Raw genomic sequence first — 121,896 nt, forward strand, 5'->3', positions numbered from 1 at the left:
GTTGCAAAGGGAAAGAAAACCACTTGCAGAGGAAAAGAAAGAAATGGAAAAAGACCCAAGAAAGAAACGGTAAGCAATAGAAGAAGGAACTATGAGGAAAGGACAAGGACCGGACAGCCAGGATTGAGGAAGGTTAAGTTATTTGGGAATACCCAGGTTTGCAAAGGGGGAGAAACCAAATCATGGCCTGTTGTTTGTGAAGAACTAAGGCAAAAAAAAAATTGGGAAAAGGCTCCGGGCCCTTGGGCCAAAACGTTTTTTATTTTTGGAGTAAAAAAACCCGGAGCCCGGAAGTCCGTTTTTCCTTTGGGGGAACCGGGGTTAAGGGAAGGGCACTTTTGGGAGGTAGTTAAGAAAATGGGAGGGGGAGGGAAAATGGGAGAAACCCAAAAATTTAGGGCCCTTAATGCACGGGGCGAAAGGAAACTGGAGAGGAAATAAAAACATCCAGACCACAATGTTTGCTCCGCCACGGCCACTTTGCCGGACACGGTTTTTATTTATTTATTTTACATCCACTTTTTAAAAACCCAAACTACGGCCCAGAGATCCATGGTTTTGACGCTCCTGTTTTGTCCCCTTTGTGGATGGAGACGCGTGTTTGTGTTTGTGGATAGAGACGACACATTTGTGGACGGCTCTCAAGCTCACAGTAACAATGTTTATTTGGGCAACGTTTGTTGGAAGAATGAGCGGATGTCAATCAGCCGGCAGATTCCTGACGTGCCCTAAACAATCGTTTCATTCCTGGGGCAGGGAAGGAAGCAATGAAGGGACCAGTGATTCTAGACCTGATTCTGACTGAGAAGGAGCTGGATGTTGGAGACCTAATGGGAACCTGGGGGAGGAGGGGGAGGGCCCCCTCCATTACTTGGGAGTGGGTTTCGAAGTATTTCGAGAAAGGCCGGTGGGCACAGCTGAGTCTACCCAGCGTGTGCATGTGACCTTGTTGCCGGGGTGAGGAGGAGCCTGAGCAGCATCCTGGCAGGACCAGTCATGGAGATCCCGGTGGGCCCCAAGAAACGATCGGCTCCAGCTACAGCCTGACTGTTGCCTCCTGCGCTCGCCCTCTCCCTCCAGTGCCACCCGGCACCCTTGACTTCCCTGGCTCATGTCCCCATTCACATCCAGCCCTCTCTACCTGCAGGGGGGACATTGCCCACCCCCATCAGGGCTTTGCTTAATCACAGGGGTGGGCGCTGCCTTGAGCAGGATACAACCCTCATGGCCTAAAATTACACTGGGAGCCCTGCCCCAAGAAGGCTGGGAAGGTCTCCAGAGTGAAATCCTGATGATGGAAACACAAATATTTCAATGACAAAGAAAAAAGGAGCCGACTTAAGTGACAGCTTGGATTTTTCTTTTTCTATTTTTTTCAGTGTATACAGGGAATTTCTTCTTATTTTTCCTTTATTCATTGTTTTATATTTCTGGTTATACGTGTATATTAACTTTTAAAATACACAGTTATTTATGAATTTTGTTTGAGAGAAAAATCAGAACAAAAGGGAAAAACCACCAAGGGGGAAAAAACTGGAAAAAAAAAATTGAACATGGCATTTTCTGTTCAAAGTCTATTGGGATCGCTTCGGATTACTGAACCACTGAGAAGAACCGAGCTTTTCACAGCTGATCATCCCATGCTCTTGCTGTCATTGTGCACAACATGCTCCTGATTCTGCTCGTTTCACTCAGCATCAGTTCATGTAAATTTTTCCGGGCCTTTCTCAAATCAGCGTGTTCACCATTTTTTATAGAATAATAATATTCCATTACCTTATTCAACCATTCCCCAAGCGATGGGCATCCCCTGGGTTTCCAGTTCCTCGCCACTACATAAAAGTCACACGTGGGTCCTTTTGCCTCCTTTATGATTCCCTTGAGATACTGGCCCAGGATTGGAACCACTGGATCAAAGGGTGTGCACAGGCTCATAGCCCTTTGGGCGCAGTTCCAGATCACTCCCCAGAATGGTCGGAGCATTCCACGTTGCCTCGGTGCCCCCGTTTGCCCGCACCCCCCCCAACATTTCTCATCACCTTTTCCTGTTCTTAGCCAATCTGAGAGCTGTGAGACGGTACTTCAGAGTTCCTTTAATTTGTGTTTCTCTAATCGATAGTGATTCCGAGCATTTTTTCACATGACTAAAGTCAAAAGGCTATAAATTAATCTGAAAATTGTCTGTTTGTGTCCTTTGAACATTTGCCAATTGGGGAATGACTCGTATTCTTAGGCTTTTATCAGAAACACTGGCTGTAAAATGTTTTCCCAGCTCTGTACGTCTCTTTTCGTCTTGTTCGTGCAAAACCTTTTTAATTTAGTGCAAAGTCGTCCATTTTGCATTTCATGATGTTCTCCAAGTTCTTCTTTGGTGACTAATTCCTCACTTCTCCAAAGATCTGATGGACAGATCATCCCTCGCTCCTGATTTGTTTGTTATCCCCCTTGAAGCCCAAAGCAGGGACCCATCCTGACCCTGGGCTGGGTGGGAGATGCAGGTCTGTGCCGAGTCTCTGACACGTTATTCCCCGCTTTTCCCAGCAATGTTTGTGGAACAGGGAGTTCTTACCCGGAAGCTGAAGTTTGGGGGTTTATCAAATACTAGACTGTGGTGGGCCTTTCCCCCTGGTCCCCTCCCCTCCTTCCCCCTCCCCAAATGGTCTGGATGATGCTGCTTTGGGACAGTTAGGTCTGATACTGGGAGGTCATTGTCCTTTGTGGGTTTTTATTAATTTCCTTGATATTCTTGACCTTTTGTTCTTCCAGATAAATCTTGTTACTCCTTTTTCCAGCTCTAGAAAATCACTTTTGGCAGTTGTGGCCGCCTCGGATTCTCTCAAGTTGTGCCAGCCGAAGCCGGATCCTAAAAGGCAGGTCCCCAAACTCAAGCAAGGACGGTTCGCCGAAAAGGCTGGGCCACGACCAGAACCAAGGAGCTCCCGGGCTGGGAGTGAATCCTGGCAGAGAAGCAGCCTCTCCAAGCTTTCCCACTGTTTCAGTCCCGCTGTGCTCACACACTCTGTGCTCCCCAGTTCTTGGGCACTGCTGGGAAAGCAGCCAGCGGCTCAGCGGCGAGTTCTGACCCGCTCTGAAGCCGGCTTTGTCCTGGCCCAGAGCTGCTTCCTCTGCCCCTCTCTGGCCCGGGAGCAGGGACAGGCTGTGGCTCAGACCAGTCAGAGATCACAGGGTTCTGAAGGTCACTGGGGCACCCCTGGGCATTGTGGGCAGGGTCTCGGCGACCTCTGTGGGGAGGCCGTGGCTGCCTCCTAAAGAAGCCCCTGCAGTTGGGGGACCTCGGGAGGGCCCGGCTCTGCTGAAGCAGAGGAACAGGGTGGCGGCGCTTGGGGCGGGCTCTCCCTCTGGGTGTTCACTCCCTCTGCTCCAGTCGGGCCAAGGAGCCGCCGCTTCCATCAGGAGGAAACATGGAACAGCTCAAGCCGCCCTCCCCGGGCTCCGGCTGTAACAGAACACTTGCGGCCTCGCCCAGGAGCCCAGACTCTCAATGGGCCCTTTGAGACCGATGCCATTGGGCGAACACCTGCAGACCCACCTGGCTCCACAGCTGGAACCTCGGGACTAGGGAGCCTGGGACCTTCCCTGAGAGGACAGCGGGCGGCCAGGGCCCAGGTGCGGAGAGCGATGGTCCTGGGAGCGAAGGGCGTCCCCAGAGCCCTCGGGGTGCCCGGGACCCAGGCGAAAAGCTCACTGCCCATCACCCCCAGGCTGGCGAAAGGTCACGAGGGCTTAGCTTGTCTACTTTTTATTATAGCTTTTGTTTACAAGGCGTTCGCACGGGCCGCTCCTCCCCTCACAGAGCCTTCTGTTCCAACTTTTCCCCTCCCCGCCGGCGGGCAGTTCCGCACATGTCACCTATGGTGAGTGCAGGCTAATCCAATACTTCCCCAGGTTCTCCCAGAAGGACCCGTGAGGGCCCGGAGCCGAGTCTGAGCAGGCCCGACAAGGCCTGGGGCTGATTTTTTGCTTCCCATCTCCCAGAAGGAGCAGTCCCCGTTTCTGTCGGAACGACCGCGGCTCTGGCCGGAGGAGCTGGGACGGCGCCCGCCGGGATGGGCCCGGGCCGGGGAAGCTCCATCCCTGGAACGTGTCGGGGAGAGGAGTGACCCGGGTCTGACGCAGGAAGTCAGCGCTGGAGCATTGTTAGTGGAGCTGCAAATTCATGGGGCAAAAAAGAGAAGGCTAACAATCATGTTTGTTCCAAGGGACTTTCTGGCAAAGAGCAGTGAAGAATATGGAGGGGGGGCTCAGGTTATGAAATAGCATCTAAAAAATACAAATAGGTTTTAAAACAAGGTCACGAATTGAGGTCGGGTTGACGTGGGTGACTGGGGGCTGAGGGTCGGCCGAGGTAAGGGAGGCTCCGGCCCGGAAGGCAAAGGGCCGTCGGCCGCATGGAGAGAGGGAAGCCCCCGGGACCGTCCCCGGCTTCCTGCAGGATAAAAGGAAGTGTCGCAGCGGCGAAGGGCCCCCAGACGGGTAAATAACGCCTCGGTGACGCCGCTGGGGCCTCAGAGCGCTTGCAGACCCGCTCTCCTTGAGCTGCACAAGGGAGAACTTGCTATTAGCTCTCCTTTCTTAGAGGGCCCCGAGGAGGAGAGGCTGGACGCCCGAGGGCTCAGCTGGTCAGCGGCTGGGGCAGAATTCGAACTCATCTTCCCACACAAACTGAAGCTCCCTCCGCTCTCGGGTTCCCTGACTGTGACTGGGGGGGGGGGGGGGGGGGGGGGGGGGGGGGGGGGGGGGGGGGACCAGGTCCTGTGGGAGGAGACGGAGAAGCTCTAGGAGAACCTCGGGCTCCCATGGCCAGAACGCCGACCTCCACCTGACTGGGAATAACCGCACTTGCCGCCGCCTGGGGTAGCCGGATGGGCCCGTCCGGAGCTCCTGCCAGGCCTTAAATGGAAAAGCAGCCAAAGGGCCAAACACCGGCCTCGGGGAGGGACACGGGGCATATGCCTGAGCCAAGCCGTCCCCCAGGGTCGCCCTCCCCAACCAGGGACAAAGCTCCTCACAAAGAACCGGAACCGTCTGTCCCGGGGCCGGAAACCCCTCCCCGGGTGCGCTCAGGGCCTCCTTGGCTCTGCCTCCTGCACCTGCTCTTCTGCCGTTCTGGCATCCAGACCAAGGAAGGGACGGAGGGAGGGGAGGCAGGAGCCGGGCACGGGCGGGCATCGACAGCCTGAGCCACGGCATGAAACGCGGGCCCTCGGGCCTGGAGAACAGGGATCAAATGTGGGAGAAAGGGAGGGAGGGAGAGGGAGAGACAGAAACAGAGAGGCAGAGGGACAGAGGGAGACAGAGACAGAGACAGAGACAGAGAGACAGAGAGAGAGGAACAGAGAGAGACAGAGAGACACAGAGAGAAAGAGACAGAGAGACAGAGACAGAGAGACAGAGACAGAGGGACAGAGGGAGACAGAGACAGAGACAGAGAGACAGAGAGAGAGGAACAGAGAGAGACAGAGACAGAGAGACAGAGACAGAGAGACAGAGGGACAGAGGGAGACAGACAGAGGGACAGAGGGAGACAGAGACAGAGACAGAGAGACAGAGAGAGAGGAACAGAGAGAGACAGAGAGAACAGAGAGAGAGAGACAGAGACAGAGAGACAGAGACAGAGGGACAGAGGGAGACAGAGACAGAGACAGAGAGACAGAGAGAGAGGAACAGAGAGACAGAGACAGAGAGACACAGAGAGAGAGAGAGACAGAGACAGAGAGACACAGAGAGAGAGAGAGACAGAGACAGAGAGACAGAGACAGAGAGACAGAGGGACAGAGGGAGACCAAGACAGGGAGAGAGAGAGAGGAAAGAGCAAAGGGCAGCAGAGACCATCAGGGAAAGCCTAAAAGCCCCCAGAGGAGGCAGGCAGAGCAGCCGGGCAGGAGAGGCTGCCTTGGCAACTTTCATTTCCACTTAAAAAGGAGCCCTGAGCTGTGTGTGACGGGCGCCACATATTAGTGGCTTTTTTCTCTTCTTTAGTTATGGAAAGTTTCAAGTTTGTTGTTTTTAAGTTTGTTTTCTAAAAGAAAACGGAAATAACAGTGGGGCCAGCGAGGGCCGCTCAGGCCTGGATGGAAGGAAGGTTGGGGCCCACGGGCACAAAGAGCTGCACAGGGAGGAAACGAGGGCCTACTGTGTGCTGTATCCCAGCCGGAGGGAAGGTGGGGAGGGCTTGGAGCAGGCGCCCCCTAAGCCCCTCCCAGAGCCAGGCCCCGTGATCTCTGCATCATTGGCTGTTGCCGTTCATCCGGATAATCCCCCAAACGCCGCTCCTCCCCTGTGGCCTCAGTTTCCTCCCCTGTAGGGAACACTCAGGATCTGAACGCAGGTCCTGGGACTCCGGGCGGCTTTGGGCCTCTGGGCCCTCCCGGCCCCCACAGCCTGAGCTTTCCCGCAGCTGCAGGTCGAGCCCCGGGCATTGTGGAGACAGAGCAGGGACCTCTGCGGGAGCCTCCATGGCAAGACCGGGCCCCCTCGGCCCCCCACGGGCAGGACTCTCTGATGCAGAGCCCGGGAACTTTAGAGGAGGCTCCACAAGGCCTGGAAAGCATGTGGGGAATGGGCCTCGGGGGAGAACAAACCGGCGAGAGGCTGGTTTGTCATAGAAGGAGCCCAAGCTCATCTTCTCGAACGTGTCCTCTCCGGAGCCTCCCCTGAGCTGGGCAGGGCTGAGTCGGGGCCTCTGACCCTCCGTCAGGCTCCCCCAGGCCTGCTGGGTCCCTATGGGAGGCCCAGCCAAGATCGCCCGGAGGGTCTCCGTCACCAGGGCCACCCCCAGCCTGGGGCCCAGAGGGCCTAGAGCCCTCTGTCCAGAGAGGGAAAGACCCTGAGGGCAGGGCCCCCCCGCCCGGGCCTAATCCCCTCATTCGTATGGCAGACAAAGGGGAGGGGCTGCTCAGGGGTCAGGATGGTCAGAGGTATGATTCGCACCCAGCTCTCTGACTGGGAGCCAGAGCTCCTTGGGCAGTCCCGCAGTGTCTGCTGAGGGAAAACCTCTACCCTCAGACCCAGAGCCCCGGGAGCCCTTCCTGGGGACCAGGGTCCCTGCCCATCCTACCACAGGGGGCTAAGATCAATGAGGGGGCTGGACTCAGCCACCAAAGGGTCCAGCTCGAGGACCGCGGCCCTTTCTGCCCATCATGGGACTAGAGGCAGGTCGGAACCCTCAGGAGTCAGCGTCAGAGTCTGGGAGCACCAGGCAGCGTCGGACCCCAAGGGCCCCCGGTTACCTAACACCCTGACCCTCTCTCTGCGGAGCCTGGCAAGGGCGCGGCGCTCCAGATGGCCCCGAGGATCAAGAGATTTGGAGCCCAGAGTTACCTGGGAGATGGTGTGCTCCGGCCCCCTCTTTTGCTGATAAGGAAACCACAGAAGCAGCTGGGCCAGGGCAGGTACGCTTTATCACAGCAGAAATAAAAGACTCTCCTATAAATAAATACAGAGTCTGCTGGCAGCTCTCCCTGGGCCTTGGCAGCCACGGGGGTTGGCAGATGGTCCGCTGGGAGACCGGCGCCCCGGGATTATTGTTAAGCCTCATGATCCCGCTAAAGGCGGGCAAGCGGACTCTGGACTCCGGCAGCGGGGCTCTTCTGCAAGAAGTTGCCTAGATTTTCTGAGAGAAAGGAGAAAGGAATTAAATTTCACATGGCCTGATTGAAGAAGTGCCCCCCAGATTGAATGTCTAGAATCAGAAAGGGCTGCCGCAGGCTTCAGTGTTCCTGAAGGAAAGGCTAAGTTGTGTGGGGAACCCTTGTGGGGCAGAGTGGAAATGAAAATGAAGGGAGAAAAGGGAATTTCTTTGCCTAACTTATCATCTACTGGTTTTGTCAGGAAGGGAAGGTAATAGTACCTCAAGTCAAAGATGAGATAGATGTTGCAGAAAAAACCTTCAAACTGTGGGTGGGCGCTCCCTCTCTCTCTCTGTCTCTGTTTCTGTCTAAGGAACATGTTAGGAAGCATCTTGGGGAAGGCCAGGGAATCGTCTCCTGGACAGCGTTTCCTGGGCTTGCCCAGAGTGGACGATGAGAAGAGCAGCCACTCACCTTCGGGCAGCCCCGACACCCCCACAAGAGCCTCCTCCGCCATTCCCCAAATCCACCTGCTTGTGGCCCTCCTGACGGCCGCAGCACCGTGCAGTGTTGGGAAGCTGCTCACCAGTCGTACCTCCCCCCCCCGCCCTCCTCTCAGCACGGAGGCAGACGTGGGAGTCCCCCACCTCAGAATGAGCCGAGAGGGTCCTGTTGTTAGCGAAGCCCCAGACAGAGGCCCTGAGAGTGACCTGCAGGGGACAGTGTGGGCGGCCAGTCTCAGCGTTGGCCTGGGAGTGTGGGGGGGTCCCTACTGTGAACCAGGGAGGATGAAAAATGAATGAGTGACATGGAGGGGGAAAGCTAAGGAGGGGGGAACATGAGTGGGGACATGGAAATCCAATTTGAGGGGACATTGGGGTCCTGGGGGCTTGGAAACATGGTGAGAGGTCCCACACACCCAGGAGCGCACTGAGCTCCAGTGATTACTGTGTCCTCAGGGATGATTCCCACGGACCCATGCTCACGTTTAAGGGCCGAAGTGACACACAGGCCAAGCTGACTCACAATCAGCCATCCCGGAAAGTCTAGCCTCTGCCCAGAACCCAGCTTCCATGCCCAGGGCCCAGCTTCCAGAACCAAAAGCAGGGGTGGCCCGTGGGTAGGTGATGCTGGTGGAAGGGGAAGCTCTCCCTCCTCCTCTTTCCCAGCAGAGTCTGCTGACTGTTAACAGGTGCAAATGTGGGTCAGCACAATCTCCATTCCCTCCACCTCACTCCATTATCAGCCCAGTAATTACCTTTATTAAAACGCCCGCCCTGAAAGTGGATATTGAGAAAAACACAAATTAATGTGCATTTCTAAATGCCACGAATTTTCACCAAATTGAGTTATTCTCTGTATTCACCACATTTTCTCTTAGGTTGTCTCTCTTTTTTTTCTGAACTGGATGGAAATAGCCTCGTACCCTTTTTTGAGCCCCAGAATTATAAGGGGCTTTACTATTACGAGCTTTGTAAAGTGAGCAGTTTGAGAAACCACTCCCTGATCTGTCCATCGGTCAATAAGCATGTATTAAGCACTTACTGTGTGCTAGACCTGCTTCCTCAGAAGTAAAGCTCTGCCCTCTCTCCTCTGCCCACCAACAATGTTTGGAGTTCGTCCAACAAACGCGAGACATTTTTATTCCTTTCAAGAGTTTTGCTTGGAGCAAGTGAATTTCTGCCGATAAAAACAACTTCTTTCCCTAATGGCCACTAGTCGATAAGGTTGGATCCCAGTCCACTCTTCTGCTCTAAATCAGTTCTATGAACTGATGTCAGTTTTTAGAAATGTAAATGCACTTCCCTTTCCTTTAGGTCAAAGGCTAACGGGGTCTGACACTCTCCGAGTGTCTTTGGAGACACACCCCAGTCAATCAACAAACGCGTTGTGAGCATGAGCCCCAGAGACTGTAAGATGGAGAGCCACCCCCAGGGATTGGGCGCCGTGGCTTCCCTTCCCAAGGCTGGACCCTCGGCTCAGGGCTGTTCCAGAGGATTCCTGCTCTGGGGCGAACCGGGATGGGCGACTGCAGGGATTCCTTCCGGCTCCAAGCTTCCAGTCCTGTGATCTCCCGATGATAAAATAAACAACCCTGGCCCACGAGCCCATTCTGATGTCTCCCATGGAGGCAAGCGGCCGTTCTGAAGAGAGGGTCTGTCCCCGTGGGACTTGCTGCTGAGAGAAGCAGCCCCTGACTTTGGAATCAAAGACCCGTGTGACCTTCCTTTAAGCTCTTGTGGGGCTCAGTTTATTCATCCGCTCAATAGGGATGCTGACTCACAGCTCCCATTAGACTCCGTTCTAAGCCAGAACACTCAGACTGTTGGGACTCTGGAGAGCACTGTGGCCTTTTCTGAGGAGGGACCCGAGGTCCTGCCCAAGACCACCAGGCTCTGACTCTCACCTTCCAGTCCCCAGCATAATCCATCTCGTGCTAAAAGCCAGCTCCTTTGAAGCCCTGGGGCTGGGCCTTGTCCTGCCCCGCCCTGGTCTCAGGAACCAGATGAGACTGGCTCCTAATGAACCCTGAGGGTATAGAATGATTTCCCCTAAAGGAGAGACACGTGTGGGTCTCCAGTCTGACAAATTGACTCCCAAATATATGGTGGTTTCCAGTTCCTTGTTATTGGGGGATGAGACCTTTGGGGGAGGATAAGGTCTGAGGAGCTCTCCTTCTAAAGTGCAGCTTGATCTGGCTCATCCAGCCCCGACTGGCACCACTACCTCGTCCAATGACCCCTCCTGCCCCTGGCCTGGCACTCCATTCGCTGTCCCGCTGAGTTGCCTCCTATCTCCTGAAGCAGCCCACTCCATTCCTGGATACCTCCAATTGTCCAGTTGTCCCACCTCCAAATCCCAGGAGAAAATCATCTGAAAACTACAGAAAGAGAGGGGGACTATGGGTAAGGAACTTGAATGCACTGTCAGACTGCGGTGATATGTCAGTAAGCCTTCCTAAACCACTTCCGACGCTCCCCCTTTGTTCTTTCTTATAAAGACAGGGAAAGAGGGAAAGAGATTTGTAGCCGCATGCAAAGCAGAAATAAAAGCTATCAATAAAGCCCGAGAAGAGAAACGTGTAGAAACTATTGATATGGCCACAGCTTCCCGTGACTTCCCTCTCCTTCACACCTGCACTTATAAAAGGAGCATCCAGCCGTGAGCCGGTTTGGAAGGACCTCCCGAGGTCTCGTGGGCCATGAGCGATGCACTTAGGCTTTGATCACAGGCCTTCTGACCTCCTACACCAGCATCCCCTGGAGAAGACCAGAATTCTAATCCTGCCTCCGAAACTTCGCAGCCGGATGCTTCAGTTTCCTCATATGTACAATGAGGATAAAAATAGGACAACCCAGAGTTGTCATGGGGATCGAATGTTGTCAATGGCTATAGAAATGCTAGGTACCAATGTTATTACCATTGATTGGCCCCCAAAAAACCAACAAATCTTGGGGATGATGACGAGCCAGCTAACACCAGCCCCTCTGCTCAGCTCTAGAACCAGAGAAATTACATGTGAGAATCTGAAGGGACCTGGAATCTTTGCATTATGAACCTTTAGAACAGGAGGGGCCTGGAGGATCATAAGGATCATCCTTAACTGACAAAGGGAGGAAGAGGGAATGTCACTTGGTCAAGTATCGGTGGTTCCTTCCCCCCAGGGATCTCTAGATTTGGGGGCCCTTGACCTCTTTTGGGTGGCTTGGAGTATGGGGAGTATGGTGAAGTCTATAAACCCCCTCCCAGGGGCCGGTTCGTCCGTGCAGGAAATTAAGCCCACGGGATTCCATAAGGAAGCAAGCACTTGTAAATGCAGTCATCCTTTATTTTGAATTTCTTGGGTGTTCTGCTCATCTAGTGTAAGTCCGTACATCGGCGGGAGCTCAGGAGCTGTGGTTTGGGGGGGCCACGGACCCACAAAATACCTTATATGCAGCATAATTTGGGGGGCAATGTCCCAGAGGTAGCGGAGCCCTAGATGCTGCACAGAGATGAGGAAAGCAAGACTGAGAGCCTTGATCCCCCATTAGTAAGTATCAGGGTTGGAATTCTAAACCAGGCTTCTCCCTCTGGGTCAAGGTCACTTTCCATGATTATTCGAGCTCAGGGAGACAGGGACAGTGGGAACTTTGGAGGTCGAAAGTGAAGCCAACTTTGTCTCTTGGTTCATGAGTGAAAGTTGGCAAAAGTAGCCTGGGATCGCAAAGAAGCAAAGCGGGGAAGACCCCCCAACAGCGAGAGCTGCCCAGAAGCCGGAGGGCCCACCACGGGGCAGCAAGCACAGGCTAGAGGAGCATTTACAGGGAAGATTAGAATGGGGATTTCTTCGGAGTGTGATTTGGGGCTGGAGGGTCATTGAGCGTCCACTGGGCTCTAGAAGTTCTAAGCTGGACCAACCCTCCCCCCCCCCCCAGCTTGGTGATTTCTCATTTATTCTCATGCTCAGTACTGGCTAAAAACACCTTGCGGAGCGTGAGCTCCCAAATAGCCACTAGAGAAGGCAGTGGTGTTTGACAACACAATTTGTAACAGGGCAGGGCCGTCTAGAGCATGGCTAACCTGGGCACAGAAAATGGCCAGGAAAGGGACCAGGAAAAAGCAGTAAAGAGGAATGATAGCAAACGGGGGCACACACACACACACACCCCAGTAATGAGAAGGAAAAAAGCAAACGGTGTGATTTCCCTCCTTCCCACCTCCTCCCTCCATCTTCTCCTCTCCCCGCCCCCCCCCCCCAGCCCAAACCATTCCAGAGGAACAGAACAGGAACTGGGAATGAGCTCATGAGCAGAGTCTGAGGGGCTGCGCGTGCCTTCTACATCCTGCTCTCCGAGGAAGGACACAGTGTTCCCGGTGTCTGGAAAAGCCGGCGGCAGGAGTCAGAAAAGCTCTGGGCCTCTCAGTCGGCGGATGGAGGCAGGCCCTGCAGCCAGGAGTCCCCAGAAACGGGAAAACCTGCCCAGCAGACAGCGGTCAGCCCGAAATCCTCCGCCAGTCCTTCGGCGGCGTGCTCTCCCGCCCAGGGGACACCGGGCCCAGCCTCTGCCCCCGTTCGCCTCTCACTGCCTGTTTGCCCATCGCTGTGCTGGGGGGTGTGCGCCCGCTGTAGCCTTCTCCAGACGTCCGTGGCTCAGATGGCAGGACTGTCTTGGGAAAAGACTGTTCCGAAGCATTTATGGATTAGCCATTGCTTTTGGTCATCAATGTGTGGGGCCCTGGGCTGCATCAGAGCACTTATTCATCGCCTCCTGTTGTTCCAGGCGCCGGGCCGGGGACCAGAGGGATACCCAGGCTTCTCCAGCTGTACTGTTTTGATTTCAGCTCCCATGATTTCCAGGATTGTTTCCTTCTCAAAGTTCCATCCCAAATCCCAAGCTCAGCCCCAAGCTCTCCGCTGACCTCCGGCCTCCAGGTGCTTATGGGACGTCTCCATCTTATATTCAATGCATCCTTTTCCAGAGAATTCCCCCCTCCTTGTCACCCACCTATTACTGTCCAGAACAGCCCTATCCCCCTCATCACCAGGCTCCCACCCCGGGGCCCCCTCAGCCCCTCCCTCGTGGAGCCCTGTCTGTCACCAAGACCCAACAATTCTGCCTTCGTGCCGTCGCCCACATGTGCCCCCTGGGACATCCAGACTAGCGGGGCCTCTGCTGCCTCGGTCTCCCCCGACTGCAGTCCGGATCCTCCCCAAGGGCACAGCTGACCGGCTCTCCCAGTGATAAACCCCCGGGTTCTCATCCCCTCCGACTAAATCCCAGCCCTTCCAGCCTCCTGTGCCTTGTTCTTCCTGGCTCCCCTTCCCCAAGATCAGGGCTTTTCCTCAGTCCCATCTCCGGGCCTCTCCACCAGCTGCCCCTCCACGCCCGAAAAGCTCCCCTCCCCAGCTCTGGCTCCTGGTTCTCCCAGCCCAAGTCCCGGCCAAGATGTCGCCTTCTCCAGGAAGCCTTTCCTGATCCCCCCGAATTCTGCCGCCTTCTCTAGCCACTGATCCCCACTCTGTCTCACATGTAGCTTGTTTACATGTCTGCACGCACATACTCACACACTCACACTCACACACATACACACTCACACACATACACACTCACGCATATACTCACACACACACTCACACATACACAGACACTCACACTCACACACACTCACACACTCACTCACACACATACACACACATATATACTCACACACATACACAGCACACACACACTCACACACACACTCACACTCACACACCACACACATACACAGACACACTCACACACACACTCACACTCACACACACTCACATATATATTCACACACACACATACACAGACACTCACACACACACACTCACACTCACACACATACACACACTCACATATATACTCTCACACACACTCACACACACTCACACATACACAAACTCACACACACACTCACACATACACAGATACTCACACACACTCACACACACACACTCGCACATACATACACACACTCACACACACTCGCACTCACACACATGCACACACACACTCACACACACCTGTGAGCTCCTTGAATGCCTGGCCCTCAGTAGGAGCTTAATAACTGTCCCCCTGCTGACAGCCGTTGGGGGCCGAGGGGCTGAGCCCATCCCCGGCTCGGAGCCCCTGTGGCCTCCTGACAGAGGAGGAATCAGGCATTTGGGGGGGGAGGGGAGGGATGTATCTGCGGTGCCTCAGGACAGAGGGGGCAGAGGCGGGCTTTGAGCCTCCCGCAGTCGGGGGAGATGCCGACGTTCCTTCTCCCTGGGCTTTTAACCACCGTCAGCTCGAACCCTGTCCGCTGCCCCCCCACCCAAAGCCACTGGGTCACGTTCTCCCGCGTTACCGGGGAGGAGACGCCCCCAGAGCAGTTACAGCGGCCGAGGCCCGGGAGGGGCGGCCACACAGGGGAGGGCGGAGAAGAAGGGAACAGCCCGTGAGGGCCCGTCTGGAGTCTGGCCTCGGGACCCCGCCGTCTCCCCTTGAGGTATTGATAGCGTGGCTCGCGGCAGTGGCCAAGGGAGAAGCCCCCGGGCCCGGCACCCTGCCCCCCCGCCCCTCCCAGAACCCCCCCGGCCCCTCCCAGACCCCTCCCCATTCGGTTTGGGCGGACCCCAGATGATGGATCCTCGGGACCGCATCCTCCCTTGTTAGAATATGTACGAAGGCCCTTCCTGCATGGCAAGAGCTCCCCCGTGGCCGGCGGTCTTTGGACACGCGCCGCACCGGGGCCACGGGGCGAGATGGAGGAGGGCTGGGGGAGGGGAGAGGCCGCCCCCCCCTCCCCGCTGCCCCGAGGCCGGGCTCCCTGAGCCGCTCTCTGCCCCTCCCGCCGGCTCTCCATCTTACCCTCCCTCCCCCCCTCCCCCTCCCCTCCCCCCCTCCCCCCCTCCCCCTCCCCCTCCCTCTGGCTGGTCCCCTCCTCATTCTCCACCCGAGGGAGCTGAGACCTGGGCCAAGGCGGCACATGAGTGAGGAAGGGGGCCCCGGGGGAGCGGGCGCCTCGAATACACTTGCGAGAGTTGCTGGGGGCTCAGGCGGTGAGTCGGGAGTAGGGCCTGTTCCCGAGGCCGCCCCCCCCGCCCCCCCCCCCCCCCCCCCCGCCCCCCCCCCCACCCCCCCGCCCCAGCTGCCACCTCCCCTCTCAGAGCAAGGGGCTCGCCCAAGGTCACCAAGCCTTAAAGCCCCAGGCTTAAGGCCGCCCCCCCGCAGCCTCCTCGCTTTCCGGGGGACCCTGGAGCCCCAAGAGGCTGGGCTGGTGACACCCGGAGCCGTGCAGGGGGGGAGGGGGATCTAAACCCGGCTCCTGGTCATGGGAGGCCGCCTTCTGCCTCCCGGGAACGGGACGGATCCCAGCGGGAGCGCCCAGACTCATTTCTCCCCCCTCGTCTCCCCAGAATAGCCCAAGGGCTCTCGGAAGACAGAACCCGCTCCTTGTCCAGAAGGACATTTGGGGGGCGGGGGAGCCGAGCCGAAACAGCTGCTATATTTAACAAAAAATACATCCCGTTGCCATGGCAACCCCGCTCCTAAAATTAGAACCGCCATATAGCGGAGAGTCGGAGCTACAAAAAGAGCCACCTCGAGCGCTTTCATGAACTCTGGAAACGGGACTGGTCTTTTTCTCTCTCCCCTCTTGCGGAACATTATCAGGCCAATTACTGAGCCCGATGAAATCTCCTCCCGGTTCCGCTCCCTCCCCGGGAGCGGCCCTTCCTGCCGATGGCGGCTGAGGCTCCCCAAGGTGGGGGGAGAGGGAGGGGCCGCAGCAGAAAGACCCGGGGCAGGGACCGGCCCGGGCTACACCGGGAGGAGCCACGTTGGAAGGCTCCGCCGTCCCCAAATTGAATGACCAAGATCCCAAGGGGAGGAGGGCGGTTGTCTCCCGTCCGATCAATCAGCAAGCATCTATTAAGTGACAACTGTTTGCTAGGCCCCTGCAGCGAGCTGAGGACACAGAGGCAGAAGTCCCTGACCTCCGGGAGGTCCCAGTCTCCCGGGGAGATGCCGGGGCTCCTATAAACACCCAGCCAATCTACAGAAACCGCACCGGGCCCGGTGTGGTGGGAAGCACGGGGAGGGTCAGGAAGGAGCCCGAGGAGAAGGGCTTGAAGCCGGCTGCGGGCTCCCAACGGCAGAAGCGAGCAGCCTCTGCAAAGGCACGGAGGCCGGAGAGGGCCCACTGAAGGGGGAGCAGCAGGCAGACCAGGCGGGCCGGACTGGGGGGCGCCCGGGGTCTGCCGGGTCTGCAAGGGCAGGTGGGAGCCGGCGCGGGATCTGCCTTCTCCGGTCATTGGTGTCAATGTCTCCGGCCCCCAGGCCCTGACTGGTTTTATGTTTGTCGTTTTCATCTGTTTATGTAGCTTTTCCTATATGTGCGCGTATAATTTACATATTGAATACATTCATAACATTTTATTATTCATCTTTTATTATTATTCGTATTTCTAGATCTTGGAAGACTGAGGAGAAGAGGGACAAGGGAGGGTCATGGGCAGGGGCTCGACCCCCCCCGGGTCTCATTAGATGCTCTGCGAGCCCTGAGCGGGAGCTTCTCACTAGTGTTGGACACCAAGCCCCGTCTTAGAACCCCCCCTTTGAGTTGTAGAGAGGTTGCCCTTCAGCCCCTGCCGAGCGCTGCCAGCGTGGGTGACGCGACGGGGCCTGAAGGAAAGGGAGCAGAGGCGCTGGCTCCAGGAGGCTGCTGGGAAGGAGACCGGCCCCGGCCCGCGAGGGAGCTGAGCTGTGGGGGGCGGGAAGGCAGCAGCCGCAGCAAATGACTCCGAGTAGGGCCTAACAATGGTCCCATTTCTCAGGCCTGTTGTGAGAATCAAAGGAAATAATAGTTGTGCGGCACTTAAACAGTGCCTGGCATACAGGAGGCGCTGCATAAATGCTCTGTTATTGTTAAACATTGCGTCCCCTGGAACTTTCTCAGCGTAAACTGACAGAACACCCCCTGGAGCGTCTCTCCCAGGCTTCCAGAGCCCTCCTGGGGCGCTCTGTCAGTGTCCTGGGGAGGTGGACAAGAGGGCGGGGCCTGGAGGTGGGTCCGGGCTCAGTCCCAGCTACTGCCCGCAGGGTTGGGGGAGGGGAAGGTGGCCGTGACCTCTGTGCCCCCCGGAAGCCCTCAGGCAGGAGCCGGGGGCCTTTCAGCTTTGTCCACAGGCTCTGCTCTTTGCCCATCCTCCAACGCCGACATTCAAACGGAGTCTGACCTCCCTCCGCTTCCGCCCTTCTGTCCTCCCGGAAGTTCCCTGGGGACTCCATCGGACTCCTGCAGGCTCCGCCCCCCCCCCTTCTCCTGCCATCCCGGGAGCCCTGACCTTCCTCCCTCCCTCTGACCCCCGAACCCTCGTCCATCATCCCGGGAGCCCTGACCTTCGTCCCTCCCTCTGACCCCGGAACCCTCGTCCAGCGTCCCCGGAACCCTGACCTTCCTCCCTCCCTCCGACCCTGGAACCCTCCTCCATCATCCCGGGAGCCCTGACCTTCGTCCCTCCCTCCGACCCCGGGCTTCCCAGGCGATGCTGGGGGGCCTCCTTCCCCCTTCTGGGCTCGGGCAGCCGATGTTGCTGGAGGGGAGCGAGGCCGGTGACTTCGCGCAGCTTCGGCCCCTAAATCCAACTCAGAAGCGAGTCGGGCCCGGCTGGAGTCACCTCGGATGGCAGGACAAGGAGCGCGGCGGCCGTCGGGCCCAGGCTTCTGGGGGCCGCCATCTGTCTTTCCTTATTCCTTTCCCAATGTGCGGGTCCCGGGGTTAGGAGCCCTTCCCCATATCGGAGGCCTTGGAGGGGCGAGTGGGAGAGGTTTGGGAGGAGGCTGGAAGCTGAGCTGGGCCCCCCCCCGGGAAGATGACGCCCCCGAAGATGCGCCCCCGGGAAGATGACGCCCCCCGGAAGATACGCCCCCGGAAGATAGACGCCCGGAAGATGAGCGCCCCGGAAGAATGACGCCCCCATGACGCCCCCGGAAGATGACGCCCCCCCCGGAAGATGACGCCCCCCCCGGAAGATGACGCCCCCCCCGGAAGATGACGCCCCTGAAGATGACGCCCCCGGAAGACGACGCTCCCTGCCCCCGGGAAGCTGAATCCCTTCTTTTGGATTTTCACGTTTAATAAATGGTGCCGCTGGAGGATGCTCGGGCTCGGGCTCTGGGAACGCAGGGGTTGGGGAGAGAGCGGAGCCCGGCGCCGGAGCCGGAGACAAACCACTGACTTGGGGCTTCAGCCTCTGGAGCCTCTCCATCCCTTCCCACTTGCCCGGCAGGGTTGGACCAAGCCCCTGAGCGCCCCCTGGCGGCTAGTGGAGACTCCGAGATTGCGGAGGGAGGAAGACGGCCCCTGGGCCGCAGCGCCACCTGGTGGGGAAGCCGGGTAGGAGCGCACTCCGTCGTTGGATCACTCGTAGGGCGGACACGCTGCCTTCGCGCCGGCTTAAAGCATCAGCTCCCGGGAGGAGCCTGCGCCGCTCCCGCCCGGACCCCAGGGAGCCGCCGCCGGTTCCCCAAGTGCTCTGTCGCTTTTCCTGCCCAGAACCTCTCCTGACGCCGGGCCCCCGGAACTCACGCCTGCTCCCCGGGGACCGGACGGAGCCCCACAAGCCCCGCCCCCTTACGGATGCGCGCTGGGAGCGCCCCCTTTCGGAGAAGCGGGAGGAGGGTGGCTGGGGGGGGGGGGGGGTGGGGACCTGTCCGGGAGCATGCGCAGTGGGTGTTGGAGGCAGGATCCCGCTCTCGCTGACTCCAGGGCCAGGGTGGGAGCCCCGTGGCCCCCTCCCAGTGATGTAGCTGCCCCCGCGCCTGCAGCCTGAGTCACCTCCCACCTGCCCGCACCCGCTCCTGAGGCCGCTGGGGGGGGGAGGAGGGGAGGTCCCAAGCCTCGGCCCTCCCGCATCTCGGCATCGGAGGCATCTGCAAGGGCAGGGCCGTGGCGGGGCAAGGAGTGCTGTCGGGGCCCAGGGAGTCCTGTCCGGGCCCAGGGAGCGCGGTCGGGGCCCAGGGAGGTCGGTGGGGCCCAGGGAGTCCTGTCCGGGCCCAGGGAGTCCTGTCGGGGCCCAGGGAGCCCTGTCCGGGCCCAGGGAGTCCTGTCCGGGCCCAGGGAGTCCTGTCGGGGCCCAGGGAGATCGGTGGGGCCCAGGGAGCCCTGTCGGGGCCCAGGGAGCCCTGTCGGGGCCCAGGGAGGGGTCGGGGCCCAGGGAGCGTGGTCGGGGCCCAGGGAGTCCTGTCCGGGCCCAGGGAGTGTGGTCGGGGCCCAGGGAGTCCGGTCAGGCCCCGCTCTTGGGCCAGAGCCACGCTCTCCTTCCCCGGGCTCCCCTCGGAAGCGCCGCTGGGCAGGCTGTTCTCTCACAGCCCCCACAACTTCACGCCGTCGTGCGCCAGCGCTCTGAGTCAGGCGGCTCAGGAGCACGAGCCTCCTGCTGGGTTTCGGATCCTTCTGGATCCCTGCCTTGGGCTCCCGGGATAGCCGGGAGAGGCCCCTCTTCCTCTAAGTCTGAAGGAGGCGGGGCGGTCTGGGCAGGGGAGCCCCCGGCGGAGGTTTCCCCTCTGTCCCTCGCGGTCCTGGAGACCCCGTGGGGTCCGGGGGAGGGGGCTGCTGCGAGCCGTGGGTGCTCTCCCAGATCCCACCACAAAGCTGATCCTACGTACCATATGGCTGGGGAGCGTGGGCGCCCAAGACGGGTGACTTGAGGCTGGCTTGGCAGCCTTGGCTCCCCGTTCCCGGCTGCCTGCTAGTCCCGGCCGGGCTCTCCGAGGGGCTTCATGATGCCAGGCGGGCTTGGACTCCTTCCGCTCTTGCCTAGACCGGGTTTAACAGATGCTGCGGAGGGACTGACTGAGCTGCCCAGGGTCAGACTAAGTAAGAAAAGGAAGCAGGATGTTCCTGGCGCTGAGCCCCAGGCCGCTGACCCGTTCCTGGAGGCGAGGTTCCGGCCCCTCCCCCAGCTCGGCTCCATCTCTAGCATCCCCTTGGCACGAGACACCCCCGGGACAAGGCGGAGGCTCTGGTGGAGGAGCAGCCCAGTCTCAGCGCCCCTGACAGCAAGGCTGCCCTGTGGCCTTCAGTCAGCGCCGGGCCTCAGCTGCCTCAGCTCTAAAACGGCCCTGAGACCCCCCACAATCCTGGGCCCTGACCTTCCTCCCCGCGGAGACCGGCCCCCACTGTCCCTCTTCCCCTCCTCAGTCCCTTCTCTCTCTTTTTTTTTTTTTTTATTTAATAGCCTTTAATTTACAGGATATATACATGGGTAACTTTACAGCATTAACAATAGCCAAACCTCTTGTTCCAATTTTTCACCTCTTACCCCCCCCACCCTCTCCCCTAAATGGCAGGATGACCAGTAGATGTTAAATATATTAAAATATAACTTAGATATACAATAAGTATACATGACCAAAACATTATTTTGCTCCTCAGTCCCTTCTCACTGCTCCCATGTGCGCCGGGCTCTGCGATCCCCTTCCTCTGTGCAGACCCAGACCCTCCCCCACAGCGTCCTTCCCCAAACGCAGAGCCGGAACTGGAGCAGGGCCGGACCCACGCACTGAAGACTCTCTCCCAGTTCTGGAAAAAAGGAGGCTGTGACTCAGACTGCCCGGAGGCCTGATGGGCCTGGAGGATCAGGACCCGGGGACAAATAAGGAAACTGAGGACTGCTGCAAGGCCCTGGAGCTGGGTAACTCCAGGGCTCCTGGCCAGGGTCCCTGGGCAAACTCCTTCCGCTTTCATGGACCCGCCGCCTTTCCTAACATCCGTGGCTTTGGGTCCTTCCTAATTCTCCTGCTGCCTCAGCCCCCGCTGCCATCTGCCGGCATCCCCACGTGGGTCGAGAAGCTTTGGCCTCCCTGGGCTTCCCCTGAGCGGGGGAGGGGGCAGGCCACACTGTCCCCACACACACACATCCACCACTGCTGAGGCTGCCGAGAGGCTGCGCGCGCACATGGGTACGGCGCAGGGACACGTGCACACTCACATATACCCACTGGCCCATGCACACATGGGTACGGGGCATTTTCAATGGCAAAAAGTCAAACCCCCTCATTGGAAAGCTGGAGGACTTGTTTTTTAGGTAGAAATTCAGAGCTCGGGCCTCCCTCCCTGGGAGGGAGGGGGCTGCCCCCTTCAGAGCCACTGGCCAATTTCAGTTGGCCTAAACTGGATTGAAATGAGCCCCCTTTTTACCCAGTGGAGACAATTCACAGAATCTCCAGCTAAAAACCAAACCCTTATTGATCGGCGGCCAGATGTCCAAAGTCTTTAGATCCCCAGGATTATAGCAGTAATATACTCAAGTATATACTAATGTTCTATATTGATACATCCTTAAACTTACACCAATGTGATAAGTAGGTAACTGGAAGGGATTCGTGGGGGTCAAGATTTGATGACTGATGAAATATGAAGGAAGGGCAAGGAGAGCATTGCATTGAGAACTTTCCAGGTTAGAGGGATGATGATGTCCCAAGAGAAACAGGGATCTGGGGAAGGCGCCATTTGGGGGAAATGCGGCGAGTTCCCTTTGGGTTATGTTGGCTTGGAGGGCTTCGGAGTGTCCAGATGTAACTGTCCAGATCACCGTTGGGCTGTGGAACTGGACTTCAGGAAAGATGCCATCTCTAGATCTGTAGAAGTACCTACAGCTCTACTCATAGTCTTAGGGAAGTTCAAAGATCACAATGGAAAGTGTGGAACTTGGTAACATCATCCAGAAAGATTGAGTGTGAGAGGAGAGAGCAGCTCAGGAGGGGTCCTAGAGGGATGCTCACACACACTGAGTGGAGAAGAGGACAGAGTGATCAGAGACGGGGGAAAGAGCTAGAAGCAATGTCAGAGAAGTCCAGAAAGAGAGAACCGAATCCAGAGCAACAGGAAAGGACAAGGACTGAGAAAAGGCTAGCGATGAGATGGCCGTCGCTTTGGAGAGCCCAGCTTCAGCTTGGAGGGTTAGAAGCCCACCTTCGAGGTGTTTGGAAGCAGTAAGAGGTAAGGAACAAAAAGAGAGGAATACAAATGGCGGCTCCAGGAGGGGGGCATTAAAGGGGAAAACAGCAGAACAAACATTTTAAAGAATCTGGACTGGAGAAAGAAATGGCCAACCTCTTCAAAATCTTTGCCCAGAAAACCCCAAATGGGGTCACCAAGAGTCAGATATGGCTCCATCACATCCACAGAAGTCTGGGGGACAGACCCAAACCCATTTGTAAGCACTGAAGAGTCAGTGGATAGGGAGAATTGGAAGGGAGAGTGAGAAAGGAAACTGTGAAAGGGGCAACATCCCAAAAGCAGTGAATGGGCTCGTGATCATAGGTAAAAGAGCCTGTGGTCGAGGACTAGGGCCCCCCACCTCCTTTACCTCAGAGGTCAAGCAAGGGAGAATACAACAAAGAGGCTGTGGGGGAGAAGAGGAAGATGGAGAAGATAAGGGGAGATGAGGCAGTAAGCCTATGGACTGGGAATCACCCCTGGGGGGTCACTTTTAGAGGAGAGTAGTAGTATTATCCTTGGCAAGGATGGAGTAGGGGGCTACCCCTTTTAGATGTAGTAAAAATCAACCTTGGATCATCTTTAACTGAGTCCCAACCAACCCAGATCCCTCCTGTATGTCCTTGGTCGGTTTCATCTGCTCTTCCTAACCCCAGAAACAGGCAATGGAATCCAAAATTATCATTCCCCTTCTCATAGATGGCAAGGATCCATCACTATTAGATCTAAAAGGTCTGTCACGTCCAACATCTGTTGTCACGCTTCGATGAGTTCCATCTCTAACTGCTCCGGAGACCGAAACCCAGATAGTGTCTTTTGCCACTCCCTCCTTGCCGTTCTTTATTTGTTTGAGAAAACATGCTATAATTAAAACTAGTCCTTTATAGGCTACTGAGCTGCTTGACTTTTTGTGAAAACTTTCAGTCATTCAGCAAATCCAGGTGCTCTCACAGCAAGCTCACTTTACCCTCCTGCCTTTTTTCCTGCTTGGTGAGGTGGTACCTCTTTGAATCTTCCTCTGCCTTTCTAGATTAAGTGCCACAGAGGGGTTTGTACTAGAGACTGGCATTGCCTTGGTTTCCATGACTCTGCTTGGCAAGGAGACTGTTTTCTGGTGAAAGCAGTTTCTGGAACTCCTTGTGGGGAGAGTTGGAGAGGGCTGAACTTCTCTAAGAAATAATTATAATCGGAGTCAATGTCCTTGTTTTTTTCCATTTCCTATTGTTCAGAGTCAACAGTGTATTTTCATTAGGTCATGTTAGGGATTATGTATAGTACCTCCTTCTGATGCTCATTATTTCAGTTCGGCTCTTTTTGCTCTAACTTTACTTTAAATCTCCGGTGACCCGACTACATACGGACTAATTCCAAAATGGCTCCAGTTGCTACCAGTCATTTCCTTTCTAGTAAGGAATATCCAATTTCATTTTTTGTGATGTTCAATGCTCCCAGCAAATTTCATTATAAAACTGGATAAAATCATAGCAAAATTTATATGGCAAATAAGTGGCCTAATAACAGTAGATTTCCTCTTTCAGAATTTAAAACATAAAAACAGTGCTCATTGAAACTTATTAGAAAGGAGAAAAATAAGCTAGTGAAACAGAATTGGAATTCCAGAAATAGACCTTATATATAAAAAACATAAATGTTTTAAAAACTGATAGACAATGAAAAAAACAGGGGCATGATTCATTATTTAATACATGTTGTTGGGGAAACTGGCTAGCAAGCAATATGGTGAAAATTGAATTTAGATACTCACCTCACATCACATAACATAATGAATCCCAGCTGGATCATAGAATAAAATACAAGAAAACAAACTATAAGAAAGTTCTAAGAAAGGGGAACAAAACAGGATCTCGATTGCCCAAGACAGATAAAATATAACTATTAAGCACATGGAAGAATTTTAGGGGTATACAGCACATGAATTTGATTATATAAAAATTAGAAAATACTGCAGGGAAAAATACATATTTGTGATAAAAAGAAAAATAATTGAATGGCAGAAAAAATTGGAGAAAATATGAGATAAAAACATGACATCTAAAATTTTTAAGGAACTGATCTAAACACCTAAGGCAAACCCTAGCCACCACCGAATAGAAAGTCAAAGGCTCTGAACTGTTAACAAAAGAGGATGTTTTATTATGAAAACAAAAACAATGCTTGAAAAAATGTAGAATCTTACTGAGAGTATGCACAATTGAATTGAAAATAACCTCGAGGTACCACTTCATGCCCATCAGACTAGAAAAATAAGGAAAAGACACAACACCCAGTGTCAACTGGGGGATGGAGAAACAGGTGCTTTCATGCATTGCCAGTAGAATTGCAAATTGATCTGTGTTTTGGAGGGCGATCTGGTAATGCTTTGTCACAGTAACAAAAAAGTGAACCTTCTAGTCCAATAAGTTCATTGGGCACATGTCTTGAGAGTAATATCATACAGAATATATGGATATGGATATATCCAACATCATCATGATTGCAAAGAGCTGGGAACAAGGTAATTGCCAAATAATTGGTAAATGGATGGATAAAGCATTTGAAATGGATGTAGTCTATATTGTATGTAACATAGATTTTAACATATTTAACATGTATTGGTCTATCTGCCATCTGGGGGAAGGGGTGAGGGGAAGGAGGGGAAAAATTGGAACAGAAGGTTTTGCAAGGGTCAATGCTGAAAAAATTATCCATATGTTTTGTAAATAAAAAGCTATAATAAAAATTAAAAAAGAAATGAATGTAGTCAAATACTGCAATGTCATGAAAATAATGTTGAAGAATATGCAGATATTTGGAAGGTCCATTGAAAGAATGTGAAATGATGAAAGAAGCCCCTAGGAGGAAAAACCAGACCCACTGCCTAGGACTCCAGTGAAGTCCCAAACAGCGAGATGGATGAACCAAGTGGAGAACAGAAGGGGGCACAGAGGGAGTAACTAATAAGCTGTTATGGACATATTGGATGTGGAAATTAGTTTTCAAGTGTAAATATTGTAAATGCATGCTTAATTGGTTCCAGTGTTGTTTAAAGTCAAGTGAATAATCAATTATTTTTTAAAATTTAAGTGAATTAATTCAGGCAGTCGCCATCCTATGAAAGGGCCGATTCCCACAAGTGTGTCTGAAAGGGAATTGTGTGGCACTAAGAGCATTTTTGCTTTAAAAACATCATAAGACAATTTGGAACACAAGGTCTGAAAGATGTGAACGTTGAAAATTATCTTAACATGTATTTGGAAAAATGAAATACTATTGAGAAAAAACAAACATTATAAGGCAGTTTCAGGGTTTCCCACAAAGTTCAACGAATAGGCATTGCATCCCTGCTATGTGTAAGGTGCTAAAAGCTTCCTTAGCCCATAATGTGGCTAAACTAGAATCCACAGGATGTTCAGATATTCTGTAGGAGCAGAATGGGGGGACAGGGAGGGAAAGAGGGGGAAGAGGAGAGAAGAAGCAGAGACAAAGAGAACGGGCTTGGAATCATGTGGGACCAGGAGCAGAGAGGGAATCAATCAAAACATGGTTTCACATAAAATTGCCCAGGAGCAAGTGTGGGTCAGGTTGGAATGATGCTTTACAGACCTGAACAGTCAGTGGGAAGCATCCCAGACACGCAATCAGGAGGGCAGAGGCGTAGTCCCTTCTCTGACCCTCCAGAGTACAGGATGAGGGTGACTCCGAGTGGGTCGTTTCACTTTGGGGGGCGGGGGCTCTGTTTCTTCTTCTGCAAAGCAAGCAGTGGAACCCCTTGCTGCCTCCCCAGTCCTAAGTTTCTGAGCATGTGGTCTCGTGACTTGGGGGATGACAGTCCCTCTCTCCTCCCTTCTGGCCAGTGCCATCGGGAATGTTGCTCACTTCTGGTCCTCTCTTTTGGGAAGCCCCTTGACAAGGCAGGGGCCGCTAGGCTGGTGATGGTCCTGGAGGCCGAAAGGCTCAGCAGAAGGAACTGGAAGAGAAGAGGCTTGGAGGGGGAAGATGGAGCAACTTGCTCAAGGGATTGTAAAGCCGCCATTTTGGAAGAGGGTTTGGTGTTGGCTTGATTGGCCCCACTGGGCAGAAGTGGGCGAAATGGGGGGCACTTCATAAAGCCAAAATAGAGGGGAGCGTTCTGAGGGCAGCAGTCCCTCCCAGCGACGTGAGCAGAGAGTAGCGATGGCTGGAAAACAAAGATGGGGAAAGCAGGCTTGTTGGGCCAAGTGGGTGGGGGGAAGTCCATGCAAGAGCTTCCCGACTGTAAGGACTTTGGGAAGTGGATGTTCACATACAGAGAGAAGATACGGAGGCCACAGGGAAAATCTCAAATTTTGCTGATACTCGAGGCGATCAATAATCTGACTTGCCTGTTCTCCCGTCTCTGCAAAACATTTTTGTTTTATTTTTAAAGGGATTTTTTTCAATTAGCAAGCATTTATTTTCTTTCCCCCTGACCTCTCCCCTCCACTGAACAAAAAAGAAAAGAAGAAAAACAAAACTCTCGTTAAAAAAATGTGCACAGGAAAGCAACCCAGATTCCCATATTGGCCAGGTCCAAAACCTCAGATTCAGCAGATTTGGTGCTGCCCCCCCACTCCCACCCCCACCCCCACCCCCCCTCAGGAGGCAGGGAGCAAGGGAGTTACCAACAATAAAACAACAACACAACAAGGAGAGTGCTTATTTTTGAGCTAAAGTTTGTACATGTTGTCTCCTAACTCGGGGGAACAAGGAGAGATGACATCAACTGTCTGCCCAAGGAAGCACCGCCGGGGAGCGTCTGAGGCCATTGAACTCGGATCTTCCTGATTCCGGGTCTCCCGCCCCATCTCCTGGGCCCGCAGATTGTCCCGTATCTCATACATGGGACCCATAGGTGAGCACAAGTCATCTCCATGAGGGTGGGAGGAGGGACTGGGCAGGACGCTCCGGCCTTTGGTCTGTGGCTTGACTAGAGATTGAGACTCCCTGGACCTACTATGTGCAAGCACCAGATTTGGGAGAACAGACGGGATGGCGGCTCCCATCCCCCTCTTCAGAGCACGGAGGCTCCTTAAGAGATGAAACAACAGATGCCCCCCACCCAGATCCCCTCCAATGATCAGTCCCAGGCCAGGGAGACGTGGGCTTGACCAAAGTTTCACCGCCATGATGGATGGGACCACAAACGTCTGGCCAAGAAGGGGCTGTTTCCTGGGACGGTCCCATCTGACTGTGGGGAAGGGCTGTCTTTGGCTTCTTTTTGGTTTTACAGGATTTCGCACACAGGGCCTGGCATATAGTAGGTGTTTTACAGATGGCGGACTGATGGCAGGGCCCTCTGATTCTCCTGTCCCAGGTGACATTGTGCCGTTGCCAAATCCCAAAGGGAGGCCGAGCCTCCTGCCAGGGATCTCTCTCTAGATAGGTCTATCATCTCCCTTCCAGCCCGCACCTGCACGGATGCCCTCCAGGCCTTGTCCAGCGGTCTCTGTCCTGGAGCGGGGGTCTCGGGGCTCCCCCCTCATTACCCAGAGGTGATGGAGGCTCCAGCCTCTGCTCGCCCCATGACAGACCCCCCCACCCCAATCTCTGAACCAGACCTGCTGGCCGGCAATCAAGCACCTCCTGGGTTCTCCATCAGAAGAGTTTCCTCCCACAACACCCCATCCTTTGAAGCTGCCCCCCCCGAACTGTGATTCCCCGAGATTTAAACTGCTGAAAGATGTGAGGTCCTGTACTCCCGCTGGAAGGGAGGGAAGCCCGGAGCAGATGGGGAGGAAGAGGAGGAGGCCAGAGCCCCTCCCGGACAAGATTCCTTTCACGCCCTCCCTCCTGTTTTCTTCACAACTAAATCACGGGGCGGGGGCCGAGCCTGGGCCCCGAGGGGTGGCCCCTCAGAAGGGCCGTGAGCCTCCAGCCTTTCTCCCAGGCCCTCTGAGATTCCCTCAAAGCTCTGGGGGGGCAGAGTCTGGGCAGCTGCCCAGGCCGGGGCTCCCCATCTCCCCTTCCATCCGCACCCCTTCCCCAGGCTGCCCTCCCGCGTGAGTCAGACTTCCCAGCCGAGGTTGCTTCGAGTTTCCATCTGTTCTAATAGACTCATCTGCTGGGGGGGGAGGGGGGAGATTGAAGGGGAAGAAGAAACAGCCGTTGGAGGCGACGCTTTCTTGGCAAAGGCTGAGGAAGCCGGGAGCGGCTCCGGGGGGGAAGCCGGGCACTGACGGAGCTCCCGCCTCTCCGCTCGTGAGCCCTCCAGGTGGGCTCCCGCCTCCCACCTCCCCTCGGACCGGGCCACACCCTGCCCCGGAGGGCGTCCCGCTGCCCTTCCTTGGGCAAGAAACCGGCTGCCCAGACCCGGAGGCGGACATGCCAGGCTCCATGCCCTCTCAGCTGGCCACGGAGGGCCCAGACGCCCAAAAGAGTGGGCAGATGCGTCCAAAGGGAGCCTTGCCGTCAGGAGGGGGAGGCTCTGCCCCCCAATTTGGAGCCACCCCTGTCCCCCCAGCTTCTGTCCATGGCAGGACCATCCCTCACCCATCTGCATCCCCACCTTTCCTCGGCCTGCGGCCTCCGGGGCGCCTTCTAAGTCCATCTGTCCAGTGGACTGAATCCCTAGGACCGGGCCAGGGGCCTTTGGTCCCAGGCGCTGGGCATTTGGGGGCACCATCTACCTCCCAGCCGCCGTCGGCTCCATCTCCCCTGCCTGACCCAGCGACACCCGGCTGCCCGTCGGCTCCGTCTCCCCGGCCTGTCCCCGTGCCGCCCCAGCATCTCAGACGTTCTGCCCGCCTAAGGAAGGCCCACTTCCCAGTCGCTGTCCCAGTCATCTCCCCAGCTTATCTCTGTGGCCTCACACTTTCCGAGTCCCCCCAAGGGGTCTCCCAGAATCCCCTCGTTTGTCAGCAGGGGGCGTGGCTTTGGCCCCGAGGAAGAGTGAGGGCCACCAGCCATGGGGTGGGGGGGATGCTGGGGGCTCTGGGGCCAGAGCCGAAGTTCTCCCACACTGGAGGCAGCGAGCGGTGTGTCCGGTCATAGTAACAAGCTGCAGATCCAAAGGGCGAGGGGGCTGCTGGGCTGCTACTGCTCACCCGGGGTCTCTGCGCAGCCTGGAGAGGAAGCTCGGCCTCTCCCCACCGCAACCCCCCAAAAGGAGCCCACGGCTCCCTCCTCCAGCGCTCCCGAGCCCCGGCCAACACATGAACTTCTTAGGCCTTCATGGGTCTTTACGGCACCTTCTTGTAAAATTTCCGGTCAGTGTTTGGGCACAGGCCCTGGGTCAGCCGCCGCCCACATCGCCCCCCGACTTCCTGAGGGGAAGACAGAGCACTGGGGGGATCCCCGCGTGGAAGGGGCAGAGCTCACACATACAGGGAAGGATTCCCGCAAACGGCTGCGTATCCACACACTTGCAGCTCGGCCAGCAGAACCCTTTCTGGGCATCCCCCACATGCTTTCCCAGGGACAAAGGCAAAGCAGGACCCTGCCCTCCGGGAGCTTAAAGTCCCTCAGGGACATGGGGCGCGTGGGCGGGGGCAGGAGGGTTCCCCCCACCTGACAGACAGGAGGGTGTAAACTGGGGAGGGGGGCAGGGGAAAACACAAACTGGGGGCGGGGAGAATGGGTGCTGGGAGGGCAGGGGGAGATGCCTCTGCTTTGCCTCTCCAGGCCTCAGAGTCTGGCGCACAAAACAAGCTGCCTAATAAATGCTTTTTGATGGGTTGGGACTGAGGAGGGAAAGAAGGGCCGCTTTCCAAAAGGTCACGGTTCAGGTGGTGACACGTTGGGGCTTCCCCAAGGCCAAACCCAAGGCGGCTCTTTTGCCCCCTGATCCACAAGCCCTTCCCTCCCAGCCGGCTCTCCCTCCCCTCCCCTCCCCCCTCCTCGGGCAGCTTTGCCTCCGCCCAGTTTTCCCAAGAGCCCCTCCTCTAACCTCCCTCTTGCCCAGCGCTGCCCTGAGTGCCACTTGTCTTTCCCAGCCCCCCCCCTCGCCTTGATGGCTCTGGGTGGGCCACCAGGATTAAAGCAGGCCCCCAAAGGCACCCGGCAGCCCCAAGCCTCCCTTCCCATGCTCCTCCCTGGAGCAGCGCTGCCCCGGTGGCCCCCATTTCCGAGCAGGTTTGGGGGGCAGGCCCGGGTCCAAGGGAATTTGGGTCAGTGGGCAGGGGGACCGAGCAGGGAGCTCCAGCGTCTCTAAAGCACGATTGACCGCCTGGAAAGCCGGGGAAGGTGCTGTTGCCATGGATACCAAACACCACAAACCCCAGCCAGGAGGGCGAGTTTATTATGTGCAGGGCTGAGCTCATGGAGGCCGGGCTGGGTTTTTCCACTTTGCTTCAGAAATGAGAAGCCTGCAGACCAGCGCCCACCGCCTTCGTCAGCTCCCAGAATCCCGCGGGCCCCGTGGCCAGGCCCCCCCGGCTCTGAGCTCATCGGCCCTGGGTTCAAAGGGGGGGCGGGGCTCCCCTTCACTCCCCCCAAACCAGCCCCTCTGCCTTTGTCCCACACACGGAGCCCCTGCTGGGAACCGTAACACCGAGTTCCTCGGATCACTCACTCACCCGCATTATTCACTGGAGCTCAGGCCGTCCCCACCCATGGGAGCCAAAGGGCCAGCGAGCGTCCAAGGCGACAGCTCCAGGGGCGGGGCTAAGGCAGAGAAGCCTGGAGGAGCGCGGGAGCTGCTCCCATTCTCTCCGGCCGCGACCAGAGGGGCTGCAGGAGCTCCCCGGCCCCCAACCTGGGCCCCTCAGAAGCCGGCTGAGCTCGGGCTTGCTCCGGGCCCCAATAAACCATGAGACCCTCTCACTGGGCGCCACCGTCCCCCTCACACACTGACTCTTAGCCTGATTGCTCAGGATCTCCCACTGGCCGAGAGCTCCTTGAGAGCAGGGCTCGGTACACAGCAAGCACTTAATAAATGTCTGAGAGCTCCTTGAGAGCAGGGCTCAGTACACAGCAAGCATTAAATAAATGTCTGTGGACTAATGACCCCGAGGACTTGGACTCTCCCTGTCAGGAAATTCCCTTAGGAAGGCAACTCCCCGCCTCCAGAGCCCCTGAGTCTACCCCAGTCTCCTGGGTGTCAGTGAAGGGCAGGAGGGGACACTGCCGGGGAGAAGGCCCCGGGCCCAAGTCGGGAAAACTCCTCTTGAATCCTGCCCCAGAGACCTGCCCCTGGGTGACCCCGGACCAGCTGCTTCCCCCATCTGCCTCTGTTTTCTCCTCATGGAAAGTCAGACACGACTGAAGCAAGTCAAGGACTTCCGTCCTCCGCTGCCTTTGGGATGTCCGAACTCTCCGCTTGCATCCCCACCAACTCGCTCAGGAACTTGTCATTTCCCACCGAGACCGTCCCCGTGGCCTCCCAAATGGCCTCCCTGCCTCCGGTCTCTGCGCTAGATGGGATTTCTAACTCACCAACTCCGGGGGCTGGTGGCTCTCAATCCCCCCGCCTGAAGCCCCCCACCACCGCCCCCCTTCCGTCGTTCTAGCCTTGTCAGTCAGTCATTCTGTTCTCTGCTGGGACAGAACCCAAGCTTCTCCCCACACTAGAATGGAAGCCCCTGAGGACGGGCCCTGTGGCTTTCTGTCTGCAGCAGCTGCTGCTGTTCGAGGCCCTGTTGGGGATTTTCTTGGCAGAGATACTGGAGGGTTTGGCCATTTCTCTCCCCGACTCTTCTGACAGCTGAGGAAACTGAGTCAAGCGGTGAAATGCTGTGCCCAGGGTCACACCTAGGACATGTCTGAGACCGAACTGATGAAGATGAACTTCCCAGTTCAGGGCCAGCAGCGCTCCATCCCCTGCCACCAGCCGCCCTGGCCCATAGGAGGGACTCACAAATGCTCACTTTGAATTTTTGTCGGTAAGACAGGGCCGGGTTCTCCTCCAGGCCGACTTTGTGCCCCTGTCTCCATTTCTGGGAGCTTGGGAGAGAAGCAGAAGTGAATGGAAGGGACGGTTCCCCCTCTGGGCCAAGGAGCACGGAGCTACACTAGCCCTGGGGTCCCACTTCTGCCGCTCCCACCTCCGCAACCTTCCAAAGGGGTCCCGGGGCCTGCATTTCTCCATCTCAGAATGAGGGGACAGGGCGGTCTGGCTTCCGGCCTCTCGGCCCAGACTGAGGGAGGGCTCGGATTGTCTGATGCCGAACAATCCCAAGCTCGTTCTCTCTGGCCCCGGCCCCGTCCAAGGAGACTTCTCGCGCTGACCACTCCTCCTGGGTTTTCCTTGGGGGAATATTGAGTCGGGCGGTGTTTCTGGCAGGAACCTGCTGATGGCAGGAACGTCCCCCCCACACTGCAGAGCGCATCGTTACAATGGGGGCCGGCAGTCAGGGCCCGATGCAGCGGCCGCATTACCCCCCCCCCAACACTAGAGCCGAGGAATCTGCCGAATCCTTGGCAGGGTAAGGTGCAGGGGACCCGCGCTCTCTTCCGCAGGGACAGAGACGGGCTCTGAGGGAAACAAAGGCTGCAGCGCGAGCCAGAGCTTGTCCGTGACGAGCCTTTCAGGACCGACCAGGGCTTTGCATTTAGAGCTGGAAGGGCCCTTTTTAGTAGAAGAAATGTGTGGTTTGTCCCACAGGCAGTTTGGGGGGGGGCTGGGACTCGGTCCCGCGGCCTTCCCACTGCACCCCCCGGCCTCGGATTGCTCTGCTCTGGGTCGGACGAGGGCCCAGCAAGTGAGTCCCACCCAAGGCCAGCGACACACGAGCACGTCCCACGGCAGACCCAGAGGCCGGGTCAGGCTCAGGGAAGACACAAAACTGGGATCAGAGACTTGAAGGAGGCACAAATGCTCAGAATCTAGAGCCGGGGTCACCTAGGGAATGAGAGGCTGACAGCCCCATTTTAAGGTGAGACAGCTGAGGCAGGAGCCGGGCGCTGCTCTGGGAGTGGGGAAGCCGATTTTGAAGCCCCCTCAGACACCACTGGGAGCCCTGGGGCCCGCCCCAAAGGGCTGATCCAAAGTCCACTCGTGATGATGAATGTCAAGATAGGGCGACCTTCAAGTCTAAGGGAAACGCAGTTGTTTCTGCCACAGCCCACGAAGCTTTCCCTACCACCTTCCCAAGGCTGTGCCTGCCTGAGTGTAACCTGGCCCAGCGCCCCTTTCTGCAGTGAACTCCCTCCCACCCAGAAGCCATCCTGGAGGCCCCCAGCAGGCCCCCTCTGCCAATGCCCATCAGCATTCTCCTTTCTGTGGCTTCCCAGGGCCTCCCTGGCCACCACGGCCAAAGCTGGTTTAATTAGGCCTCGGCCTGGACGCCTCTATCTCATAAGGATCCCGGGGCCTCGGCACAGGCTCCCCTCAGGCAGGAGCTGAGAAGAGGCCATCAAGGACACGGTCGCCTCTGACACTGGCCGGGTCCTCAGAAGCCCTGAGGCCCCGATGCTTCTCAGTGGGGAGAGTAGCTCCATCCCTGGGGCCATTCATCACCATCCATCCCTTCAGTCCCAGCCCAGAGAAGGATCGGAAAAAAGAAAATGCCGGATCCCGGGACGTCCCAGCATCTCCTCCCCGGAGCCCTTTGTGGCCCTTGCCCTTCTCCCCTGAACACAGGGATTTCCTCAGAGTCTCCTCATCCACGGCCCAGGTGTGACCAGCAGCCTCCAGGATGAAGGCAAAACCCACAGCCCAGCGGTCGGGGGCGGCTCGGAAGCTCCTCGGCCCGGCCAGCCGGTCCTCCATCTTCTAGCAATCCAGTCGCCGGGCGGACACACACCTGGCAGGGACCGAGCTCTCTGGGGTGGGGCCCAGAGCCCAGCACCTGGCCAGCCCGAGAGCCGGGGCCTGCGGTTTGCTGAGGCGGCACAACCAGAGGGTCCGGCCCCCAACCAGCTCCACTCTGGGCAGCCATAACTGGAGGGCCCATCCCCCGACCGGCTCAGACACCAAAGAGCAGCTGAACTGCCATCCGAGGGGAAATGGCTCCATCAACCTTGCCCTGGACCAATGAAATTACAGGTCTGGGAGAAACAGAGGGGAGGGGAGGAGGAAATGAAGGGAGGAGGGAAGAAGGAAGGGGGAAGAAAGGGGAAGGGGAGGGAGGGAGGGAGAGGAAGGAGGGAAAGTGAGGGAGAGGTGCAGCATAGGGAGAGAGAGGAAAGGGAATCCAGGATCTGAGCTACATCTTTCCTCCAGAATCTGGGTCTAGAATAAAATAACCCCTGGGTTTGAGCCCCAGCTCTGCCCGTAACCAGCTCTGGGCCTCTGGCTCCCCCCTCTGTGAGGTCAGGCAGCAGGACCCGCTGGTCCCTGTGGTCCCCCAGAAATAACAGGCTCCCGTTCCCTGGAAGCTTAGTGGGAAGTGAGGGCTTGAAGTGAATTCAGAAGGAAAAATCAGCTCAAATCAGAATAAATGTCTCCATTCCTCTAATCTGTCAGAATGGTGAGAGACAGAGAGAGAGGGAGACAAAGAGAGAGGGAGACAGAGAGAGAGAGAGACAGAGAGAGAGAGGGACAGAGAGAGAGAGAGACAGGGAGAGAGAGGCAGAGACAGAGAGACAGAGACAGAGAGACTGAGACAGAGAGAGGCAGAGACAGAGAGAGAGAGAGACAGAGAGACAGAGAAAGAGAGAGACAGAGACAGAGACAGAGAGAGACAGAGATAGAGAAAGACAGACAGAGGCACAGAGACAGAGACAGAGACTGAGAGACAGCATCCAGCACAAGGGCAGGTGGGGAGGCGGTTCGGGGGAGGGAGGGGCACACTGCGGAGAAGGAATTCTGCAGAGTGGGAAGGCTGGCCCGGGGAGGCCGTCAGACGGACGCTGCCCAAGAGCCGAGCTTCCAGAGGAGGCTGGGTGAGGAGCCGGGCAACCGAGTCACAAAGCCCAGGGCCGGCTGGCTCTGGGAGGGATGGGCCCCTCTACACAGGGGGAGCTGGGGGAGGGCGGGGGGGGGGAGAGAGTGTGAAGATCGAGGACCACAGCGGCCCAGTGGCCGTCCCTCCTGGGCTGAGCTCAGAACCCAGCCTCAGGCCTTCTGGGCCCCTCCCCGACCACCTCTGCCCCTCTCCTGGCCTGCATGAGCCCCGTCCCTCCCAGTGCTGGGCTGTCCCAGCCTCTGGAAGCCCGTCAGAGCCTCCCTGTCTCCTTCAGGCCAGGCCCCTCATCGGAGCCCTCCCTGTCCCCCGGCTCCCCCAGAGCACACTGGATATGTTTTAATCTTTTCTCAGGGCACGCTGCTTGTCTCCCGACTGACCAGGAGCTCCCAGGGGGGCTCTTTTCCCTTTTCCTCTCCCTCAGGGCCCGGCCCCGCCCTGCACAGGTGTTTGTCCATCCCCCAGTCCCCTCTCTGGGCAGGGCAGCCCCCTCCCGGCCCATCCCCTGGGGCCCAGGCAGCCAGCGCCAGCCTCCGAGCCGAGGGGGAACCGGAACCGCAGCCCCATTGATTTTCTCCTGAAGCTCGGCTCCGGGCTGGGTTGGCTTCCTCCGGGACCCCCGGCGGGGCTGGGGTTACATGGTGTAAGGCGCTGGGAGCAACCTGATCGCCCGACCCCACGGGGGCTCCGGCAAACTGACCCCCCCAAAGCAGCGACGACCTTGCGGCCCCACGTCCTTCCCTTTTCTCACTGGTCTGTGTCGGCCAGGCCTGTGCTCGCTCCCTCAGGGCAAATCCTGTGAACCGCCGTGTCTTTCAGGTCACCTGGGATCTCACTAGTGTGAGCTGGGGGGACGGGAAGGGGTCTCTTCAGGTGGGGCCTGGGTGCGTCGGCCTGGGGAGCCTCTCCCTGCCTGGGGATTGTGGTCTGTTCCTCCCCACATCGGGGTGGGAATCCCCCAGAGACCCTTCCCCGCTCCCCCCTTCCCTCAGGTCACTGCTGCAGTCTGTGAGAACACGGACAAGGACCCTTCCCTTCTGGGGGGACACAGACACCCCAGGACGCACCCCTGGTCCCTGGGCACAGGAAACATGTTCCCCGGATTCAGCCGGACTGAATTAAGTGGCCGGTCCAAGCAAAGACTCTCCAAGTCCAACATGGCCGTGGGCGCAGCAAGGGCCCGACTGAGCTGGGAGGGCGTGAGGGCGGGGCAGGGCGGCCCTCGGCTCTCACCTGCGAGCCCCCTCCCCCCTGAGCGAGCTTGGCCCGACCCCCGGCCCTTCCCCTCCAGCCCGACAAGGAATCCGTGCTATCGTCTTCCCCGTGTCCAGAAAGGTGTAGACGGAGATGGTCCCTCGCCGCTGAGCCATCAGCGGCCCCGAGCTTGCCAGCTAAGGTCACGGGGCAGGGGCTACAAAGGGGAAGGGAAACAGATGGGGAAAGACAGGAAGATGGAGTGGGGGATGAAGGGAAGGAATTCAAGGCAATGGAGGGGGCGGAACGGCATCGTGGGGTCACCAGGATGAGGAACACGGGCAATGGGGGGTGCCCGCGAGCAGGAGGGAGTCAGCGGAGAGAAGGAAGCCCGGCCCAGAGCACAGGCCTTCGGCCAAGCCGCTGGTCCAACCAAAGCGGCCAGCGGGCACGAGGGGAAGCTTCTGGAAGCCTTGAAGGCCCCGGGCTGGAGGAGGGAGCGGGCCGGGCCCCACAGGGCAGAGCTAGGAATGGGAAGTTTCGGAGCAGATTCGAAGCCAAGGAAAACTTCTGGATGATTCAGGCTGCCCAGGGTGGGCTGAGCTGCCTTGGACGGGGGTGGGGCCCCCTCCCCATTTCCTCCCCGGATGTTCTTAGAAGCAAAGAAGGGTGACCACGGGCCGGTCCGTGCCGGATGGACTGGGCTGGAGGCCCCCCGAGGCCAGTTCCACAGGCATGGGCTCCGGTCATCTGTGACCAGGCGGCGTCCCGGCTGGTGACCCTGCCCGGGCACCCACCAGCGTGTTGGGTCAGGATGTACTTCAGAGGCCAAACTAGTTTTTGCTCGAGGCCCAGGATGAGCCTTTCAGAATAACAAGTGAAAAACAAACTCCCAGAGGAAATGGAGACGGCAGCCAGGACAGTGAGCCCACGGCCAGGACAGCAAGGCTGCGGCCAGTCAGAGCCCCAAGCGCCAGGAGGCAACCCCACAGCCAGGACAGGGAGCCCGCGGCCAGGACAGAGACCCTGCAGCCAGGACAGGGAGGCCCTAACCAGGATGATGAGCCTGCAGCTAGGACAGGCTCGCAGGACGGCGAGCCCGTGGCCAGGACGGTGACTCCTGGGCCAGGATGGCGAGCCCGCAGCCAGGACAGGGGGCTCCTAATCAGGATGGCAAGCCCACAGCTAGGACAGAGACCCCGTGGCCAGGATGGCAACCCCGTGGCCAGAACGGTGAGCCCACGGCCAGGACAGGGGGCCCCTAATCAGGATGGCAAGCCCGCAGCTAGGACAGGCTCGCAGGATGGCGAGCCCGTGGCCAGGACGGTGACCCGCAGCCAGCCAGAGAGAGCCGAGTCCAGGCTGCAGACAAGGCCTTTGGTCTCTGGACGGCAGCCCTCCCCAGGCCGGCCAGGTTCGGTCTCCGTGAGTAGAGCTGATGAGTAGATAGGAGTTCCACAGTCACTGACTCTAGCCCCAATTCTGTCTCGGTCGCCGGGAACGCCGGCCCACTGGGGCTCCGGGATGTTTGCTGGCGTGAGCTGCTTGCTGGCCACCTGTGGGAGGATGCACCCCTCTGACCTCCAGATGGGGACTGGCCCAATTTCTCTTGTACAGAACACAGGGCCTGGGCCCCCCCTCAGCCCTGACATCTGACAGCTGCTCCACAGAGGCCTGTGGGCCCCAGAGGCTGCTGGGCCATGCTTGGCCTTTGTTTCAGGCCTCCCGGGGTCCCTTCTTGCCAAAGCAGCCCCTCGGGTTCCCAAATGGCTCCGATGGCCGGGAAGCCTTCAGTTTGTGGACCTGAGGATGCTCCACTGTAACTTCAGCCCATGCCCCTGGAGCACTTGCTGAGCATGAGGCCCCGGGCCGGGCGCTGGGCCCCCACAGGGGACAAGTACCTGAGCAGGTGCACACAGGTGAGCACGTCTGGCCCAAGGTGAGCAGGGACCCCGCCCCTTGATTCATCCCTTCAGCTCCTGGGGCGGGGGGGAGGGAGGAAAGAGAAGGCAGGGAAGCCGAGGCAGCTGTGTCGGCCCCGGAGGCCCAGGAGGCGGGACCCATGGGCCAGGCGGCTTTGGGACAAGTTCTGGTCTCCAAAGTCAAGCAGAGAAGCAGGGCCCCCTCACTCCCCCAGAGGCTGTGACCGAGTCCCAAAGGGTCTCTGCTGCGCCCATCCATGATCCCCCCGGCCTGTACATCTGTGCCGTGACCTGGATCAGGGTCGTCCCTAAACCCAGTCCCCAGGCAGAGTCTGAGCAGGACACGGGGCACAGTCTGGTCGCCTCGCCAGTCCTGGGCCCAGGGCCGAAGAAATCTTAGTTCAAAGACTCACGACTGGATCTCTCAGTGACTCAAACCTCAGGCTTCTATTTAAAAAAAACTATTCAGCACAATCCAGGAGAGAGTTTCCTTTCATGAAAATCTCTTTTGACTTCGCTTCTGTCAGTAAAATTATTTGTTATAGATTAATCCCTCCCATGATTCTGAAAGAAAAAAGTCACAGGCAGGCTGTGAAGAAATCTCTCATCAGCCGCTCCTTTTAGAAACGCAAAGTGCACAAAAGGATGAACAGACACAGAATACTGAGCTAGAGCCGGGCCACGGCGGGGCTTGACACAGAAGGATAAGCAATGAAAGAAAATGGAGCTCTTCCCTAGCTGAAGAGAGGAGGCAGAAGCTGGGATCACAAGAGTCCAAAGCCCCGCCCTGAGGCAGGGGCTAGCGGTACCCGTGTGGCCCGAGGCAGTTCCATGAGGTTTAGTTTCATCTGTAGAATCATCATCTCAATCACAATCAGAGCTAGTATCTATAAAGCACCTGCTATGTGCAGGCACTGTGCGAAGCACTTTATGAATTTTGCCTCCTTTGATCCCCACGTGCACCCTGTGAGGCAGGAGCTGTTATTATCCCTGCTTTGGGACAGCAGTTAAGCGGGCTGGCCCTGATGGCACAGCTGGGGTCTGAGACCGCATTTGAACTCGGTTCTTTCCTAGCTCGGAGTCCAGTACTCAGGCACTATGGCACTGAAGGTTTGGAGGGCCTGGAATATGATATTCTGGGAGGCAAAAGAGCTTGGACGACAACCAAGAATCGATTGCCCAGCAAAACTGAGCAAAGTCTTTCAGGGGGAATATAGACATTCAAGGAAATAGGAGATGTTCAAACTTTCCCAATGAAAAGACCAGAGCCGGACAAAAAATTTGATCTTCAAAAACAAGACCCAAGAAAAGCATCCAAAGGTAAGGTTAATATGTTAATAAGGTTAAAGTGCTTATATTTTTACATGAGAATTGTATCTCTATTAGGGCAGTTAGAAGGAAAACACATGGAGAATATGGGTATAAACTGACTTTGATGTGATGAACTAAGGGCTGAGAAAAAGATTGCACTGGGATAAGAGGAAAGGGGCAAATTAGATCACAGGAAGAGCCATGGAAGACCTAGTCAAGTGCAGAGAAAGAAGAGGGGTCAGCATTGTTGGAAACTTACCTTCACTGGAAGAGAAAGGGGAAAGAAAAGGGAAGGGCGAGGCTCAGAGAAGGGAGGGCAGATTTGGGGGAGATGGTGGTCAGAAGCAACCCCGGTGAGGAAGGACAGAGTCAAAGGAGAGAGAAAAGCATAAAGGGGAGGGAAGGGAATGGAGGGAAATAAACAGTAATCATAACTTTGGGTGTGAATGGGATGAACTCTCCCATAAAACCAAAGTGAATAATAGAGTGGATTTAAAAAAAACAGAATCCGACAATATGTTGTTTATAAGAAACACACTGAAGCAGAGAGACACCCAAAGAGTAAAGGTAACAGACTGGAACAGAATATATTATGCTTCAGCTGGAATAAAAAAAGCAAGGGTAACAATCCTGATCTCAGACAAAGCAGAAAGCAAAAATAGATCTAATCCAAAGAGACAAAGAAAGAAACTGCATCTGGCTAAAAGATACCAAGTAATATCAATACTAAACATATGCACCAAATGGTAAAGCATATAGATTCTTAGCGGGGAAGTTAAATTAGTTACAGGGAGAAACAGACAGCAAAACTCTATTAGTATAAAAGCCGACAATAAAAATACAACTCTCATGAAAAAGAACTGAAAAAAACTATACTAGTGAGGGACCTCAACCTCCCCCTCTCAGAACAAATCACAAAATTAACAAGAAAAAAGTTAAGGAGGTGAGTAGAATTTTAGAAACATCAGCTATGATAGACTTCTGGAGAAAACTGTGGTACATTGGCACTTATACAAAAATTCAGCCATGTATTACTAGGGCCTAAAAATCTCACGATCAAAGGTAGAAAGGCAAAAATGTTAAATGCATCTTTTCAGATCATGATGCAATAAAAATTACATGCAATATAGAGCCATGGAAAGATAGGTTAAAACTTAATTAGAAACTAAATAATGTGACCCTAAAATGAGTGGGTCAAACAACAAATCAAATAAATGATAATTTCATCAATTTAAATGACAATAATGAGATAACATATCGAAACTGAAGAGAGGATTCTGGGAAGATGACAGAGTAGGTTGGAAAATTTCAAGTTTTCCAGAGTTTCCCCACAAACAAGAAAAGATAACATCTCCCAGCCAATGTACAATGGCAAAAATACACAAGAGTTGGGGGAGAACAATGGTCCTCCTGGGACAACCACAGAAGTTCTATATTTACAAAACTATAAATTGCCCAGATTAAGAGAAAAAGAAATAAAATATTTAATAAGCCCATTTTAGAAAAAGAAGTTGAAACAAGATTATACCATGATCAATTCTGACGAACGTAGCTCTTTTCAACAGTGAGATGATTCAGGTCAATTTCAATGGTCATGTGATGAAGAGAGCCATCTTGCACCCAGAGGATTGTGGGGACAGAGTATGGATCACAACACAGTATTTTCACTTTTCTTCTTGTTTGCTTGCACTTTGTTTTCTTTCTCATTTTTTCCCTTTGTGAACTGATTTTTCTTGTGCAGCATGATATTGTGCAAATATATATAGAAGAATTACACATGTTTAATATATATTGGATTACTTACATCTAGGGGAAGGAGTGGAAGGAAGGTAGGGAAAAAATCTGGAACACAAGGTTTTTCAAGGGTGAATATTGAAAATTATCTATGCATATCTATGCATGTTTTGAAAATAAAAAGCTTTAATTTAAAAAAAGAAAAAAGAAGTTGATCAAGCCATCAACAACTCCCTAAAAAAAAATCTCCAGGCCCAGAGGGATTTGCAAGTATTTCTACCAAATATTTAAAGGACAACATACAATTCCAATATTATATAAACTATTTGGAAAAACTAGGTGAAGAAGGAATTGTTTTCATGATGTTGATACATAAACCAGGAAGAACCAAAGCAAAGGAAGAAAATTATAGACCATTTTCTTTAATGAATATTAATACCAAATTTTAAATAAAATATGAGTAAAGAGATAACAGCAATTTAATACGAGTATAATACACTATTTCCAGGTGGGATTTATACCGGAAATGTAGAGCCGATTTAATATTAGGAAAACTATCAGCCTAACTGACCTATCAATAACAAAACCAACAAATCACATGATTATCTCAATAGATGCTGAAAAAGCTTTTGACAAAATACAGTGCCCATTTCTATTAAAAACACAAGAGAGTATGGGAATAAATGGAGCTTTCTTTAAAATGACAAGTAATATCTATTTAAGACCATCAGCAAGCATTATCTGTAATGGGGATAAGCTAGAAGCCTTCCCGATAAGATCAAAGGTGAAACAAAGATGCCATTATCACACAAATTATTTAATATTGTTCTAGAAATGTTACCTTCAGCAATAAGAGAAGAAAAAGAAACTGAAGGAATTAGAGAAGGTAATGAGGAAACAAAAACTATCACTGCAGATGATATGATAATGTACATAAAGAATCTTAGAGAATCAACTAAAAAGCTACTTGAAATAATTAAAAGCGATTTGAAATAATTTTCAAAATTGCAAGATATAAAATTAACTTACATAAATCACCAGCACTTTTATATGTTACCAACAAATCACAGGAAGAAAAGAGAGAAAGAGAAATTACATCTAAAATAATTATAGATAAGATAAAATATCTGGGAGTCTATCTGCCAAGACAAACTCCAGAACTTTATGTGTGTAACCACAAAACACTTTTCATATAAATGAAGTCACATCTAAACGATTGAAAAGAGAGCAATTGCTCATGAGTAGACAGAGTGATATAATAAAAATGACAACTCTTATCTAAATTAATTTACTTATTCAGTGCTATACCAAACTATCACAAATATTTTATAGAGTTAGAAAAAATAATTTTAAAAAACGCATCTGGAAAAACAAAAGGCCAATAATATCAAGGAGATTAATGGGGGGAAATGCAAAGGAAAAGGCCCTAGCTATACCAGATCTAAAACTATATTATCAAGGAGCAATCATGAAATTTGGTTTACCTAAGAAATAGAGAAGTGGATCAGTGGAATAGGTTAGGTACACAAGACACAGTAGTAAATTATTATAGTAAGCTACTGTTTGATGAACCCAGACACTCCAGCCTCTGGGATAAGAACTCACTATTTGACAAAAATTTCTGGGAAAGCTGGAGAATAATATGACAGAAACTAGGCATAGACCTACATCTCACACCATATACCAAGAGAGGGTCAAAATGGGAACAAGTTGTAGACATAAAGGCGATACCATAAGCAAATTAGGAGAGCAAGGAGTAATTTACCTCTTAGAGAAGGGAAGAATTTCTGACCAAATAAAAGATAAAAGAACATTATCAAATGCAAAATGGATAATTTTGATTACGTTAAGTTAAAAGGCTTTTGCACAAACAAAACCAAGCTTAGAAGAGAAGCAGAAAGATGGGATACAATTTTTATAGCAAGTATTTCTGATAAAAATGTCATTTCTCAGAATTATAAAGAGAACGAAATGTATAAGAACACAAGTCATTCCCCAATTGATAAATGGTCAAAGGAGATGAACAGACAGCTTTCAGATGAAGAAATAAAACTATGTATAGTAATATGAAAAATGCAACAAATCACAATTGATTAGAGAAATGAAAATTAAAACAACTCTGAGGTACCACTCTCTCACCTACCAGAAAAGGAAAATGATAAATATTAAGAGAAAAAGTGGGAAAATTGGGACATTAACGCATTGTTGGTGGAGTTGTGAACTGATCCAATCATTTTGGAGAGCAATTTGGAAGTATGCGACCAACTAATGCCTACCCTCTGACCCAGCAATACCTGGGCCTGTATTCCACAGGGACCATAAAAGGGGGGAAGGATCCACACACACAAAAAGGATTTGTGGTTCTTTCTGTGGTGGCAAAGAACTGGAAATTGTAGGGTTGTCCATCACTGCACAATGCTCAACAGGTCGCGGCATAGAAATGCAATGTCACGCTACTGTGCTACAAGAAATGATGAGCCAGCAAATTGCAGAAAACCTGGAAAGGCTCATATGTCATGTGACAGGGAATGAGGTGGGCAGAACCGGGAGAACATCGTCCGCATTGTGCACAGTGTGGGATAATCGACGAGGGTGGACCTGGCTCTCCTCAGCAATACCGAGATCCCGGACAACTGCAGAGACAACTTCGCGGTGGGAAGCGCCCCCCACATCCAGAGGGAGAGCAGATCGATGCCGACTCTTCCCTTAGTGGAGGGGACGGGCTGTGGCTTTTTCTTTTTGTGCTGAGCCTTCTTTGATGACTAATGTTGGATGACTCATGTGGAAATGTTTCCATGATCATACATCTATCATCTATAGCAGATTGTTTGCCATGTTGGGGAAGGGGAATGGGAGGGAGGGAGAAAAATTTGAAACTCAAAATCTGATAATTAATGTTGAACTCTCCTTACATATAATTTAAAAAATAGAGAACTATTTATTAAAAAAAAAAAAAAACCCTATTCTCACTGAGAAACAGGGTGATGTCACGGCAAGATCATGGACCTTTGATAGGCAAGAGACTCGAACTCAGATCCCCCAGCGTCCAGGGCTGAATGTTCCAGCTCAGCAAATGACTTTTCTCTGAGTCTCACCTCCCTCACCTTTGCCTCCAGGTAGTTTGGGAATTTGATTCACTTCCAGCCCTTCAGCAATGAGAACTTCCCCTAGGGCTGGCCCGTTGTACGGCACTTTGGTGACCCGCTGACCAGGTAGCCCAAGGTCCCTTCCAACACCCCTTTGGGACCAGTGTCGCTGGTGAAACTGACCCCATCTATTAAGACCGGACCAAAGATTTTGTGGAAACAGAAAACTCCCAGTAAGGATGCTCCCTCTACTGGGGCAGGTAGCACAAGGGGCACAGAGCTCCACCCAGTCTTCAGAGGGTACTTCCTCCTTGGCTTTCCTCCCCTAAGAGAAGCAGAGGGAGGTCCCAGGAGACGCCCACATCCCTTCCCCACCTGTGGGTGGCCTGGGCTGAGGCCTGGATCCTGGATCACCAAGGGGAGGCCCCACGGTTCCAGCCTCTGGTGTGAGGGAATAAGCATTTATTAAGCACGTGCTTTAGAAACTGATTCATGTCTATCCTGGCCAGCGCCTGGAGGCTTGAGGGAGACTGAGCAGGTGCCAGCCCTGGTGGGCCCCAAGAACCTCTCCTGGAGCTCCCAGAGTTCCCAGCCACGCCAAGGTGATGACGCAGGGTGGACATTGAGCAAACAAAGTGAGTGGGCTCAAGGGCAGCTTAGGGGCGGGCCCGGGGCCTTCACAATGGGTCCGCGGGCACTGCCAGTTCTGGGCCCTCTCCAAGCAGCTGCCGACACAGAGGGTTCTCAGAAGTCCGTGGGGGTCCGGGCCCACTCAGCAGCTCCAGGGCCTGGGACGGGCACTTCTTCTTCTTTCCCAAAGGAGAGCTTGGATGGCATTTCAAAGGGCTCTTGTTTTGTCCTTGTTCCCATCTCAGGCCCAGGTCCCTGTGGCACTTTCCCATTTTCCTCTTGCTTTCTGGGAGTTTCGAGTCCCCCCTTTCCCAGGTTTGGGTGAGTGTGGCCCTTGATGGAAATGTGTCACCCACCAGCCTCCTTTTCTTATGGCCTTAGAAATGATAAACTGCTCACAAAGGGAAGGAGGACAGCCTGGAGCAGCTGTTGCCCCTCTTGTGGTCCCCACTGAGTCACTGCCCCCGTCCAGGTTGGAGGAGGAGGAGGAGAAGAAAGAGGAGGAGGAGAAGAGGAGGAGAATTAGAAAGAAGAGTAGAAAAAAAGGAGAAAAGGTGAAAACAGAGGAAGAGGAGGAAGAAGAGAGAGAGGAGGAGGAAAAAGGAGGAGAGGAGAAAAAGGAGGAGGAGGAAGAGAAAGAAGAAAAGGAGAAAAAAGGAGAAAAGGTGAAAACAGGGGAAGAGGAGGAAGAGAGAGAGGAGGAGGAAAAAGGAGGAAAGGAGAAAAAGGAGGAAGAGGAGGAGGAAGAGGAAAAGGAGAAAAAAGGAGAAAAGGTGAAAACAGGGGAAGAGGAGGAAGAAGAGAGAGAGGAGGAGGAAAAAGGAGGAAAGGAGAAAAAGGAGGAAGAGGAGGAGGAAGAGAGAGAGGAGGAGGAAAAAGGAGGAGAGGAGAAAAAGGAGGAAGAGGAGGAGGAAGAGGAAAAGGAGAAAAAAGGAGAAAAGGTGAAAACAGGGGAAGAGGAGGAAGAAGAGAGAGAGGAGGAGGAAAAAGGAGGAGAGGAGAAAAAGGAGGAAGAGGAGGAGGAAGAAGAAAAGGAGAAAAAAGGAGAAAAGGTGAAAACAGGGGAAGAGGAGGAAGAAGAGAGAGAGGAGGAGGAAAAAGGAGGAGAGGAGAAAAAGGAGGAAGAGGAGGAGGAAGAAGAAAAGGAGAAAAAAGGAGAAAAGGTGAAAACAGGGGAAGAGGAGGAAGAGAGAGAGGAGGAGGAAAAAGGAGGAAAGGAGAAAAAGGAGGAAGAGGAGGAGGAAGAGGAAAAGGAGAAAAAAGGAGAAAAGGTGAAAACAGGGGAAGAGGAGGAAGAAGAGAGAGAGGAGGAGGAAAAAGGAGGAAAGGAGAAAAAGGAGGAAGAGGAGGAGGAAGAGAGAGAGGAGGAGGAAAAAGGAGGAGAGGAGAAAAGGAGGAAGAGGAGGAGGAAGAGAAAAGGAGAAAAAAGGAGAAAAGGTGAAAACAGGGGAAGAGGAGGAAGAAGAGAGAGAGGAGGAGGAAAAAGGAGGAGAGGAGAAAAAGGAGGAAGAGGAGGAGGAAGAAGAAAAGGAGAAAAAAGGAGAAAAGGTGAAAACAGGGGAAGAGGAGGAAGAAGAGAGAGAGGAGGAGGAAAAAGGAGGAGAGGAGAAAAAGGAGGAGGAGGAAGAGAAAGAAGAGGAGGTGGTGGAGGAGAAGAAAGAGAAAGAGGAGGAAAAAAGGAGAAGAGAAAAAGGAGGTAGAGGAGTAGGAAGAGAAGGGGGGAGGAGGAGGAGGAGGAAGAGGAAGAGGAAAAAAGAGGAGAAAAAGGAGGTAGAGGAGGAGGGAGGGGAGGAGGAGGAGGAGAGAGCAGCACTCCCCCACAGATCTGATGCAGCCCCACCCCACCCTAGAGAATGGGTGACCATCCCCTCTCCACCCGGCCTGCCCCATGCCTCTGATTTTCCCATTAGTCAACAAGCATTTATGAAGCACCTACTGGGTTCCAGGCACTCAGTTCGGTGCTGGGCACACGAGGATGAAAGTGACCCGGTCCCTACCCTGTTCCACAGGCTGAACGCTGCTCTGCACACACGGTTCCCCCCCCCCCCCCCAAGCTCCCCAGGGCGGATGCTGCTTATTTCTGCTCTTGTATCGCCAGCACCAGGCATACAGTAAGTGCTCAATAAATGCTGGCTGATTGCACAGTGCCTGGCACTTAGCAGGCACCAAAGGAATAAGCCGGCGATGGGCAAAAGGGCATCCAAGATGGCCTGGGGGACGGGCAGGGGCTCGGGGCGCTGCCCACCGGAGGAGCCACATTTCCGGGGGGTTCGCGTTTGTCCGCAAGCTCGGCAGCCTTGGCCAAAGCCCAGGGCGCTTCTCCGGCGCTAAAAGGAGCGGGCGACGCCCGAGGCCGCGTCAGCCCCCTGCCCCTGCTGGAGGCCGCCCCCCCCCTGCTGGAGGCCGCCCCCTCCCCCTGCTGATGGCCGCCCCCTCCCCCTGCTGATGGCCGCCCCTCCCCTGCTGGAGGCCGCCCCTCCCTGCTGGAGGCCGCCCCTCCCTGCTGGAGGCCGCCCCTCCCCTGCTGATGGCCGCCCTCCCTTGCTGATGGCCGCCCCTCCCCTGCTGGAGGCCGCCCCTCCCCTGCTGGAGGCCGCCCCCCCCTGCTGGAGGCCGCCCCCTCCCCCTGCTGGAGGCCGCCCCCTCCCCCTGCTGGTGGCCGCCCCCCCCTGCTGGAGGCCGCCCCCTCCCCCTGCTGGAGGCCGCCCCCTCCCCCTGCTGATGGCCGCCCCCTCCCCTGCTGATGGCCGCCCCCTCCCCCTGCTGGAGGCCGCCCCCTCCCCCTGCTGGAGGCCGCCCCCCCCCTGCTGGAGGCCGCCCCCTCCCCCTGCTGATGGCCGCCCCCTCCCCCTGCTGATGGCCGCCCCCGGCCCCGCCCGCTTCCCGCCCCCTCCCCCCCAGGGCGTCAGGAACACCCCACAGCCCGGACCCGGAGCCAGCCCCGGAAGGGGGGCGGCCCTGGCAGGCGTGTGGCGCGAGCGCCCCCTGGCGGCCGCCGGCCGAAGCGCTCCCCCTTCCGCCGGCGGGGCCGGGGCCCTCCCAGAAGGAGCCACGGGCCGGGCCCCGAGTCCTGCAAAAGGGAGCAGACGGTGGCCTGGGAGGGTCCGAGCCAAAGCCGGGCTCTGTGGCTGCGTGAGCCGGCCTCCCTGCCCCCCCCGCCCCCCGGGCCGCCGCCGCCCCTCCCCCCCATGTACCTACTGGTGCGGAGCGCAGAGGGCCGGGATCCGGAGGCCTGAGGGCCGGGGGGCGGGGGCAGAGCGCTGGGGGGGCAGAGGGCAGAGGGCAGAGCGCCGGGAGGGCAGAGGGCAGAGCGCCGGGAGGGCAGAGGGCAGAGCGCTGGGCGAGCAGAGGGCCGGGGTCCGGAGAACTGAGGGCCGGGGGGGCAGAGGGCAGAGCGGCGGGAGGGCAGAGGTCAGAGCGCCGGGAGGGCAGGGGCAGGGGGCAGAGGTCAGAGGGCCGGGGGGGCAGAGGTCAGAGCGCCGGGAGGGCAGAGGTCAGAGGGCCGGGGCAGAGCGCCGGGGGGGCAGGGGGCAGAGGTCAGAGGGCCGGGTTCACCGTCAGAAAGGGCCAGGGCCGGACCCTGCCTCAGCCTCAGTTTCCCCACCTGTACGATGGGGACGATAACGGCCCCTATTGGCAGGAGTCCCCTGGTTATTATCCGCGTTTTTGGGGGTCCCTCCCCCGAAGCCTTCGGCCCCACCCCCCACGAGGGCTTTCCTGCTCTCGCTCCGGCCCGGCCTCCAGGCCCCCCCCCCCTTCCCGCAGCCCCCCGAGCAGCCTCCAGGGGCCGAGCGGGGCGGGGCCCAGGCCAGGCTCCCGGGGCGGGAGGTCACGGAGAATGGGGCCCAGGCGGGCACAGCAGGAAGCCATCGGCTCCCCCCCCTCCACGGGCGGCAGAGGCTCCCGGATGGGGACCAGCTGGCTCGGGAGGCGGGAGGCTCCAGAGCAGGCCCCGGGGCACGTGGAGGAGAATCGGGTCCGGGTGGGGGCTCGGTGCCTCTGAGCCAGGAAGGCTCAGGGGGGGCGGCCGTGGGGACAAGTGCAGCCTGGGAGAGCGCCCGGGCTCCGGCCCGAGCTGCGGGGTGGGGAAGGGTCCCAGCCGGCGGGGGTGGGGGGGGGCTGGGGGCTCCGGCCTCAGGAGGGAGGTCCCCAGTCACCGAGAAGCCCATTGGGCCTCATAGAACCCCCCAGAGCGGCCCGGCCCCGCCCTCCCCGTCCTCCTCGCCCCATGGCCCGTTACCCCTCAGGAGCCGGCTCGGGCCGGAGCCCACATTGGAAGTGGCCTTCGGGGGTTGTCGGCGGGCTGCTCGGGCCCTCGCTGCCCCTCCCCCTTCTCCACAGGAGCCCCCCCCAGATACACGTGTGGAGCCACTCCCGCCGGCGGGAGCTCCCGGCCCCTGCGAAGCCCCCGTCTGGCTCAAAGACCCCGTTCGAGCGATGGGTTCCTTGTGCTCGGGAACTCGGGCCCAGAGCCCCGGATCCAGCCAGACCCACCGTTAGCTCCTCCACGCTAAGGGCACGACGCTCTTGGTGGGGCGATTGATTTGTGGGGAAGGGCCGAGGCAGAAAATCCCCCCGGACGGGCCCTCCCCGGCCGGGACCCATCCCACCCACGGCAGCCCAGGTGCCCTGGCCTCTCCCATCCCACCGCGCTCCAGCCCGGGGCAGCCTTGGCAGCGAAGCCCCCTCACTTTTTGCTGGAAAAGTCGGTCTCCGTTACCTTCCCTGGGGAAGCTCCTCCCTTTACCTGGGCCCTGGACCTCCAGCCACAAACTCCAGTTTTGCTTCTTCACCTTCTGATGGGGATGGAGCCACAGGCTGACCATGGGGGGAGGGGGGATGCCTCGAGAGCACATCCAGGCCCACCCACCGACTTGGGGCAAAAGGCCCCTGAGGGGCCCTGGCCAAGGCGAGGTGGGAGGGCCCAACGGGCAGTGTCCTCAAAGCCACGGCCGCAGGGAGCTCATCGAGCCTCCTTCGGGCCGCCGGACTCCGGCCCATTAGAAGGAAACAGCCCGTCAGGGACCGTGAAGGGAGCAGCCAGACGGTGCTGGGGGAAGGGCAGACGGACACAGGGGCCTCTCCATACCTTGCCCAACAGCAGGGTGCCCCACTAGATCCCGGGTCCCCAGTACAGGCGGGCCAGGGACAGCCCTGGCCTTTCTGAGGGGCCACAGACTAAGTGTACGGCCGCTCCGGCCCCTAGATCTGAGGGGGGCTTCTGAGGGGCCCTTCCCCTCGCTCGGAGCCTCGCCTCTGGAGGCAGCAGCCCATGGGGGCCCTTGGCAGCGAGGCTTTCTTTTGGGCTCCTGTGACTCTTCCATTTCCACTGGAAGAGAAAACTCCACTAAAGGGTTTTTCTCTGTCCTGCCCAACAACCTGGGAAGGAAAACACTGGAGAGCACGTGCTCCCTCTCAGGCAGCCTCCGGCAGCTCGGACACCAGTTCCCAAGAAAAACCAATGTTTCCCATGAGCCTGAGCTCGAGGAAAGGGGGCCGGGCAGTGGGCGGGCCCTGGACGTGCCCAAGGCTGGGTCTATCCTCTCCTGACTGCCGCAGGGTCGCGGCCTCCACCAGGCCCACCCAGGGCGTCCAGGAGGTTTTCCTTTCTTTTTCCTCTGCTCCTAATGGGTCTGTGTGGGGGAAGCCGGAGCCCACGGGGCTGCTCGGAACCGAAGGCCCAGGGCCATTAGCCCTTTGGTGGATTGTTAAAGGCTCCGTCCCGGGTGGAAACGCAAAATCGGAGCCCCCGACCGTGGCCCAGGACTCAGAATAGGCGGGAAGCTGCCTTTTCATCTCCCTGAAGCAAAGGTGGAAGTGGAGGCCGCCGGCACCCTCCCTCTTCCCACATCTGCGTCTGAGGGCCCCCCCCGGAACCAGCAGCCGCTGGGGCAGAGGCCGGGGGAAGTCGGGGGGACCCGAAGGTTCTTACTTTCTGGCTGCATTTCACTCCTCAGCATCGAGCTTATCGTCCCCCACTGGAGGAGGAAGGAGGAGAAAGGCTGATGGCGGCTTTGGGCAAGCCCCGACCAACAGGCCCCTGGGGGAGGGGGGGGCACCTGCGGCCATTTTCTCTGGCTCTCCCAGACTTTCTCTAAGTGTTGGAGAAACACCTAAAACACTGGTCTTCAGTCAGACTGTGGGGGGATGGGAGGGAGGCCCCTGGGCACAAGAACTCACACACACTGGAGGGAGTTTCACAGAAAAGTTTTATTTCTTGGAAGTCTGAGGAAGCAAAATACAGAGCCCACAGGGCCGGGGCGTCGGGAGTCTGGGGGAGCTCTGGATTTAAGCTACACTGCGAGGGAGCATCCTCGGGCCCCCATCACGGGGTGCCCCAGGGCAGCCATCGTCTCTGCCCCAGGGGAGGCTCTGACCCCTGGTTCTTGACCTGCCAGGGCTCTGCAGTTGTTCCTACAGCTTCTTCCAAGGGAGAAGGGCTTCATTTGAGCCAGATCCAAGAGTCCCCGACGTCAGCATTATAGCCCGGAGCGAACTTGTGACCTTTCAGCTAAAAAGGAAAAACAGACACCAGTGCTGAGAGCGATTCTGCCAAGGAGCAAGACCCCTGATCTGCAGGGAAGCCCCTCCCACGGAGGTACCCCGAGATGCCCCTGGGAAATAACCCGAGTTGGAGGGACGCTAATGCATTGTCAATCCGGCTGCAAAATGGCCAAACCATCACAGAGGTCATGATGAGAGAGACGCTGACCAAGCTTCCGACCAGGAGGTGGGTTAAGAGTGGCCCCACTGACGCCAAAGACCCCGGAGACAAAGCAAGTGCCCATAAGCGAGGCAAAACAAGAGAAGCTTCTGCAGGAGCTCCGATGCTCATCCTGACTGGGGGCTACAGAGGCAAAGCCTCTTACTGGGGCTTCCCCTCCGAGCTCAGCGCCCCCCTCAGGCCGTGCAGTCCTGGCCGGGCCGCTTCTCCCCCATGTACAGCCACCCCCGGTGTGCGGCTGGGCGTCTCCACCACAAACCTGGGAAAGGTTCTCCTCCCGGGCAGCCTGGGCCTGTCTGCAGCTCACTCACCCTGGACGGTCTTGAGGAAGGCTTTAAATTGCAATTTTAATCATTTAATATTTCGGCTGAACACAGGAGCAGCCAAATGCGTCCCTGAGGAAGAAGGGGCCGGGAAACAGCTCGGAGGTTTGTTTCCCTCTCTGCAAAACAAAACTTCAGCCACAAACGGGAGAACAGAAAGCCGGGAGAGCGTAACCTGTGGGGTCCAGCAGCACCTCTTAACTGTATCACAAAATCTGCGCCGTGGCCCTCTCCCGGCAGCATGAAATTGACCCTCTGATGGTCAGAGTCTCGGGTGATCGGGATCATCAGTTATTAGTGCATTAGACCCACAGAGGCCCACAGGGAAGGTTCTCACTGCTAGCAGTCACACTGGGAGGAGGAAAAGCAGCCTGTCTTCCATGTCAGCGTCTGCAGCTCCTCCTTCAGAGATCTTCCCACCTCGCTTTCCCATTCAGGGCCTCCGACAGTGTCCCCTGAGGCTTTGGTAAAGGGACTAGCAGCATTTGCTCGCATTTCTGGGGTCCCTCCCACACAGAGCAGGATTTCAGTCCCTGGGACGGCCCAGCATTTCCGGCACTGGCTCAATCCTCTGCTTTGGATTACACGCCATCAGAACAATGTCTTCTCCAAAGGAAAATACATGCACGTGCACTTCAAGAGTGAGAAAGAACAAGTCAAAAGCTCTTTGTTCAAGGTCCTGGGATGAGCCTCGAAGGGAAGTAACATTTCAGGAGGCAAAGATGAGGAGGGAGCCTGGAAGCCGTGAGAAGAGAAGGCAGGAAGGCTTCCTGGGGAACATGGAGCAAGTTTATGACCAAAAAGATGTGAAATGAGCCTGGAGAGGGAGGCTGGAGCCTAAGTTCCCTCAGCCTAGGGGCAGTCGGAAGGCACAAGTACCGAGGTCAAGCTGAGGATACCGATCACTGAGGTGACTCTCCAACTCAAGCTCAGAAGTGGGCAGGTCGGGAGAAGGCCCACTGCCCTGTCCTCCTCATCCCTTCTCCAAACTCTTCTCATGAAGATCATGTGGCCAATCCCAGGTTTGTGACTGTTGTTTTCTTGATTCCCTTCCTTTTAGTAACAAGGAGGGGGAGTAACCAGGATTCAAGTACCTGGCACCTTCCCTTCTTGCAGACATCAATGAAAACCGACATCTGCTCTCCGGCTCACATTCTTCCTAACTGGACAAGAAAACACATTGAGGTCTTAATGGCAATCAGAATGGTCCCATGATTCTTAGGATGCACCATCAGGTGGATGGCAAGGCCCAGGAATCCTTAAAGAGCATCATCAGGTTACTGGCAGGGCCTGAGAGTCTGTCTGCAATGGCAGCCAGATGGGAAGCGCCAGTGGTCCGCCATGCTCCTGGAAGAACAATGCCCAGTGATTCTCTCCAACTGCCGCTTCAGTGCTCTCAAGGTTGTGCCACCTCCTGCATGGACCATTTAGACTGACCTTGCTCACAGCCCTTCCCCTTCTATATTCTCTTTAAGATCACTGCTAACCTCAAAGAGCTCCAAGACTGATGTTATCTGAGTTCCAACAGAGCAACTTCAGCGTCACTTGGAAGAGCTTTCCCACCTTGCAGTGCTTCATCTTTACAGTTTCAGGCTTCCACGTTCTCGGGATGGTCTTGGTCTCTCAAGATTTAGCAATTTCTTCCTCCTCCCTCCACTGTTCCTCAATGTTTTACAAAAGAAAAATGCTACAATCTTCCCAAGATATTTCAAACAGATCTATGGTCCACACCGTTGCCACACTTGTCACCAAGCCTTTGCACTTGTCAAGAAGATCAAGCCTTTGCTAATGAGAGAAGTTTCTAGTTTCCTTTGGCCTCCTCGTTGTAGGAACTCATTTACACTTTGTATTATGAGTGGGAACAAGGAAGATCTGGGTTTAGGTCTTATTTCAGGCACATTCTAGTTATCTAAACATAGATGAGTTATTTTAATTCCTCAAGGGCCCAGGCAACTCTCTCCACCAACACATTCCCCACAAGTTACCAATATGCATTGGTGTTTCCTACTCCCCAACCCCGTAACTTCAGGAGAAGTCTGGGTTTTTTACCTACTTCCAAGTTTCCAAAATTAGCAGCTTGCTTAAATATGTCGGAGTGAAATCACATGTCAAATCCATTTCTCATTTTTTATTCTGTCTTACAATTTGTTACTGCTTTTGGTCTTTGCTTTAGACAAGTTGCTGTCCAGATTCCACATCAACAACTGCTTTAGAAATGTTTCCCAAATCAGTGATCAGACATGTCCTGTCTATTGTCACCTGAGAGCTTATGAAGTGCTCACAAAATCCAGCCCCTCCTAAATCTTTTAATTCAAGTGGGTCCACAGACTTGTCATCCAACTGAAATCCCTGTGAGAGAGCGTCTCTCTGTGTTGAAACCCCTGTGCCTCTGTCCTTGTTGGAGGTCCTCCACTCCCCACAAACAATTTGCATCGAAGCTACAGCACAGTAAAGCACATTAAAGTGCATGATCATCTCCGTGGGTTTGGTCCTGAGCACACAACACCCTCTGAAATGATGCTGACTCAGCCACATGGGAGCTCCCTCCCCTCTCACTGGAGAAGCCCCGTTCTGCTGGCCCCCCACCCTCACACACCCTAACGCTCTCCCTCGGGGACCAAGGCCTGAATGTAAGCCCTATGTGAATGTAAGCTCCTCCAGGGGAGGAACCGTGTACTTGATCACAGTGCCTGGCACACAGTCGGCAGCACACGCTCACAAACTGACTGCTGAGTGTTTATAAGTTATCCCTATTGCTTCTCTGACACTTATGTTTGCCAAATTTCTGTCACTACAAAAGCCAACCTGCTCTTAACTTTAAAATATGATGGCCTTTAGTGGAGATTTTATAACAAGAATTTACTCAAAGAGGGGAAATGAATGGTGTGGAAGAAAACCACATTAGCTTAAAGAGCCTTTTTAATACATCAAAATGAAATCGCTAAAGGCTATTTTCACACTGATATATACTTTGTATCCCCCTATGAATAGATCTACTTAGCTGTTCTACTCAGTGTCATAAATGTTAGAAAATGAAAACACTCCTAAAAGCTGGGGAAAAAGACAGAAAAAGTACAATTTGGTCCACAGGTGCCATCCTGACATTTGTTCAAATGGCTGTAATTAGCATCTTGTTTTAAACCCCAATCATTCCAAGCCATCAGAGTAATCTCCAAGTGGCAAGCACTTCAGCCCGTGAGTGCAAAAGCTAGAGGCCACAGAGTCACGAATGCCCAAGTGAATCTGTGAAACACTTCACTTTGTTAATCTCTGCTTTTTATCCCAAATGTTTGTTCCCTAATATTTGTTATCTAAAGAAAAGAGAGTAAAGGCTATGGTAAATTTCCATTCTTCATCCTTCCTCAAAGCTTGCAGGAGGAAAAGCCAGATCCAAACTGTTTTCCATCCTGTCTCATCTAGCAGAAAATGGGAAGATTATTTCACTTCAATTATGATTAAATGGAACAGGAGATTTAATATGAAAATTTGCCTTTTAATATCCAGTTACCTAATTCTGACCTCGTTCGGTCAGAAAAAGAACCCACACTTGTTTTTTTGAATGCAGAACAAAAGGACTCTTATCATCTTGCATCATTGTTTTCATGATTTAGGAAAGTTATATTCCAGAGCTTCTCTTGTTTGTTCCAAGTCTGACTGTCTTTATTAAGATGCTTTTTGTAAAGCCAAGAACAGACAGTACTATGTATTAAAACTGTCAAACAGCCACATTTTTAAAAAATGGGAAGGGAGACCTTGATACTGGAAATGAAAACAACTTGAGATAGTAAAGCAATAAAAATAGCAGGCGAGAGAAAACAGAAGATGCTGTTACCATAGCAACTGTCTTGGACACAATCAGCTACATGAAGGGAGCACCACATCTTTCTTAATAGCATTTTGCCTCCTTATATTTGGGAAAGACTGGCTCTAAAGTGGAAAACAATTTACAGCTGAATTATCCGCCTTAAAGGAAGGGCAGCGCTCTCACCGAAGTGACCACATCCAGATTGGGAACCGGGGCTTTCAAAGGCTTCTGCGCACAAGCAGCACATATGCTCAGGGAGGAGCCAGCCCAGGGGACAAGGTGAGGCTCAGAGGCGCTGCTCCCCCTCCCCCGCTCTTCCTCTCACATGAGCCGACCAAAAACTGAAATATCCACAAAAGCCATCATATTATCATTAAAATTCAGCAGAAAGAAAAAGAGAAACTCCAACTATTTGGGAATCTTATCTATCAAGACATATCCAGGAGCTACATGAGTCCATCTGTAAAACACTCTTTAAAGAAATAAAGAAAATAGTAAAATAACTGCAGAAATAATGTTTGCACATAGACAGACTGAGCTAATATAACAAAAGTCACAACACGACCCAAACTAATTTACTTTTTCAGGGCCTTACTAAACTACAAGGGGATTTTTTAAAAATAAAGCTAGAAAAAAATTGAAATCATATGGAATTTTTTAAAAAGTCAAAAATCACAAGGAAAATCATTTTTAAAAGGAGTGGGAAAGAAAGGAGTCCAGCAATAAAGGATCTCGCACTGTCCATCAGTCCAACGATTGGTTCTGACCGGTTCTGACAGCAGCAGAACAAACGGCAGCTCTGGAACAGTATGACCCCAGTTACTAGGGCAGTGACTCACTCATTATCTGACAAAATTATTGGAAAGCTCTCTGACAAAAATAAGATTTAGACACCCACTGCACACCAAGAACTCTAAATGGATGCAACTTAGACATAAATGGTGAAATTGGAAGGAAACTGGAAGAGCCAGGAAGGAATTACTTTTCAGTAATGGATAGGGGAAGAGTTCATTACCGAGCAAGGGATAGAGAGTAAGAAAAACTACTTTGATTATATGAAATTAAAATGGACACAAAGCAAAATTAATGAAATTAAAATCAGGAGAACAGTTAGCTGGGAACAAATCTTAGCAGCCATTTTCTCCGATAAAGGTTATTATATCTCAGACGTACATAGAATTGATTCAAATGTATGACTAAAAGCTATTCTCTAATAGATGATACGGTCAAAGGAGAGATCAAAAAGTTCCCAAAGGAAGCCAGCCAAGTTAGCAGCAGCCGTGACAGATGCTCCAAAGCACTAACAACGAGAAAAAGGCAAATTGGAGCAACTCTGAGGTTCCATGTCACACTCATCAGACTGGCAAAGATTAAAGAGGAAAAAGCCAACCGCTGAAGGGGCTCGAGGAAAGCAGGTACTTTAATGGAAGACTGGCCCAGCCATTCCAGAAAGCAATCTGGAACTACTTCTAAAGTCATTCTATTGGCCAAAGCTACTGAGAGCCAACAGCAGCACTCATAGGCTCACATGCAAAAGAAATAAAAGGTTAAAACCCACAAAAAACATGGATAGCCGCTCTTTTTGCAATGGCAAAGAATTAAGGGGGATTAGATCTACCTATTAGATCACTTACAGTACACAACTGGTAAAGGAATATCATTGTGCTGTAATGACGAGACGGACAGTTTGAGAGCAAACTACAAATGGAGCACAAACCTACAGTGATAAAGTGCTCGAGAACTCTGACGGATGAAATGACAAAAATGTGATCCCACTGGACCCAAGAGGAAGCAGACATTTTGGCCACGGGCTCTGCAGGAAATGTTTTGCTGGCCTCTGAATCCCTATTACAAGGGTTTTCCCCTTTTTTTATTGTTCAATGGGGTGGGGTGAAGGGAGAGAGAATAAATGCTTGCAAAAACACTTTTTTAGAAAACTCTGATAGGAGAAGTTGCCAGGCACAGGAGATGCAGCTGGCCCGAGTTCAAACCCGATTTCTCAGAACTCCTCCGCATGTGGGCCTGCACAAGGGGCCGACTCTCCAGACTCTCATGTCAGCAGAGGAAATCGGCCCCAGGGGCGTCCCCACCTGAGGGGGTGCCTCGGCTCCAGCCCCCTGTCTCTAGCCTGAACCTCTGCTGGAGGTCTGGGAGAGAGGTAAGGGGAGACTAAGGGAGAGGTGGGAGTTAGGCTCTGATGTGAGGCCACGGGACCAGTCGACTTTCCACCATGTTGCCCTGGTGAATGTCATATTCGCCCATGTTATCTCCCATCTTGTCTGACCTGATCCGTACTGTCTCCAGCCAAGAGAATGGGAGCTCTTGGAGATCAGGAGCTCTCTTTCCAGAGTCAAGCACACAGTAAGTATTTACCAAATGCTTGTACACCAAGCACTCAATAAACACTCACTAAATGTTTGTCCTTCAGGGGCTCTGTCTCCACAGCTGAGCACTCAGCAAGCACTTACTAAATGCTTGTCCATCAGGTTCGGTCCGAGCTGGCCATGTGATTAATGATCTGCCTACCCCCGCCTCTCTTCCCATTTATGACCTAGCTTCATTGCAGAGAGAGCAGTGACAGGGCGCGGGGCCAGGTCAGGATCCAGGCCCTACTAGCTGGGCCACCAGGGCAGCTCCCCCATCTCAGATCCTTCGGCTGTGCACTAGGGACAGTAACAGCCCGAACCTCGCAGGAATGGTGGCAGGAGCCAACGAGATAACATTGTCTCGCATACAGCAGGTGCTTAGCAAACATTCGAGTGGAGCCGGCTGCCACTAGCTGCTGAGAAAGATCTTTGTTCAAGTGGATCCCCCTTGGGGAGGCCCTCACCTCTGGGGCTTCTGGGAGTAGAGGGAAGGATACACCCCTGCAGAGTTTTAAATTTAGAATTTGTTCCCAATTTATTCTCAACTGCACGGAGGAGGCGGGATGGGAATTTGTCCAGCTTCGCTTCCACGTAAAGCCCATGGAAGAAAGGTTTGAGGCACTCTCCCGAGGCCCTGTGACCCCCAGGAAGAGGTCTGCCTCTAAATGGTTCTCTAGTCTATAAGATGATTTTGTCTTCTCTCTGTGCTTTTAACGATCACTCTCCATAAAAAGCCAGACATTGCTTCTGTGCAGTTTTCCAAGTGTCTCCAAGGGCAGATAGTAAATAAGAAAAACAAAATCCCAAAGGCCCGTCAGCATTACTGAAAGATGGAGATTATGGCTATTATAGCACACAGCCCCACTTCCAGATCTGAGAGAAATTTCTAGTAATGCCCAAATTGCCCCGGGATCCTCACTCTCTCTCTCTCTCTCTCTCTCTCTCTCTCTCTCTCTCTCTCTCTCTCTCTCTCGACAAGGGTATTCAATGAGTAGCCACATAATCCTGTTATTTCTGAGCCTTTTTACAAACAGCACTTTCTTCCGGTAAAAGAAAGAATTGCCTCTGAAACACAGGCAGGAAGCATTCAGAAACACACAGATCGGCCTCAGAGTCCCCCAGGAACAAGCTCCCCCACTCTGGCTGAGGACTCACTTCCTGGCCACCTTAAATAAACGTCCAAAGCAGGTTGACGAGCTGGATTCTCTGAGCTCCTCAACAGGCGATTTTGATAATTCCTGTTATTTACTCACAAGTAACGAAAGAAAAAGCGAGTAATGAGACGAAGACAATCCTGAAGATTCGGTTCCACGAGCCTCTGCTCAATGAGCTAGGAGCTAGGACTCCAAAGCCTGGAAGGCTGCCAAGCTAGAGGAAGCTAGAAGGGCAGGTGCCTGTGGGAGGAGCAGAAGAGATGGGTTCGGCCAAGGGAGCTCTCATCCCAGAGCAGGTCAAGCGAGACTTTGTCCACACTGGGCCGGGACAGGGGATGGCACTTTGAGGGAGTCCATGAGAACAAGGAGGTTCTTCTACAAAGGCAGCAAAGAGAGGACGCCCTGGTGAGAACCTAGATGCGAGGAGGGCTGTGGGACATGACGGCAAGGAGCTAAGACCAGACAGGGAGTCTACATGCAGACAGCACCTCCAGTTCTACTCTCTGGGCAGCAATGGGCAGCCACCCAAGGACTCCAAGGGAGAAGAGACACCTGCAGGTAAAGTGGGGAGCCTCACGGAGAAGAGGCCCAAAGATCACCTCGGAGATCAGGCTGGAACTGTGGAGAAGGGGGGTCTGGGGAATCCCCGGGGGGGAAGAGGATGGGCTGGGAGAGAAACCAACAAGAACTGACAAGTGGACAAAGGCCGGGGATACTGGGGAACAGAATGTGTTGGAGGAGTGCGCGGGAGAGTCCGGGACCAGGCTGTCCACTCCACAGACCATTTTAATTAACAAAACAAAAGCCACACGATCACAGCAAGGGCATTGAAATGCAGAAAAAGCTCCTGACAAGACAGGACTCTTGTGCCTGAGAAAACCAACCTCACCCGAACCCAGAGAACAGGCCCAAGAAAGCCCCCCCTTCATCCAGAACGTGTCTCGCCTCAAACGGAGAGCTAGTGTTCTCTGTGCTGGGCAAAGGACTTCCCAACAAGGGGAGGGGGGAAGCCAGGATGGCCACGGTCACTTTTACGGTTTGAGACAGTGCAGAATGCTAGTTATGGCAGCAAGACAAGAAAAAGAAACTGAGAATAAGCATAGTCCCCAAAAAAGCGTGGCTCTTTGCAAATAACAGAAAGGTTTCCTTAGAGAACCTGAAAAATTGAAACAACAACTTCAGCAGAATTGCTAGAGATAAACTAAACGCACAGAAATAACCCACAAAACCGGCAGGAAAACAGATATTCCCCTCAAAACTGTCTGAGCACAACTATCAAACCCAGCAGGGGAGCATCTGAGTAACGGGAAAAACATTACTCGTCCTAGGGAGACCGAGTCACGATGACAAAAGACAATGTGACCTGACTTAATGGCATCCCGGCCAAAAGGCCAGAGGACCGCCTTCAAGGAACTAGAAAAACAACCAAATTCATCTGGAGGGGCTAAAGGGCAAGGAGCTCAAAAAAATACCGGGCACCCCCCGATACCACACCCTGCCAGATATCCCACACACACACATGCACATGTCCCACTGCAGGGCAAGGCTGCCCCTGCTCAGTCACAAACTCTGGGAAGGCTGAGCCCCCCACTCCAAATCCCCCCAGAGCTTCCTGGGAGCCTCCCTTCCCCCATGACACCTTGGAGATCTCTCTTGCTGAACTTTTCATGGGGCACTTTGCAAGCCCAGATGCTGGGTGAGAGGAGTCCTCTCCCTTGTCCTTGTACTATTTCTGGGGGTGCAGAAAGAAGATAGAAAAGTGGGGGCCTGGAGAAGAACTCTGGCTCTGCTTCTGGCCAACCAGACAGGCCTCGGTTTCTCCATCTGTAAGAATGGGTAAGGGGAGTCCCAAGAGGGGACATCTTGCATCCACTCTTCCACCACGGCGCCCCAAATAACGACCGCATCTAAAACCCTGACGAGCCACCGGTCGGGGGCCGGCCTCCGAGCTCCCATCCAGGTCAGCAGGACCCCCATGGCTTGAGGGCCGGCACAGGTGCCGCCTCCCAGTGTCCACCCCACCCCAAGGCTCACACACGGCTCTCACTCTGCCCTTGTCCACTGTCCCCCTGGGTGTGTGGCTCACTCCCACAATGACATCACAGAGTTCAAGTCCAGCCTCTGAGCTGGGCAATGCTGCTCCTGCCTCAGTTTCCTCACCCGTGCAGGGAAGAGCAGAGCCCCCTCTCAGGGCTGCTGAGAACGTAAAGTAGCCTGGATAAACCCTCCCTGTTTCCTGCTGCTCTGGCACTGCCCGGCCCCAGCCAACACGTGGAATGAGCTGGCGCACGAGCTCCCAGCAGAAACGAACACGGCGTGGGCCGGGCCACGGGGTGGCGCTCTGGAGGGCTGCCCCCGCTGTGTCTCGCCCATCTGGCGTTTGGGCAGGTCGGGAGTCATGGCAGAGAAAGGCCGCTCTGCTCTGTGAAGGTGAGGAAAGCCCCTGGCAGGGCAGGGCATCGCCCATTCCGGGGTGGCCGGCCTGAGCAGGAGCGGGACATGCTGCCCGCTGAGCTGACCCACCTCTTTTTTTCTCTGCTGGAAGGGGCGGCTTTTTGGGAGGGCAGGAAACAAAAAGCAGCGAATTCTCCTCAGGAGCCTGTCAGTGATTTGCCTGGCCTCTGGGGGGAGGGACAGGGACCACTCTGTCTCTGGGACTCCCTCCTGGAAGGGTTCCACCCCCAACAAGCGGAGATGCAATGAAGAAGGGAGTGAGGGAGGCCCCGGAACTGCTCTGCCCCCAACCACCTCCAAGGACCAGAGCAAAGGGGCTCCTGGGGGGACCACGAGAGTTCTGACTGGGAGTGCCCGCCGGAAGCTGTGCTTCTGAGTCCCAGGGGGCCTGGCGGCCCAAGGCCCAGCGCCCAGCACTGCCCTGAGGCTGTGGGGTCAGGCTGGGCCGATCACTTCATTTACAAACAACCGCTTCAGATTCATTCAAGAGACAAGGGCTGAATGCGGGAATCCCGGGGCTCCCTCTGCCGCCATTTCTGAGTCTCGGAGCCGAGGGGATCCCGGCTGCGCATCCTCCCAGCATCCTCGTCTGAGGAAGCGCTGACCAAGTCAGGAAACTTCCGGTCGGGGGGATCCCCCAAGTTCCAAGTTTTAATGGCCCCCTTCGATCCCCATTCACCAACCGGGGCTGGTCTCCTGCCCAAACCTCCCAAGGGTGAGACATGGGGACATACACAAGGGGGGAGACAGGGGAAGAGAGAGTCTCCGGAACGTTGGTTAACGAGGTTAACGAGTGCATTCCTGCAGCCATTCGGGTCAATGGAGTAATGAGAGGGACTTCCTGGCTCGCTATTCCACAGAACAACGACCGCAAATTAAGAGCAGAATCGGATAAACCGGCAGCTTAGAGTTAGTAATTGACCTGGTGGGGGGTGGGGACAAACGCTAGGGAGGAAATCGTGAAAACGGCCCCTTCTGCTTTCCTGAAACAAGAGCCCGCTGCCGCGCCCCCCACCCAAGGCGCCGGAGCCCCTCCCCTCCGGGCCGGGGCCTTACCTCCTTGAACTGATGGTAGATGCGGTCGCACTGGTGAGCCCCGATGGTGATCTCGGGAAGATACATGGGGACGGTCGTGTAGTTCACCACGTCGTACTTATCCTGGACTCTGAGCAGCAGAGAGAAACACGCGGGTCAGGGCCCAGAGCCCCCTGGGGCAACACCCACCCCCAGCCCAGGGATGACCCCCCACCGGTCGGCCCCGGGAGCGCCAGGCATCTGTGCCCGGGACGCAGATGAACCTCCCCCAAGGCCCTCACTGCCAAAGCTGCCACAGGTGCCCGCCTGGGAGGCCGGAATCCAGAAAGGAGGCAGGGGAGATGACCCGCCCAACCCCCCTACGGGATTCGCACAAGCCCAAGAACAGACTCACAGCAGCCTCACACGGTGGAGAGACCGGTCATTCTGCTCCAGCCACGGGCCCTTGTCAAACGGGACGTAGCTGATATCTTCCAAAATCTGAAAGAGAAAAGGGGAGCCCGCGTTAAACTGGACTCCAGGCAACAAACATGGGGAAAACCTGCTGGGGACAAGGCAGAGGCGACCCCGCCCAATGCCTGCCCTTGGGGAGCTTCCCTCCCTCTGCCCAAGACAAGGGGCTCAGGAGGGCCCCCGAGCTGGAGGGAGGGAGGGAGGAACCCAGCAGGAAGTGGAGCAGATGATCCAGGGAAGGGCCTCTGGCTGGGGGCCAGTTGTTCCAATGGTCAGCCAAGAGCCCCTCTTTTCCCCCCACCATGACCTCGAACCCCATCATCTCAGGACCCTGAGCCCAAGAGGCTGGAAGGAGTACGGCTTCGAGGGCAGGACCCTCCGCTCCTGCCCCAGCCCCTGAAATGGTCCGAGCTCAGAAGGTGCTGCCGCTGGCCCAGCAGAGATGCCGCAGAGAAAGAAGCTGGGCTCGCTTGGTCCCTGTGCCCCCCGGACCCTCCCACGGGGCCAGAGCGTGCTCTCCTGCAGAGCCGGGGGCCGACTTCCAGCTGTATTTCCCATGCTCCAATAAGTGCTTGATAAATGCTCCCTTTGTTCCCGGGACTCAGTCCATTTCCCCAGAAGCCGGAGGCCGTTCTGGGGCCCCTGCCCTGGTTCCTGTCTCCGTGCTCCCGCTCAGGCTCCCTGCCACCTCTGGTCTGGCACGTGGGCAGCCACACCTGAAGGGCTCGGCCCGTCCTCTCTGGAGGAGGCCCCAGGGACCCCTTTCTCCTCGCCACACCCCCCAGCGCTCCCAACAAGAGGCAGGGGCCCATCTCTCTGCCCTCCCCCCCCTCCCCCAAGTCACAGGAAGTGGATTTCCCAATTCCTTTCACAAAGCAGCCGTGCCCAAGTGAGCCGGGAATTCTGCAGAGCCACAGAGGATGCTGGGCCAGGCTCCTAGCGAGGGGGCTACAGGGCTGGCGGCCCAAGAACGGCCTGGGGCTGAGCCCCCGACCCCAGCCACAGGCTCTCTCTCTCTCCCTGAAAAGAAGAGCAATTATCCCGTCCAACCGAACCTGCACGGATCAAGTGTAAAGCAGTCCCTGCTCTCAAGGAGCTCCCAGGCTAGAGGAGCGGAGCGGCCTGAGGCCAGTTTCCAGCCCCTGGCCCTACACCCAAGGGCAACAGGGTCAATCGGGGTTATAGTCGGCCAAAGGGGGGACAGCAGGCACAGGAGCAGAGTTGGGGGTGGGGGGAGAGAAACAGAGACAAAAACAGAGAGAGACAGAGACAGAGACACACAGAGAGAGAGAGAGACAGAGACACAGAGACAGGGAGACACAGAGAGAGACAGAGAGAGACAGAGACAGAGAAACAGAGACAGGGAGACACAGAGAGAGAGAGACACAGAGAGAGAGAGAGACAGAGACAGACAGAGAGAGAGAAAGAGACAGAGAGAGACACAGAGAGACAGAGATAGACAGAGAGAGAGAGTATGTGTGGGGACTCAAGCAAGTGCTAGCAAAAATGTGCCTCTTGCAGGGAGGCCCCGCTAATTAGCCCCATTCTGCAGAAGAAGAAATGAAATCATCTGACATTCAGGCATTGAAAATGTTAATTCATCATTTAAAAGGCTAAATTCAAAGTGTTCAATGACGAGACTGAAAACAAAAACTTCATCTATTTTGACCCTTACCTTTCCCACATCCTTTGCTTGCTTTGCCGTATACTCTAAAATCTCACATTTTTTACTATTAAAAAAAAAAAAAAAAAAAAAAAGAAAAGACAAATTAAATTGAATTCAAACCTTGCGATCTACCATCGAGCTGCTGTGTAAGTATACAAGGGCCACCGCCAGACCCGTCCTGTCCCCATCTGTCAAGCCCTCAGGAAGGGGCCACAGCGCGCTCTCTCCTCTCCCAACTCTGAGACCCTCGGTCTAAGGCTTCCGGGCTCTCTGGGTCCTTGGGCTTCTGGTCTGTGCTCCTGGCCCCGAGGGACCAGCCCCTCGCCCCTCAGGCTTGCCCAGGCAATCTCCACCAGTGCCCAGAGCCCCAGCACCCTCTCCACACAGACAGCTCTGCCCAGCTCCTTCTCACCCGGAACTCCAACCTCCCGGTGCACGACCCCGCTAACTCCGCAGGCCCAAACAGAACTCGTTACCTCCCCCCAAATCTCCTCGTCGTGTTGCTTTTTCTGTCAAAGGAAGCACCTTGGTGACCCAGGGGTCTCCCTGTACACGCTTCCCCTGCCAGGTTAGGCAGGGACGAGAAAGAGCAGGAGCTCAGAGCAGGTGGGTTGTGCCATCCCTGGGAAAGGGCAGACACAGGCGAGTCCCATGAGAGGCTACGGGGACCCATCCGGAAGGCTCCCAGAGCCCCGGGGAGCAGCTCCCCACATACTCCCCACAGGGACCACCAAAGGCTTTAGAAGGCCTGGGAGCAAACGTCTACTTCCTGCTATGGATCCTGCTCCTCTTTCTGGGCTTCGGTTTCCTTAATTCAGCAAAGTGGGGACCAGAGCAGGTCTGAGAAGTCCCGCTCGCTCTAGGCCTCTGGCCCAGTGAGATCCATCACAGCTGGGAACTCCCCGAACCCTCCGCTGTGACCTGAATGAAGGCTAAGGAACCGAAGGCCACAGATATGTTGGGACCACGTGGGTGGAAGCCGCCCGTTCTTAGCCCCTTTAGCAGTTCCAGGTAGCCTGTGCGACCTCCAAGGCCCTTCCGGGGGCCCAGAATCCCCCCAAAGCCTTCAGCTCCTCCAAGTGTCTCACAAGAACAGGCCTTTCCTCAGGCAGCGGCGCCGGCCCGCTTGTGGCAGCTCCCACTAACAGGAGTGCCGACCAGCGGCTTTGGGCACCCCACACCTGGGGAACAACCGAGGCACGTGGACCCCGTGCCCTCTCCCGCGCAGACACTCGGGCGCTGAGGCTCTGGCCCAGCCTCCCCGTGTGGGAGACCCTGACGTGGCTGGCAAACAGGAGGCTTCCTGGAGCATTGCACCCCGACAGAAATCACCGCCCCATCCCAGCCGCCCACGGCCGCAAAGCTGCCCGGCGCCAGCCCAGAACTCTGCCAGAACCTCCCACGGCAGGGCCCGGACATGCCCTCAGCGCTTCGAATGCCAACGATCAGCCGGGGCTCATGCCTTCAGCCCCAGGAAAGGCCCCCAATGTTAAATGGGTCGATGTAAAATGAAAACAGCCCTGGTGCTATTCAGGCGGAGAGAGAGCAGAGGGCCAGGGGCATCTGGCTGCGAGGCTGAGCGACAGTGGCCTGGGGGCACCAGGGCGGTGAGCGGGCATGTGATCACTTCTCAGGGCACTGACCTCATTTCTGGAAGGAAGATCTTCTTGTAGGCATCCTCAATGTGCTGCAGATAGGCGGCCGTGACCTTCTTTTCAGGGACCTAAATGAGCAGAAGGGAGACGTGAGACGGGGCAGCAGCGTCTGCACGACCCTGGCTCTCAAGATGGCGCACACCCGAAAGGGGGGCTCTGAGTGAATCTGCCCCCCCCCCGCCCCGCGTCTCCACCGATCTGCCGGGATCCTGGAATCAGGCCCATAAGGCCAGAAGGAAGCCAAGGGGGAGCCAGAGCCGCTCCGGGGGGTCCGACCCCCACAGCAAGGAGTGGCTGAGGAGCTGCGACCCCGGCCCTCCCTGGCTGCACCCTCTCTCTGGTCACACGTGGCCGCCTGCCGCCCGCATTCAAGGGTGAGCCCGGCTCCTCGCCGGTCTGCAAATGGTCGGGGAAAGGGCCAAGAGGCACCGGCTTGCTTGCCCAAGGACGAGGCATTGGCGCTGGCGTGCTGGGACGCCACAGGAGCAGAGGGGCCCGGGGCACCAGCCGCTGACTGACATGGCAACAGCCTCACGGGGGCCTGGCTTGGGGCCAATCCAAAGCTCACGTCTGCCACAGTGAGGGGAAAGAGGTCCGGGATCTTCCCAGAAGGTGGCTGGACCACTCCAACACAAGGGAAAGGGAGCAGGCGCAGGACCCACCATCGGAGTGGGAGAACATGAAAAAGAGGAGGCCCCGTAGCTGTTGTTCCCAGCGCTACACGTGAAGCAAGATGGCTATCTCCTGCAGCGGAATCTTGGGGGGGGGGGATGAGAGGGTCTCTGCCGCTTGTGCCAAGTCTAATATCCCAGCATTCCTCAGGGAGTTAGCGAGAGCCCACAGAGCTCCCCGAGGTCCTGGAGACCACTCACACACCCCCCACCCATGCCGGGGCTGATCCAGCCCCGGGTGCCATTGGGAACCTGCCGAGGGTGGGCGTGCCGGGGCACACTGAGAGGGTCTCTGAAGGTCCTGAACACCGGGAACCCCAGCAAAGGGGAGGAGGACGAGGCGCAGACAGAAAGCAGCTTACGTTTCCCTTCTGCTGGATCCTCTTCAGGAGCTCAGGAACGGGCACATCAATGTAGATCACCAGGTGAGGCGGCAGGAAGCGCGGGATCGTGAGCCGCTTGATTTCCGTGTAGTGATCCATGCCTGGGAGAGAGGAGGGGGGCGTCAGGGCCCCGCGGGGACACCCAGAGCTTCAAAGGACGCGCTTGGTGACAGCCTTGGTGAGATGCTGTGGACAGTGGTCCCGCCCATCGAGTCTCCCCAGTCGTGGACTTCAGGGTGCGTTCTCTCAGCCCCTCAAGGTTCCTTACGAAGGAGCTCGGGCTTGTCCCGCGAATACTAAGGGACGCTTCATGACGAGCACTCGCAGCCCCGGAAGCCAATGCGCTCTATTCCTACTGCTTTTTTACTCCCTCATCCCCCCAAAGGCAGAGGTAACTCCAGAATGTGGGGCCGCAGCGCACAGGAGGTAGCCCAGAGCCTGGGAAGAAGACGAGGGAGACCGCCCCACTTGGGGCCTCGGGCTGTCACCGCTCCTGTCTCTGAGGCCCCAGGGCCAGCAGGAGGCCCCAGTCTGCCCAGGGCTCTGCCAGCTCCTCACTGGGGCCCGGGACAAGATCAAAGACTCCCCCGGGCCACAGGAGCAGAAGCTGGCCCTTCAGACCAGAGAAAAAGCCCCTTCTCTGGACCTGAGCCTTGCCACGGAGAATAAAGGAACCGCCAGAGCCCTTTCTGTGGCATGTCCCTGCGGCCCTTTGGAGAGAAAAGGCCAGGAGAGCTCAGAGACACACAAGCCAGAAAAGCATCCGGGTGGTGGCTCCCAGGCTCCGGCAGGACGCTGTGCCCACCCAGGGGAGGGACCAGGAAGGCCCAAGGACGGGGCTGACTCACACTCTTTCCGGACGAAGCCTTCCTTGAACATGGCCTCCATGAAGACAAAGTCGCTGAAGGCCGAGCGCTCCAGGACGACGCCCTGTCCTGTCGTCACAAAGAGAAAGGCGCAATGAAGGTCCCAGACCAAGAAGAGCCGGTGAGGGGCCCAGCCTCCCCGGCACATCCCTGGCCTTGCCCTGAGAAGGGCCTTTAAATCCTGGCCCCAACCCCCTGGGGCACAAACCCAAGTCTGCTAAGCGGTGACGGTGACTCCTGCTCCCCCCCCCCCCCCCCCCCAAAGGACGGCACGCAGAGAATGGGAAGGCTCGGCCGCTCGCCAGGGCAGCCATAAGGGTTGGGGGACCAGGAGCTTAATGGTCCTGTCTCTTGATTTCTACAGCTGCTAAATGGGCATAGTTCTTCCTACTGGGGGAGGAGTGAAAGGTCAGGACCCTGTATCTCCCCAGCCTTCGGAGCGCAAGGTGTCGCTGCTCACACAACAGTCTGACCTCAGCTAAAAGCTTCGGCGGGTTCAGGGCTCTCAGAGCTCTGCAAGGTCACTGAAAAGCTTTTCTTCTTTGCCTGCCCCTCCTCCAACTGAACTGAAACACACTGGTTAAAGTCAGCGGAACTGGGGACTGCGGGGACAGAGCATCCTTTTAAGGCAACGCCGTCCGTCCTTGGGGAAGACCAGATAGGACTGTGGGGGTCGAGAGCAGCTGGAAAATGGAGCCAAGGTTTTCCATTGTTACGGGATTTAAGAGACAGACAGACGGATGGACGGACAGACATATGTTAAAAAGGAAGAGTTGGGGGAAGGTCCCCAGCAGGATACACCGGAGGCAGGCCCCGGGCCCAAGGAAGGCTGACCGCTGAGCCTCTCTAACGAGAGCGACTGTGGGTCTAAAACAACGACCTCCCCTCGGCGGCTCAGAAAAGCCGCACCTGTGGCCAAAGACCCTCTGACTCTGGCGGGCACCACTCCTAAGCAGGGGAGCCCATCAGGGAGGCAACTGCTGCAGACCAGGAGGCGCCAGCTCCGTCATGGGGTGGACCGACGAACACAAAGCCCCGAGAAAGCCCAGGAACCGAGGGCTAATAAAGCAGCCGGGGCTGCTCCCAGGACCACAGGGCCCGCGATCGCTAAGGCCCTCTTCTCTGCCCCTTCCCCCCCTCCCCCATGAGAGGGTCTGGAGCTCCTCACCTGTGCTCAGCAGGTGCTCCAGGGCGTCCGAATACTGCAGGAGGCGGCTGGCGTAGAGCCAGGCCTGCAGGCGGTACGTGTTGCCGTCGCTGCTCCTGGGATTATCGTAAAACTTCTCCAGGCTGCAGTTGCCGCCCAGCTCCGGCCCCAGGATCGACCCGTCCCCTGTGTTTTTCTCTGCGTAATACACGTCGGCTTCGGGAAAGTGTCTCAGCCCTGAGGAGAGAAGAGACCAAGTTGCACCTGACTACGTCGTGCCCAGCTACGTCACACCTGGCTACGTCGCACCTGCCTACGTCACACCTGGCTACGTCGCACCTGCCTACGTCACACCTGGCTACGTCGCACCTGCCTACGTCACACCTCTGCAGCCTTTGTCCTAAGACACATAACTGTAAAGCGTCTTGCACGAGTTCACCAAACAGATCGGAGACAGAAGCGCCCTTAGTGTGGCTTGTTACAGCCCTGGACCTGCCGCGGGGGGGGGCCTCCTGGCGGGCTCGGGACACGACATGCGGTACGGGGAAGGGGTTCTGATCTCTGGGAGAGCAGGGGGGCGGGGCTGAGCCAAGTCATTCCTGAGCATCCGCTCACTGCCAGGAAGGAGCAATGCCTCCAGCAGGCCGACGGGGTCATACCGAGCTTTTCGGCGAGCTGCTTGGCGAGCTCGCCTTTTCCGGAGCCCAGGTTGCCATCCACGGTGATCACTTTGCTTTTCTCAGTGAATCTCTTTAGGGTTCTCTCCCCAAAGATGTACGACAGGTGCCCGTACCGCTGCTCGTGCTGCAGGCTCGTGTGGATTCCTGCCTGAAAAACAGCCAACGACAAAAAGCTCGAGACTCCGGGAGCAAATCCCAAATCGTGGCCCTCCTCAATTCTGTTTATCGTGTTTCAAAGCAACATTTATTAAGCCCCTGCTCTATGCGCGCATTGTAAGAAGGGCCCTCGTCTCTGCAGAGATGGTCCAGGGAGCGATAGCACAGGAGAGACAGAGAGAGAGGGAGACAGAGAAACCGGAGAGAGAGAGAGAGAGAGAGACAGAGACAGAGAGAGAGACAGAGACACAGACAGACATAGAGACAGAGACAGAGAGAGACAGAGACAGAAAGAGAGACAGAGACAGAGAGAGACAGAGAGAGAGAGAGAGACAGAGAGAGACAGAGACAGAAAGAGAGACAGAGACAGAGAGAGACAGAGAGAGAGAGAGAGACAGACGTAGAGAGACAGAGACAGAGAGAGAGAGAGACAGAGACAGAGACAGAGAGACACACAGAGACAGAGAGAGAGAGAGACAGAGACAGAAAGAGAGAGAGGGAGAGAGGGAATGGGAGAGAAGAGAGAGAGTGCGTGTGTGCGGGCGCAAGGGCACAAAATACAAGTCAATCCATAAAAGGCATTTCAGAGGAACAAAACAAAACATTCCGCGAGATCTGAGAGAAGCCCGTCTCGCTGAGCCCGCGGAGGCGCTGCCTTCCAGGGGTCTCCTAGGTGGGGGGAGAGCGCGCCCCGGACTGTGCTCGGCCCCAGAGTGGGCACAGGCCGCCCCAGGGCGGGCACCAAGCGCAGCCGCTGCGCCGCTGGGACACTCGGGGCCCAGCCAGGAAGGCCGGGCTCAGATGTGGCCTCGGAGACGCCCCAGCCACACGGCCCGGGCGCTTCACCCCGCGTGCCTCAGTTTCCCCACGTGTAACATGAGCTGAAGAAGGAAATAGCCAACACCGCCAGGATCTGGGCTGGGACAAGCCGCGAGGGGACCAGGGGCGGGGGGAGGGGACAAGCCCCGAGGGGACGGGGGGGGGGGACAAGCCCCGAGGGGACCAGGGGCGGGGGGAGGGGACAAGCCCTGAGGGGATGCGGGACGAGCTGTCACCAGGCTTGAGCCTCGGGGGAAGTCAGGGCTCCTCTGGGGGAGGGAGCCCGGGAAGCGGCAGACACAGAGGTGGGAACGGGCGTCAGGGAGAAGGAGGCCAGAAGACGACGGGGAGCGGGGCCGGAGGGAAGCCGGGGACCGCGGGGGGCCCCGGACCGGTCACCAGGGGGCAGCCAGCACTGGGGGGAGGGGGGCAGGAAGCCCGCGGGGTCTCCCCCCTTCCCCACAGAAAGGCCGGGGCCCCCCGCCGCCGGCCGGGCCCCGCTTCCGGCTCTCCCCCCCCCCCGGCCCCGGATCCGCCCCGGAGGCCGAAGGAGAAACGGAGGCGGGGCCCAAGGTCACAGGGGGCGGCCCGCGCCCGCCCACTCACCGCGCGGGGGGCGTCCACGGCCCCGAGCCCGCGCGCCGCCGCCGCCGACAGGGACAGGACCCAGGTGGCGCGGGACCTCAGGAGAACCGCGGCCATCGCGACCTCGGAGCCGGCGGGCACCTCGTCCGGAAAGCCGCCTCCACTGTGGGGAGCAGTTCTCTCCGCACCTTCCGGCGTCGCCCGGAAGTGACGTGCGAAAGCGCCGCCGGGGGTGGAGGCACAAAGTGAGGGAGGGGCGGGGCTGAGAGGGGCGGGGCTGAGAGCAGAGAGAAATTAGCTGTCAGCTGGACGGCAGGGGCGGGGCTTGAGAGTAGGGAATAGGGCAGAGCTGAGAGGTGGGGCGGGGCTGAGAGCAGAGGGGAGAGAAATTAGGGGCGTGAGTTGGCCGCAGGGGGCGGGGCGGCACTGAGGGGCGGGGGAGGGACTAAGGGGCGGGGCTGAGAAAGACTGACCTGTGAGGGGCGGGGCTGAGAGCAGGGACGGGGTGGAGCCGAGGGCCAGGGGAGGGGAGGGGCACCCCAAGCTGCTCCCGACTCTCTGCCATGCGCCCTGGCCCCCCCTTCTGGTGCCCCCCACCTTATTCACGGGTCTGGGGCTCAGCGAGGAAGGTCCCCTACTGCCTTAGCTTTGGAGGAGGGGGAGGGCAGTGGCCAGGCCCCCCGCGATAACTTACCTGCACCTGCCTTCCCCTCTCCCCCCGGAAGCCTTTCCTGTCCTCCCCGTCGGTGCCTCTTTCTGGAAGGCCAAGGCGAGCCCCCTTCTGATTCCCAGCATGGGCCCAGAGCCAGGGGCGCCTTTCCCGGACAACCCCTCCCGGCAGCCTGCCCGGTCCCAGGGCTGCCAGGGGCCTTCCTGAGAGGAGCAGGGAGATGGAGCGGAGCCCAGCTTCTCCCGGCCCCAGGAATTCTGGGAAGGCCGGGCCTCCCCCCAAAGCAGGGGCCGGAGGGAGGGGCTTCGGTCAGAGAGAGGAATCGGCCTCCTCGGGAAGGTTCGAGATTTAACAGGTCGAGGATCCATGGGCTTTGGCCGAGGGAGGTGAGAAGAACCGTGCCCAGTGTGCTGCTCCCCAGGATCGGGCAGCGACCCTGCTGAACTTGCCCCACAAAATGCCCGTACACCATTTCTTCGCATAAACCGTCTTTATTTAGTTTCTGAGGTACATTTGAGGGGGACGAGGGGGAAGGATCACAAAGCTTCCTTCACTCCAGCAAATGGATCATTAGAAAACCAAGGCCCCAGATTTCAGAGTGGTCTGTTTCCCCTTAAAATGCAGCTCCTTTTTGACTCTCCCATGATGCCTTTTCACAAAAGGAAAGTCATCCATGACGCTCCACCCACCGCCCCAGGAGAAAGCCGGCTTCAAGAAGTCAGGGCAGCAACTGTCACGTTACACCTTAAAGGCACATCCGAAATACCGAGAAACACCGATCTTGGCACACGGCGGGGAAGGCAGCGGGATCTCTGGCCTGGACAGAAACTTCAGACGAGAGACCGTTCACCCGAGGAAGACACAGACGGCAATTCAGGAGGGAGCTGTGACACGGCACCGCATGAAAGGCCACACAACCCGAGGGAAGCGTCCCGGTGCTCGTTTCCAATCCTGGACGCTTCCAGGACGCTCGAGGTACATCCCCCCAATCGATTTAATGGCAAGAAGAGCGACCATCGCAAGTACAAAGGGACCGCATCCCCACATCAGCCAGAATTCATAAAGAAAAGAAAGTCCTCATTTTCAAGGGGGTCAAAGGATGGGCAGGCAGGGAAAGGAGGGGCTCCTCTCCAGTTCTGTGCAGGCTGAGACGCGCTCGTCAGTCCGTGTGATCAGCAATGCATCCCCTCAGATCCACACACATCACGCCCATGCCCTGGTGCTTTTATCCCAGCTCTGACACTCTACGACCGCATTTCAGTACCACCGAACCAAGTGTCGATGAGACTTTTCATAAGGTCAAGACAAAGGATACAATTCCGAGTCTCTCCAAAAAAAGAGCCCCACGGAGGGGAGGAGGGGAGCAGGCCGCTGCCGGCTACTGGTTTTACATCTGGACGTCAGAGATGACGTTCCCTCTGAATCGGCCCCTCGGTGTCACCCCAGGAAAGGAGCTACTCCCTCTGCGCTAAAGGGCCACCTACTTCACCCGGCTCGGCAGCTGCCCGAGTCTTTGCAATACCAAGAAAACCACAGGCTCATTTCATACGTTCTTTATTTCCCGGTCTTTGCCACAGAATTCAGCCAAGAAGAATACTGAAGGACAGACTACTACTAACTGGGAAAATGATTCCAATGAACCAACCCAACAAGAGGCTTTTCTGAATTTTCCAAAAAGATGACAACGGAGGACAATCAGGGAAACTGAGGCATTGACAGTACAAGAAGAGTGGAAACCTTTTTTTAAAAAATCACACCCAGAGATTGCTACATGGAAAGCCACACTCTGGAACATCGCCTTGTCACTTCTCACCTTCAAAGAGCTAGAAAACAATTCGTATCGTTCTCCAAGTGATGATTCCTGTCTATCTCTAGTTTCAAATGTCAGTGACTACAGGATCATGACCCTAAGATAATGGATTAAACTCAGTTCAAAAGGAAACTTTAATGTGTAAAAGAAATGTTAGGGGAAAAACAGACAGTATAAAGTACAGGAAAAACAAAAAACAAAACAAAACACAGGGTTTGGCAGCAGTCGTAAAGGCTGCTGCTGCTACTGCACTCTGCGCTGGAACCGTTCTGAAGGGAGCGTCCCAAAAAGGACTAAGTAGCCACGGAGAAGAGGGAATTAAAAACAATCGACCCGTCGAGGGATCGATCAGGTGGCAGGTCTCGGTGACCCTCCAGTCTTCACGGCAGGGGCCTCCGAGTAGAGCAAGGTCTCGGGGCCCAGCTGGAGCTCAGCTCAAGGGCCCTCCAAGAGAATGTCACAAATTGGTACGTTTGCACACAGTGGGTCAGAGCCATAAAGTGCATTTACCTTGCCTGAGGCAGAGAAGGATCTCACCACCAGTGATGGCCGATCCACAGGCCAAGAGAAGTTTCGGGGCTTGGGTCTGTCTGTGCTGCTGGCCAACCCCCCCCTTCCTCCCCCCCCGCAGAAAAAGCCATCCCACTGGTCTGGCGGAACGGGCCGATGGTCTCTGTCCCGAGCTGGCTCGGGAGGTGGCCCCGGGTGGATGGCGCCGGTGTGGGCGGCCGCGGCCCCTGCTCGCCTGCTCGGCCCTCACTCACAAGTCCCTTCTCTCCCTCCCTCCCACTCGGCCTACCCCTGAAGCCCGGAGGTCAGTCAGGCGGTAGGTCACAGCTGGCCTCTCGCAGAGCCCCCCGGGTGCTATCTGAAAACGCCCACGTTGATGGAGAGCCCAGCTTCGGGGCGGTGAGCCTTCTCGTGCACGTGCGGGTCGGCCTCAAGGTCGCTGCTCTGCAGCTGGACAGCCTGTCGCCTGGGAGCAGAGCGGAAAACGCCGGGTGTGCCCCCCGCCCACGTGGCTGCTCCCTGGGACCACTAGGGCCCGGGCAGCAGCCCCAGCCACAGGCACACACCTCCCCTGACCGTTCTGTGAGAAAGCGGGGAGGTGAAGGGCTTGTGAGCTCCACTGAGCCTCGTGATGACCACCCCTTGGGGACGCGGGAAGAATTCTCGCGCGCACTTAACGATCCCTCTCAAGTAAACGTCCACCTGCCACAACGTGAGCACTCGTGCCCGGGACACGCCTGTTGCCACGTGGGGCGGCTCGGACACCAGGCCCTCAGGGGCCGGCCTTCCCCAGGGCTTTCCCAGGATGGCCCAAGCTGCGGGGAAGAGCCCGTTACCTTCTCCTCTTTCCCACAAAGAGCTTGGTCTGATTCTCTTTGCCAATGTCGTCTCTCGGCGTGCTGAAGTCTTTGTTGTCGTCTACCAGCAGATTCTGTGGGTCACACAAGAAATGATCATTGGGGGCCAGGCTGGAGGAAGAGGGCGTCACCCACGAGGAATGACAACGGGGCGCCCACATGGTCCTGGGGCAGTTCGGCCCTTTCAGCCACGGCCAGCCCTCCGTGACCCCTTGGTCGGCTTTTCCTGCCGTGGGGGCTTTTCTCCACTAAGACCCTGGCCATTGGCCACCTCCTTTCGAGGCTGGATTTGAACTTGGAGAGCCTGGCGCTCTGGGCGCTGAGGGCCCCACGTGGAACTGAGAGAACGTGACAAAAAGGAGGGGCTCCTAACAGCTTCCGGCCCCAAAGGCCTTGAGACGCCCCTTTCCTCCTCCTGCTCCTCTGGCTCACGCCCCTTTTTGGGGAGAGGTGCTGGGGGCCTTGTCCAGGGTCCAAAGGCAGGACTAGAACCCGCAGCCCTGCCCAAACTGGGCTTCAACTGTGGCCCAGCCCATTGGAAACCCCTCGGCCCCTTCCTCTTTTTAAACACGTTCATGAGCTGCCCACTGAAAATAAAAAGGGGGGACGGGATGAAATGCCTCTCTGCCCTTCCCGTAAGCATTTACCTTTACCCCAATAATGTCTCCATCCTTCAGGTAATAAGGGGCTATCTGCAAGTTCTCCTGCTTCTTCTTCTTTTTCCTCTTGGAAACTTGCTGATCCTGTTAATGAGGAAAAGCCACTGAAGTGCCAGGGAGGACCCTCCCACCCCTGGCCCTCTGCCCGGCTGCCGGAGCATGCCCGGCCGCGCCACCCCCAGGCGTTACCCAGCTGGAGATGGGCATCCACTCAAACTTGTCCGGGAAGTACTTGGCGATCTCGATGCTGTCCATGGGGAGGCAGTACTGGGCGGCCACGGCCTGGCGCAGGGATGACGCGGTGCACTCATTCACAATGTCCCAGACAAAGTCCACCGTGGGGTAGTAGGCCCTCTCCCCGGGGATGCCCATCTGGGTCCTCAGCAGCATGTCCTTGGGGCTGTGAGAGCAAAGAATCCGAGTCACGGCTCCCGCCAGCTCCAGAGCGACAGACGGGGCAGCCGAGGTGGGCACTGATGCTGGCCGGAGGGGAACAGCCATGCGAAGGCCTTTCTCACCTCAGTTTTCTGCTAAATGGGGGCAACGAACCCCTCTGTCCCCGGGGCCAGTGGGCCCGGGTGGCGTGTCCATGGGCATACGTGAGGGTAAAGGGCAGGAATCCTTTGTGGGCTCTCCTACTTAACCTCGCCACTTCCACATAGACACTTCCCCCTGGTCTCTAAGAGTCTGAGGTGCCCGTTTTGCTCCCTGTTGCCCTTCCCGCTCTGACCCCGGTTGTCCGGGCGCAACCATCCCCGCCATGGTCCTGCTGTGAAAGAAAGCTCAGCCGAGAGAGGGAGAGGAAAAGCCAACGAGAGCAAGACCAGCCAGCTGCTCCAGGCGCCGAGCTCTTACCCCAAGTTCTCTGCCTTCTGGAGGGGCTCCACACAGATCTGAGTCCTTCCTCCCACTTTGTAATCCCTGGGGAGAAAGAGAGAGGGAAGGAAGGAGGGAAGGTGGAGGGAGAGAAGTGAGAGAGGGAAGAGGGGGGGGGGGAGAGAGAGAGATCACATGACTCACTGAGACCGCACTTCCGCTTTCCTCGTTGCTGACCTAACACGCGTAAAAGCTGCCGTCCCCCACGGCCCCCACGCAGGTCACACGGGCCTCAGACGGGGCGAGCGGCGCGGCCAAGCCCGGCTGTGCCCAAACTGGGCGCGGGACTCACAGACGCCGCCGCGGGCTCCCTGCTAAGAGTTGCCTGACTGATTTATCTCGCCATCAATCCATCTCACAATCCAGCTCTGCAGTGTTGCAACAGACTGAAGGTGGAGGGTTCAACTAGAAACCTACTTGAGTTGTTGCTGGTTGTTTCGTAAAAGCCTGCCTGGACGCTTACTTTCCATGGTCCAGGCTCTGAGGAAGTCGGCCGACGGAAAACTGAACTCCAGGAAGGACGGCAGCATCATGGCCTGCAGGGGAGACAGCACCGGCCCGGGCCGTCACAAAGCTGCCCCCTCCACCAAGCGCATTTACCCACGACGGAGCCGCGCGGGGGGGTGGCCTGAAGGTTCCCCCCCTTCCCCCCACTTTTTGCAAATCTCATCTACTGCTCCTGCTGCCGTTTCTGAGACTGGTTTCTGGGGGCTCCAAGTGAGTCACCCCCGCCCATTCTGGACCAGGTGCTGTCCCCGCCAGGACCCCGGGCTGCCAAGGGGCCGCTCCCTCCCCCGGGGCCCAGCTCCCCCTTCTGTCCCTGGCGCCCAGGGATTTCACTTCTTCTGGGAGGAAGCAGCCCATGCTGGCCGTGGCTTCCCTGTCCTAGCGCCAGGCTTGCAGGTGGTGGCCCACGGCAATAAGAGCCGGCTCCTGAGGACATCTGGCCCTCGACGAACCATGCTCTCCTCTCGAGATAGGGGCTCCTCCAGCTGCCCAGTCCGGCCTCCTGACCGCAGGGACCCAACTACTGTCGGCCCCATGGCCGAGGACGCCCAGTCTGATCGGAGGAAGAGCCACAGGGACTGACAGGCAATTAATGCAACTCCCAATTCCCCAAAAGAACAAGCCAGGGCTGAGACGGCAGGAGCCATTTGTCTAAAACAGAGCTGGGGACGACGGAGAGCTGCAGACCCCCCCCCCCCCAAGGCGATGAAGTGAGCAAGGAGCCAGGCCCTCCAGGAGGAAGGATCCAGGGACCCCATAAGGAGGCGGCCGGCCAGGGAAGGCCGCCAAGGAGTCTCACACCCCGCAGGGGCTGCCCCGGGAGCAGGGACACACTAGGGGCAAAGGTGGGCAGGACAGAGGCCCAGATCTGAGCTTAACAAGGAGAGACTTCCTGTGAGCCAGCGTGGGGGCAGGGCTCTGAGAAAAGGCTGGATGGCCACGGGCTCATGGAGGAGCTGGGTATGAACAGCCACCATCAGCCCTTGATAAACCAAGAACCACGGGTCAGAAAGGAGGGAGAGGGCTTCCAAATGGCCTACAGAGAGCGCCGTTCTGGCCGGGATCTGCTGCCGACATCCCGCCAGGGACCAAGGCCCCGGGTTGGACGGAAGGGCCCCAGGATGCGCGCCAAAGGAACCACACGGCAGGAAAGTGCCTGCTTGCGGCCCATCTCGGGGTCAAGATTGGGAGGGACCAGAGGCCAAAGCACCTCGGAAACATGCTGAGCAAGAAGCCTGACCTGGGTCTTGAGATCCGCCACAGAAGCTTCTTCGGAGATCTCAACGTCCCCCATGAAAGTAAACGGAATCTCCGGCTGGACCACAATCGGAATATCTCCATGCAGATCTGAACAACAGAAAACCGACAGCTCACGGGCAGCCGCAGCGCTTCGGGCCGCGTTTCCCGCCATCGGTAGGAGGGGAGTCTGACACCTTTGTCCCAATCACAATAACCGAAAGGGAAAACAGCTTCCCCAAGGAAAAGGAGGATTCACACTGACGCCCGAGTGCTTCCAAAGCGGGCAGAGGAGGTTCCCTGCTTGGGAGACACTGCTCCCGGCCCACATCGCCTTTGCCAGCCACCTTCCCCCAAGTCTGCGCCCTGGCCCCGCACGCCCCCTGCAGACACGCTGCCTTATCTACCGGCCTCCTGGTCGGTCCCCTGAAAACCACCTGACAAGAACAGCTCTAAGGTTTGCTTTTTAAGCCCATCCGACTGGTTCCGGCCCCGTCTTGATCGCTGCCCCACCGATGGGGCTTTGAGCAAGTGTGCTGCCTAAGGTGGCCCCGCCAACGTGGCCCCTGAGACCCCGGCCAAAAGGGAGAAATGCAGGAAGCGGGGGGCTGAGCCTCGGCTAAGGGCAGCAAAGGGGAACCCCCTCGTCTTCCTCCTTGGCTCCAGAAAGTGGAAAGGGCTAGGACGAGACCCTCCCCAACACAAGTGCCTGAAAGCCTGCAAGAGCATCAGAAGGCTTCAGAGGGCCAGGGGCCCCCTTCTTGGATGGGACCCAGAACACCACGCTGGTCGGCCCCCCACCGTCCCAGTCTCATAAGTGGCACCAATGACCCATCTTGGAACCAAGCTCCGAGGCGTTCTGCTGGGCCCCCAGCGGGAAGGCACTTTGGGAACGTCTTCCTATAAATATCACCTGGAGCCCCCGCCCACCCCCCAGCCAGAGCGAGGATTTCCTCAATGGGTTCTAAATGACAGGCCTGTGGAGCCCTCCAAGCATGGCTCATTCACCTTTTGGGGAAATGGCCAGCCTGGCCTTCCCAATCTCCTTGGGGAGACTTACCCCCTCCTTCGGGAATGGTTCTCAAAGCCTCCACCTGGTGAGTGATGTGGTTCACCTGGTTCTGGGGATTCTCCTGCCAGCCCGAGGGAGCTGATGGCCGGTACCACCAGACAGGCACTTTTAGAAAGCCCTGCAGAGTGAGACCGATTTCCGAACTATTACAGTGGAAGCGAACTCCGATGGGATCGGGCACCGAGGCTGGGGCCGCGCCGGGGTCCTCCCAGCGGTCCCCAAGCCCTCCGGGGCATTCCACAGCGCAGGGATTCCTGATTCGATTGAATGTGGGAGGGAGCAAGGGGAGGAGTGAGTGAAGGAGTGAGTGAAGCAATGATTGAATGAAGGAATCAGTGAGTGAAGGAATAAACGAAGGACTGAATGAGTGAAGAAGGGAGTGAAGGAGGGAGCAAGGGAAGGAACAGGAGAGGAGAGGAAAGGAATGAGTGAGTGAAGCAATAAGTGAAGGAGTGAATGAGTAAAGGAATAAATGAAGGAGTGAGGAATGAGTGAAGGAGGGAGCAAGGGAAGGAACAGGAGAGGAATAAATGAGCGAAGGAGTGAGTGAATTAAGGAATGCATGAAAGAGTAAATGAAGGAGTAAATGAGTGAGGAATGAGTGCAGAAGTATGTGAATCGAGCTTTTCAAATTTATCCCCTTACCTTGGGGGGGAGCTTTCCTTCAGACAAGATCAGAGTGTCTCCACTGGTGATCATAAGCTCACTCAGGGAAGCGTTCTAGGGTAGAGAAGATCCGGGTTAGCTACTTGCATTATTGACACCATTCAGTAAAACTAACCAACAGTCAATTACCCAGGGGGATCGGGGGCAGAGGGGAAGGGGTCAGAACTGTACCCTTGGAAAAATCTCAGCAAGAGGCCCTGCCCTCAAGGAGCTTACACTCTAGTTAAGGAGACAAGGTCCCCAGATGTGAGAGCGGCATGCAACAAGGAGCCACACGCTGTCGGGCAGGGCTGTGAAGAGGAAGGAAAGGGAGCCCGGAGGCTTCAAACAAGAGATCAGAGGGGCTGTGGGCAGGGCTGAAAGAGCTGAACTATGGGGATCCTGGCCAGAGAGAAGGCTCTGAGGTGAGGGAAGCACACGAGTAAAGACAAGGAGTGCTCCATTTGCGGGATCACTAGGGCCGAGAACCCATGCTGAGGGCCGGGAGGACTCGTCAGGAAGCTGGAGGAGTCTGGGATTTCAGAAGCCAAGTACAAGAGTTTATAAGCCAGCCATCAATAAGACCTTTGCAAATAGAGTTTAAAGAAGATTCCTCTGTTGTCCAGAGAATGGATTAGCTACAGGAGCAGCTCAAGGCAGCGACGAGAGCCTGCAGTGGTCTGGGTGGGTGAGGCAATGGGGGCTGGTAATGATGAGCAAAGGAGGAGAGTCTTGCTGAGAGGAAGATTTTATGGGAAAAAATGAAAAGGAAATGAGGTAAGGCAGGCTCACGTGGGGGAGGAAAAAAGGAAGAGTCAAAAGTGACTGAAACGGTTTGGCCAGAGCCTCGTGCCTCTGGTACAAATTGGAAAGACAGGAATGGAGGACGGGTGTCAGGCTGATTTTTTGTTTGTTGCAAAGTGGGAACAGATAAGTCCAGTTTTCCATGGCCTGAGCTTCAGGTGACAGCTAGACATTGGGGGCAAAAGCTCAGAGAGAAGACGGGACAGCAGAGAGACACAGGGATCACCAACATGCAGGGGACGCCCAAGGCCTGGTGTTTTCCATCTCCCCAAGCCGGCACAAAGGAGCTCTACAATATGGCTGCGGGGTCCTGGCAGAGCAGCCTTAGAACAAGGTCTCTCTGCTACTCGAGGGAACAGGGGCCAAGGTGGCTCTACTTCAGAGAGAGCTCTGCGCTCTTATCAGACAAAGCCCAGGTAAGCTGCTTGAGCGCTGGTTATTTCAAGAGCTTGTTTCCCTCTCAATAGGTCACCTTCAGCAGACTGGACTAGCAGGATGAGCAAAGCAGAAGATGGACAGGGAAAGGCAGGGGAGAGTGGAAACTCTCTGACATCTTTAGGGTTCAGGGCCCTAATATGGGCCGAATGATACAGAGAATTATCTTCAATCGAGTGCATCAAGGTCATTTCTTGAGGTGCCCCAAGGAGACCCAAGTATCCAGAGTGGTCGGCTAGATGGAATGACCTCTCCTGGAAGTAGCTGGAGGATGCTTATCACGCTCCAGGATCGAGCATCTGGGCTTCAGACAATGCAGAGACAATTCAGAGAATGACCATGCATTCGTTCCGCCAGCTCATCAATGGCCACATGAAATAATCTGTGAAGCACTTACCACAGTGCCCACCACACAGGAGGAGCCTACTAAATGCTCTTTCCCTTGCCCCCCACCTCCATCAAAGGCCCAAGTGTCTCCTGCCTCCTGCTACCCGCCTTTCTCGGTCTGTGGACGCCACCTCTGTCTACAGAATACCAAAACGTGCTCTCCACGGCTAAAGGAAGACTGAGAGGGCCTAAAGGATGGATTAGGGCCTAACTGAGCTGCTCACTGATACTTGTAACCACAAGCGCTTTGGAACTCTCTAGACCTTGCAGTTTCCAGATTTCTTAAAAGTTCCCCTGTTCTTAAGGATCTCTAAAACCATGGCCCCCCCAAATCTGAAAGACAGAAGGAGCCATAGAGGTCAGTTTGGTAAATGTAAAGCACACAGAAGTCACTAAGTTTACTTAGTGTCATTAACTTCAAAATATAATTTTACGACATCACGGGCCATCAGCCGGCTGGTGAGCGACAGAGCCGCGAGGACAGCTCCAGCCTGCTAAAGACCACCCCCAACGCTAGCACAACGGCCCCTGCTCGTGGGGAGGGCAAGTCTACACTTGTAGCAGGGAATACAAGACAGAGTGAACCATTTGGGGAAATAAAAATTAGGAAAAAAGGCTTACTTCCTCACTTAAAGGCTCTCCAGCTTCAAAGCACCAATCCATTTTTCGCAAATGCCATGAGTCACCTATGATGAAATAAAAATCTGGATGAAGGAATTCTCAAGACTCATAAGTCACAAGGACGTTCCTCAAGAGGCAACATTTGTCTGGATCACAAGCAGCGCCCACAGGGCAACGTGTGAGGGAGGAGGGGCCGAGGGCGCCGGCTGGTGCGCCGATGGACGCGCCCGCCCTTGGCGAGCACAGCGCCTCCTCCACTGTGAGCGAGCGGGCGCAAGCATCCCCTGCGTCCTCCCAGTACTTAATCACCCCCCTTCAGGGGGCCAAGGTGGCTCTATTTGCCACTGTAGTTTCAAGCCTCCGACCAAATGCCCTATGAGCTGCTGCATGCTGTAAAAAGGATGAATTTGAAGCAAATAAACAAATGATGAAGGTCTGCAAAATCACTGGGGCAGACCAGAGGTAAGAAAGGAGGTGGGACAAAAAGGCGGGGAAGGGGGCGACGTGGCCGAGGCCGGGCCGGGCCGAGAGTCTCAGCCAACTGCCAGGAGAAGCTTCGGTCGCCACTGGGATCTTTGAGGAACCTGCTCCCCGACAATCAAAGGCAGTAAGCTCGAAAAGGGGGAGAGACGCTCTGAAGTGGGAGGCAAAGTTGGGGCGTGAGCACTGATTGAGATGGTCTAAGCACAGGACTTGGATCTGGGGGCTGCAGTTAAACCAGTCGCAGTAAGCTCGTGGCCAGGGACGGAATCTCTGTCCCAAGAACTGGGAACAGTGTACGTGTCCTTGGCCACTGGGGTATGAGGAGAAAAACCTCCACACACCAAAGAAAGGTGCGGATCTAATGCTGGGAGAAGCCACCAATCAGAAAGGAAATGGGATTTCTAGGAAACAAGACCAAGAAAAGAGCCCCAACCAAAACCACAAATGGCAGAGGGAAGCAAAAAGATTGCACAGCAAGATATGGAAAGGTGGGACCCAAGGCCACCTCTGGCCAGAACTGGACACATCTCATGGAGAAGGGTCCAGGGCTCGGAGGGACTACGGGCCCACAAGCATCAATCCCTGCCCTCGCAGAGCTTACACTCTATTGTCTGAACCTGCCTTCCCGATCAAGTCTCCCCCATGTACTGGGATAGCGGCGGACACTCCCTGAGGGTCAGTAAAAGATGTCCCAGAGACTTACCTTACAAGGCAGCTGTGAAAAACAAAGAAGATCAAAGGAGATCATGTCTCAAGACAGCGGGGAGACATTGGCTATTGTCATTATAATATAATGCAGAGACCAGATGGGGGAGAAGGATCGATGGAAGGAGAAACCCCTCACGCAGATGGGGATGTGGGGAGCACCCAGCCCCAGCCCCAAGATGTGGGGGCCTCGGGGATGGCAGCCACATGGACAGATGCAGAATGGAGGCTCTCCCAACTTAGCAAAGCAGACCCTGCCGCCCCCCGCCCCCCACTAACCCTGAACCGGCCATTACAACAATCTCCTTCAAAAGCTGGTGGGCCAGACTGTAACAGGCCATTCTGACTGCAACAGGAGGAACAGCACGGGTCTGGGGGATGACTGAGCCATCCGTGGACAGCCCGGCCCACGCCTCGGTCAGGATGGAATTCCTGCTCACCGATGCCCACCCAGCCCAGTTTATAGGCTGCATTACCCTCCCTTTCCTCTGGCCTATCACCACAAACTTCCATCTCCTGATACACCGGGCCACAAGGAAGCTCGATTCCAGCCTTTCCTGGCCCCATCTCCTGCTGGGTCTTCATCCTTTGTGAAATCTCCCTGGCACCTGTCCCTGCTTCCCGCCCCCACCTCCTGCTCATGCCCCCAGGTGCCCCTGGCCTGTGTAAAATAAATACAAGATCCTATTTCAATACCAGTGGTATCCTCTGCAATCGCACACGCTCAATGCATTTAAAAGGAAGATTCTGGGAAGGGCCCACAACAGGGCCTGGACCTTCAGAGAGGCAAAGAAGGCTGGTCCTGACTAGTGCCTCCTCCTTTATTTCCACGGCGGAATCCTGGTCCTCAACAGGCTGATCCTTCGTCCGTGTCTCAGCTCTTACATGCAGGACCACCCCAAGATCTGCCCCGACTCCCTCACTCTCGCACTATGACTCTCTCAAAACTCCACAAGCTCCCATAACTTCAACCACCACCCACGGAACCTCCTATTCATAAATACGACTCCCACTTTCCTCCTGCATCCAAGTCTCTCGTCACCAGCTGCCTCCTGGACATCTCCAAATGGCTGCCCCCAAAGGCCCTCTTGTCCAAAACAAAACTCTTCCCCTCCTCCCTTCTCCGTTCTGTTGGTGACAGCCCCATTTCTCTGGGGCTCCAGGTCCCACAAGGTCTGCGGCCTCTTTCTTCTCCCCGACACCTCACACCCAATCAGCCGCTAAATCTCCCCAGAGACTCCTGCATTCGTCCTCTGCTTCTTTACCCACCACCCTGTGTGGGCCTGGACAAGGGTTACCCTCCCTCTCACCTTAGGGGGAAGACTACGGACTCCGTGGCGGGTATTTAAAGCCCTTCACCATTGGCTCCACTCCAACATGGCGGGCTAAGTACACAGTCCTTCCCTGGACGTACTTCCCAGCACTCCATTACGTCCGAGTGAAACTTCCTAATAAAGGCTGAAGCTGACCCTCAGTTCCTGGTGCGCCCACTTACCCCGGTCACGTTTATATTCACTTTGCTGTATGCACACTAACTCCCCTCCTTAGCGCCCCTGGATCCTCAGCATCTGGGACAGAGTGTGTGCCAAAGAAGTGAATGGAAGCCTGGGGGGAAGACCATGACCAAAAGCCCTTTCTACAAGAGCCCCAAGAGAGCACAAAAGAGGGAAAAGGAGCCACACATACACAAGTGTTTGTGGCAGCTCTTTTGTGGTGGCCAGAAAATGGAAACTGAGCGGCTGCCAATCAGCTGGGGAAAGGCTGGATTGGTTCTGGTATATGAATGTTATGGAATATTGTTGTTCTGTAAGAAACGACCAGCAGGAAGATTTCAGAGAGGCCAGAGAGACTGACAGGAACTGGTGCTGAGTGAAAGAAGCAGGATCAGGAGCTCATTATACACGGCAACAGCAAGAACGTGCGATGATCAACTACAGAAGACTTGGTTTTTCTCAGTGGTTCTGTGATGCAAGGCTATCCCAATAGACTTTGGATGAAAAAGGCCATCCGCATCTAGAGGGAGAACTATAGAAACTAAAGATAAATCAACACATGCTATGTTCCCTTTTTTTCTCTTTTTCTTGTATTTTTTATTTCTTTCGTGATTTTTCCCTTTTGCTCTGATTTCTCTCAACAGGATCCAAAAGGAAATATGTAAAAAATGAATATACACCTATAATCCCCCCAAAAATGTTGTTTTCACATGTAACTGGGGGAGGGAAAGAGCCTAATAACAAAAGCCAAGAAACTCTAGCAGGTGCACAAAGACTTCATGGATGAAGAGAGCTCTTTATAGGCTTGAAGAGCGGCTGGAAGGAACTGAAGGCAAATCCCCAAGACAAGTGGTGGATTTGTAAAGGCATCAGGCAGGTCCGCCCAAGGAACAAATAAATTTGCAGCCTGAAGGAGAGGAGCCCTGCTGAGGGGGAGGACGGCACCGTGAGGATCCATGTGACTCCACGCTGCTTTCAGCATCCACCTGTCTGAATCTGCGAGGATGTCTCCAAAATGACCAAGCAGGCCCTGTGGCCTCAGCTAAAGGGGCAAGTGCCCCAGAGCCCCAGGGCTCAGGCACCAGTCAGTCGCCAGGCCAGGCTTCTGTCACTGTGACAAACCCCAAAAGGCTCAGAGAACGGGAGGCCCCACTTGCATCTTTTTGAGGGACTGGAGAGAGGCTTCAGATGCATCAAAACTGATGATCTTGCCTTTAATTCTGGAGAAGATGGTGCAGAGAAGCCAGGAAGCTGCTCGAGCTCTTCAAGTTTCCCTTGAAAACCACCTTTAGGCAAACATCTCAACAGAGTCTGACGGACTGAAACCGCCCTCCAGCTCAAGACAGAGTCCTTACAGAAGGACTTCAGGAAGGTCAGTCTCACTGGGGTGGGGACGCTCAGTCCAGCTCAGGCAGACTCCAGGAAAGCCGGTGAGAGGGTCTTAAGCACAGCAGATCAGCATTGGAGACCCTCATTTCTGGCCCAGTGGTGGAGCAGAGCGCTGGGGCAGCCTCCAGTCCCACCTCCGAAGGCCAGTTCTGGGAAACCAAGATCTTCCTGGAAAGTGGCCAAGGAACCCCCCGCTATGAGCAGACCGCCCAACACCCAGGGCCCTGTGCTCCCAGCCAGGGCTCCGAGCTGTGCCGGAAGAATCTTGACATTAGAACGCTACCACGGCGACGGGCCAGACCCAAACACCAACTCAGACAAGGGCAGAACATCCACAGAGGAAATCTCAAAGAGTGACATAAATCGGTCTCAAGACCAAAGAGGCTTCTGGGAAGTGCTCACAGAAGACTTCAGGAGCCAAATAAGGGAGGCAGAAGAAAAACTAAGGAAAAAAACGAGAGGTGTGCAAGCGAGAATCAACAGCTTGGAAAAGGAAGGCAATCCCTCAAAAATACAACTGGTCAAAGGCAAGAAAATCCCCTGAAGGAAAAATCGCCTTCAAAAGTTGGAGGAACCAATGGAAAGAGAGACACAAACAGGAACTGAAGAAAATCACACACTCAAAATGAGGCTGAGGCAAAAGGAAATTAATGACTGTGGGACGGCAAGAACCAAGCAAGCAAAAAAGGACGTTCTGGACCCGGTGTGATTAAGGGATTAAAGGCTTCCGAGCGTTCAGCACCAAGTGCCCCACGCCAGCCTGGCCCCAGCTCCCTCGAGGCTCGCTTCCTTCTCTCAGAATAGGCTTCCATGACTGGGAGGCCACAAGGACAGACATGAAACTCCTGGGAGGGGGTCCAGGGCTGAATCCACCCCCCCAAGCACCAGATGGGAGAAATGCTGCTGGGAGTGACAGGAGAGGCAAGAGACCCTGGGACAGTCATTGAAAAGAGCAGGAGGCCCTGAATCTGCGCGGAGAAGCACAGGAGGAAGAGGAGGAGCACCAGGGGCCACTGAGCCCTGCCCTCGTGGGACACCTTCCACAGGACCGCCACAGAGAGGCCCCATTGGTAGCTTCATAGCAGCTGCCACAGGAAGGGGAATTAAGTGGGTCATGCTTAACTTCCAAGGACAGACCGCGAGCCCTGAACTGCCCCTCAAGGACAGAACTCGAGAACTAGAACTGAGGGTCACTCAGAGGGCCTGACCCTGGGGGGCATAAGCAGGCTGCAACATATAATCATTGAGGAGCTTTGAAGAACAAGAGTCAAGGAGGTCACCGAAGACTGTACAACAGGAAGAAAAGCTGCTCACAGCAGGCCACCCACAATCCCCCAGAGGGGAAAGCCAGCCCACCCTGGGCAGGTGCCGGGACGAGATGCAGCCAAGTGACCCCCCCGATGCACAGCGACATCTCCAAGATGCGATCCGCAGGTCGCCGGCGGCCCCTCCCTGGGCCCCGCTCTCTCCCCCAGTCCCTGGCCCACCCTCAGACCAAAACTGCTCTCCCCACTTCCTCACTGTGCAGGAATGGCATCAGAACCCCCTTCTCCCCAAATACTGTCTGTCTCCCGGGTGCCTTTGAGAAGCCTTTGGTCTTCAAGGACCCAAACAAGAGGGAGCTGTACTGCCTGCCAAGAGCACAGCAAACGGGGCCCAAACCCCAGGGATTTGTCACAAGGAATGAGAGCAAGCAAAAGGCTGTGCCCCATGGCGCGCGCCATCCCACAGTCACTGACCTTGCAGACCGGCTTTCTCCAGCATCCCCTTCAAACACTGAAAAAAGACACAGATCGGTGATGCTCCCGGTTAGTCGGCTCCACTGGGGACGGGCCCATCTCCCCGTGGGTACAAAGTCGGGCAGGAGCCCCGGCCCACATCCTCGGACCTCCCTCCCCCTCACCTCGGGCCTCTGCCCCAGACACCTCCCGCTGGGCAAAGGTCTCCCGGGCACAGAGGGCCTCCTCGGGGCGGGGCTCGGACACTTACTTCTCTCACAGAGATTGTCGACTCCACAATGATCTCCATCATGAGGCCCGACTCAAAGTCGGAGCCCACGGTGAAAAACAGGAACAGCTGGAAAAGGCCGACAAGCCCAGCTGAGGGAAGCACCAGGCCCCACCCGGCCTCCTCCGTCCCCACCCCCAGGGAGCTCACGTCCCGGTTCCTTCTCTCGCCTGTCACCGCCACCCCCCGGCCATCCCTGAACAAGCCCTGCAGGTTATCTGGGCACTCCGGGATCCCAAGATAGCGCCGGTGGTTTGGGCCACCCCGTCCTGGAGCTGACCCAGACCAGGCGACACCAGACGCAGCCACAACATGGTCCGCTGCAAGCTCAGACTGCCACGGTTCCCCAGGACAGATGGAGGGAGACACTCCCAGGAAGGCCTCAGGGGTCCCCAGGCTGGGGGAGCCTCCCCTCCAGCCTGTCACACACACTCACACACATACAAACACACACACACACACACCTATCCATACAAAATCACACACACACACACAACCCCCCGGTTGGGACCTCTGGGCAATGCCCCATGTCGGTCTGAGGAAGCCCCCAGAGGTGTTACCTGTGAGGACGTTGGAGCTTTGCCCCGACAGAGTCCCAACAGACTGCCCATCTCCATCTCTGCCTCGGCCACGGTGTAATGCTCGGGCACTGTCAAGAACACGGAGGGACTCGGTGAGCGGGACCAGCCCGACCGCGGGCCCCGCTCAGGACTCCCGCATCCGAGCTGGAAGGTCAGCGGGCCCAGAGAGCCGGCCGGAGTCTGGGACTCCTCGAGGACGCTCCGCCGCCAGGATGGGCAGTACTGGGCACAGCCCCCCGAGCGGCCGCCTTGGCTGCCCAAAGAACGGTCTCCCTCTTGACAGACAACCAAATGCTCTAGGAAGGAGCTGCTTGGCACATAACCCGCCTCCAGGATGATGACCTCAGGCAGGAGAGAGGGTAAGGACAGTTGGAAGACTCAGGGGGTGGGGACATGGGGGGAAGGGCCACACCTCCTGTGTCCCACAATTCTGTCATGAGCAGGAGGACCAGACTGGTCTGGGCCTTGACCTATCAGGAAGTGGAATGGCCTGCCCGTGCTTGGGAGCCCCTTAACCCGGCAAGCAGAGGCAGGGGGCACCTTTGTCCAGAATGGTCACGATGGAGCCAGACTAAAGAGGCAACTTCCTTATCCTCTAATGGGAATCTGAGGGTCTAGACCAAGTGAAGGCAGAGAAAAAGGGGGGGAAGAAGCCAGAAAGGCTCAGAAGCTACAGCCCAGAAAGAAATGAGGGACCCTGTGTGCGGGGGGGCAGGCAGGTGTGCATGGGAGAGTCTGCACGAGTGTGTGCCTGGAAGGGTCTGCACGAGTGTGTGCCCGGGAGGGTCTGCACTAGTGTGTGCACAGGTGTGTGCCCCAGTCTCCTGGTCTATAAAAAGGGGCCGGACTTGGCAGCCCAGAGAGTCTTGGCCAAACCAGCCTCCAAGCTCCCAAGTGCCCACACCTCCAACCTTCCATGCGGGCGGGGCAATCAAGAAGCACCTACCTGGAAAAAGAAGCTGCCCGTTCCTGTCGATCAGCCTCAAGCAGCTGTTGTGAACTGGAAAGCAGGAAAGCGCAGGTCAGAGGGCTGGCCCAGGCGGCCACCCCAACATGTGAGGACCAGAGAGCCCCTCGGGCAGGCACAGAAGACCCCAGACTGCCCCCAAGGGCTGCCCTTGTCCACACCTTTGGAGACGCCAATGATTTACTTAAAGTTCGGGCCTCCTTTTCCCAGATCACCCCCAGGCCTTCGCTCCATTTTACTTGCCTCTCCTGCATTGGTCAGAGCCCACGCTCCTTCCTGAAACACCCACACCCAAAACGCCACTTACCCAACTCCTCCTGCAGGCCCAGCTCCTTGATGGCCTTGATTCTGATGTCCAACAGCGTCTGAGACAGAAAAAACCAGCGATGGCTGACCGGTCATTGCCAGGCAGCCCGGCACTAAAGGACACTCAGGCCCCACGGGCCAAGGGGAGGAGCGGCGCACGTGGAGGGAGGGCCCGGCCATGGCCGTCGGCCCAGCGATAAAGACGCTGCAATTCCTGGCAGCTACCACGTGATCCCACCTCTGGGAGCTCGCTTCTGGAAAGCCAGGCTTCGCCAAACCTAATCTTCCACCCCCCTGGGCCAGCATTCCGAGCCCACTAAGAAGCTCCCTGGGATGAAGGATTAAGGAACAGTGTTGACCCAAAAGGCAGAACACTAATGAAAAAAATGTTCCAAGTTTTTATGACTACAAACAAGAGGAAACAGACTTGTAAACTGGGAAATAAAAAAACCTAAATTTTAACTGGGGGGAGAGAGAAGATTCACAGCAGCTCACGGGCTCCCTCTGGGACTCTGTTTGACTGATGGGGCTCATACAAATAAGCCCCCACTGCATGGGAAGGACTCTGGCGAAACAAGCTATCAGGAGATTCGCTATTCTGCACGAATCCTGGTCAAATCCAAGGTTTTCTGAGAATTTTTTCATCCAAGGATTGATTTCACAAGGATTTGGGGGGACACGTGTCAGAGTTAATCCGAAAAGGAAAACCAGACCACCTACTTCATGAGGCCTTACAGAGGGACTTGCTCTCAATAGGTCTCAAAGTTTGAGTTCACTTTTCCCCCCTAAATCCAAGAAACCAAGCGGAGAGGACACATTAAAAGTCACAACCTCAGTTTGTTAATATCAGATGAATGAAAAACTCTAAGAGACCTGGAAACTCCCAAACTCTGGTTTTTAGAGTCTGAAAATTAGGGGACAAATATTTTTGGTAGAATTCTAAGAACTAATACGGGGAAACAATTTGGTTTGCCTTATAAGACGGGCTGAATCCAGCCACAGAGGCAGCCCACGCTCAAAGATGGGGTTCTCTCCCCCCTCAGCCGTTCGCTGGGCAGCCCAGCCCTATCACTGCCTAAAATGGGGAGACAGGCCCTGGCCAGCTGTCTCGCAGGCTCCAACCCCAAACTCCTTCGCACTCACTGTTTCAATTGTCGCAGAAACTTTCACTTGCTCCTCCTCGGAATCTGCTTGGCACAGATTTTTAACCTGCATCCAATTGAAGTTGCTCAGAGAATTCATCCGTCTGCCTCCGGGCATCACCAAGCTGCGGGCAAGGAGAGAGACTCACAAAGTGATGCTTTCATTTTCACTGCGACCCCGAACATCGAGACTGGCTCGGGGATGACCGACATCTCTCAAACTCTACACATGGAACTCTAAAAGACCTACTAAAAATGAGCTCACCACCTTCCCACAAGCATCAGCTTTAGTCAAAAGAAAGGGAGATGACTCGTCCTTTCCAAAGGGAAATAAGCATCCCCACAGAGAGGGTGTCTTCATGCTTCTATGACTCGACGGCTCAGAGACCCCGGCTGTCTCCCAGAAGCTCCATGGAGAGCCTCCCAAGCGTGCCCACAGCCTCCACTTCCCCATCTTTCTCTACCTCACATCTACGTGTCACTTTTTTATGTTCAATGCCCTGTGAAATGACATCTCTTTGTCTACAAACCAGAATCCCATTTGCCTGTTTGAAAGAAATCAGACTCCTTTAGTTGTTGCCCAACATGCCCAAGCATCTCCCCTATCTGCCAGCTCTTCCCCAAGCTGTGTCCTGCAGCTCTCTTCCCTTTCATAGTCAAACACTTGGGAATAGCCATCTACTCTCCCACTTCCACCTCATCTCCTCCATTCACTCACTTCTCAATCTCTGACCGTGTCACTGAACTTAAACTGCTCTGCAAAATACCAATGGAAATCGGCACTTTCTATTCCACCCTCATCCTGCTCCTTAGCGCCTGACATTGCTGACCCCCTCACTCAGAAAGGCTCCCCAGGCCCTGTCTGCCCCAGCATCAGGTTATCGCCCGTGTCCGACCCCACAAGTGGGTGTCCCCCGAGGCTCTGTTCCGGGCGATCTCATTAATTCCCACGGCCTTGCCAGAGAACCCTCTGGACATGACTCTCAGACAGACACATGAAGGCCCAGACTGCCCTGATCTCCAGTCCCACGACACTCTGGAACATTTCAACCCAAGGTCAGCTCAGTCCGTCCAAAAGCCAAGGCTCTTCTTCCAACGTCCTTGCTGCTGCAGACGCCTCCATCTTTTCCTTCCCCCCAGAAACGACCTGAGCCACTTCAGGTCCCCTCTGACTCCACCTTCATCACCCCAACCTCTTGATCCTGTCCACTGCCAAGTTTTGTCCTCTCACTGTCTCCTCAAACACCCACTACATTACCTCAGCAACCTCTCCTTATGTAGCTTTTCTTGCATCTCACCTGGCCACCCCCCAAGCCAAGAAGACCCATTCATGGCTCCTAAAGCCCTTCAGAGTCCAGCTCCCACTGGCCTGAGCCCCGTTTCTGCCCTCTGGGTTTTAGATAGACTGGCCTCTCTGCTGCTGCTCAGACACAAACGCCTATCTCCCATCTCCACATTTTTCCAGAGCATCTCCAGGCTTTTCCATGCCAGGAAAGCTCTCCCTCTTTACCTATGACCCTTAGGGATGCAGCTTCTTCAAGGTTCAGCTCAAATTCACCTTCTACATGAAGTCTATCCTGATCCTCCTCTATCTGCAGGTTCTCTCCACAACCCTGCAAAATACTCTGTATGGATGCATTTGGGCTCATGTCTTCTCTGCCCAGCACTGACTGAAATCAACGAATGACTGAGCCATCATTCCAATAAGCTACAGCCTCCCACAGTTGCCTGGTTTCCCTAATCGTGAGAATTTTAATATTGGGAACTTCCAAGTCAGGTTATCAGAAGTATGAAGAAATAGGATGAGTCTCCATCAGCTCTCAAAAACTCCCCACAAGAATGATGGGCTTCTCCCCACAGGCCAATACGCCAAGAAGTTTAATAATTCTCTCATCCGGCACATTCTGACCTTGCCAGCAGGCCCAGAGTTTAACAGGGTGGCACCAATCTGGGGTCTGGGATGTACTCGGCAGTGGCCACCACAGGTGGCTCTAAAATCTATCTGTCCAGTCACTGGGGATGAAAGGGGAGGTGTGGGGAGGTAGGTCTGCCCTGGGCCTCGGGCAACTATACTCAGTCAGAGAATTAGAGAATCATGAGCCAGAGTCATGTGAGCTTGGAGAACTGTCATACCAGGCTTAAAGGAAGGGCGATTGGCAGCCAGCTGGGGTCAGTCAGTTGTCCCCACCACCTCAGGCCAATGAGGAGTAAATCCCTCATGAAGAAAGAGACTAAAATAGCTTTCAAGCCTATCATCCAAAAGTCTACCATCAAAGGGGAAAGCGACAGAAAGTAGGCAGTCACTACAGAACTAAGGAGGAAGAAAATGCATTCAAAAATCCAGAGCACCAGCAGATAAATCCACAGTACTGGGAGGTGACCACTGGAGGTCTCCAAACCACTGCAAATGTCTCTCAGTCACTACAGGCCCAACCTTGGTGGCGCAGGGGACAGTAAGGTCCTCTTAAGAGGACCTCAAAGGAGGGTTATTCAAACTATAGTCAGGTACTTTCAAATTCAGAAAAATCTGAATCTCAAAAGACACTCCAAGGGAACAAATTGGCAAAACTGTTGTGCTTTAATGCAGAAATCTTGAGCCCAGCCTGGGAATGAGACAATGTAAGAACTAATGGGGAATGTGATTATCCTGAAGGGCAGGGCCCTCTGGAAGAAAAGAAAAAAAAAGAGGGCCCATGTTCTCTCTGCACACTCTGCAGAATGAGGGATTTGGGCTACAGAGGAATGACAAACTCATGATCTTTCAGAAAAACATGACAAGTCAAAAGCCTCAATACCATAAGAAATAAGGTCCTCAAGAAAATATCCTGAACAGAGAAAGCAAAGCACTAACCCAAGGAATACACAGGTGGCCTCCAGGCAAAAAATCCTGAGCTGCAACTCTAAAGCACAGAGGGGTTAAATGCACTGATTCCAAGAGCAAACAAGGTCTACAAGAGGTCGGGAGAAAGTCTTTTAAATATAATGGAAAAAAGAATTCAGTAGCACAAAACCCTTCTCTACCTGCCAGCAAACTATAGAAATGAATAGAACATATTCACAAAAGCAAAGGGGTTCAAGTTACAAGGCAAACTGATCGTACCAATTTATAACATCAGCACCAATCACAAACACTGCAGCATTTCTATGTTAAAAAACAAAAACAAAAACAGATGGAGGCAGTTACATCAGCAATCACTCAAACAACAGAAACACAAAAAGGACCAAGAAATACGACCAAGAAAAGATAAGCAAGGAAATGATTTAATCCACTTTTAGAGACTATTAAATGGAAATGGGGAAAATATAGAACTGAACAAATTGTTGGAAAAACCAGAGCCAGAACATTTAATAGTGTCTCCTAACCGAGACTGCAAAGGAAGAGGAAGCTGGGTGATGAAGGGTTTTGAAGGCCAGACAGAGTTTTTTGTATTTCATCCTGGAGGCCATAGGGAGTCAATGGAGTTTACTGAGTAGGGGGTAACGTAGTCAGACTTGTACTTGAGGAAAATCATTTTGGTGGCTGAATGGAAGATGGGCTGAAATGGGAAGAACCTTGAGGTAGGTAATGCCCCCCCCACACACATCCTTCCACATCATCAGCTACTGTAATAGCCCAGATGTGAGGCAATAAGGGCCTGTACCAGTAGGGGGACAGTGTCACAAGGCAGAAGAGGGTGGTATATTCCACAAATGCTGTAAAGGTGAAATCTACACAAGGTGCTCAGAAGTGAAACAGAGGAGAAATGTTAGAGGTGAAATCAACAAGAAATACTGCAGAGGCAAAAACTGATGAGAGATGTTACGGAGGTGAAATCAACAAGAAATGTTGGAGAGGTGAAATCAACAGGAAATGTTGTAGAGGTGAAAAGGACAAGAAATGTTAGAGGCAAACCAACATGAGATGTTAGAGGGGTGACATCTTCAAAAAATGTTGCAGAGGTGAAACTGACAAGAGATGTCACAGAAGCGAAATCAACAAGAAATGTTACAGAGGTGACATCTGCAAGAAATGTACAAGTGAAATCAATAAATGTTGCAGAAGTGGAATCAAATGTTACAGAGAAAAACTGAGATGTCACAGAGACGAAATCAATAAGAAATGTTACAGAGGTGACATCTGCAGGAAATGTAGAAGTGAAATCAATATGCAATGTTGCAGAAGTGGAATCAAATGTTACAGAGAGGAACTGAGATGTCACAGAGACGAAATCAATAAGAAATGTTGCAGAGATGAAACTGACAAGAGATGTTACAGAGGTGACATCTGTAAGAAATGTTACAGAGGGAGTGAGAGTGAGGAGTCCAGGACGACTCCTGAGCTGGGAGCCTGAGGGCCGGGGAGAATGAGGGTGTCCTCTACAATAAGAGAGAAGAGAAGAAAGAGGGCAGAATTCAGGAGAAAAGATCCAGAGTTTTGTTTTTCACACATTGAGTTGAAGACGCCTCCTGGACATCCAGTCTGCCATGTCTGAAGGGCAGCTAGAGAGGCAAGTTTGGGGGTCAGCACAGAGTCTGGGACAGCAGAGATGGCCTTGAAATCCATGGGAGACAAGGAAATGTCCCCATGAGGGAGCAGGGAGGGAGTAGAGTCATGGGGGTTGAAGGGCATGACCTGGAGGAAGAGTCAACCAAGGAGACAGAGAAGGAGCTGTCAGTGAGGGAGGAAGAGAACCAGGAGAGACTCATGACTCAAAAACTTAGAGAAGAGAATGACCTGCAGTGTCCCAAGTGGCCAAGAGGCCAAGAGAATGAGGCCTGAGAAAAGGACACTGGACTTGGCTAAGGGATCACGGGTCAATCTGGAGATTGTATGCAATGATGGTGTCAGAAGTCAGGGTTAAGAGAACAAAAGAATAAAAAGTGATGGCAGCAAAGGGAGATATCGAGGATTGCCTAGCAGCACTGAGGGTGCAGTTGAGCTTAAATAACATCATATGTAGTGGACCACCCAGAACAGTTATATGATTTTCTCTCAGGGGCAGGCTTGTAGGTGCAAAGGTGAATGATGATGGAAGTGATCCAAGGCTGAGTGGGCATAGTCAGTGATATGAAGAGAGGATTAAGGATTCAAGAGAAAAGGACAGGGTAGAGTTAAATTAGTGCATCAAAAAGTCAAGATGGGGGAAGAGAAAAAGAATGGCAAGTGCAGGGAAGATGGGTTGGAGAAAACCAAAGGATCAAGGAATTGGAGATCACACTGAGGATGATGAGGGAAAGGTGAAAAGTCAATGGATTAGGGTCAACCTAATTCCCAACCTGGGAATTCTCAAACATGTACACTTCCTGGGGATGACAAGATCAAGGATATGATCACCTTTGTGTGTGGCTGAGGGTGGGTGGAGAAGGAGCTCTTCAGAAATGAGTAGACTGAAGAATTGAGTGATTAGAGAGTTTGAAAGAGAATCAATACTTCCTGAAAATAAGGGTAAGAGTTGAGAAAGAGATAAAAACTGCAAGTCAGGTACTGAACTCATTAAGGAAGGAAAGGGAGTGACTTGGCTGGGGGAAGGTGAGAGGGGTATGTAGACAACAGCCACCAAGATTTTCAATGGCTGGTAGAGATGAGAAGCATGAACTTCAAAGAAGAGAAGTAACAAAAGAGATGAGAAGACACCTCCCCCAAATCCTAAAGTCCTAAGTGTGGAATACTTTGTGTTTTCATATTTTACTAGTATACTAGTATATTAGAAATCAGTTTTGCTGATTTTTTTTCTCTTCCTCTTTTTCATTTAAAAAAGTTCCCATTCTATGGGATGACTCTGGGAAATAGACAGGAGGATTTGGGGAAATTTAGGTGTTGTAAATGCAAAAGATCATAAAAAAAAAAAAAAAAGACTATATTAGAGTGATTAACTACTTTAAACAGAACATCTTCAGAAATTCTGATCAGACAATACTTGTCTTCAAACAAAGCAATTCCATTTGGAGTCCCTACAGTTAATGTTTATTGTTTATTGATGGTCCAAAAACAGTGATTTTTAATATCAACGTGGAAGTAGAATGTAAAGTACAGGACCAAAGGCTAACCCTGAAGCTGTCTTTGCTTTATGGATGACCGCAGCCACAACGGCCATTGTATGGTCACAACCTTGAATCCCTTCTGTCATACAGCAAAATGCCAGACAAAAAATGAATGTCTGCTACAGTTCTCCCTCAAAAGCCACATTAATGGCAGTCCCGAAGCGCCTCAAGTCCACTGGATTAAAGCTTCTGAGAAATAACTCAGCCCATTGTTAGAAAACTTATCATTTCTTGTTAGAAAAGTATCATTCAGGAAAGAGCACGCCCCTTGTTTACATGATATTGTTCTACCCCAAGAGACTAGAAGGACATCACAGACTCAAAAGGACTAGCACAAGGTTGGGGAGGAACCCCACCAGAGGGCACTGCTGTCCCAGGAAACACTGCAGTTTCCTCACCCAAGTTTCCACTTTCTACAATTAGTTTCTCTGGGTTTCCATCTCCAATTTGTAAGGAAAAACCAGATCTGTTATTCCAGAGATTTGGGTTCGTTACCTTTGGTCACAGCTGTTGGAGTTTAATATCCACACGGAGCTGCCATCTTGAAGGCCATGGTCTTTGAATGTCTGTTCCAGGTTCTCCTTGGGAATGACTGTCCAGTTCTCTAACTCAAGAACCCGAGAGCCTGTAATGTTTACCAGGACGAGGCCAACAGGGAACGCTAAGACTGTGAATAGGGTGCTCACTTTAGCATTCGAGGGAAACACTTGGCGTCTTTCTATAAACGACTGCCCCTTTTCTCCCACATTGTTATTTGTGAGTTGAAGAATAGTCAAAAGGATGGGAATGGAGTCATCGCCGGTTGGAATCCTGACCCCACCAACCTGCAAAGCAATGTAAAGATGGAGGACAGTCAGGGCCTAACTGATCAAATCAAGTCAAATACAATCAAAATCTGGGAGCACGATAATAGTCTCCAATAATTCCCAAGCAAAGAAACCGTTACTCATTTGTCTCGGGGATAACAGGAGGTCAACAGATCATGCCTTAGAAACCTCTCTCATACCAATCCTTTCTTTTTCATCCTTGTCTGGCCTCCTCTGTGAAAATGAAGGCAATGAACCTCTCCTCCCTAGCCTCCATACAGCCAATCTCTCCCCTTCAATTGATCCTGGACCTCCCGGCTGATGGATTATTCTTCCTAGAATGCACCCTGCTCCCACGTCATGTCCCCGCCCGGAAGCTTTCAAAGCCTCCCCCCTTTCCTGCTGGGCTGAGCCCAAGCTCATCCACGAAGGACTCCGCTCTTCTCAACTATTTTTCCAACCTTCCGTCTGTGACGTCCCCTCTAGCAGGACCGGGCTTCTGGGCCCTCTGCTCCTGAGAGACTTCGGTGAGACGCGGCCTCAGCCTGAATGTGCTCACTTCCCTGCTACCCAAACTCGTCCCGTGTGTGAGGGCCCAGGCTCAGTCCCACTTCTGCTAAGAGGCTTTGCTCCATCACTGGCCTTAGCCCAGACACTAATCACACGCACTTACTGCCTGGGCAGTCCCTCGGGCACAGGATGAACTGCCCCGGGAGGGGGGGGCTTCCGTGCCTCCCCGTGTCTTATCCCCCCAATGAGGCTAGTCTCCTACTCCTCTGGGGGCCCTCACAGAGCCTGATACAGCACCAGGAACAAGGCGGGTGCTCCAGAAAGCCCCGATAAAGGAACTGGCATTTCAAGCTTAACAAATGAAAAGCTATCATCACAAAATAGGATTTTGCAGCCAAATCATTTTCAAGTCCCGGCTCTGACAAGTTAACGAGAACCGCAGCCCTCCATGCAATCGAGTGGTCTGACCGCCAAGGTTGCTCATGGCTTTTCCTGGTCCCCTCACTTCTCCTCCTCCTTGTACCATCACAACAATTCTCGACACCGTTAGCAGCTTATCTTATTGCAATTACATTAAATTTGTAAAATCGTAAGAAAGAGTTCCTGAAGTATTTTTTACCTCCATCCCATTCCACACAAAGATGTCTTCCCCATCGGTCATTTCAATTTCATGCAATGTCAGTTCATCTCCTACAAAGATGGGATCACCAGTGAACCACAGTCACCATCATGGAAAATGCACGCACTCGACCCCTCTGCAGAGCATTTGTGCCCTCCCTATTTGACACAGGGGGCCCACTGCAAGAACCTGCTTTACTCCTCAGGAAGAAGGAGCGGGGTTCAAGCTCCCCTTGGTCTCAGAACGAGTCTGTCCCAGCTGGCTGCTGAGGGTTCCCAGGACAGCGGCAGGCGTCCAGGAACACAAGGCCGAGACGCCCGCCCTCAGCTCTGGGGGGTGTAGCAGCTCAGGGTGCAGCCTGGCTAAGAGCTGACCGAGACAGGAGACAGAGCTGCACTCTGCGGCCGCCCGCTTGTGAACCCCCGCCAGTGCCGGGAGGCAGATTTACAGCGGATCCCACTGAGAGCGGGCTCGAGGAGTAGAGATGGATCGGAAAAACAAAGCTTTCGGAGGAAGGGCAGCGGGAAGGGCAGAGACCCGAGCTTGTGCCCAGCTGCAGGAGGGCCAGGGCAGGATGGAAGGACCCAGGGCGCCTCTCCCCCACAAGCAGCAGGAAAGGGAAGCACGTTCGGGGGGCTCTACAACCCGCTCTCAACTCTAGCACCAGGTGAGGGCTGATAGGGGCCACAGAGGAGGGTGCTGGGCGAGATCTCTCCCAAAGGGGCATTTGCCACATGACCATGCCACATGACTGCTCATGCAACAGGAAGGCAGGAATTAAGCCTCCACTCTCCTGAGTCACCAAGTGGGGTGGCAGGGAGGGCAGCCAGAGAGTGGAGGAACAAGGGCTGCCTGGGAGAAGAGGGTGGGCCCTCTGGCCTCGCAGGCCCCCAGGCCGTGGGCCCCTCTGCCGTGCTAAGGCAGCCCCTTCAGTCACCCTACACTCTTTCTGGGGGACGCCTGGCTCCAGTTAAGGGGTGGGGGCAGACGGGGGGAGGCTGCCAGCCCAGCTCCCAGGGGTCCCCTGTCACTGCGGTTGGCCAAGGACCAGGCACCTACCTTCAAAGGCGTGGCAAACATGGAGTCCCGCAGGCACGAGCTTGGCAACGCTGAGCACCAGATCCCCTTCCCAGAATTCCAGGAGCTGGAGAGGAAGGAAGGGAAAGCTGTACCAGGTGAGGGGCCAGACACGACTGCAGACTGCCCTGAGGACCCTCCCTCAGAGTCAGATGCCCTGGAAATCCTTGGGACAGGGAGTCAGCTCCGAGTGCCAGCGGAAGCCCGGCCCACCTCCCCACCACCCTGCCCAGGGGCAATGGTCCAGAAGGTTCCACCTCAGGCTCATTCTTCTATTCACAGGATCTGATTAACCCCACCCTAGGCCATCTAAGCTGGAAGAAAACATTCTCCTGAGTAAAAAGTGCCAGCAGCCTGGATGCAGAGGCCCTGGGCTCGAACCCCTGGCTCTGCCCTCACTACTGGGGCCAAGTCACTGCTCATGGAGGGACCTGTGAGCTGAAGGGGCCGGCCCTGATCAACTTCCAGTGCTATTACTATAACTCCTGGTGGCCGTCTGGCCCTGGCAGGGGGGATTCCCAGTGAGGAAGCCCCCTCAGCCGAGGAAGAGCAGCTCTCTGCCACCACAAGTCTCCAGCGTTCCCTTTGGCGGCACAAAGGGGCTCGGGGGGGCTGCCCAGGGCCCACGCCAAGGCAGCCATGGAGCCAGGGCTTCCTCCGGCGCTGCCCCTCAATGGCCACATTAAAGGAAGACACTATTACAGAAAGGCCTGGGCCAGGGACTCTGCCTGAAGCCTCGCGCTTCTATGGAACCGCCGCCACGGCGTCCTCACTAAGGAACCTCCCCTCTCAGTCACACCTCTGACCTGGATCACTGCAGCCCCCCAAGGGTGGGCTGGCAGGCACAGCGGGGCCTGGGAGGGGAAGCCAAGCGGGCAGCATGGGCAGGCCCGGGGAGGGCCCCCCTGCCCCCGGGCCCAGAGCCTCAGCCTCCATCCCACATAAAGGTACTTTACCTGAAATATGGCCTGCCGCAGATCGCCTAACGTTTTCCTTTTGTCGATGGTCAAGTCCAGCATGCAATCTTCTGTCCTGGAGGAAGAGGGGTGCAGGGCCCCATTGTAAAACTCATAGCAAGGGCCCAGGTGCAGATGCAGGTCCAGATTGTTGACCACAGAGTCATAGTCTGCCCTGGAAAGTGTCATAGCCAAAGAAGAAATAAGACCCTCTGAGTGTTCCAAGCCAAAAGTCTCCTCCCCACAAAAGTCTAGGGCCGTGAAGCAGACCGGCCATCGCGGGCCTCGGGGAAGGGCCGGGGTGAGGCCGCGAGGGCCCAGGAAGACGGCCGTGGGGCAGGCCCCCGAGAGAGCCCTCCCAAGAAGCCGGGGCCCGGGGCCAGTCCCACTGCCTCAGAACCCCCGGCTGAGGCCCTCACCTCTTCTTCTGCAGCTCACTGTTGGCTTCGTGCACCTCCCTCAACAGGTGATTTGGAACCTTGTACCACGGGTTCGACTGAGCTGTGAACAAAAGCCATTGTCGGCCGAAGGCAGCCCAAGGACGGCTTTCCCGCCCGGACCTCTGGGGACGGCTGCGCCTGCTGGCACACGGCACGGTGCTGAAGACCCCTGCTCTCCAGCCGGCCTCCCTCCAAGAAGAGAATTCGCCCTCGCCGCCTAACACACCCGTGACTGCGCCTGGCGTCTGCTGCTCCGAGCAGAGCCTGAGAAGCCCCCATCCATCCTCCCCTAGCCCCCTACCTTCCGGGGGCCTCTGCAGCTGGGTCTTCCGGTAAAACAGCATGTAGGCGCTCTCCTTCCCCTGAAACTGCTTCTCAATGTCCGCCTCCTGGATGGGCTCCACTTGGGAGTCGTTGATGTCGAACCAATGAGGGCCTTCGACGCTCACCTCCACCTGCTGCTCCCCGGCAGACTCGGCCCCACAGACCTCGGGGTCCCCGCCCTGAGAAGGGGCCACGGGCCCGGTCTGGTCCAGCTCAGCGGGGGGCGACTGAGCAGGGCCGGCATCCCTCCTGAGACAGACCTTGCTGGGGTTCGAGCTGACGAGAAACACATCCGAATGGGCCTGCAGAAACTGACAGGGAAGAGAAGCGGGACCCCATTAGCCGTGAGCCTGAAGGACCTCATGCCAGCAGCCCAGGAGGCGGCAACAGACCAGGCCCGCGACACCGCAGGGGGCTGGCCGCAATGGGACCTCACACGGAACCGGGGAAGGAAGGTCAGTGCTTTAGTCTCATGCCAAAAAGAAGAGAGGGGATCCGGGGGAGGGCACAGGCAGAGCAGGCCTCCAACTCCAGTCAGGAGCCAGCTCTGGGGCGAAGGTCTCTCAAACAAAGGCATCGTGAGCCTGGGTCCCCGGCTCGACCCCTTCAGCTATTGGAGCCGGCTCCTTTCCTCCTCCAGTGAAGACGCCAATGGCAGAGATGGGCAGAGCAGGGTCCTGGCCTTGTGCCCAGGGGCGCCTGGATCCAGGGCCGGAGCCTCAGTTGGTCCAAAGTCAGTCTGGTCCAGGGCCCCGCCACAGCCGCAGTGGGAAGCGGCAGCCTTGCGCCCTCAGAGCCTCAGCCCTGCCTCCCCTGGGCCTTCAAGGAGCTCAAACCTAGGAAAGTAGGGCCGTTCTCCAACCCACAGACGGAAAGGGGGAGTGCCCAGGCACCCCAGCAGCAGAGCATGCTCCAGAAGGTCAGAGCAAAGCAGACGGGCAGCACCCGGGGCAGCTGCAGCCCAGGGACCTTCTGAGGCATCGTGGGGAACGTGGGTGGTGAATGAATCTGGTTGGACCAGCGCTTCCAATGAACAAAGGCCCCAACGTGTCCCTGCGCCCACCTCCGAGGCCCCGGCCACTGCCCGGCATCTTCCAGCTTCACCGTCCCAAGTTCATCCCCTCCAGCCCTGGCACACGGCTCCGAGAGCCTCAGCTTTTACACTGAGGGTGGGGCAGGTAGCTGCTCTGAGGGCCCAAGGCCCAAGGGGACCCAGTGGGGCCGTTACCTTCAGCAGGGAGCCATGCTGCTTCCGGTACTTCTTGTTCCAGGATATGTCTATGCTCGCTAAGAGCTTCTGGCCCAGCTGGTCCACAGGAATCAGCTTATTCTCCTCCTTGGGAAACAAAGATGGAGACAAAGCAGTGCAAGTCAAATGGGGCACCCGAGGGCAAGAAGACAGGCGAGACCCCACCCTCGGCGAGATCATGCTCCGGGACCGCCACCACCCTCCCCCCAGAGTGAGCAGATTAAACCATCGCCCTGCCCCTGCCAGGACATCAAGGTCTCCAAGAGAAAGCCCGAGTGGGGTCCGGTCCCTCGTCGGAGGCATCTCGGGAGCGTGCTCGCCGTGCCCTGCCCGGGGGTGACAGGGCACACGGAACTGGCTCCCCAGGGACAGGATGTGCCCACCAGGCCCCTGACTCAACAGGGACCAGCTGGCTCCATCCCCATCAGCCCACTCTCTGGGGAGAACCAAACCCTGGGAGCTGTCTAATGTCCATCAGTCCTCCCACCATCCTCTGGCTATCACAGTCTGCCCCATCCCCCCTTCCTCCTGCCAGCTCAGAGCGGCCTAGAGGCAGGGTGAGTCCCCCCCAATGTCCCTGCTTGGGGGTCTCCAAGGGTTCCCCAGCGCCAGATCATCCCAGGTGCTTCCCTCTTTGTTGCCCCCATACCCAGTAGCTGTGAAACGCTGTCAGTCCCGGGGGCCGGGTGAGGGTCACCGCCCCCAGCTTCTCTCAGGCAGTCTGGCCCACCCTGGTCCCTGTCTGGCTCTCCCCAGTTCCCCAAGGGCTACACTCCAAGAGGGCAGCTTCCACTCCTAGCTTTGCAGCCCCCGGTGGAGTTTCTAACAGTCCCGCGCTGCAGCGATGCCGGGTGTCAGCTAAGTGACCGTCGGCACGGCACCGGCGGCCAAAGATGGACAGAAGGAAGGAGGGCTCGAGGAGCAACAGACCTGGGATAAGATGTGCTTGAGGACCATCAGCGGGTTGTCTGCTTCTTGGATACTTGGAAGATCTTTCAAACTCGTGGCCTCGGCAACAGCTTCAGGCTCATCCTCCTGGTAAAAACAAGGACGTCCTGGTGGCAGGACACCGGGGAGGGGGCAAGGGGCTTCCCGGGGCCCCGAGAGCAGCCGACAAGCCAGGACACTGAACCCAGCTGTCCCACCAAGGTCCAAAGCTCTTTTTTCAGCACTTCAGTAAACATGTCGTCTCCAGGTGGGGAGATCTGAACTGAGAGGCTCGAAACCATTCCTCAAGGCCAAGGAGCAGCACTAGCAAGAACGGCGCCCAACCCCGGTGCCCAACCCCGGCGCCCGACCCCAGCGCCTCTGCTTCTAAATCAGTCCACACTCGCCTTCTTAATGGAGAAAAGGCATTGGCCCAGGGACTGCAGACCTCAACTGGAATGAGTGGGAAAAAGGGACCACAGACCCCACAGGCAGCCCCAGGAGCCGCTGCTCAAGTGCCCGCTGACAGCTCGGGTTTGTGCCTTGTCTCCCCTATGAGAGCAGCCCTGCTTTGTGCGTCCCTCTGCAGCCCGATGCCCAGCACGGGGTCTTCTCAGACAGGTCACCCCTTCCTCTCCCCTTCCCTCTTATAGGGAAGGTAGCCTGGAGCCTCCCCATACCCCACCAGCCCCACCACACGGCGACTTCCATGAAACCGCTACTGACACGCTCGGTCTTGGCTGCTCCCCCGGGGGTCCCCAGGTCTTAGTTTGGAGTGGAAGCGCAGGTTAGCCAACAGAAGACCCAACACTTCCATGTTCACAGGCACAGGCCCTCCCTGGTCCATAAAGTCTGCTTGGACAAGCAGAGAAGGGGCAGCCAGACCGAAAGCATGCTCTGCACGGACCGCCAGGAATGGAAGATCCCCCAGAATAAGACCATGCTCAGCACTGGGTGCCACACAGGCATGAGGGTCATCCACCAGTCTCCCCCTTGGCGCTGCTGAGCCGCCCCTGTAAGAGCGGGTACCTCTCTGAGGCAGCTGTCCTCGGGAAGCTCCTACAGGCAAGCAGGAGCCACGTCACCTCAAGAGGCCGTAGGAAGAGGCACCTTGGGAGGCAGACTCGGGGGCAGGAGGCCCCCGAGGGCCAAGGCCCCTTCCAGCTCTGCCTCCAGGAACCCAAGGTCAGCTGAGCATCTGGCACTGTCACTGAACTCCTGGGTCCTCAGCCAGAAAATGCAAGTAAAGTCCCTGCAGAGCTGGGCTAAGAGCACTTCACAAATGAGAAAAGTGGTCCAAGCTGAAAGGGCAGAGGCCCCAACCAGCCCCATCAAATCACAGGCATCTTCAACCACATTTGCAGTCTGGACCCAGACCCAGCTCTCCAGCCAGCACCATGACACCAGGTTCCTGCATCCCAGGCTCTCTGTCATCAGTTTCTGATAGTTCACACTCACTCCCCTCCTCCCACCCCCAATCCCTACCACTCCCCTGGAGTCATCAGGTGGGGTCATCCCCATTGATCAAGGTCATCATGTCAAGGTCACCATCCCCATTGGTCACAATCATCATGTCACCATCCCCCTTGGTCATGGCCATTCTCACTGGTTATAATCATCTTCACGGGTAAGGATCACCATCCTCATTGGTCACGATCATTCTCAATAGTTGCAGTCATGCTCACTGGTCATAATCGTCTTTGCTGTTGGGGTCATCATCCTCATAGGTCAGGGCTCTATCATCAGTCATGGTTATTCCCATTGGTCATCCTCTTCCTCAACAGTCACCATTGTCATCATCAGGCCAGATCATCCTCACTGATCACAGTCAAGGTCTTCCTCACTTGCATTAGTTGGGGATCCATCATCCTCATTGGTCAGGGTCACCACCCTCATTAGTTGGGGTTGTCCTCGTGGGTCAGGTCAACTTTTATCAGGGTCATCTTCATCGGGTGGGGCCATAGTCAATCTCATCAATCATGGTCATCCTTATCATCATGGTCATCCTCATCGGCTGGAGTCATTTTCAAAAGCTGAGGTCACGGTCATCCCCATCAGTTGGGATCATCCACTTCAGAGCCCTTCTTGCCCCCACGCACCTCAGCTCTGAAAATAAGCACCAAATCCATCAGGCCTCCCAGGCCACTTCCCCTTTTAGAGTGGAACCTCCACATCGGCAAAAACTGTCTCCTCAGCAGTGGCTTCAAGGCAAGAACTCTGTGAATGCTTTTCATTGTCAGCCCCATCCTGTCACATGCCCGCCAAAGAGGGCAGACACAAAGGCCCCACAGCCTGAAAGCCCTGGCCACCAAAGCTGGCAAGCTCCTCCACATCCACATAAAGGGAAGACAGAGCCTCCTTTCCATTAAAAACACTGGAAAGCATGTACCTAAAACCAGCAGCAAGCATCATATGTAATGGGGACAAGCTAGAAGCTTCCCAATAAGGTCAGGAGTAAAACAAAGATGCCCGTTATCACCAATATTACTCAATATTGTATAAAAAATGATAGTAATAACAAGAGAAGAAAAAAAATCAAGAGGCAACAAATTTAAAATTTTTAAATCTCTTCTAACTGATGATAAAATGATAGACTTGGAAAATCCTAGATAATCAACTAAATAGCAAAGAGAAAGGATATACAATAAATCTATATAAGTCATCAGCATTTCTATATATCAACAAAACCCTAAAATAACCACAGTTTGCACAAAATTCCTGGGAGCATACCTGCCGAGACAAACCCCAGGATTAATTATAAAACACATCTTATATGTTTTCTAAATAATTATTAAACAATATAATATGTAAATATAAAACATTTTTTGTACAAATAAAGTCAGACAAATATGTGGAGGAATATTAATTGTTCATGGGTAGGCAAAGGCAATAGAATAAAATAGAATAATCTTCAATACCATCCCAATTATCTATATATATATATTTTTATCGAACTAGAGAAAATAGGAACAAAATTCATTTGGAAAAATGAGGTCAAGAATATCAAAGGAATTAATGAAAAAAGGTAAAGGAAAGAGACTTAGCGGCACCAGTTCTTAAACTATATTATAAGACTCTAGCCAAAATATCTGGTACTGGCTAAGAAACAGAATGGTGGATTAGTGGAAAAGAGCAGACATCAACTACACAATAGAAAATTATTGTAATGACCTTGTGTTTGACAAATATGAAGACTTAACCTTTGGGAATAAGAATTCAATCTTTGAGAAAAGCTGGAAAGCTTTGACAAGATAAGTAGGACCTGGATATAAAGGGAGTTGTCATGAGTATATTAGGACATGGAGCACATTACAGACTTGTGGACAGGAAAAGAATTTGTGAACAAACAAAACAATAGCCTTGTGGGATATAAAATAGATAACTTCTATTACATTAAAAATAAAAGTGGTTAATAGAAATAAAACTCATGTAGCCAACAGAAGGAAATCTGAAAATTGGGGACATTTTTAAAGTTAGTTTCTCAAAAACATGTCTCATATCAAAGATATGGAGAATTCTGTCAAACTCTGCCAACGAATAAATAGTCCAAGGATATGACCAGGCCATTTGTCGATGAAGGAATCAAAAGCTCACATTGGAAAAATGCTCTTAATTCACTGGCAACTAGAACAAGGCACATTCAGACAACGCCGAGATATCATCTCCTACCTATCAACTTGACTAAAATGAGAGGGGAAAATAACAAATATTGAAGGGAACGTGGAAAACTGGGCCACTACTACACCACTGGTAACACTGTGAACTGATCCAACCATTGTGGAGAACAATTTGGAACTATGTGCCAAAAGGCATAAGTTACATATACCCTTCGACTCAACGCCATTAGGTCTTTTTCCAAAAAAGATAAAAAGGAAGAGAGTCTATATTCTGAAATACTCAGAGCAGCTCTTTTTCTGATGGCCAAAAACTAGACATTCAGGGACACTGCCCAGCAGGGAATGGCTAAACCAGTCGTGCTCTACGAGTGTGATGGAATACTACTGTGCTGTAAGGAACCAGCTTAGAAAAATCTACAAAGACTTGCATGACATGATGATGAAATGAGGACTGAGACAAGGTTGTTTGTACACAGCAACAGGATCACCGTCCAAAAATGAACTGGGGAGAACCAACACTCATACTGACTGTGAAGGATCCACAAAGGATCATGGTCTCTACCCTGAGAAAGCATCGACAAGCAGCAGTATACACGGTATCTCATGTGTGTGTGCGTGTGAGTGGGTGAGCATGTGTATGTGCACGTGTGCTAACATAAACATGGGCCAAATAGTGGCTTTCTGGGGTGGGGAAGGAAGGAGACAATCTGCGATTTTAAGAAACCATAACCAGGAATACAGTTAAGAAGGTGTGGGGGTGACAGATGAAAACAGCCCCCCCACCAAGGAGGATGGCCCACAGAGGAGAGGTGTGGGGGGATCTAGCAGCCCCCCCAAGGCAGGGCCCCCACATTTGGCCCAAGGCTTCCTGGACAAGGCCGGCAGAGCAGAATGGGGACTTCCCTGAGAGCACTTGTCCGCCCACTCCCTACCCCCCACCTCCCATCACCCTAGGAATGACGATGGGCACCGAGGAGGGTCCGCAAGCCTGGCCTGCCCCCAACTGCCTTGGTCCTCGCCTGCCCTCCTCCTCCCGTGCTGGCGGCCTCCACTCACCTCCACCTGCCAGTTTCCTAGCTGGTCGACGTCTTTAATGTACACGTGGTAGTGCCCTCCATAGCAGCCGCCTTTGTGGATGATCACGGAGAAGAGGTCATACAGGTACTCCGAGTCATCCAGCTCGCTCTGAAGAGGGACAAGGACAAGTCGCCCTGAGTGCAGGATCTTGAGGCCATCTGGCGTCTCCCTGCGGCCACAGGAGGGTCAGCAGCCCAAGCAGACAGAGACGGCCTCTGGCCGGAGTGGGGAGGCCCAGGCCAAAGCCTGCCCCAGACACTCGGGGACAAGCCGCTGCAGCTGGGCCCACCTGCGCCGTAAGGTGGGGTAACGAGCACCGGCCCCCAGGGCCACACGGCACAGACGCGGCACAGAGCTACAGCATGAGCCTTCCCCGGGGCATCTGGGGGAGTGTGGGGACCCTTCCCTAAGAGGAGGGCTGGACTTCAGGAAGCACAATGTCACTTTTCCCGAGCCCATGGACCCCCGGGCAAGCCCTCCGACCTGGATCTGTCCCAACAAGTGCTCATCCGGCCTTCACTCCTACAGCTCTGGACCAGGAGCCACCCTCCAGGACCTGCCCTTCCACTGATTTCTCTTTCTTGAAAACATCCACCCCAAACGTTTAGAGAAAGATTTAATTTCAAGGAGAAAGCATTTTCTATGAATTTGGCCGACCATGGAGAGGAGGGGCAGAAGCACTGCGGGCAGAACGGGGAAGCTGAGGCCGGAGGGCTCCGAACAGGAGGGAACCGGACGGTGGGCAGCATCCAGGCAAGCTCCCTGACCGCCCCCATCCCCAAGTCAAAAGAACAGGGGTGTCTCCACGACCACCGAGACCCCGGGACCTGCAACTGTGAGAGCCAAGCCTCAGACACCAGGGGCGGGAAGAGGGTGGCAGCCAGTCCCCATGACACCAACGAGGGCTGCCTGGATCTGCCCAGCAGCCAGGTGCCCCAGCTTCTCCCATGGGACTCTCCTGCTCTCACTGGGCAATGCCCGTTTCCCGGATGGAGGCAGAAGCAGACCCAGGGAAGGAAGTGGCCCGGAGTCACCCAGCGGGAGGCTGGTCTGAGGCCTTCCCCACACCAAGTCCTCTCTTCCCTGCCTAGATCTGAAGGGAAGAAGGGGACAGCTCCACAGGGGGCTCGTCAGGGCAGCGGGGGGAGCACCCACTAGAGGCCTGACGGAGCCAAGGGGCCCCCAGCAGTCACTGGCCGCAGCAGGACCACGAGCGCATGGGGGCGGGGGGGGGCAGCGTGGGTATAGGCGTGTCCCCCCCGCCCCCCACGCGGCCCGAGGGACGAGAGAACAAGAGGCGCCCACCTGCTCGCAGAAGGGCTTCAGGTCTATCTGCAGAGGGAACGTGTAGGAGCCCGTCTCCTTGTAGCGCTCCCGCTTGGCAAAGTCAAAGTTAAACCTCAGCAGCGAAATGGTCAGGAAAGGCGGCAGCTTGCGCAGGCGGGCTGACTGTGGAGACAAAGGCAGCGGGGAGGGGGTGGGGAGAGGGGGCGCTGAGCACGCGCTCCACACAAGCACGCCCGTGAGCGCACACCCCGGCACATGTACACACGCACACACGCACACACACACGCGTACGCACACACACACACACGCACTATACGCGCACACACGCACACATACACCACACGGGCTCCCGAGGACTGAGGACCATGGGAACGCCACAGAGCAGAGGACCCGCGGCTGACCCAGAGCGGGCCCAGAAGGGCCTCTGGGTCTCTGTCCCTCCACCTTCCCCTCGGCCTCTGGCTGGCTGCCCCTCCTCCACTCTGGCCCCAAGGGCCCTGGGCCTTTGGTTTAGAGGTGTACGGGGGTCCGGGGGACAGGGAGGGGAGATGGAGAACCCCGGAGCTGCCGAGGGTCCCGGGCATTTTGAGGTTCAGAGGAGACCCCTAAGGCCCAGAGCAGAGACCATGCACTCAGACCACGTGGCATGAAGCCGTGATCATGAGACTGAGTAAAGAGGGAGGGAGGGGAGCAGGGTGGGCAGCAGAGAGCAAGACTTAGGGTGGTCTATGGGGCCGGGCCGGCAGAACCTCCTTCTGCTACGTCCCCACAAACGGCCGCCCTCCCAGGGCACCCCGAACGACCCGTGGAGGGGAGGCCCCGGCACAAAGGCCGTCCCAGCCCATTCCCCCAAAGCAGGTCCTTGGTTCTGCCGGACGAGCTCGGAGGCCCCGAGGCCCCGGACCGAGGCGCGGCCCCGGCAGGGCCTGACCCCGGCCCGCCTCACGCCCCCCATCAGATGGCCGACGCCGCCGCCCTCACCTTGGTCGCACAAACAAGCTTGTCACAGGTTCCGCAGTGATACAGGTTTTCTGCATCGAAGAACTCCTCTTCCACATACATGCTCCAGAGGGCTTCCTCGAGGCCGGTCAGGTTTTTGACCGCCACGGTCAAGTCCAGGAAGTCCTCCTGCCCCGGGAAGGACAGAAGTCTGTCGGGGGCACCTGCTACCGGAAGTCCTGCAGGGCCGGAGCCGAGCGACACGACCACGAGCAGCTTGCGGCGAGCAGGCTCCCAAAGGGCTCCCTGGACGGAGGGGCCCGGAGCGAGAAGGGACCGGCCCAATGCCCGAGGCCCTGCTGACTTGGACACCTAGTTGCATCCCCCTCCCTTCCCCCTCCCAAGTTCCCAGCATGAGGAGGGGTCAGCACTGACTCCCAGAAGCCCCTTCCCACAGCCCTGGGATTCTCCAGTCCGTGGCTCGGCCGGACCCACCTGCCGCTCGCTGACGTTCTCACACTCCTTGCACATGATGTGGTTCACGATGGTGCCGTGGTAGAGGCGGTTGATGAGGTCATGGCCGGAGGTGCCCACCAGGGAGCTCTCCAGGGCGCTGAAGAGAATCCGGTTCAGCTCCTGCACGTCATGCTGCCTCATCTCCTGCAAGCAGGGTCCCAGTCACAAAGCCCCTCCCTCACTTCCACAAAGCAGGAAGCTTCAAAGACCCCCAGGGGCCTACGTGCCCACGGCACCCCCACATACACACACACACACACACGAGGCTTTGCCTACCAGAGGAAGCACAACAGGCTCACACGGGTCTCAATCAGACAACGGGGGCCGGGAAAACAGGGAAGAACCACAAGTCTTCTACCTCAATACTTGGAGTAGTGCACCCAGGAGAGCCTTGGGGGACCTACTTCAACAAACTAGTCCTCTGGTAATAAAGGGCCCACAGGAGAGCCTTGGGGAACATATTTTAAAGCACCAATCCTCTGGAATGGGCACAACTGAGAACAGAGGGCTGCACATGGGCAAGTAAACACTTCCCAGCAAAGCTCCAGGATGCCCAGAGCTGGAATGGCTGTGACCCGGTTGTTAACAGCAAAAAGGGGTCAAAAGTCAGCAGCTCCTCAGGGCTTTCTGAGGCCAAAGAGTTGGGAAAGGTCAGCAGTAGGAAGGAAGGGGGCGTCTCTGTGGCACAGGTCCTCTGAGTATCCTCCAGAAAAGGCTGTAAGATCTAATGGCTAAAGAACTAGCCACCAAGCCACAAAGACCTGGATGGGTTTTGACAGGGTTCAAATTCCTCCCCCCCGCCCCCGACACATCCAAGGTTACTTGACTCAAGACTAGAGTCTGAGAGATTCTTTAGGCCTACGTGGCAGAGTGCCAACCTATATTGGCAGAGGGAGTTAAGTCACCTGGGAGAGCCTTGGTGTGGTCTGCAGCTCACCCCCTTCCCTCAGTCTCAGCGGCCGAGGTAGGACGTACCAAAGAGGAAGAAGTTTAAAAACAAAGAAATCCCCCAAGGCGTCCATGGGCCGGCAGCCCTGCGCTTCTCCGAAAGGTGACTTTTGTGCTGTTTATTTCCCCTTTTATTTTGTAGAAGGGTGAACAGCCCCAAAGCTGGGACATGAAGCCATGGCCCCCAATGCCAGTCTGCTGCTCCCCCCTGTGCCTCAGGAGGAACTTTCTCTGCCAAAGCAGTTTAAAACCTCCTTGGCAACACTGAGCGGGCCAAAGCCTTGCCCAGAATTCCAGCTGGTATGTGTCCAAGACAGGACTTGAACCCGGCTCTTGGGAGCTATAAAAGCAACCTCAGGCTGCTTTATTTTGCCTTCCCCCTACCCCCTTCAAGGTCACTTCTAAAAGCTGGGCAGGGTTGCAGCCTTTTGAGATCCTTGGGAGGCTCCTCCCAGCAGTTTGACCCAGCCTGGCCATTATTTCTTCTCCCCCCTTCCCTCCTCGCACCCTTGCCCAGACCCACCGAGGCAAGGTCTGAGCTCCCAGGCTAACGTAGGAAACCCAAATCACGTTCCAACACCAGGCCCCGACGTGCTGCCTTCTGAGGAAGCCCCCGCCCCGCAGACATGGTCCTTCCTCAACATGGCACACCTGCGGTACTCGGAGCCCCCGCCCCGGCTCACCTACCTCGCTGTTGTTCCAGCCGAAGCTGTCAGTGAGGTCCGTGGTGGACGCCGCCTGCTGGTCTGAGAGAAGCAGCTGAGCAAAGAGCCGCTGTAACTGCAGAGGGATGATTCGCACCTGGATGGACGACAGAGACCTCTCCCCTTAGGCCCCGCAAATGGGGGAAACCAAGCAAAGGCCACCCGAGGGCCCACAGCCTGGGCGGACTCCCAAGGGCTCCCATGGAAGCAAGGAGGACAAAGTCTGAGTGGTCACAAATGAAAATCAGACCTGAGCTTCACAAAGCAATAATTTGGCCAGTTCAGCCAAGACCTCCCTCGGCCTCAGTTTCCTCAGCTACAAAATGGGGGGGTTCAGCCCTCTCCTAGAGCTATCCAAGCCTCCCAACCTTGCCCGAGCCTGCAGACAGAGGACGGACCTCTAGGGCCTCAGACGCACGCTGCTTTGCGGAGGCCTCCCAAAAAGTGGGCATCCAGAAAAGGCAGCAGGAGGAAGGGGCGCCCGTGGCGGGGCAGTAGCGGCCGGTTGTACCAGCAGCAGTGAATGAAGCCGGGTTCTGAGCACGAGGGGTCCAGCCATCCTCCCCCCGCTGGGTGGCACGGGCTGGCCCTCCACCACCCACACCCTGGGCCCTCTCTGCCCCAGGAGGTCAAAGGAAGCCGGGCTCCCTTCCTGCTCAAGAGCTCGGACCCTGCATCAGTCCGGCTCGGGGGCAAGGGGAATGACGTTTCTGGGAAGTGGGAGGGTCTCAGACCCAGCGCTGACACTGCAGGGACACGGCTCTGTGTTCCAGCTGCTCTGGAGGATCAGGAGGGACATGTCCCCTCAGCAACCCGGCCTCCACACCCCCTTCAGTGAGTGTCCCCCTCAGCCTGAGAGTCTGTCTCAGCATCACCAACCCAGAATAAAAAAGCAGGAGAAGCTCACCAACTCCCTCTGGCCCCTGAGATTCCGGCAGGCAACGGGGAAAAGCCCACGTGCGTTTATTTTTCCAACCCGGAAGGCTCCGGCTCGGAAAACGCCGCACATGGGACAGAGGGGGAGCTGGGGCGAGTGAAACTTAGAAAACTTCCCACGCCTTTCTGGGGGTGCTGAGAAACCGCTGCGGCCCGTCCTCCCTGGGAGCCACTGGGGAACCTAGAAGAGACCCTGGTACCTTCGCATTGGGGTCATCCTTGTCCTCTAACAATCCAAGCTCTTCTGGATCCAGGGCAAACAAAGCTTCTGCAAAAGCAAACAAGAAGAGGGTCACCTTGGAGCATGGCCTGTTCTAGCCGTCTGCCTGTGGCCGGGAGGGGGAAGGGACGGAGGTCTCCTCACCCCGGCCTTGAGTGGCCACGAGACCCAATGCCAAAAACAAAACCTTCAGAAAAGCCAGTGAGCAGAAAGAGGGGTGGCTATTGGGAGGGTCTCCAAGGGGCTACGTTCTCATGTCCCCCGAATCTCGGTGGAAGAGCATCCCCCATGGGCACCGGGCCCGAGCCTCCAGCTAGAATCCCAGGCCCGTCCAGCTCGGGATGGGAGCGGCCGAGGAGCCTCGGCTCATTGACCCTACGGCACAAGCAGCAGCGGCCCCAGCCCGCAAAGGACCACGAGACCTTCTCTCTGCCAGGGTCTTGTCCCGGCCTCGAGCCCCCAGATGGAGCCCAGGACTGCCGGCGACTCAGGCGGATCCGTCAGATTGGGCTTCCCCTCGACAGCTAGCACACGGGGCGATTCAATGCACGTGAGGCACATAATAAATACCTCCGCTCTCACTTGATGCTCCCACCCACTCCGGGACATGGGTACAACCACTATCCCCCTTTCAGAGGAGGAAACTGAGGCCGATGGAGGTGGAGCAATGCACCCAGCAGCACAGGTGGCTGTCCGAGGCTGGGTCTGAACTCGGGGCTTCCCGACTCCAGCTGTGACACCGTGTTATGGGGGCCTCCTACCTGCTTTGGGAATTAATGGACTGAGGAAGATGATATAAAAAGGCTCAGGAAAAGATTGTCTGAAAAGGTCCAGGGACCCAAAACTGGCTTTCCCGCCATCATTACTGAGGTCCCAATGGCCCACATACAAGGAGGGGTCTTCCCAGCACCAAGGAAGCTCCCAAGGGGGAGGGTGCCCTGGGGGATCGTGGGCGTCCGGGACCACGGACAGCGCCGGGCCCACCAGCAGTGCCAGGCCAAGGGGGCACTGCCCTCCCGGCTGCACCGTGGGAAGCTAAGGGAAAAAAGAGAGGTTCTCTAATCATAAAGTGGGGGGGGGGGTGTAAGGGCAGATGAGGGCAAGGGTGAGTGCCTGGTGTGTAAGGGGAGGTGGGGGCTGTGTAGGTGGGGGAGGAGGAGTGTGTAAGTGTGAGTGGGCGAGGGCTGCTCGGGCAGGTCTGGAGGGCAGGCGTGACCTGAGGCACGAGGGCCCTTGGCGGACATGGGCCGGCTCCCCCGGCTGTTTCTAGTGGAGGATGGGGAGGTCCCCGCAGGCCCGGAGCCGAGGCCCATGAGCACGGAGAGCCGAGAAGGGTCAGCCTCGGGCTCCGGAGCCCAGTGCCCCCTGCAGGCCCTCCCCTTAAGCTGGTGGGAGCTGAGGAGGGGGCAGGGCCAGACAGAGCCAAGGCCGCCCTTCACCCCCGGCCCGTATCCGTGCTGGGCCAGCCCTTAAAGCCTTCCTGCCCGGCCCGGGTTCCCGGCCCGGCCGCCTTGGGGCCCGGGCCGCTGGGTGACCGGGGTCGGGGGGGCGGCCCTACTCACTCGCCCGGCTCTGGCGCAGGGGGGGGGGGGGCCCTGCCCGTCCTCGGGGTCAGGGCCCCACCCGAATTCTGGGGTGAAGTGGAGCGTCTGCAGCAGGGAGTTGAGGTAGCAGGTGCCGCCCTGGTTCTGGATGCCGCTCAGGTTGGTGATGCCCCGCGGAGGCGGCGGCTCCGGGTCCACGCACTTGGACTTGGGCCCTTTCTCGATGTGATTCTCTGAGATGTAGGGAAAGTCCTCCAAAGGGTCCCCCAAACATTAAAGGCAGGGCCCCAAGAAGGGGACCGTGACCGTGGGCCGGGGGCTTCTCCCAGAGGGGCTGGGCTCCCAGCCCCCCAGATCCCGGGAAGGGCCTCACGCCCCTCAGGCCCAGGCCTCCCCCGCCCCCCCAGGGGCGGGGCTTCCCAGGCAAAGGGGGCAGGGCGCAGGGGGCAAAGAGCGACGGACAAGGCAGGCGGGGGAGGGCCGTCCCAGGGGCGCCCCAAAGGGGCAGGGGCGGGGAATGGGGGGCCGCACCTCCCGGGCACGGGGCACCAGGGCCATCAGCAAGCGAGACACCGCCCCCCGGCCCCTACAGACCCCCCCCAGGGCCCCTGCCCCGCCTCGGAAGGGGGGGTCCTAGGCCTCCAAGGGACCTCGGACGCCGAGTCCATTTCTTCCCCTTTCAGAGGACACTGAGGCCGGGCCCCTGACTGGCTGCTCCCTGGGGGGGGCTCCATGCTCCCCCCTGGGGGCCCCCCTCTGTAAAGGCCTCCATTTCCCCGGAAGGCCCTTGGCCCTCCTCCCCAACCCCTGGGGCCCCTCCCGGTGCAGGGCCTCCCTCCCCCGGCCTCAGTGTGGGGGGGCCCCAGGCTTCCCTCCGGGGGTGGGGGTCCCAGCCCCCAGATCCGAGCCAGGAAGGGGGAAGGACGTCCCAGGGGAAGGCTTCTCTCCCAGGACCGGGGCGCTGGGAGGCGGGGCGGGGGAGGTCCCGGGGCGCAGGAGGAGACTTCCCAACTCTGGGTGACAACGTGTCAACAGGACTCGGACTCCCGGCAGCTCTGCTGCCAGGGAGAGGGAGGCTGCTCAGGGACCCGCGGGGGCCCCGCCCCCACCCTGGGCCGCCCCCTCCCCCCTCCGCGAGCCCTTCAGCCGTCGGGCTGAAGCTGCCCCTCCCCCGCCAGGTAGGCGCCCCGGAGCTGGGTTCCAATCCCTCCCGGGCACTCGCCCCCTGTTTCCCCGCCTGTGAGTGAGGCCCCCGCCCGCTCGGAAGCGGGGCCCCTGAGCCCGCCCCCGGCCTCGCTTCCGCGTCAGTTAGTGCCCCGGGCCGGGGCGTCCCCACTCTGGGCCTCAGTTTCCCCGCCTGCAGAATGGGGGAGGGGACGCCCGGGCCCGGCCCGGATCCGGGCCCCGCCCTCCCGGAGAGGCCGCCTCGCTGCCCCCCCCGGCCCCCGGGGCCCGCTCACCGCTAACGCCCTGCCCCCCGGCCCCACGACCCCAACTGGAAGCGAACGAGGAGGGCGCGGCGGAGCGCCGCCATTTTGGTGCGGGGGCGCCCGTCGCCTCGGCGGCCCATGCGCCTGCGCACGGACTACACCTCCCACGGCGCACCGCGCCGCGCGCCCGCGCCTGCTGCTCCGAGTCAGTCTCGCAGAGCTTCGTGGGGATTGTAGTTCAGAGGCCTCCTTGCCGCCCCCTGCCGAGCTGGAGGGAGAAAGTGAAGCGTCGGTCCTGGAGCCACAGAGTAGCGGAGGCAGAGGGGAGAGCGGAGCCCCGGGGCCTCGGGGGGAAAGGACTGGGCAGCGGCCCCCGAGAAAAGCGCCCGGGGCCCGGCTCCTGGGAAGCTCGCCGTCGGGGGCCCTGGGGCCGTGCGCGAAAAGTCCCACCCGGCAGGACTAGAAAGCAGCCCGGGCTCTGGGCCGGGCCCCCTCCCCTGGGCCGGGCCCCCTCCCCTGGGCTGCGCCCCTCCCCCGGGCCCGGCCGCTCCGGCTCCCTTCTCTCGCCCCTCCTGCCTCCTCTCCTTTGCCCCGGGGATCCGCTCCCGCCCGCCCCCAGGCAAGGAGCCCCGAAGCCCTCCCCCCCCCTCCCCCCCCGCCCAAGGGGCGCCTCAGCCTGCCCGGGGACGCGGGGACAGGAGGACTCCCGGAGCAGGGAGCGGGGCGGGCGGGACGCGCTCCCGGGGCCGGCCGGTGACCGCCCGTGACAGAGCCTCGGGCAGGGACCCGGGGCCCCAAGGCGGAAGCTCCCCCTGCGCCAGACGCGGCCCAAGATCCGCTTTGGGGGTTTGCTTTTTTTGACAAACGGCTCCCCTGGGAAGGCCTTGGCGCCGCCCGGTGCCCGCCGGGAAAGCACCAGACCCAACCGGCCCCAAGAGAGGCCTCGGTGAGATGCGGGCCCAGGGCCTGGTGCGCTCCCGGCCCCGGCCTCAAGGGGGCGCCGCCTGCTGACGGGCCCCGTGGGCGGCGCTCCCAGCGCTGAGGGCGGAGCCCTGCGGCCCCGGGGCGGCCCCGCCCCCCGGGGCGGCCCATTTTCCTGCAACTTTCACCCGAGGCTCCTACTGCCAGGGCCAAGGACAAGGTCCCCCTCCCATAGGACCGCCAAGAAGAGACTCACATGTAGCTGTCACTTAAGCCTCCGTCCTCCAGGGAAGCGTCTGGGGGGCCCTGTGGACCCATTGCCCTGTCCCGCTGCTCACCCAGCCCCGCCCCCTGCTGCCCCACCCCCCCTCCCACCTGCAGCCCCGCCCCCTGCTGCCCCACCCCTCCCCCCTGCAGCCCCGCCCCCTGCTGCCCCACCCCTCCTCCCACCTGCAGCCCCGCCCCCTGCCCCACCCCCTCCTCCACCTGGCCCCGCCCCTGCTGCCACCCCTCCTCCCACCTGCAGCCCGCCCCTCTGCCCCCCCTCCTCCACCTGCAGCCCCCCCCTCGCCCACCCCTCCTCCACCCAGCCCGCCCTCTGCCCCCCTCCCCACCTGCAGCCGCCCTCTGCCCCACCCTCCTCCCCACCTGCGCCCGCCCCTGCTCCCACCCCTCCTCCCACCTGCGCCCGCCCCTGCTCCTTGCCCCTCCTCCCACCTGGCCCCGCCCCTGCCCCCCCCCCTCCTCCCCACCCCTCACCTTCCCACCCTGGGCCCCCCCCCCCCTCCCCTCGGCCCCGCCCCTGCTGCCCCCCCCTCCTCCCACCCTGCCCCCGCCCCCTCCCCCCACCCCCTCCTCCCCTGGCCCCGCCCCCTGCCCCCACCCCTCCTCCCCTGCCCACCGCCCCTGCCTCCACCTCCTCCCCGAGCCCGCCCCCTGCCCCACCCCTCCTCACCGCAGGCCCCCTGTCCCACCCCTCCTCCACCTGCAGCCCCCCCTGCTCCCACCTCACTCCCCTGCAGCCCGCCCCTGCCCCACCCTCCCTCCCCCGCCAGTCCCTCCCCCACCTGGCCTTTACCCCCTCACCTTGCAGCCCCACCCTGCTGCCCCACCCCTCCCCCCTGGGCCCCGCCCCTGCGGGCCCCACCTCACCTCACCTGGAGGCCCCGCCCGCCTCCCCCCCCACCCGCTGTCCCCCCCCCCCCATCTGTCCCGGGAGTCTGTGTAAGAGGCCCCCGATCGGGCCCTACTCTTGCCGGCCGCTGGGTCCGTCTCTCCCGGCTCTGTCTCATCGGAAGTTCCTCCGACGCCCTCATCCAAGCAGAGCCCAGAGCCAGGCTCAGGCCCCCGGGTCCTTTCCCAGAGACTTTCTCTGGCCCAGCAGCTGCCGCCTCCCAAGTCCGGGGGCTCCGGAGGCCCCGCCTCCATCCCCGTCACGCTCCGCTCCCGGCTCGGTCACAAGCTCCGGACTCCGGGACTTAGAGGAACGGGGCCGGGGCTGAGAGGGCGCGAGGTCTCCCATGTGGGGCTTTCTGGGCCCCCGGGGGGCCACCTGCAAATGGGCCGCGGAGCACAGGACTGGAGGAGCCCGCCGACCCCCAAAATGGCGGTGTTGGGAGGGCGAGGTCAGTGGGAGGGTCTGCAGCAGCTCCCAAAGCCAGGCCCTCGGGAGCCCCCATCTCCCGCGTCCCCCTCGGTCCGAGCCTCAGCCTCGCCCCGGCCAGAGCGCTCCTGTCAGCGAGACAAGCTCGCCCTGGGATCGGGGTCTCAGCCCGGGGCAGCTTTCCGCCGAGGGCTTCCACTTGGCCGTGGTGCACGGACTCTCGGCGGGGGCAGTGGGTGAAAGGGGAAAAAACCCAATAAAGGCGCGAGTCCGGTTCCTAGCATCTGTGAGAGGCAAAGGGAGGGGCCAGACTCCTGGGGGCATTGGAGGCCCTTCTGGGGCTCGGCCTTCCAGGCCAGACGCTGCTCCCTGCATGGACACTGGCCAGCGCGCTGCCTTTGTTAGCTCAGGCCCTCCCCAAGGCCGCGTGAAGAAGCCCCCTTTCCCTCTGAGGCCCAGCCCGCCATCAGGGCTTCCGCTCAGCCCCAAAGTGACTCTTTTGTGCCCCCGTGTATCCTTAGCCAGACGGATGCGAGTGCCGCACCTTGCACGAGTCCCCAGGCAGCCCCTTCAGATCCTGGAGCTTGTCCTTAGCCACAGCTTTTGGTGGCTTCCCTTCCTTCTCTTCCTTTCCCTTCCTCCCAGAAGACCACCCTGACCCAGGGGGAACTGTGCTGGCCAGCCTCTCCAGCTCTTCTTGTGGAACAAGGGCGGTGCTCAGCCCAGACCCCCGTCCTCGGCCCGGACCCCCCTCCTCAGCCCGGACCCCCGTCCTCAGCCCGGACCCCCCTCCTCGGCCCAGACCCCTGTCCTAGTGGGCAGTGCGTCAGAGCCCCCCCGGTGAATCCCAGCTTCCATGCTAGGGGGGAGTCTGGTAGGGCCCTAGGATCATCTGGGCTTAACCCTGTGGGGTCTAGCCTTTGTATAACGCCCCTGGCATAGATGGCACACCAGTGACCCCCCGCAGGCCCAGGGGGTGACAAAGCCCTGACTTGTTCCCCGGACTGAAACACACTGAATTTCAGAGTTTATGAAACCTCCAATTGGAGGGCTAAGGGGAAATGCAAGATTGGAGGGAAGATTGGTACAAGAGCTTCCCGGAGGGGAAAGAAATCCTTCATTCCTCTAAGAAAGGGCTCGTATAGCTCTAGATTCTTTTAAACCTAAAAAGTAATAATGGAGGCAGAACCAAGATGGCAGAGTAAGGGCGCAGGCTTGCCCAACTTTTCCCCCAAACCTCTCCAAAGACCTTTAAATAATGACACTAAACACATTCTAAAGCGGCAGGTGGGGAGCCACTTTTCCGGCCCAGGGTAACTTAGGTCAGCAGGAAAGGTCTGCTATACCAGAGTGAGA

At 56.1% G+C, this 121,896-nt stretch overlaps 2 protein-coding genes and 1 long non-coding RNA gene across 3 annotated transcripts; all 3 read right to left on the reverse strand.

Moving 5' to 3' along the window:
• Positions 1–16,552: 16,552 nt before the first annotated feature.
• Positions 16,553–17,963, reverse strand: LOC116423506. The gene is made up of 2 exons (XR_004234119.1): positions 17,596–17,963; positions 16,553–16,922 (listed from the first exon to the last, which is right to left on the reverse strand). It is a non-coding gene; the product is annotated as an uncharacterized LOC116423506 (long non-coding RNA).
• A 32,993-nt stretch (positions 17,964–50,956) lies between these two features.
• Positions 50,957–71,932, reverse strand: NDUFA10 (NADH:ubiquinone oxidoreductase subunit A10). Its single transcript, XM_031968277.1, has 10 exons — positions 71,729–71,932; positions 70,127–70,295; positions 69,489–69,704; positions 68,303–68,389; positions 67,434–67,555; positions 66,389–66,468; positions 64,755–64,809; positions 63,021–63,106; positions 62,648–62,756; positions 50,957–51,276 (listed from the first exon to the last, which is right to left on the reverse strand). The coding sequence occupies exons 1-10, from the start codon at positions 71,822–71,824 to the stop codon at positions 51,208–51,210; spliced, it is 1,089 nt and encodes a 362-aa protein (XP_031824137.1). The 5' UTR covers positions 71,825–71,932; the 3' UTR covers positions 50,957–51,207.
• A 916-nt stretch (positions 71,933–72,848) lies between these two features.
• USP40 (ubiquitin specific peptidase 40) lies at positions 72,849–118,156 on the reverse strand. Its single transcript, XM_031968778.1, has 32 exons — positions 118,077–118,156; positions 116,666–116,857; positions 115,023–115,092; positions 113,870–113,983; positions 112,214–112,378; positions 111,761–111,907; positions 110,798–110,941; positions 109,472–109,600; positions 104,802–104,906; positions 103,851–103,958; positions 102,600–102,933; positions 102,278–102,359; positions 101,859–102,033; positions 100,885–100,969; positions 99,826–99,896; positions 98,386–98,714; positions 91,871–91,994; positions 90,729–90,786; positions 90,401–90,454; positions 89,434–89,522; positions 88,856–88,942; positions 88,606–88,642; positions 82,797–82,861; positions 80,550–80,624; positions 79,893–80,022; positions 78,837–78,943; positions 77,507–77,625; positions 77,069–77,134; positions 76,403–76,613; positions 76,202–76,297; positions 75,534–75,628; positions 72,849–75,163 (listed from the first exon to the last, which is right to left on the reverse strand). The coding sequence occupies exons 1-32, from the start codon at positions 118,154–118,156 to the stop codon at positions 75,052–75,054; spliced, it is 3,855 nt and encodes a 1,284-aa protein (XP_031824638.1). The 3' UTR covers positions 72,849–75,051.
• Positions 118,157–121,896: the final 3,740 nt, after the last annotated feature.

The sequence above is a fragment of the Sarcophilus harrisii genome, chromosome 4 (genome assembly GCF_902635505.1).
Source record: "Sarcophilus harrisii chromosome 4, mSarHar1.11, whole genome shotgun sequence".
Taxonomy (NCBI): Eukaryota; Metazoa; Chordata; class Mammalia; order Dasyuromorphia; family Dasyuridae; genus Sarcophilus; species Sarcophilus harrisii.

Coding starts and splice junctions, on each gene's coding strand:
- NDUFA10 (XM_031968277.1), bottom strand. CDS start 71,824: ATGGCCGCGGTTCTCCTGAGGTCCCGCGCCACCTGGGTCCTGTCCCTG. Junction 70,296..71,728: donor CCGTGGACGCCCCCCGCGCG/GTGAGTGGGCGG, acceptor GCTGTTTTTCAG/GCAGGAATCCACACGAGCCT. Junction 62,757..63,020: donor CTCCACCGTGTGAGGCTGCT/GTGAGTCTGTTC, acceptor TCTGCTGCTCAG/AGTCCAGGATAAGTACGACG.
- USP40 (XM_031968778.1), bottom strand. CDS start 118,156: ATGGGCCGCCGAGGCGACGGGCGCCCCCGCACCAAAATGGCGGCGCTC. Junction 80,625..82,796: donor GAGAGCCTTTAAGTGAGGAA/GTAAGCCTTTTT, acceptor TCTCTACCCTAG/AACGCTTCCCTGAGTGAGCT. Junction 76,298..76,402: donor GGATGCCCATCTCCAGCTGG/GTAACGCCTGGG, acceptor CCTCATTAACAG/GATCAGCAAGTTTCCAAGAG.